We start from the raw sequence: 128,215 nt of genomic DNA, 5'->3' as shown, positions 1-128,215 counted from the left end.
GTTTAATATTACAAAACTGTTGGAAGGATTAGAGGAGTTCACTAGGGTGTACTTCCAGAAATTACTTCCGAAATAACACTGCAAAACCAGCCCACAGAGGAGACTCCTACTTCTGTCGTGATCAGCCAGCCTCTCTCCCAGCTTCTGGATTCAAGATTCAATAATCTTGTTATAACTGAAGGTTAGGAAACTGCCCCCACAATCATTTATTCAGTGAATATTTATGAAATGTCTACTAGGAAGAGACTCTGCTGTGGGGGTCACTTGGTAGGCAGAAGGTAAAAGACGTTATAAGATTACAGTGTGATAGGAACCCAAAAAGATTGTGGGAGTATTAAATTAAGACAGAAAGTGATCAGAGAAACATTAAACACAAACTTTTATAAAAGGTTTTATTTTGTGAGGAAAAACTCCTATTTTGAGTATCTAGTTTATATGGCAGAACATTGAGTGATAAACAATTAAGTGGGCATGCTTATACCTTGTAAAGTAATATAGTCCCATCAATTTATTTCATAGTGACATTTCATTTCTTCATAACAATTGCTAGTAAAATTCTCAGATTAGACAGTATGCAAAATATTAAAAAATGAAAATATTAGAGACTTTTCATTTTGTTTTGCTTCTTAATGGGCATTGACCCAAACTCCCATATTTTTTTCTCACTGAGTAAAAACTGGATGTATAGACAAATATTGCACTGAAACTCTAAGACCAAGGCAAAGAATTGATTTAAGGGAATCATTCTGGGAAAACAAACAATACAAACATGGCAGTCAGAAAAAAGTTAAAAACCTACACTATTTTTTTTCTGTGAAAGTCAAGTAATTGAGATTAAACGAGATGGAATGTTTTAAGTTGGGTTCTCCCACAAACAGACCCTGTGACAAGAATTTGAGGAGGGGAAAGTAGTTTATTTGTGAGTTAATCTTAGGAAGCACCAATATGGGAGAGTTCAGAAAGTAAAACGAGGAAAAGAAGGGAGCCAGTAAAATGGGTGCTAATGAACTAGTCACTAAGGCTAACAGCTAGGGCTCTGTCTTCCTATATAGACCTCTAGGAGAAAGTGTAGAACTCACTTCAGAATTATCCTATCCAAGGAAACTGGGGTGTTTACCCTTCAACTCCCACCACCATTGATGAAGTCTGCTTCCAGGGGCTTCTCTCCCCAGAACTTCCAGCATAAGCAGACAGAGCACATGAGAGAAACCCTTCCACACAGAGTCACAGGTGATTGTTCAACAAGGTTAGTGCCAAGGGCAGAGGCATTTGCTACAGTTGTTTATCTGTCTGTGTTAATTATCTCAAGAGGTACTTCAATCACTTATGTCCTTTTGACAATGAAGACTTTATCTCCAATAAAAAGTCTTAATTGACAAGTTACTGTGATGCCCTTAATGAAAACATCTATTAGACCATAAATTAATTAAATAGCTGTTGAGGGAGGGAGAAATTAAGTGGTTAATTTTATTTAATTCTAAGTTCCCCAGGAAATATGATTTTCTAACTTATTCCTTTTCTAAGAAATTTTCCAATGTAAAATAGGCTGTCCCTAAATATAAATCTTTTCCCTCAGTTTAATACCTTGCCATTCAATATCAAGAAGCGACTGGAAAAAAACTAGGTGAATTTAAATTGCTTATTAAGCACAATGTAAATCAAAATTCACCTAAGATGCCTTTTTTTCTTCTGTCTCTGTCTTCTGATGTGCTACTATTCTTGTGTACTTTTAAATACTTTACTTAATAACAACAAAACAACAACAAAAATCCTAATGCCTTAATTTTAAAGAAAAATAGACCACATTATAATCGTCTACCGCTAAAATGTCCATTAGGACATATCTAAAACTTTTCCCCTTAATTAATAGTAACAAAAAAAATTTAATTAGGTTATTTCAGTTGCAACAACATTTTGCACCAACTTTTTTTTTTTTTGGTAAATAAGAAATCAATAACACTCTCATCTTTGAATTTGAGAGTGCCATGAGTTTCCATTTGACTTCTTTTCACATTTTTATCTGTGACAGGAGGAGTTGATGATGGCAGTAAACAAATATTGAACTTCTTTTCAAGTTGTCTCCTTCTCAGAGGACTCCTTTTTTAATGAAATTTAGCCATCTGGGAAGTTTGTCCTCTGTAACTTTCCTCTTTAGGAAGAGTATGCCAGCAAAATTAAGAAAGTAATTAAGTCATAAAAAGAGCAAGTAATTCTATGGCTAATGAAGCCAGAGATATCACTTTTGTGATTGAAATACAGAAGAATGAAAATTGCCCTCACCTTCCTGAGTTTTATCAGGTACAAAAAAAAATCATAAAAAAAATTAACCATAGAACTATATATGGTAAACATGATTCTCTGATCTAAGGAATGATTTTATTTGCATTACATTGACGAGTTTTCAAGGTTAGTTAATTAGTAATCATGCTTAATATAATAATTTTCTTCATATTGAAATATTATTACACATTTGGCAATACTATGAAAGAGATAATTTGGCAACCTCTTCACTAAATATGGTTTCTCTCATAAAAAATGGACATGCAGAAAGGCATTTATACTTACTTTAATATCATTTTATTTGCAAAGAATTACTCTAGAGAACTACATCACCAACTTTTTAGTCTTTAAGTAGACAATGATGTAAGTCCACAAAATCCAGCAATGGTGAGCATAGTTTGGGGAAGAAAAATAAAATAGCAGTGACATTTTTAGAAGTGAAACCCATTTTGTGGCCAGAACCTACAAGAGATTCCATGGGAAGAAGTTGCAGAACAGAACAGGAAGGAGCAAGATATCAGCAGAAGTCAGCCCCCAAGAGGCTTGGAGTCGAGCAAAAAGGGTGGTGGGGCGGGCGTTGTTTCTCCCTTCCTCACATCCCTGGGAGTCAGCAGGCTCCAAAACTGCTGGAGAGCCTTTTCTACCCTCACAAGCCCAAAAGCTGCTGCCACCAGTGAACTGGGAGCTTTGTGAAGACAAAGAACCAGGCTGCCAGCTCCCTTGGGGAGCATCCCTTCACTACACGCCCAAACCAAGATGGCAGGCGCCATATTGCTTCCCCACCCACTGTGTGCCTTTGTCCTCCCCAGGAGGCTTCAGCCCCCTTGGTTTCTGTCTTGCTCGTTCCCACAAAAACATTGCCTAATTCTGGGCCAGATGTCAGGAGCCACAGGACACTGGTGGGTCCTGGGAGATCTACGTGACCCCAGCTCGTGGACATTCCAGGCAGGCTGCCTTCCAGAGAGAGAGACAGACAATTTTTCTAGCTTTCCCTCATTCAGACAATTTTTCTCTCCCTCCCTTCCTCCACCTGAGGCTGCTGAGAGAGACAACTGAGCCAGGCTCTCAGGAGCGGCTGCCTCTGCTATGCTGGTACATTGACAACATTAGACCTTCCACAGAGAGTGGGGCTCAAACCTTTCCCCTTAAAGAACTGCAGCAGACTAAGGGGTGGTCAGACTATGAGCTCCCTGCTCACTGGCTCTCCCTGGTACTGATTCGCCCACTGCTCCACCTCAGCAGGACACACCCTGAAGCAGAGGGACATCAAACCTGCTTGACCACCTAATGTTACATCAATGCCAAATGCAATCCCTAACTGATAGCTATCCTTTGTTTAAGTACTAAAAACCATAACAAACACCTGGAACATGGATAACTACTCATGGAGGCATTCATTGTTCATCTTAAGTCATATTGGTGAAAGAAAATGTCTTATATAAGAATATTATGAGCTTCTGAGTTTGTATGCTCCTCTGATTTTTGTGAAGAATGTTATGGAATCCATTACCTAGTAAATAATGCAGGATGAGTTAATGTAGAATGAGAATGCCTCCCATCAGATGTGTAAGGCACATTTACTGCAGAACCAAAATAAAAAGAGACATCCTGATAAAGCATCTCAAATTGTCACAGCTGACATTCTTTCCATCCTTTTTCATAAAATGTTTCTTCAGTTTATTTCATACTCTTTCTTCATACACATCTAACAATCATCTGAGAGTCTGCCCTAACATTAATCATGCAAATGCCTCTCAGAAGTCCTGGGAATATTGGTCATAGGCGATGGCAGCTAAAGGACAGGTAGCTCAACTTTCCACATAGTCAAAAGGATATGTTATGATTTCTATTGCTCAGTAAGATTAACATCAACATTTATTATTGTATTTGCAACAACCTCCCTTGAGTCATGTTTAAAACTTTCCTTGTTTACTTCGCCAACTCTGAAAAACTAATGCTTACAAACTAATGCTTATAACTTATAAACAAAGGCTATTCGTTCATACGTAGGCACATGGGTTTTGGACCATTAGAGCAGTCTTACTCAAATTTGAGATGCATATTTCCATAATCAAACACAGTTCTTAATGTGACATGAAATAATCAATGCAAACAAAATAATGAAACTCTTAACAAAAAATTAAGAGTTATTTTCATCCGTGTGATATTTGCTTTGATAATTCTAAAGAAAAAAAACTTTACAATTTAGACAGAAGCCTCAGCCAATTCCATGAGAAGCTCTGTACCTGGAGACTTTCAAAAACTGAGGTCAGGGGTGGGGCTTTACCACTACATTTACTGGTAAATGTGGCCTGTCCCTGGACAGGGCACTGTCCTTGAGTGAGTCAGGTCTCACCATTCAGGGTAATTCTAAGAGAAGGAAGCAGCTGTGATCCATCAGTAGCCAACACACCCTGTACTACTTGGGAGAATGAGGGTCTAGACCTCAAGGCCCAAGGAGAATCTGGGACAAGTACTTCAGAGACCGTTCTTATCAGTTAACGTCTTCCAGTAAACATTTATACAGGACATAGATTTCATCACACTGTGCCCATACTATTGGGTCATTAAACGTGAAATGTCAGATTTCGAATCAAAAGTGTGATTTATTATATCTCAAACAAGAAGCAGTATAATTAAAGTATGTTCCTCAACTATCAACATAGTTTTGCCATCTTAACAGTAGCTTGTTTATGCTAGCAGCCAAGAAGCCTGGAGAGCCAGTGGCGATGAAATTGCAAAAGGCATTTTCCACAACTCGTTGAGAATGAAATATTTTTCCTTGTAAGAAGTGGTCCAGAGCCTCAAAGGAGTGGTACTGTGTTTTCCTGAAAATAAGACCTACCCATAAAATAAGCCCTAGCAGGATTTCTAAGCATTTGTGCAATAGAAGCCCTACCCCGAAAATAAGACCTAGTGATGGGCGTGGCTACGCAGTGTGTCTGCACAACCCTTGCATTTCGCAGCAAAGAGGTAAAGAAGATGAGCAGCCCTTCTCATCTGCTCCATGAGAGCTCTATTTCTTGACATGAGAGATTGGGGCCAATGGTTCTAAAGGAAATAGAGTCGCAAGAAATTCAGGATGGAATTCGGGGGTTGGAGAGTTATGATGATGTTCCAGAAGAAGACAACTTAACTATATTTGAATAAATGTAGATGATTGTACTGTAATTAAAAAAAAAAACACCTCCCCTGAAAATAAACCGTAGGTTGTCTTCTTGAGGAAAAACAAATATAAGACCCTGTCTTATTTTCAGGGAAACACAGTAGTCAGTTGGTGCAAGGTCTAGTGAATACGGTGGATGACAGTTTCCAAGTCCAGCTGATGTAGTTTGAACAGCGTGGTTTTTGCAGCATGTGGTCTTGTGTTGTCTTGCAAGAGGATTGGCATGTCTCTGTTGATCAGTCTTGGCTGCTTAATCACAAGAATCCTCAAAATTTGGTACATTGGTTGCAGTACACATCCACTATCATTGACTAACCAGGTTTCATGAAGCTGTAGTAGATAATACCAGTGCTGGACTACCAGACACCATTAGCTTTCTTTGGTTAATATTCAGTTTTGGAGTGTGTTTCAGCACTTCATCTTTATCCAACTATTCTGCTGAATGCTTGCAATTGTTCAAAAGAATCCATTTTTCATCACATGTAACAATACAGTGTAGAAATGATTCACCTTTATGTTGTGACAGCAAAGAAAGGCAAGCTTTAAGATGAATTATCTTCTGACACCAAAGCAGAAGTAAGTATTATCATGAAGGTCTGAGTCATCTGCTTTTATTTTTCTATCTTCTGGATTTTCCCAGATCCAACAATATATCCACTGTTTTCATTTTACACTGGAATACCACTATGCATGTTGAGCTCTATGTGTCTGTTAAACAGACGACCACCAGTGCAATATGGACATAATCACTTGACTATGTAGCAAGCAAGGAGCTGCTTTTTAATTGGTTGGAAGGGATAGGAAAGAAGGAAAGGTTTGGTGTTACACCAAACTTGCAGAAGATGATGATAATGATGAATGACCCCAAATAATATGAGAAGTATAAGGGGAGGTTTGTCAAACGAGGCAATATGTTGGATTGCATGCATGGAGATAAAGTTATTTTGAATGCGATCCTCCTGAATCTATGGCAGAAGACCAGTTCTTTCTGGAAACTCCATTCTTTTGAAAAGCTACATAGGAAGTAGAAAGGAAGTAAGAGGCAACTGCATAGGGGATCAGAACAACTGTGGTTATCCACAAGGCAGAGACAGCAAAGAAGAAATGTTTTTTAAAAATGGCGTTTGCTATCTAATGACATTTACTGAGAGCTATATGCTGGCCTAGTGCTGGGTGCCCTGCACATTCTATCTCATCTAATGCACACAACAAATCAGCTTTCATTAGTTGCCCAGCAGTCACCCCTAAAGGACTGAGATGAACTGGAAACAGACCCACTCACTAACTCTGAGGTCCACACTACTAGATCATTCTCCCATCTAATTTTACTAACTTATGACTTTACCTGGAGCCAAAATGCTTTTTAATAAAAAAAGACATTCTGTAAGAATTCTTACCTGTAGTTATCTAGACAAACCTAGAAATAAGCCTGGAAAGTTCATTAATGTAGGTATGTACTAAGTTAAATTGAATTTTATTCCTTATTTCCTCTAGCTAAGGAAACTTATAAAGCTCCTTGACATGAAAAGCATTGATGTGCAAACCAGAAAAAAACATTCATTAATATTAGTAGCTTGTCCAGCTGTTCTTCACACTTGTGGCCTTCAAATATGTCAACATACATCAGTGATTATAGTTTGGATTAGGTTTGGGAACAACAGAGAGGAAACGTTTCAGGCTGGGAAAATGTTTGTGTATTGAAAATATCCTCTGTCTGATTTATGTACAAAAACAGTCCTACTTTTTCAATGTTATAACTTCAATCAATGCATAAGGCAAAGTATGGTCATTTGAAACTTATTAAATTATGTTTCTATAAAACAAAAAGGATTAGAATTATTTTTTAAAAAACTCATCAGTGGAGAGAGGGGGCGGAGCAAGATGGCGGACGAATAACACGGCCAGACAGAGGGTCTCTGCAGAAAAGACCGATTCTAGCAGAAACTAGAGGAAAGAAGCAAGAAGACGAGCATACAGCGGACAAGGGCCGGAAGGAGGGGTACCTGAGACCCCGGGAGACTCCACGGGAGGAGGCTGCGGAGGAGAACTGGAGGCTGAGACCACCGGAGCAGCCCGGAGACCAGCGGCAAGGGTAGGTGGATTCGCTGTTTCCCCTCCCCTGCATTCGGGACTGCTGGTGGGCTCCCAAGCGGGTGGAGAGACCTGCGGACATCAGCCCAGAGACTGCCGCCACCTGCCAACGGTGAGCTGTAGCAGACGTGGCACCAGGTTCCCAACTTCCTCTGGGCACCTCCGTGTGCACGGAGAGCCGCGCGGCAGGCGCCATATTGCCTCCTCCTCCCCTCCGCCGACCCTACCCGCGGCTGCCCAGAGAGACAATACAGCCACCAGCCGGAGGCACCTCCAGGGAACGGGACCTTCCCGTTTGGGACCCCGCCCGCCCTCCCAGGTGCTGCTGGCACCGTGTTCCCAGGAAAACGGTGCCGACTCAGAGGCTGAGAGACATAGACCCAGCTTGGGCTCCCTGTGGGTGAATTAGGACCGGAAACCCTCTCCCTGGTGGGAATACAGTTTGAACTCTGGGACCCAGAGGTCGGACCTGCAGACCAGATCCCCTGCACCGAGGGCTAGCATTGCCCGGGGCACAGAAGGATTATACGTGAACAGCCTACTGAGGTCTGTGTGCCTCCAGGGGCGGATCGGCGTCCTAGAGGGCAACCCTCCTCCCAGGAGGAGGCCGTGCGCCCAACCCAGGTGGCGTTCCTGTGCAGGGAACCTCCCCGCCGGCATCACAGTCCGGGGAGGCCTGGTGGCTTGTGGTCTGGCCTGCTGGCAGAGGCCCAGGAGTAGCTGCGGAGTTGGGGAGGGTGGAAAGAAGCGAGGCCTGCTGCAGACTGTGGGTCTCAGACAGCCCCACCCCCACACCCAGACTTTCTGGCTGAGCGGGACCATTCCAGCCCCGCCCTGACAGCAGAGAACAGAACTTTGACCCCTGCTAACGGCCTGAGGGCAGGCTTACCCAACCCAGCTCCGCCCAGAACGAGAGCTGATAACAGGACTCAAAATCAACACCATAGCCTGTTCCTCCAAGCAAACGCCACCTACTGACAGGGACGGCATCTTGCACAGCCTTTCCACGGCACCCACTGACTCAATATACAGGGAGTGGTCCAATTTCACCCACAGGCACCACCTAACGCCTCAGAAACTAAACAAGGTGTGTGAATACCCAAACAATAACCTAAGGAAAGAAACAACAACTGATCGACATGGGAAGAAATCAGCGAAAGAACTCAGGAAATATGAAGAACCAAACGGAAAACACACCCCCAAGGAGGAGCACCAGCCCCCTAGAAACGGACACCGACCAAAATCAGGCAACCAATATGACAGAAAAGGAATTTCGTATGTGGATCATAAGAACACTCACCCAGCTGCAACAACAACTCAATAACCAACACCAAGAAAACACAAAAAACCTCCAAGAAATGGAACAAAGGTTCAACAAAGAGATTGACACAGTGAAGAAAACTTTAACCGAAGTCCTCGAGATGAAGAATCAACTCAGAGAACTACAAAATACTGTGGAAAGTCTCAAGAACAGGGTAGATCAAGCAGAAGAAAGAATCTCAGAGCTTGAAGATAACACCTTCCAATTAAATAAATCAGTCACAGAAATAGAGCAGAGAAACAAGAGAAAAGAGCAAAGTCTACAAGAGCTGTGGGATTATGTGAAAAAACCTAACGTGAGGGTCATAGGTTTAGCCGAAGGGGAGGAAGACAACACTCAAGGGCTGGACAAGCTTTTTGAAGATATAATAGAGGAAAATTTCCCAGGCCTTGCTCAAAATCTCGATATACAAGTTCAAGAAGCCCAGAGGACCCCTGGGAGATTCAATGCAAACAGGAAGACGTCACGTCATGCAGTCATCAGACTGACCAAAGTATCAACTAAAGAGGCCCTTCTAAGAGCTGTAAGACAAAAGAAGCAAGTGACATACAAGGGAAAGCCAATTCGAATAACATCAGACTTCTCTAATGAGACTTTACAAGCAAGGAGAGACTGGGGCCCCATTCTCACTCTTTTGAAACAAAACAATGCCCAACCTAGAATATTATTCCCTGCAAAACTAAGCTTCATATATGAAGGAGAAATAAAAACATTCGCAGACAAGCAAAGGCTCAGAGAATTCACCAAGACAAGACCAGCCCTACAAGAAGTACTTAAAACAGCGTTATGCACGGAACATCATAATAATAATCCACGGATATAAAAACAACCAAAATCCAAAGATATTAAAGGCCAGATATTACAATGGCTCAAGACAGAAATCATAGCAACAACATCCAACCCAACAGAATGATCAGTAATCTACCTTACCTATCAGTTCTCTCAATAAATGTGAATGGCTTAAACTCTCCACTCAAGAGACATAGGCTGGCTGAATGGATAAGAAAATACAGGCCAAGTATATGCTGTCTTCAGGAAACACATTTAACCTGCAAGGATGCACATAGACTAAAAATAAAAGGGTGGAGATCAATATTCCAAGCAAATAGAAGCCAAAAGAAGGCTGGTGTGGCAGTTCTAATTTCAGACGATTTAGTTTTTAAACCAACAAAAGTAGTAAAAGACAAAGAGGGTCATTATATAATGGTGAAGGGCACAGTCCAACAAGAAGAGATAACAATTTTAAATATATATGCACCCAACTTAGGTGCACCCAGATTCATAAAGCAAACCTTACTGGAGCTAAGCAAATGGATTAATAGCAACTCCATAATCGCCGGGGATTTCAACACCCCACTGACGGCACGAGACAGATCCTCCAAACAGAAAATTAATAAAGAAATAATGGACTTAAACAAAACTCTAGAACAATTGGGTCTGACAGACATCTACAGAACATTCTACCCAAAATCCACTGAATATACGTTCTTCTCATCAGCTCACGGGACATTCTCTAAGATTGACCATATCCTAGGACACAAAGAAAATCTCAAGAAATTTAAAAAAATAGAAATCATACCATGTACCTTCTCAGATCACAGTGGAATAAAACTAGAAATCAACCCTAACAGAAACTCACATTTCTACACAAAAACGTGGAAATTAAACAACCTCCTACTAAATGATTACTTCGTAAATGAAGAAATCAAGACGGAAATAAAAAACTTCTATGAAGAAAACGACAATGGAGAGACAAGTTATCAACTCCTCTGGGACACAGCTAAAGCAGTTCTGAGAGGAAAGTTTATCTCCATAAATGCCTATAACCAAAAGGCAAGAAGATCACAAATAGACAATCTAATGAAACGACTCAAAGAGCTGGAAAAAGAAGAACAGACCAACCCCAAACCCAGCAGAAGAAGTGAAATCAACAAGATCAAATCAGAACTAAACGAAATTGAAAACAGGAAAGCTATTCAGGAGATTAATAAAACAAAAAGTTGGTTCTTTGAAAAAATAAACAAGATTGACACGCCGTTGGCTAAGCTAACGAAAAGCAGAAAAGAGAAATCTCTAATAAGCTCCATCAGGAATAAAAAAGGAGATATCACAACTGATCCCAAAGAGATACAAGATACAATTTATGAATACTACAAAAATCTTTATGCACACAAACTGGAAAATGTGGAGGAAATGGACAAATTTCTAGAAACACACAGCCTCCCTAGGCTCAACCAGAAAGAAATAGATTCCCTGAACAGACCAATCTCAACAGCTGACATAGAAACAGCAATTAAAAATCTCCCTAAAAAGAAAAGTCCCGGTCCAGATGGCTTCACACCTGAATTTTACCATACTTACAAAGAAGAACTAGTACCTATCTTGCAGAAACTATTCCACAACATCGAGAAGAACGGAAACCTCCCCGACACCTTTTATGAAGCGAATATTACTCTGATCCCAAAACCAGGAAAGGATGCAACAAAAAAAGAAAACTACAGACCAATATCCCTAATGAATATAGATGCAAAAATTTTCAACAAAATCTTAGCTAACCGAATCCAGACACTTATCAAAAAAATAATCCACCACGACCAAGTGGGCTTCATCCCAGGGATGCAGGGATGGTTCAACATACGTAAATCTATAAATGCAATTCACCACATAAACAGAAGCAAAAACAAAGACCACATGATCCTTTCAATAGATGCAGAAAAAGCTTTTGACAAAATTCAACACCCTTTCATGATACGAACACTTAAGAAAATAGGCATAGAAGGGACATACCTAAAAATGATACAAGCCATATATGACAGACCCATAGCCAACATCATACTGAATGGGGAAAGATTGAAATCATTCCCACTTAGAACTGGAACCAGACAAGGCTGCCCACTATCTCCACTTCTGTTCAACATAGTGCTGGAAGTCTTGGCTACAGCAATCAGACAAGAAAATGGAATCAAAGGTATCCAAATAGGGGCAGAAGAGATCAAACTTTCACTGTTTGCTGATGATATGATATTGTATCTAGAAAACCCCAAGGATTCAACCAAGAAACTCCTGGAACTGATCAATGAATTTAGTAAAGTCTCAGGATACAAAATTAATACACAGAAATCAGAGGCATTCATATACGCCAACAACAATCTAATTGAGAACCAAATCAAAGACTCAATTCCCTTCACAATAGCAACAAAGAAATTAAAGTACCTAGGAATATATTTAACCAAAGAGGTAAAAGACCTCTACAGGGAGAACTATGAAACACTGAGGAAGGAAATAGCAGAGGATGTAAACAGATGGAAATCCATACCATGCTCGTGGATCGGCAGACTCAATATCATCAAAATGTCTATACTACCCAAACTGATCTACAGATTCAATGCAATACCTATTAAAATCCCATCAGCATTCTTCACAGATATAGAAAAAATAATTTTACGCTTCGTATGGAACCAAAGAAGACCCCGAATATCAAGAGCAATTCTAGGCAACAAAAACAAAATGGGAGGCATTAATATGCCAGATATCAAACTATACTACAAAGCTGTAGTAATTAAAACAATATGGTATTGGCACAAAAACAGGAATATTGACCAGTGGAACAGATGTGAGAATCCTGATATAAAACCATCCTCATATAGCCATCTCATCTTTGACAAAGCAGACAAAAACATACGCTGGGGAAAAGAATCCCTCTTCAATAAATGGTGCTGGGAAAACTGGATAGCCACCTGTAGAAGGCTAAAACAGGACCCACACCTTTCACCTCTCACAAAAACCAACTCACGCTGGATAACAGACTTAAACCTAAGATATGAAACTATTAGAACTCTAGAGGAAAAAGTTGGAAACACTCTCCTAGACATCGGCCTGGGCAAAGAGTTTATGAAGAAGTCCCCAAAGGCAATCACAGCAGCAACAAAAATAAATAAATGGGACATGATCAAACTACAAAGCTTCTGCACAGCCAAAGAAATAGTCATGAAAGTAAACAGACAGCCTACAGAATGGGAGAAAATTTTTTCATCCTATGCATCCGATAAGGGACTGATAACTAGAATATACTTAGAACTCACGAAAATTAGGAAGAAAAAATCAAATAACCCCATTAAAAAGTGGGCAAAGGACTTGAACAGAAATTTTTCTAAAGAAGACAGAAGAATGGCCAACAAACATATGAAGAAATGCTCAACATCTCTAATCATCAGGGAAATGCAAATCAAAACCACAATGAGATATCACTTAACCCCAGTGAGAATGGCCTTTATCAAAAAATCTCCAAACAATAAATGCTGGCGTGGTTGCGGAGAGAGAGGAACACTCCTACACTGCTGGTGGGACTGCAAACTAGTTCAACCTCTGTGGAAAGCAATATGGAGATACCTTAAAGCGATACAAGTGAATCTACCATTTGATCCAGCAATCCCATTGCTGGGCATCTACCCAAATGATCCAGTGACACTCTACAAAAAAGACACCTGCACTCGAATGTTTATAGCAGCACAATTCATAATTGCAAGGCTGTGGAAACAGCCCAAGTGCCCATCAATCAAAGAATGGATTAATAAAATGTGGTATATGTACACCATGGAGTACTATTCAGCTCTAAGAAACAATGGTGATATAGCACACCTTATATTTTCCTGGTTAGAGCTGGAACCCATACTACTAAGTGAAGTATCCCAAGAATGGAAAAACAAGCACCAGATATATTCTCCAGCAAACTGGTATTAACTGAGTAGCACCTAAGTAGACACATAGGTGCTACAGTAATAGGGTATTGGGCAGGTGGGAGGGGGGAGGGGGGCGGGTATATACATACATAGTGAGTGAGATGTGCACCATCTGGGGGATGGTCATGATGGAGACTCAGACTTTTGGGGGGAGGGGGGGAATGGGCATTTATTGAAACCTTAAAATCTGTACCCCCATAATATGCCAAAATAAAATAAAAAAAAAAAAAAAAAAACTCATCAGTTTCATAGAGTTTTACTGGAAGGGTAATTAATTCCTTTTTTTTTTTAATAGGTTGGATCTGTACAAAGCACATAGTAAGCATTATTAAAGTGTTTGTTTCATTATTGTGCATGAGACTTAATTAAAACATAAGCAATCCCTTTAAAGATGTGCTATTTTTCTTTTATTACATTGAGTGACTGTGATGCATGGCTGATCATCAAGAGTGTGAAAAAGTTTATCACATCTTAAGGCATCAGCAAGTGAAATGCTCCCCTTTCAATCCTTAATGAGGAATTTTCATATTCGTAGGTCTAGTTTATTCAGATACAAGGCCTGCCTTCCCTATATGAGGTGTCGGATGGACAGCCAATTGGAATGATTTTGAGAACAAGAACCAAATATCTTCCTATTGAGCACAAACTGGTGGACTCCAGCCCAAATCTATGTTTTATTTGGCTGTTGCAGTGCCTTGCTTTGGATTTGAATGCCTCTATACTAGGCAGGCTCTCTCTACTCTGACACAATACTTGCCATTTCACATTGTTTTATATCCTGATCCAAACAGTGATACTACGTACTAGACTATAAGAGCGATCAATTGTACAGAAGGTGCTTCAGATTTCAGGAACCCTCTGTCAAAACTTTAGAGATAATGCTATCTAGTTTGGTGACTGTGCAGAAATACAGCTACCCTTGTACATTTTAGCTAGGAGAAAACTTTCTGGAAAGGAATGGAGTTTGGTTATAATAGCTGTCACATTTTTAAAATTTATACTTTTAACTCTATAATTCTAATTTCGGGAATCTTTTTTTGAAGAAATATTCATACAAGTGTAAAAATTTTTATGTGTAAGAATATGTTTGGCAGCTTTGCTCAAAGTATCACAATTTTAGAGACAATTTAGATGTGCATTTATAGAAAGGTGGTTATAGAAATTATGAACTTGTATCTACATATAAGTAGATATATCACATATAACATACATATCATATATATGAATTCCAATTTAGAATTTTATATATATTACATATATATTACACATATATGATGCTATGTGTATATAAAGTGGATGAGTAATGACTATATATACTAGTAAGGAGCATAAGCCATACTGTTAAGTAAAAAAAAGTGAGTTGCAGATGAATGTGTATAGTGTGAAACCATTTTATAGAAATAAATTAAAAGTATTAATATATGTGCACGTATATAAAATTTGTCTAATTTCATAAAAATGTAATAATCATTCCCTTTGAAAAAGTGAGAGAGTGATTTTCCACTCTCACAATTATAAAGTAGTATATATAATTATGTATTTTATATGATTTTCATATATACAATTCTAAGCTGCTTGCTAATATATAATTAGAAAATTTCTTAGACAACTTGTATGATATTAATACAGACATTTGGTGGGGAAGTCCTCTATCAAAAATAATCCTTCTAGGAATAAGGTATTATTTATTAACAAACAATATATCAACATGCTTCTTATCCCATACCGTTTGTACCTTCTGTCTAAAAGACTGTCCTTGAATTATTACCCAATCAATGCCTGCCTCTCCAGCTAGTTACTATTTACTAATTCTTCATCTCTCACTCAGATACCTCCTTCTTATGAAAGTCTTCCCTAACCAACCAGTTATACATTCTCAGAGAAATCATATTCCTCAAAGTACTTACCATGATTTATAATTATAAGTTCACTTGGGAAATTGTTCACTTTATATTCATTTCCTAGACTAAGTTGCAAGCTCCATGAGGTCAGGAATCATGTCTGGTTTGCTCACTATTAAATCTCTGACACCTGAAACAGTGTCAAGCACATGACAGATACTCAAAATATATTTGTTGTATGAATAAATGACCAATTTTATTATTTGGCTGCTGTTTTCTGAAATTTAGGATAAGTCTGATTTTTAAAAAAATTAGTTACATAAAATGGATGAGAAGAAAATCAGGCTTTGAAAAAAAGCCTGGAGAGGCAGCCTAAAAATTTCAACTAGTTTCCAAACCCATAGGCCTTGACAAACTAACTCTTACAGCTATTTAGAATGATCTATATGTATATTATCTACTCATTCATTCATCAATTTGTCCATTAATACTCATTTGTTAAGGTTTCAGCCCTTTTGGGCAGAGAAAAATCTTTCAGGCAGTCTTAGATTCAATGTAGTGTTTCCTTTTAAATTCATAATCAGCTACCTAAGAATTCCTTTAAAAGCCTCTTTTCTCCTCAGCTTTTAGAGCCATGCATTTCAGTTCTTATGAGCCTTATTCAAATTCTTGTCTTGTTGTTTTTTTCCACTAATAACTCTACTCTATCCAAAGGTGTTTTACTCAGCACATTTGCTCGGATTTTATTTTCCCAATTTCATCCTTTTTATTGCTGTTTATTTGAAGATTTTATTTACCTATTTTCAAACTGACTTTTTATTGCTGTTTTCCTGTCCTCGGGTCTCTATTTGATGTTTTAAAAGGGTTGTGTCACTAGATAATGGTTAAATTCTTACCAATTTTTCTGCTCAATCTCAGAAAATCTAGTGCCATTTTATAACTACAATATTTCACACTACTCAAGGCAGGTCAAGGCATGAATGTCAGGTAAGGTCATTTGACTATTTTGAGACAGAAGCCCCCACTTACTCTCACCCACCTCCCCTGAAGAACTAGCCATAAATCTGGAATATTGGATAGCTCTCTTTATTAGAAAGGATGTGGGCCAAAGGCCTTGTTTTCACAAAATTAGTTTGTGCCCAATGCTCTGAATTATGCTATATTTTTAATTTCTTAGGACTATAATATTCATTTTCTATTATTTTTAGGTAAATTCTTTGCCAATAGTAGTCTTTTCTTTGATAGGTTGCTGAATCGATAATGATGTTATCTCATATTTGCAAAGTTCTTTATAATTTGCAAAATATTAATACTTTCATACCTGACTTGCATCATAACTTTTCACCTCTGATCCTAGCTAGATAATTCAGTTACATAAAATAATCCTGTGATGAGGGACTCCTATGTTTAAGCATTATATCAACATTTCAGACACTAACAAAAGAGGTAACAGTCTCTTTATTTGCCAACCATTGCAAGCTTGAAATTAGATACCACAAATTAATGTAATTTAAAAAAACAGTGATACTGATATTCAGTGCCAAAGGTGATCAAAAAGGATGAATTTATATTTGGCTGAAAGTAAGGGAAAATGCTAGAGAAATGTGAATCTGACTGCCTTACCTTTTGGCTGTAGCCCTAGCTATATTACTTACTTATATTGGTGATTGCTATACTTAATTCTTGCCTAATATCCTGTTTCCACTTGATCATATTCCCTCACTGAAACCATGATATCAATTCTTAATATCTACCTTTAATATCTCAATCCCACTTTTCTTAATTGGCTCTTAATGCTCAGTGATATGTGATATGGCACAAGATTGCAACATTGGTAGTATTTTTCCTTCCTAGTGTCTATCCTTCCTTTATCTTTTGTTGAGCCAATTGAATGTGCCCAGCACTTTGCTGGACCTCTAGGGTTATAGAGTTTACACTCTTAAGTTCATAGTCAATCAGAGGAGTTTTCAATCTAGGCATAATTAATTAGAAACTATTTTTATCAATTAAAACAATACTGTAATTTTAAGAAATATATTGTAATTTTCTTCCCAAACTTTGTTGCAGTCTTTGCTAGAAAGGAAACAAATACTATCCCTTGTATTAGACATGCATAACCTATCAAGATATCAAATAAGCCAGTTTACTTGGTGTGCAGTAAATAAAATTCAAATAAAAGCATCTAATCTTAATTACAAAAAGAAATCTGAAGATACAGAAAGGTAAAAATTTCTCTGACAAAAAGATAAGACACACCATAAACCAACATTGAAAACACATAAAGAAGAAAGTTAATTGTCAGCCACAAGAGTGTTACAAGGTTGACATAATCGTTTTTCCTTTGAGAAATAAAAGTGTAGAGACTTAAAGAAATAAAATTCACTAGAACAATCTGGTCACCTTGATTTAAAGTAGATAAATGTACTCAAAGACAATTTCAAACAGATTGTGGGTTTTAAAAATCTATACCACATTTTATTTTTAATAATTTGTTAAATTAAGAAGGATATGGAGGAGAAAACTCTTATCCAAAGATGGAAAATTTTTATGAAAATCCCAGGAATAAAAAAGGTCATTTTTTTTTCTTTTTTAGGTATCAAAGATATCATATTCTTCCTTGGGTTTTATATACAGAATCAATTTCCCTTGAGCAAAATCACACAAGGGACCATTCTTCATAACTGAAGAGAATGGAAGTATCCTCTGGGCATCAGATTTCCCAGTGCAGGAGACAAATAAAACAGAGATAGCCAAATAAGATACATGTAATTTCCAGCTCCAACTTCTTTCTTTGAGGAAAAGGAGGCAGGGAGGAAGATGCCAGATTCATTAACAATGGATTTTAGCCTATTAATTTTCTACAAAGAAGATGACTCGGATTTACTTTATGAAAATGTAAAGTGCATGGATTTGGAGCAATTGCCATCCTGTGGGACATCACCAAGGAAAGCAGCTAAAGATTAGCAGTGTTGCTGAAACAGGGCAGCCCTGAGATGATTTGGAAGAAGTTATTTTATTCAACATTTTTTTTTTTAGGTTAATGAAGTTTAGTCTCAGTACTTTCTAGTTGGTGTGTTCCCAAATCATGCATGGAACATTAGTTTCTGAGTGATGTCAAAATGTACTGTATAAGTAAAAAGAATTCTGGGAGAAATATATTTGGAAAACTTTGGGTTATACAAAGTTAAGTTTATTTCTTCAGGACCTTGTGAAGCCTCTAAAGTACTACATGTGTTCTGTCTCCTTCAGAGAAAAGATATAATCATCAATGTCTCTCAAACATACTTGACTACAGGAAACTTTTCTTAAGACCACTGCTCCAAAATACGTGCATGAGGTTGATTACTCTTGGTAAGATGATCAGAAAAAACTGACTATATTTCTGCACTTTAAATCTTATATTATTCTGAAAAGACAATTATTTGTGCAAAAATAATGTTGAATCCAAACAGGTTATTAGAAATCACCTAGGAGTGAATATCAATGCAATTGCAAAATGTAGAAAGAACATGTCTTCCAGCATGAAAAAAGATATGTTATTCCTTTTTCACTATCTCTTTCTCAAAAATAAGAATGTAGGGTCTGCAGCTGAGTGTAGGGATTGGGTATGCTAATGAGAGGGTAGACTCTGGTTACGTGGTGGTTACCCTGAAATCTACAAAGAAACCATAAGACATGGTGAATTTTCCTGTAATATCAATTGTATTTAATCTGGTTGCAATCACTTGTACATTTAAAAAAGCATAAATTGTTATGGCATAAAATAAGACTTTCACACTGAAAATATTAAACAGATAATGAAAAAAATGTATTGAATTTATTCTTCCATCATAAATAACTAGATGGATAAATAAAAGTATACAAAATACACAAATCAACCATGTTCAGGCACCCAACAACAGACAATGCAGGAATGTTGTCCTTGAGTGAAGTGAAACATCTGAGGTAAATGAGGTGAGCCCTATTATAACCTTGGCTTTCTGCCTGGAGGTACTTTCCAAACTACAGCCAAGAGAACCCAAAAGGAAACCAGCAGTTTTACTGGGTGGAAAAACAAACACTGGAGATTAGGAATTTTGGAGGCACTTAGAATTTTAGAAGACTAGCAGTGAGGACAGACCTCCATAAAGAAAAAGCTCCAGAAATCTACATAGGAGTGCCATTGAGTTTTTAGCCATATCCTGATCCACTTTTGAAAATGACAAGACTCACTAAGTCTGGCAAAAAAAAAAAAAAAAAAAAAGACCCTAAAGGAATTATGAGTTGATTGGAGTTTCTGAGGACAGTTCTGTGAGAGTTCAAGCCAGATCAGACATGGAGTTAAGATCCACAAAATAACACATTTTAAGAGTAAGTTACTCTAGGCCAAGCGTGGTGACTCATGCCTGTTATCCTAGCACTTTGGGAGGCTGAGGCGGGAGGATCGCTCAACGTCAGGAGTTTGAAACCAGCCTGAGCAAGAGCGAGATCTGCTCTCTACTAAAAAAATAGAAAGAAATTAATTGGCCAACTAAAAATATATAGAAAAAATTAGCTGGGCATGGTGGCGCATGCCTGTAGTCCCAGCTACTTAGGAGGCTAAGGTAGAAGGATTGCTTGAGCCCAGGAATTTGAGGTTGCTGTGAGCTAGGCTGACACCATGGCACTCTAGTCCAGGCAACAGAGTGAGACTCTGTCTCAAAAAAAATAATAATAATAGTAAGTTACTCTAGGTCTACCCAAACAACTCTAAATATAAAGTCCAATAAGATGAATTTAATCCAGTGGGAATTAACTGCCTGACAGAACGAAACTCAAAAACTGTTTAAATGAAGACAAAAAAATCCAGACTATAGCATTTACATGTCTAGCATATCATCAAAAATAGCAAGACATGAAAAGAAACAGAAAATGCAGACCACAAACAGGAGGAAAGAGAAAAACTAGAAACAGAGCCAGAGATGCCACAAATGTTGGAGTTAGCAAACAAGAATTATTAAACAGCTACTATAAGTACATTTTTTAGGTTTGTCAATTTATTATAAAAGATACAACCACATAGAAGAGATGTATAGGGCAAAGGAAAGCAATGGGAGGAAGATGGGGCAGATAACTACTCCTGGTAAATAGCTGTGATATAAAAAATTTCTCCATCCTTTATGTTCTGCCAAAGCAGCTTACTGCAAAGAAACACCCTTTCCATTATAACTTAGATGATGTTCTCTTTTTTCCTATCACAAAGCCAGCCAAAGGCTCTGTAAATTCCCATTTTGCCTTGTAATTCAATAGCTGAATAGTTTTGTCTTCAGAACTAACAAGAAAAAAATACTTGTTAATCAAACTTTGCTTAAGAGTCTCTCCTTGCTCTACACCCCTGAACTTTGACCCACCCTCAGCCTGAGCCAACAGACAACCCCTCTTTATGCTCCTCCCAAGAACAGACTAACTTCAGGGGGAAACATTCTCCAGCCACGATCTGATTTGGCCACCCTGCATCCTGCCCTCCCCCTCCCACCTTCTTTCTTATCTTGTTTGCTCCTCCCTGGGAAAGAAAGCCCTTGTCTGCCTAACCTTCGAGATGCTTGCAGATCTTATACTTGGTGCTTTCTTCTATTTGCAATACTTCTTGAGAATAAAGCCCCTTCTTAACCTAAACCCAAATTTATTCCACAATGTCTGGAAACAGCCCCATGACAATAACAATCACACCCTCAGAAAGGGTATCACAACCCCACTTCCATCCCAACCCACTGCATCTGCCTGTGGGTGCCCAGCCCTCCCAGGCTCTGTAGCTTCTCTCAGGATGAAGGGCTCTTTCCATGATGGTGTGAGCAGGCTGAGACACCTGCAGGGGACGCTTCTTAGGAAGAACTAACTGGACCTTCAATGACCTCCTTTTGGTGGATCAGGTTTGGCCTTTGTTTGGAGTCACTTGGCTCGCAACTCTGCTTCCCAGTATCGGTTATTCATTTAGTTTTAAATGAAAAAAAAAAATACCCAGTGGTTGAAGAATCCAGCAAAATAACACAAACTCCATGTCTATGTTTGTGGAGACAAGAAAATTATAAGATGCTAACATTTCATATCTCAACAGGAAAAGCAAAAGTATCTATCTCTTTCAGAAAATGAACATATCAGTTCATTATTTCCATAGCAAATCATTCAGTAAACAACTAATCATATGTGAACTCTTCTAGGAGATGCCAAGTCCCTTCTCATAGGCTTTAGCAATAAACTCTGATGTTCAGATAATAGGATATAAAGCAGTTATGTTCTGTCAAAAATTCTCCACCTTGCACAAGACAGGAATTGATGTTTTAGTAAATGTTTGTCCTTCAACAATTTATCTATCACACTTCCTTGTGGAAAGTATTCATTTTTCTGCAGCCCTAATGGAAGAAATATTTTTCCCTATTTCTTTTCCCTGGTAGCATTCCCAGAGCTAAGCTCTGGTATTCTCTTTTAAATCACTCCACCAAAAAAGAACAGACCTGAAAAACCTAATACTATTCTCACTCTGAAATTAAAAAAAGGGATTTTTTTGAATTTTTAACAAATGACATATATGACTGGATTTTTTTTTTAAATCCACTTCTGTATTACAGCCTTGGAAATATCTCTTATCTTTCAAGTTTTACCGATAAAATATATGTTATCGTTAATGAAAAACGGATGCTAAAATAAGTGAATGAATCTTTTCAAGGCAACCAAATCAGGGAAGGACAGTGCTGACTGGAACACAGACATGTCTGACTAAAGGTTGAGTTAGACCATCCTATCATATGGGACATCCTCCCACCCCTATCCTGCTCATTGCTCTATCACCATGTTCCCAGGAGACACTTCGCTACATCCCCCATGTGCTCAAAGCGTACTTGGCTTTGCAGGTTCTTGCATCACCTTGCTGGAGTGAGCTGCCCTTGTCCTTTGGGATAGTTTTTCTCCCTTCACAAAGGAGACTCCAGAGGGCAGGAATTATTTCTACTTTAACTCTCAATACCAGCATCCAACTAGCTGACCACTAATGTGTCTGCAAGGAATGCAAACTGGGCTTAGGGAAAGAGAATCTTAACATCCCAAGGGGTTAGATTTTTAGATGAAGGGTATACCAGGAAACTGCCCCCATCCCCAGGGCAATTAGCTGCCCCTCTGAGAGGCTCCGCCCCCAGACCTCAGGCTGTTCTCTGGGAGGACATGACCCAGGGCTGACATTCACTAAACACTCCAAGAGACATGGCCACGGTGGGCATCTTAGGTCATCTCCAGATGGTTCTGAAGCCCAGGACCAGAACAGACCAGAGTGTGGCTGAAGATACATCTTCATGTAAAGTGTCCATACGGGAAACTCAACCCAAAGACATTCTGGCAATGTGTCTGCTCCTAGGGAAGCTAAAATGAGGAGAGGCACAAAGGGTTTTTTTTTGTTGTTGTTGTTGTTGTTTTTTTTATAGCAGAGTGACAGTTGACTATTCTCTGATTTCCTCTCATGTGAAATGTTCAGAGACAGAAAACAAGCATGTTTAAAGGAGCCACCCACTGCTCTGGATAAAACTGACCAAAAAAAAATAAAGTAAAATAAAATACTTTGCTGCTTTTAAAAGTGCAATGAAAGACAAATAGTTGATAATGTGAATTGGAGAGGGGAAGTTGGCATTTGGGAATCTGGGGGAACAAACTGGAAATTTAGGATTTTACCGCAAACCTAGAAGAATGAGGCTGAAGGAAAAGGGCGGCAGATTTGAGACCCTGTTTGCCATATATTTAGAAAATGCAAGGGAAAACCAGTGCCCCTGTGGAGTGTTAAAATTCATCCGGTGTCAGGCAGGTGGGAGGGGGAGGAGGGGATGGGTATATTGGTGCAGTGCACACCGTCTGGGGGGGGGGTGAACATGCTTGAAGCTCTCACTCAGGTAGGGCAAAGGCAATATATGTAATCTAAACATTTGTACCCCTCTAATATGCTGAAATAAAAAAATAATAAAATAAAAATAAATTGCAGCCAGTCCCTGTAATCTCAGGGTGGCACTACAATTTCTATTTGGAAAGTCCAATAAGTGGACATTTTGCTAGTGCAGAGGTAAAGCAGAGGGTGGTGGAGAGGGGCAGTCGTCAGAGTGGGAGGGGCTCCCCATGATGGGAAGAGATGACAGTGTCGCAGCGACGGGGGGAGGGAAGGCTTATAGGGCAAACTATTGTTTGGGCTCCAGCGAATCCGGAAGGCATGGCTGCCAGCCAGAATCAAGAAGATTGATGGCCACAGGAAGACTCCCAGATGCAAAGCAAGGTGGGCGGATTTCAGGAATAGCAATATTTGATCTTGAGAGGCTTGTTTTTTGAAGCTCTCTGCTCCTAAGTTGTTATTAACCCAATGTTACCCTCAACCTTTAATAAAGTTTCATTGGGGAAAATAATAACTAAATAGGAAGCAATTAGACTGAACTGGCTCTAGTGCCCTGGGTTGCTACTAAGAATGTTAAAAGCTAACTCAAATACATTATTTTTTTGTAAATTACTAACTTAGAAACAAAATTTAGGCTTCACCAACCACAAACAGCCAAATCTCTGATTACATAACCAGGAAATTTCCACCCAAATAGTCCAAATAAAGCTATGACTACATAACTGTAACCAAGCAATTATTGAATTCAGTTTGCTTTTTCATGCACCTTATAAAACCCTTTCCTTCAAGCCCCTTCCGTAGACCCCAATCCACAAGCCATGGCTGGGTGCTCCTGGATCCTTAAATCGCTGTTTGCTGAAATAAATTCTTTCATGTTTTAACAGTGTTTCAGTTTCAGTTTTATTAATAACAGGAAAAAGGACGGACTGGGGACCCCACAGACCACAGTTTCTCCCATCCATGACCCCACACACCAAGTTGGGATTTTTCCCTAATGACCTTCCTGATGCCATCACACAATCTTGGGGAGACATGGGGCTGTGGGTGCAGAACTGCCCAGAGAGGGCTCTGGGTCTGGGCAAAGTCACGTGCAAGGACAGGACACCCGCCCAAGGTCTGGCTGCTGGCCCAATCCCCACCCTGAATCAGAGGGGACTGAAGGTCGAGCTGTGTCAGCAAGGACAAAGGATCCTCAGACTCCAGAGCCAGCATGAGGAGGCCTAAGTCCTGCCACAGCCAGTTCTGACCAGTTTTAACCAGTCCCCTCTGAAAGGGCAGCCTTGCAAAAATAACAGGAAAATATCTAATCCCACAATTTCCCCAATAACAGTGAAAGGTCAATCCTATGAGTTCTCTTGATAACAGGCACCCAGCAGTGGGAGTTGTGTTTTGCACAGCTTCTGAAAAGAGCTGGGTGGGCAGAAAAGAGATGTAAATCTTTCTCTTTAAAAATTGCTTTTTGAGAATCTGCTTTTTACAAAGTTCCCGAGTAAACAGCGGGGGTGTGAGCTTCAGGCCTCAGCCATAACTCAGGGGCAGAGTCACATCTCCAGTGATAAAGCCTGTCTCTGAGAAAGGCAGGGGAGCCAACTCTTGGACTTTGACATCCTGCCACCACTTCTGTTATCAACCTGCCACTAAGAGGAAAGGAAGGAGCAGATGCAGCAACTTCTTAACTATACCCTGCTAATTTACAACCTCCTCCTTTTAAAAAGTCTGAATAGCTGGTTTTCAAGGGCAGCACATTCTTCCTTTTTCCACCTCCATGCTGGCCCTTTTTCCACCCAGGAAAAAGTAAATAAAAACTTCTTCTCTCTATCCTAATAGGTATGTATTTTGGAAGCCTTGGCCAGTTCAATAAGGCAAGTAAAAAAAGATAAAACACATAAAAGTTCAAAATAGAAACCAGAAGGATTTCCAGTAGAAATCTTCAGGCTGACTGTAAAATTTATATGAGAAGAACAGGACAGGCGGGGCGCGGTGGCTCACACCTGTAATCCTAGCACTCTGGGAGTCCAAGGAGGGAAGATTGTTTGAGGTCAGGAGTTCAAGAGCAGCCTAAGCAAGAGTGAGACCCCTGTTTCTACCAAAAATAGAAAAATTAGCCAGGAGTGGTGGTGCATGCCTGTAGTCCCAACTACTCATGAGGATGAGGCAGGAGAATTGCTTGAGCCCAGGTGTTTGAGGTTGTTGTGAGCTAGGCTGATGCCACTGCACTCTAGCCCAGGTGACAGACTGAGACTCTGTCCTAATTCCTAATGTAGCTCTAACTTCTATGCAGGAATCAAAGAGGTCTCAGTGACCTTCCTTGTTTACTATTTCTGGCCTTCAGAGGCTCTTTGAGTCATGTACTATCTAAAAGAATATTCTCTTTGACATTAAAAACTTTGATATGTCAATATTCTCAACCAAAATATGTTATACTCCCTCTGAGTAAAGTATAATCAGAGAAACAAAAAAGGAATCAAAGAATCAGATCCTTGCTTTTAAAGAAGCTCTTAATCCAAATACAGACAAGTCTGGAAAGATCCTTCATCAATAAGATAATGTGAATCAAAGAGAATCCCAAAAGAGAAAGAATGGAAATAGAGAAAGAAAGGAAGGGCCTTTTCCATCTTCCACCACCAGAGAGAAAAAGAAAGGTGGGAAGAGAGGTTGCATTTGACAATAAAAATAAAAGTGATTTGATGATAAGTTTACTTAAGAAAGTCAGGACAACTTAAAGCAACAGCTTTTCAGTTACTTGAACTGCTTTGTAAAATAATTGGGAAAATAAAAGATTGGAAAGTAAGCTATCCAATTTAGTGTCTGAAATATCCCTGATAGTTAACGCCAAAGAAGAGGATCATCTTCCCTTATCCCTAAATCCAAACTTCTCCAAGTCTATTTATTTCTTTCTTAACAAGAATCAAAACCGTGCAACAAACGTGACTAGCATTGGGAGCAAATGCACTAGATTGATTGTGGGGTAGAATAGTCTAGGCCTTATGAACAAGCCTAGCAACTCGGACCTTGCTTGTCTGTTTCCTACCTGTTCATGTTTAGTAGAACTCAAAGCAAGCAGCATGCAGCAAGAATAGCAAGGAGAATGCTAATTCTTTGTCGCCACTAATTCCCTCCGCTTTGTGCAGGACCTGCTAGAAAATAACTCTCTGAAGCATCTGGCAAAGCAGCTTCAGAGCTGCTGGGAACATACAACTCCACCAAAGACTTTTTCACAGAACCAGACAGACGCCCTTTTCTCCAGCCCACTTTGAATGGGAATCACAGTGTATCCATCAAAAGTAGACACATGAGATGGGAAATTGAAGATTCTGAGCCATCATTTTACTTCTTCCTCAATTATTCCCCTGGACCACCTCCTTCCTTAATTTACCTGTGAAGTGGTTATAAAAACAACTGTCCCATATAAGGTTGAGGGAGGGGAGATGGAGGAAAGATATCTGACTGGAGGCACTGGTCACCAGATCGTTCCAAAAAAAGAAAAAGAAAATGTTTCAGGTGGAAAAAGCATAACCCAGGTGAAATACTGAGGAAGAGGTGCCATGGAGATCCCATAGGAAGAAGTTGTGGAGCAGAACAAGAAGGAGCAACATTTTGACAGAGACTGACTCCCAAGGGAAATGGTAGGTGAGAGTGTTTATTTTTCTCCTTTCACAGCTGTGGCGGTCTGCCAGCTCCCGATCTGTCCATCTGTCGGAGAGACCTTCTACCCTGATGAATTGAGGCATTGCTGCCATTGGAGAACTGAGAGCTTCACTGGGGCAGAGCACTGGGCTGCGGGCCACGTAGGGTCGCTTCCCTCCACCACAGACCCAAGCTGAGACAGGAGCGCCATACGACATGTACACACGACAGTGCCTCTATCCTGCTGGGGAAGTCACAGCCCCTCAGTCTCCCTGTCCCTGGACCCCACACAAACACTGGACTGTGACAACCACACAGGAACAGGAAGACAAAGGAGAGCATCAGTATTCCCAGAGTTCTGACCTGTAGGTAGGTTGGGCATCCCCAAGGGGACTGTGAAGTGCTGGGAACCCTTTTTAGGACATTGAAAGGTGGGATGTGTGCTCTCCTGCACCTTCAGAGCCCCTGGCTCATGATCCTAAGTTGTATGCACACCTTCCACCTTGCCGTGGAGACACAAGTACAGAGAGGAGTCCTTAGGATGGGAGACTGACCCCAACCCCAGAGCAGAAACAGCACCAGAACCCCAGATGTGGGGATGGAAACCTCCTCAAACCATCCAATGCCATGCACGTAGCCACCTCTGCTCCCAAGCACAAGTTTTGGCAGGGGTGTGCTGCAGGACAGCCAGTTCTAGGCTTGCAGTAGGGTATATCCCCAATAGTGTTCTGATCTTCACACCTGGGTTCTGGATGGAGGATGGGGCTCATTTCCCCACTTTCGCAGACAGGCCGCATTTCTGCAGTTGTCCTGGCCTGGGAATATCAGCCCCTGGGTCTGGACATTGGTAGATCCACAGCCAATGCTTGTACTCTCTGTATATCCTGGTAACACACCTAATGCATTGCACCAATCAACACTTGTCATCTGTCTTCCGCAGTAAACTCTGAGCTCCTTGAGATCAGGGACAGGGTCTTGTACTTTAGGATACTCAATTCTTTAAAAAAGGAAAAAGATGAAATTAATGTGTCTGTACATTATCAAACTTAATTAGCATAACAACCCTGTAATCATTGGTATTCCCATTTTACAGTTGAAAAAATTGAAGCTGAGAGATAACAAGTAACCCTGCAAACGTCTTCACTTAAGAAGTGATAGAACTGGCCAGGCGATGTGGCTCACGCCTATAATCCTAGCACTCTGGGAGGCAGAGGCAGGAGGATTGCTCAGGGTCAGGAGTTCAAAACCAGCCTGAGTAAGAGCGAGACCCCGTCTCTACTAAAAATAGAAAGAAATTAATTGGCCAACTGAAAATATATATAGGAAAAATTAGCCAGCCATGGGGCGCATGCGTGTAGTCCCAGCTACATGGTGCATTTGTGTAGTCCTCAGCTTGGGAGGCTGAGGCAGTAGGATTGCTTGAGCCCAGAAGTTTGAGGTTGCTGTGAGCTGGGCTGATGCCACAGCACTCTAGTCCAGGCAAGAGAGCGAGACTCTGTCTCAAAAAAAAAAAAAAAAAAAAAGAAGTGATAGAACTGAAATTCACTTGCACATCTGTCTGACTCCAAACTGATGTTGGTATTAAATGTTCATGTCTGTTAAATGGAAGAAAGGAATGGAGAGGGGCAAGCCATGCAGCCCCAGGGAATGTTTAAAGTTATAACATAGGGCAGGTGTGGTAGCTCTGGGAGACCAAGCCAGGAGAATTGCTTAAGACCAGGAGTTTAAGACCAGCCTGAGCAAAGGTGAGACCTCATCTCTACAAAAAATAGGAAAATTAGCTGTGCATGGTAGCACATGCCTGTATTCCAGCAATTTGGGAAGCTGAGGCAGGAGGATGGCTTGAGCCCAGGAGTTTCAGGTTGCAGTGAGCTATGATCACACTACTGCATTCTAGCTAAGACGACAGAGTGAGAACTGTCTCAAAAAAATAATAATGAATAAGTAAATAACTAAAATAAAGTTATAGTATAAAGCAAGTGAAGAGAATATAAAACAAAACATACATTAAGCAATTACTTCAATTTATATATAAAATATGCCTATCATGAGCAAGAATTCTTCCCCCACTGATACAGCCAGGTGGGAGCTGAATTCCTAGCAATTAAGAAAGTGTAGAAGAGATTCTTGTCTCTTCTATAGATGCTTTTAGGTGACACCAGGGCCTATCCAACTTGTTTCACCTATAATATTTTATTAGGACTAGTCCCTTGATTTTTTTTAATGAAGGCCCCAGGTGAATTTTAAGAACAGGAATATGTTTCTTTTCTCAGGCATGCACTTTCATTTGGTGGCAACACATTCCAGGGAAATGTGAATAAAAACAGCAATCAGATGAGGTTTAGCAGCAGAGGAAGAATGAAAGAATCACCAGGGAAAGGTTCTTTCTTTCAATGCATTAGCAGAAGTCATGAATGTAAATGCAGTCCCACAGGTATTGTGGAATGCTTTTTAATATTGGAAAGTTATTCCGAAAGTAATATCTCTGGGACATTATGCTTGACTATTATGATATCTTTAATTAAAGAAGATATACCCATAGGAAAATGGTAGGGGTATACTAAGAAAGTAGGACAGTTCAGCTTATCTAAAAGTGTAGATGAAGTGGTTGATTTTGTCTCTGGGGCTCATATTTAGAATAAGTTTGATAAAACCAGTTACCAGGTGACTCAGGAACATGGACATGAAGTAGAGAGGTCTAACGAACAAAGTAGAGCTGCCTATTGTCTAAATAAACGGTCCTAATTTTACTCTGACTTTAGGGTAAGTCCTGAGGCACAAAGGTTGAAAAGAAAAATGGAAAACATGCCTTGTTCATTCTTTGGATGTTTCTCAGGCACAGGACCAAAGAAAACATCTCCATTTAGAGAATGGAACTTGACCTTTTTTCCCAAAATGTGAGTCACATGGACACCAACATTAGAAGTACTACGTATAGTATTTAATAAATAGAAATGCCATTGTGCTATAGCTGTTAGTAAACTTTGGCATTCCAAAATAAAATAAATATCTTGGATTCTCATAAATTTGTCGAAAATAGAATATCTTTTGACCCACTTTATTTTTTACTTAATCTCTCAATACTTATCTAGAATCTCAAAGCCTTTAATCCTAAGTAGCACAAAATAAATACAGTCATGTGCTATGTGATGACATTTTGGTCTACAACGGACAGCGGATATACAATAGTGGCCCCGTAAGATTATATTACCATATTTTTACTGTACCTTTTCTATGCTTAGATATGTTTAGATACACAAATACTTACCATTGTGTTACAATCACCAACAGTATTCAACACAATAACATGCTGTACAGGTTTGTAGCCTAGGAACAATAGGCTATATGATATAGACTAAACCTAGGCTACACCACCAGGTTTGTGTAAGTACACTACGAAATCACCTAATGACACATTTCTCAGAACATACCCTTGCCATTAAGGGATGCATGACTGTACCTCTGAAGGACTTGACCATTGTCAAGTTCAAAAAGTTCTGACACAGTGAGCTAAAATAGCAATTTTCTCATGAGAAGCCTTTTTGGGAGATAGTAATAAAGGATTAGCTAAATTGATATTCCAAACACTGTGCAGGGCTCAGGGTTTTATTATTTTATCATTATTATTATTATTATCATTATTTATTCATCAAAGATGAATAAATAGCACCTGATCTAAAGGAACTCTTCAACTATGAGGAATATAGACCTATAAATAGATAATTATAATACCATGAGGTAGGTGCACTGATGGAGATATGCACATGTGTTCTATGTGCACCTGCGAGTGATCCCTAGCACAGACCTTTGGGGTAATAGAAGGGCTTCTTAAATATCTATTTGAACTGAGTTAAAGAACATGTGTGGGTGTTAACCAGACAAAAGGGTAGGGCTGTAGTAGAGTAGGGAAGGACATACACAGGCAGAAGGGTAATATGAGCAAAAGCAACACACTGAGAATAAGCAGTAGGGAACTATGAAAAGCTCTAAATTGTGAGACTATAAATTACAAAGCGAAGAGTGCAGAGATACAGGGCTACAGAGCTATAGGCAGGGAATGGATCATAGATGAGAATATTTACCCCATGAAAAAAATGTATCCTTGAGAAGTCATTGAAGGATTTAAAACAATCAAGTGGTATCATCAAACCCGGATTTTAAATAAATCACTTTGCTAGGCACTTAGAGAATGTATGTGCAGACTAAGGGCTATAGATTCACTGAGAAACTTGGAAAACAGGATTTTTTTTTCTTTAATGATAAAAGAAGAACCCACAAAAAAGGCAAAAGGGAATAGGCAGGGAAGTATCAAGAGAAGCTACAGACTGGTGTCATGATTGTCAAAAAAGTAGAATGTCGTTTTGAGAAGTCAGAGGTCAACAGCAGCAAATAAAAGAAAGCAATTCAAGAAGACCATTACTGGAAGATGCCCAATAGAATCCTAATTAGGAAATCAGTGATGCCTTGAATAAGAGCAGCTTCATTTGAGCAGTAACGGCTAGAAGTAGCGGTAGAAGCTGGAGTGCCATGGATCATGGAGTAAACGAGGGGTGAGGAAGAAGTGGTGACAGAGCAAACATTTAGGGAAGTTGGTGTGAGAAGGGGAGAATCACTGGGTGGTAGACGATGGACCTCTTAGCAAGAGCATGGACAGAGGCCAAGTGAAGCAAGCCAGGAGGGAAAGGTTAGAGACACACAAAATAGAAGAGATGTCTAAAAAGGCAATGCCCCAGGGGAGGTGTGCTAAGATGAGATCGTTTTGTTTGTTTGTTTTCAGCTTTTCAACATGGCTTGAGAGATCTTAAAAGGTAGAAGAGTTCAAGGGAAAACCAAGGCTTCAGAAATAATATGAAGGAGCCACATGTTTGCATCATCAGTGAGAAAGCAAGAATTTGAGTGAATTAGGGTAACCCTGAAAGCCTCAATTTCTTGATGAAGAGGTAATACGAGTATAAGGATTGACCTGATGTCAAAAGACAACTTTGGATCCTTTGTATTATTTACACTTTATAGAACAAAATATTAGGCTGGCAAAATAAACTTATGCTAACAGTTCCAAAGAGCATCTGGAAGACCAGCTTCTTACTACTAACACAATCATACCTTCATCCTAAGGGTCTGAATATGCAGCTTCTCATCTCTAGGGAAACATACTCATCAAATTCAATACAAAATCACCCCCTTCATCACTGGCTTTCTGTGGATTCCCAGAACACCTGTGCAGTCATCTCCTGCATTAAGGCTTGACACGCTGTCAGTTCAGTCTTGTGACAACGGGGAATGTCAGGTTTTCCCTCCTCAAGGGTACTGTTAGAAAGAACAGCCTGTTCCTGTTTAATTAGCATCAATTTTCTTGAAACTGGCTTTTACCCTCAAGTCTTAATTTTTTTCAATTCCTTCTGATAAAATAATACTTCATTTGGTGCGGCTTATACAACGAGCACTTTTTCTAATGTCTTTGGCTAATTAAAGATGTTGCTACTTATTTATAGTTCATTCATTTTGTGTTTAAATCTGAGCATCTTCCTCATTACCAGAAAACCTTGATGTGTGATACTCAATCTATAATAGGGAGAAAAGTGTAGTATTATTAAGATATGAGGGTTCTCAAACCAGTGGCTCCATATGTTATGTCACTCTTATCCTCCCATCCAAGTACTAACCAGGCCTGACCCTGCCTAGCTTCCGAGATCAGGCACGTTCAGAGTGATATGACCACAGACCTTATCCTCTACTTCTTTTAGTTTTAATAATGATTACATCCCTAGCATTGGTCCATCCCACTTTATACCTAGCACCTTCACTCAGTTAGAGGATAACACCAAACAGCCCCATGGATACATGGGATATGAGTTGACCTAAAATCATACATGATGAAACGGGCCATTTCTAATTCAAACATTTTTTTTCTGTTGATACACCAAGTTCTCGCTACTGTTGTTTAGAGCCCAGGGCTGTAAATACTAACTGCCGCATCCTTCTTAGGAAGACAGCCCAGCTAAACCTCACTTCACAGTAGCTCTGCATTGGTCTTTGGGGAGTCATTGAGGAAGATGAGATTATTGGATTTTGGGTGCTTTACTCATAAGAAGTCTAGGAATAAGCAATGTTCACATATCTTTTTGTTCCTTCCCAAATATCATATCTTTGGGGAGATGGATAGACTCATTTGAGATCTGTTTTCTATGTTCTAGGCACTGTCCTAAGGGATTTTATATATCATTGCATTCGATCTTCATAACTGCCCCGTGTCATATTTATTAGTCACATTTGGAAGAAAAAGAAACCAAGGAGGTTTAGAAATGTACCCAAGTATCTATAACTAAATAGTGGCAAAGAAAGACCCCAGCGGTCCAGATGACCAACTAACTAGAGGTAGTGCCAAATGTAAAACTCAAGTTCCTAGCCAGCAGTCTAGTTGTTATCATAATACGCAACGGTGGGCAGAAACAAACATCCAATCTCTTGATGGACTTAACAAATTTAAAATCTCCAAAGAGCATTCCAGCATTGATTGATACTGACATTTTCAATACTGAAGGTGCACCATCTTTCTTCTCTGGAGTCTGAATGCTCTGAAGTTTGAAAATGATCAACCACAGAATGTGTCTGGGGAATAAAAGTGATTATGCCCCAAACTGCACAATTCAAGGTGATAAATTCCCATGCCCACCTTGCCGACAAATGTAAATTCTCCCCTTGTTTAGGGTTCTCACTTCCAGAATATTTTCAGTCACCTCAGGGATGCTCCCATGTATAACTTAGTGGCCAGTTACATGGCAGCAGCTTTGGCTGTAGCTCATGGTGGCTTCTCTGCAAAAGTCCTCCATGTGTGTTTTTCCTTGTGAATCAGGGCTGCAGTCCTTCTGCATCAATACCTGCTGTTGCTCTGCTGACCTAAGGCCACTGACCACATTGCTTGCTGACCTCAGGGCCTGGCCCTCTCCATAGCAATACTCTCTACTTGTTTAAACCTGTTTCCATCTCTGTCTCAGTCTCTCTTTCTTTCTCTCTCTAGCTGTAGAGAACTTTGTAGCAGAGCTTGTTGAGCTCTTATAAATCAGTTTTGTTATTCCTGTTTTCTTTGCCCATGGAGACAGGGAAGAGATGAGCAAAGCACAAACGGTGTTAGGAATGTTCTAGCCCAGTCTCACCAGTCTCTACAGCAGCATTGCCCATGTGCCGGGCATCCTTTCCATTTATAGTGACTTCTCTTGTGATTTTTTCCTCATTTTCCCCATATTTTTTTCTTGTATTATGAATAAATTTTGGGCCCTTATCATCTAGGAATCTTTCAGGTACATAATAAATAAATAAGTAAACAAATAATTAATTAGATAAATAAATATGACAGCCTTAAACAAACAAAAATGTAGTTCATTTGCTCAGTTCTGATGTCTGACTTCAGGCACCAGCTTGAACCAGAATCCCAAAAACATCTTCCAGAATCTATCACTTTGTTTTCTTTCCTCAGGTTTTGCTCTATTCTAGGTTCTATCTTACCCTGACCAACATCTCCAAGCTCTCCTCGTGTGGCTGCAGCGGTTCTAAGCTTCTTCTCTCAAAACCAGAAGAATCTCATTTTCATCATTTCAAATACAATTCTCCAGGTTTACTCTGATTGGATCCTTTTAAATCACTTACTCATCCATAACCAATCAGTGTGACTGTGGGCTAAGGAGAGACTACCCTGATTTGTTTAAACCAATCAGAATCCACTCCTACAAGGTTGAGGACTAGGATTGGGGGCTGGAGGTTATTCCCCAAAACAAACCTGAGATATTACTACCACCAAGAAGTACAGGAAAAATAAATGGTGGACAACAAAGTGTCTACTATAGAGTTCCCACCATCCTTAGGCATAATAGTACATGTCAAACCGTACTCCTAAGAAGAAGCATTGTCTGAATCAACACATCAGCTAATGGAGTCTCAGCTTCTGCCCAGCTACTATTCTTTGTTGCAATTCTAATTTAAAACTTTAGATGTGAAACTTGTCCCACTTATAGCTGTCTGCCATATCCATATCAAGCTGAATCCTATGATTCAGCTTGAAGTCAGTGAAATTCCTATATCATCAATATCAACACTCTTCTAGGCTACCACTATTAAATGTTTATGTGAAAGTTTGAATACTGGTGATGAGACACTGTTCTATTTTGTAAACCAGTTGTGTCTGGCTCAGAAAGAAATGAGGAAAGAAATGAAGTTCAGAAACTCATTTATGCATGCATTCCTTGGACACCAGTGCCTCAAAGATCAAACTGATACTGCCAGGGACACAGGGCATTGTGCCAGAGCATTGAAACAATGACTCACGGTCAGTCCTTCCACTCTCACTCCTGGCATCAGAAAATCCCTCACCCAAAGGAATGACTGGCATCAGCAAATCATAGGGTGATTTTCCTCTGCATATTTCATCAATGACTTATGAAAATTCTAGATCAATGCAAACATACCTGGCCCAAATTATTTTCAACACAATACCTGTCTCTCAGGTTAATTTAATTTGCAAAGAGAGTCATTTAAAAGTCAGTTTGCTTTCCCCATCCATTTGTCCCCACTAGCACCATTTGCAACCCCTTAACAGAATTACTGTGCTCCTCATTTCCCCTCCACTCCATAAAGACAGGTAAAAAAAAAAAAAAATCTGATCTTCAATGGGATACTAGGTAATCACTATGGGATTCTCCCCATGTGCATGATATCAGTAATAAACCTTTCTCTTATTAATCTGCCTTAATTGTGAGTTGATTATTCAGTGAACTTTTGGGACAAAGAGCCAGTTTCTCCTTACCCTTACAAGTTTCATGGAGTGCAGAGACCATGCTTCACTTTTTCAAGTCCCATTCCTGAATAAGCTCCTCCTATTAGCCTAAGCATAAATGTGGCTCTGTTTGCAAAAAAAAAAAAAAAAAAATTATAAATAACCTTAAATGGGTTTTTGCAGTTACCCACTTCTTTACTCTGTCCCTCAGAATGCAATGATGCCCCGTGTGTCCCCGGAGGGTAAATGTCCTCATCAACATCCTCAGCTGCCCATGGCTCTGCCCATGGTCCCTATTCCATCTTGTCGACTGAATCTTCATCTGACGTCTCTCCGGCAAAATTCAGAAACATTTCCTCAGTCAAACAAACATTTATATGATCATTTCAAATTAATTTCCAAGAATAATTTAGGATTGAATGTAAAATGTAAGAGCACATTTATCTTTCATTCCCCCGTAATCGGAAAATGAGCTCATTCCCTCCGAACAGCACGCTTGTGACAGGCTGGATGTTAAGTAACATTATCCTGTCACCAAAAGATTAATGCGTCCAATTATCAGTGATGCTTTACCCTCGGTAGAATGTAAACTGAAGGGTAACCAAGGAGAGTTCCTCAGTTCCAGGGCCGGGGGGCTTTTGTGACCTAAACTCACAGGCTAATTCTGGTCAGCACCATGTTAAATTTCCTGCTGTCTCCCTGCTGCCCTGGAAAGGCAGTGTGCTGTGTTCAATCGTGGTGTTTAAGATACTCAGTGGACAAACACGTATTGATCCCCTCCATTCTGGTAAGCGCTCACTGTACTAGAAGAGCTAGGGTTTGGCACTTACCTCCTTCTGACTCGTCTTCCAAACCCCAAGCTTGTGAGGCCTCCACACTTGCTTTGCCAGTGCACTCGTTTGTACCTGTTGAGAGTAGATGGTGGTATAAAGAGGAAGAATTGATGCAGAAGCATGGGGACTGAGTTGGGGGAAAGGTGAGCTCTGACTTTCTCGAGATGGGTTGTTACCACGGTCACTCAGCAGCAGGCAATGGCTTTAAGAAGAAAACCAGGGGAGAGGTTCTTTAACACTTGAAATATATCCCAGCAGAAATCACACCACATCCTCCCATGGCATCTGTAATTTAAGTGGTAAACCTCTCACCATGTCTGCCTTGTTAGTCCGGAGGCACCAAAAGAGCCTGCACATCAAAGTGAAAATGTAAAACTAGGCATGATTCAATTTACTTTACGAAATCAAAAACCATGCTGCCCTTTCATGAGATTATACTGTATGCTTACAAATATGAATAGGAATATCACTAAAAAATGACCTCCGCAATGCTGACGTTTGTAGGTAATATTATAATGAGCATTTATCATTTTGGGATTTCTAGTAAATATTTTTTTCAATTTGAGGGGAATCCTAAATCCTAAAGTAAAGGTATAGGACTCTTATCTTTTACTACCAATAAATAAATAAGTAAAATCATTTTAAAATAGCCTTTTCCAGCCCTCTGGCAGCTGGGGCTGGATAGCATCAACCAATAAATGTCTCAACTAAGATTTTGAAACTTTGGTCCTTGAGAGAGTAATACAAACAAGTTCAGAGAAAATTAGGACCTTAATAAAATACCAAAAGAATTGACAATATATTTTTTTAAAAATTGTTCACCAATGACCAAGTAGTTTAGCATTTGAAAATCAGTGTAATATACTGTATCAGTAGAATAAAGGTCAAAACCCACACGATCATCTCAATAGATGCAGAAAAAAACGCATTTTACAAAATCCAATACCTCTTCATTATAAGAACACTTGACAAACTAGGAATGGAAGGAAAATTTCTCAACCTGATAAATGATACCTATGGAAAAAATAAGCCAACATCATACTTAATGGTGAAAGACTGAATGAATACTTTTCCCCCAAGACAGGAACAAGATGAAAATATTCATTCTTGCCACTTTCATTCAACATTGTGTTAGAGGTTCTAGCCTGGGTAATTACCAAGATAATGAAATAAAAGGCAACCAGGTTGGAAAAGAATGAGTAAACGTATTTCCATTTTCAGATAACACGATCTTGCATATAGAAAATTCTAAGGAATTCACTAAAAATCTAATCTGAGCTAATACATGCATTCTGAACGTTTTTGAGGCACAAGAAAAAGAAAATCAATTGTATTTTGATACACTAGCAATGAACAATCTGAAAAATGAAATTAAGAAAACAGTTCATTTACAGTAGCATCAAAAAGAATAAAATACTTAGGGATAAATTTAATGGTAAGAAGGGCAAAACATACACCCTGAAACTACAAAATCACTGTTGAAAGAAAGAGAAAAAAATCAGTGCTTACTCAGAGCAGCTGTGGTGAAGCTGGGAGTGAGGCCACAGCATAATGTCTAAGGGTGATGGTGCTGGAGACAACAGTGACTGGTGTCCTGGAAGCCCATATTCAGTGACAAAGGAGCAAGGAGCATCATCAGCAGACTTTTCACAGGATGGAATTTTGGCTGTGACATGGCTCCAAATTTTGCTCTACTTTCCAAGTCTATTTCTTCGGGCCTCCCTTAAATTCAGAAACCTATGTATCTTCCTCTCAATAAACTCCATTTAGTCAGGGTTGTTCTGTTCTGTTTTGTTTTGGCTTTTGTAACCTAGAACCGTGACTTGCACAGATACTGCTGCTCAGTTGTCCCCCTCTTCTAATGACTTTGCTTACTTCCATTGTATTAGGAAAGGGAAAACCCTATAATTCTAAAAGTATATATTTTTTAGCAATTTCTAAGTACCCATTGCTTCCCTAATGTTTAACTCATTCCCACAATAACCTAATAACTTAATAATAACTTCATAAGGTTTATAGTGTTAATCCGATTTTAATATGTGAGAAAACTCAAGTGAAAAGAGGTTACATGATTGCTTAACAAAAAGTTGACTCCAGATGGAAATACAGATCTGCTGAGTATAAATCCTGTGCAAGTTCTACTATACTAAGCTGTTTCCTTGACTTTCCGTCCTCAAAGCACAGAAAGCACATTAGCTTGCCTCTCCCTAAAGACAATGGCATTGGGGTCATTAACACCTCCCAAAGTTTCATTATTCCCTTTGTTTTTGTTTTCTGATTTGTTAGTTTCTGTGATAAGAACACTTAATATATGGTTTTCAAATATTTTCCTTTTAAACCTGAGATCTACCCTCCTAACATATTTTGAAATGCATAATGCCCTATTATATGCTGTGTCATACAGCATAGCTACAGAATTATTCATCTAGCATAACTGAAACTTTATACCAACTGAACAACATCTCCTCATTTTCCCCACCCCCACCCCCTGACATCCACCACTGTATTCTCTGCTTCTATGAGTTTGACCATTTTAAATACCTCATATGATTGGAATCATGAAGTACAACCTTCATGAACGACAACCTTCTGTGACTGGCTTATTTCACTTTATATAATGTTCTCCAGGTTCATCCATGTTCTTGCAAATGGCAGGGTTTTCTTCTTTTGTAAGGCTGAATAATATTTTGTTGTATGTATTTACCACATTTTCTTTATCCATTCGTCTGTCAATGGGCACTGTGTTGTTTCCATATCTCAGCTGTTGTGAAAAATGCTGCAGTGAATGAGAGTGAAGATATTTCTTTGACGTGCTGGTTTTATTTCCTTTGGACATATACCCAGAAGTATGATGGCTGGGTCATACGATAGGTCTACCTTTAATTTTTTGAGACCCCTCCACTGTTTTCCATGGCTGCTGCACCATTTTACATTCCTACCAAAAGTATACAAAGGTTCCAGTTTCTCCACATCTTCACCCACACTTATCTTTTGTATTTTTTTTATAATAGACATCCTAACAGGTGTGAGTGATCTCTCATCATAATTTTGATTTACACCCCCCCCTGAGCATTAATAATGTTGAGCATCATTTTATAATATATACCTGTTGACCATTTGTATGCCTTTGGAAAAAAGTCTGTTCAAGTCCTTGCCCATTTTTTTTATTTGGGTTATTTATATTTCTTGTATTGAATTATAGGAGTTCCTTCCATATTTTGGAAATTAACTTCTTTTCAGATATATGCTCTGCAATTATTTTTCTCTTGAATCGCTCAGGGCTATCACAGCTTTCCCAAATAAAAAAGAATCTTGCCGTATCTTTCTGATGCTGACCTCTCCTGGCTATTTCTGGTATTGCAGCTCACAATATTATGGCGGCAGTCAGCCTGTTCTCTTCACTGTTTGTTACAAATGAGTAGATATGACCAGAGGTCCCTGAGAGGATAACATTGTTGGGACCCACTGCCAATAACACTAAATCGTCTTTATGTCGCTCTTGCCATTATCCAAATCCAAGTTTCTTAATAGATAGGCACTGCTGAGAGCTCCCTCACCCCAAGCCCAAAGCAACAGAGATTTCCCTGTTGTGGACAACTGTAGACATGGGTTGTTTTCCCAAACTGGGTTTCTATTATTGATTTGAATTTTCTCATTCTCATCTGTGTTGCCTGGTTTCACACCCTTTTCATAACTGCGCCCTCTCTCTGCCTAATTGAACAGCGAGCCTTGCTTTGGTAAAAAATTATGAGTCTCCACACTAGATGATAAAACCACTAAATTTGGTAGCAATATCAATTAAGAGAGAAGAAACCTGGGCCCTTTAACATCTGAAATTCCATCTTTCACTCTGGGAAACTCTCAAGGTAGGAGCTCTGTCCTAATAACTAAAAGGAGACCTCAGAGGTCTCCAGCTGTGGTTAAAAATGGAGCCATCGTTTTGGTCAGTTTCTATGGAAAATCCCTACACTAGTAAATAATTTCATGGGTCATATAATTTGTGAAACAGTCCAGTATGTTGTCAGTCATTCAAGCAGGATTTTTTCTTCATGCTAAGAGTTAATTGCAGGTTAGGACAGAATTAGAAAGCAAACCTTTAACAATGAAGATTATCCAACTGGTAATATGTATTCAATGCCATTTATATTATGGTCACAGCTTGATAAACAATTTTAGATGGCTTATTTGGGTAACACAAGTTTTTTTAATAATAGGCTTGGAATTCTCTAACAGAAATTTCCTTAAAAAGCATATACATGAATTTGAGCATTTCTGAGAAAATTATGGTCAACCTTTCTGAATTTAAATTACAATATAGGCCATCAAATTATATAAACTTGATATACCAACCTCAGGGAATGAGAAAGAGAAGGCAGAGGTAGACAAGAACCAAGTCGTTACCACAATGAAAGGAGCATGGGAGCCGTTTGCACAAGAAGCTGTGACGCTTTCCATTATCAGTTTGCAGGGCCACTGTTGGAAGTAGTATACTCTATTGTAGTTTTCATTTTCATTAAATCTTTTTATCTTGCCAATAGCATGTCTGCTTTCAATTTAGGTCTTGTTTATTTCAGGCCTTAGGCCTGTAGTATCCTGCTGATAACATGGTCATATCATCTGAAAAAGCAATCTTTGTTTTCCTGGGGTGCAATTTCTTTATCTTTGCAAGGAGTCTATGAATATCAGTGCCCGTTTCCCAAAAGCATGCAATGAAATGAATACAATTCTAATCCAACAGGGAATACTTAAGAACCTAAACTTGTCTTGACACTGTGACGGATGCAATAGAAGCATATATTAATTAAAATACTTTGGAGTACAAGGAACAGAATATACAGGTAAAAGTGTTTAATTGGTAAGAACAGTTGGTTTTCTTCTCCCATAACAAAAGTTCTGGAGGCAAGGCAGCTCCAGGTTCTGTGTATTTGCTCAACAATAGAACCAGAGACCCATGCTCCCTACAGCTTTTTACTCTGCCATACTTAGATCACTGGCTCTCAATTTTGGTTTTTCTCCTTGGGTTGACAAGACAGCCATCATTGGCCCCACATAATCACAAGCAAGGCAGAAAACAGGGGATTTTATTTTCATGCCTTTTATGAAAATGAAAGGAGTAAAATAAAATTCCCCAGAAACCACAGAGCTGGTTCCCATTCAGTATTAGCTGGCCAGAATTGCATCCACTGCCCAGATCCTTGCTGCCAGAGATGTGAGAAAAAGAATATTAGGCACATTTAGCCTCTACAAAAGGACCAGGATTAAAAGGAGCTCAAAGAAGCATGGAAAGTGCAGACAGCTGGTAGAAACTAGCAATCAACAGAATCTGCAACACAGTAGAAGGTATATCTTATTCTCAGAGACTTATGATTTACCATTACTAAGAATATGATGAATGGTGATTGACAGTTCATAAAGCAATTACTTCACAATCTTCCCATTACCTTGAAAAGTAGATTAAATTACTCTCTCTATATTTCTTAAGAAGAAATGTTAATCTTAGTAATGAAAAATACTAGCAATGCAGCACAAATTAGGCCTTCTTCAACTTTTTAGGTCTAGCGACATACAAATTTAGAAATCATAGACGTCAATTAAAACTGGAATGGAGACATTCAAGACCAGAGACTGAGTCAGAGAAACCAGGCGCTACATAGCAGGATGGCTACCAAAAATTAGCTAAGGATCTAGAAAAAGAGGAAATTAGCAAACAAGAAACAATTAGCATAGAATGAGTGGCTAAATTCTAAGATGGGGCCCATGAGTGCAATATCAGTTGAGAAGTTTAATTCCACAGTATTTATTGGGCACCTACTATGTGCAAAATTGCAAATATCAATGTGAATTAGGCTTAATCTCTACCTTCAGAGATCAGGGTCTACTATAACACCAATTATTAAATGCTCTGTAGGAATATGAATCCCAATATTCCACGAGCACACGGGGAAAGATGGAAAGCACAGGTAGATTTTAGAAAGGAGGCAGCATCATTGCTTAACATTGAAGAAAGCACTGAGATCAGGAGAAAGTGTACTACACATGGAGTCAACACCTATTCACAAAGAGAGAGAACACTAGGGACTGTGTGTAAGGAAGAGTAGAAAAGGGAGCCCAGCAGTGCAGGTGGAATGTTGGAATAGGTATGAACTGCTGGGTGAGAAAGGATGGAGAATGGCATCTACTCATGAATTAATGGGCACACTAAAAGCCCCGACTTCAGCATTACACAAGATATCCATGGGCTGGGAACAGTGGCTCACGCCTGTAATCCTAGCTCTCTGAGAGGCCGAGGCTGGAGGATCGTTTGAGCTCAGGAGTTTGAGACCAGCCTGAGCAAGAGCGAGACCCCATCTCTACTAAAAAAAAAATAGAAAGAACTTAGATGGACAACTAAAAATATATAGAAAAAAATTAGCCGGGCATGGTGGCGCATGCCTGTAGTCCCAGCCACTCAGGAGGCTGAGGCAGGAGGACTGCTTGAACCCAGGAGTTTGAGGTTGCTGTGAGCAAGGCTGATGCCACGGGACTCTAGCCCAGGCAACACAGTAAGACTCTGTCTCAGGAAAAAAAAAAATCCATGTAACAAAAACATTTTTGTATCCTCCCCCTAATATTTTGAAATTAAAAAAAGAAAAGAATGACATCTAAAAGGAAAGCATGAACAAAAGCGAGGGGGCAGGAAGGAGGCAGGAATGTGGCAAGGAACTCGAATGGCACCAGGAATACCCGCACATTAGAACTGGGGGCACGTGGAGGAGCTGTGGGAACAAGGCCGGGTGGGTAGGAAAGGCCAGGCAGTGGGGACGGGAGAGATCCACGTATAGGTAGATGAGCGTTCACAGGACACAGTAGTTCCAGGTAGACGAATGCGGTGATGGAAGTGGTATCCAAGGAAGATTAGCTTGGCGGAAAGCCGCAGCTAGTGCTGGAGGGGGCGAGACCAGGTGGGAAGCTATGGCAGCGGCCGTCATGACACAATGCCCGAGAGCAAAGAGGGTAGAAGGACGTGACATTGGAAGGACGTGGGCCTGTGATAAATATTTCAGAAGGAAACAAGGGCAGAATCTGACGACAGAATAGTTACAAGGAATTAAAGAAAAGTGAAAAAAATTTCCAAGATATTGTCGCCTGAAATACTAGAACAGTGTCATCACTAAGAGAAATGAGTGGCGAGAGAAATAATTTGTCTACACGGTAAAACTATGTCTGGTTAGAGAGATACTGAATTTGTGGAAGTGGTAGAATTCCAAGAAGGCAGGTCCTCAGACTAATAGTCAGGAGTAAGATTGGAACAACACTTTGGGGGTGTCAGCCATGAAGAAATTAGAGTTGGAATGACTTGAATTGAAAATTAGCAAACATGACACCAACCCAGCAGGAGAGTAGGGGATTAGGAGCGCCAGTGTGGTAGATGCTTTAAACCAGGTATCCTCAAACTACGGCCCGAGGGCCACATGTGGCCCACCAAGGACATTTACCCCACCCTGCTGGGTGTTTTTGCCACTGCTGCCTGTCCTGCTTAGCAGCCGGCTGGGCCCGGGCCCACAGTGCGCATGTGTGGAATGTGCGCCGCGCTCTCCAACAGCCCTCCGTGGGTCTGAGGGACAGCGAACTGGCCCCCTGTTTAAAAAGTTTGAGGACCCCTGCTTTAGACCAAGATCCACTCATGGAAATAAGAATGAGATTACCAGTATGAATTCCAAACATGCAATTAATTAGAAGCAAAAATGAGTCTGAGTTTGCAAGAATGAACACCCCACTTGTCATTCTTGTTCCTGTCCTCCTTTCTGTGTTTCTTTTGCCCGTCCACCTCCTCTAAAGGCCTTCTCAGGCCTATCTCATGTTTGTCTCCACACACCTCTCGAGGGTGTTGACTTTTATTACGGCACCCTGTTTCATTTTCTTCGTAGTAGCCATCACCATCTAAAATTATGTTGTTTAATTAATGGATATATGTCCACTGCCTGCTACATTGGGCTGTAAGATTGCCTTACACAGTGTTATTTTTTAGTGCTTATAACATTGTCTGGCACATAACAGATGCTTATTAAACATGTACAGAAAGAAAGTCTACGGCCACACCTCCCTGAACGCTCTCTTGTCTGATTTCGGAAGTTAGGCAGGGACTGGCCTGGTTAGTACTTGAATGGGAGAATGAAAGAGAAAGTAGAGTGTGGGAGGGAGAGAGAAAGGAAGAAAAGAAGGTAGGATGGTTATAAGGAAGATTACATAGAATTCTTATATATATGTTATATCCAATCGGTTATACATCTGTCATGTATTAACATATATCATATGCTAAATAAACATTTGGTGAGTAATTGAACAAAGAAATGAAGAGTAAATTTTAAAACATAGATGCATGGTACATAATAACATTTTAGTAAATTCAGAAGATAACACATCAAGTAATAGCAACATTTTCTAAGGTTGCAATAAAAATGTAAATGAATAAAAACTGTTTCATTTTTACCTTGTCTCCTAATCATTGTCTCAATACCTCTGTTCTCCTCGGCAAGAAAAGTTATAGTGCCATGTGTCCTCCGTTTGATCTTCAAACCACTGTGAAGTTTCCAGTGATTTTGAAAAGGGAATATTTTCCGAAATGTCACTGTTCTTTTTTTTTTTTTTTTTTTTTTTTTATTTTTTTTTTTGGTGCCGTGACTCGGATATGTTCTTTTTATCCTCTTGTGTGTGTGTCATCATAAATTAATAATATTTTTGAAATTAAGTGACCTAGACATCCAGCCAAGCCCTTTGGCTGGGGGGTGGGGGGGAATGCCATGGAACAAAACACACAAAAGAAGCAGACGAACAGGAGTAGGGCTTTTAAATATACTGCACCTGACTTTGAGGACCCTACCAGCTGATGCTGAGAACTTGGACTCAGCTGGGCTGGGGTCAATTCCATCACCTCGCTTAGAAAGTGAGCCTCTCCCCTTGCATTTACTCTCTGAAGGAAGCCCTCTGACTTTAAAGCTTCGGTTTCTTTCACAAAAATATAAACTCCAGCACAAGCTCAAAATGTCACAATAAATCATCTTGGTGCTTTGTGAAATTTTTAACCAAATGTCAGGAACACATATCCCTTCTTTTTGTCAGTCCCATCTTTTTAATGATTCAGGTAGTAAAAGTTGCCGAACTCCCAAAGACAAATACGAGACCAAAGAAAGGATGTGTCCAAAACAATCGTTTTCTTTTTTTAACTCAAGGTAATATTAAGGAATAATTATCTTTTGCTTGCCCTGGTTGTCAAAGCCTCCATAGGTGAGATTTTTCTTGTATGTCCAAGGTCTAGGCAGTAGAAACTACCTATTTTAGGAGAAGTGAACACAGATAAAGCCATTTGAGGGAAAGCTCAAGGACATGACCTGGTCATTGCTCACTTGGGGTGACGTCACCTCACTCCTTCTTTTATAAAAAGATCACCCACCGACTAAGCTGACATATTATTACAACTTTTCCTTTCAAATTTAGGACATCTAGAGGAGGAGTCTTCTATTTGTTAACAGAAGAATGAATATTAATGATGAAATTGATTCCAATCCTGGAACAATTTGAAATAAACATTCAGTTAGGTGCAAACATTGAAACAACCCAAATGTTCACTGATAGAAGACTTGTTATGTAACTGTAGTTCTGAAATGTGGTGGAGCATTAAAAAGAATAGGGTAAAAAAAAAAAAAAAAGAATGGGGTGGATCCATACACACTTACATAAGACATATAAATTCATAGAACCATACACATAGAATTATCCCATTTATATAAAAACAATGTCAAAACATTTAAAATATATATTAATGATACACATACAACATTTTATTATAGCGAATACACCTGGGGACTGGTATGAAAAAGGATTTTCACATGTGCTCTGTACACTTCCATATGTTTTGTGTCCTACAAAGTGTGTAATCGTCTGTTACCTGTATAACTTAAAAGCAAGGTTCTGTGTCAGTGTACAAGTGGTGGCATGGCAGGGCTAGCCCAGAAGGGACCTGTCTAGGAGTCTGGCTTGTCAGAACTCAGGCAAGCCTGAACTTGAAAAGGAGAGAGGATGGAAGGGAAGCAGGTCAGACCTTAGGCTGTACAGAAGATACCGAGGTGAGTTCTAGCCCCCGTGTGTGCAGAAACTGCTGACTCTTGGTCCTGGTAGCACTGCCGGCTTACATTCAGGAAGTTGCTTCACCTTCTCAGTGTCAGTTTTCCCACCCATTAGAGGGGGAGAGGAGAGAAGGTCACATACTGTAGTAAAGTTGAATTCCTGGGGGCTGCGCTGGTTCCATTTAAGCTCCTTGGCTGCATCTGACTTAGCAGTACCCAATCCGCAATCCCCTGAATAAACCACTGGCACTACCTATCTCCCAAGTATATAATCTTCCAAGTATGCTGGCCCTTCTTCACTGGGTTTCAGTCAGTTCCTGTGTCTTCTGAACTATCCCCTATTCCCGTCTCCTGACGGACTGCTCCCAATTGCATTTAGACAATTGAATCAGTGAAACAAATGCTTCGTTCTTTTTTGCTTCTAAACAGAAAATAATTTTTGGTTCGGGAAAAGAGGCCTTGGGTCCCAGAGCCCATGTGGAGCAGGTAACAGAGGGGGCAGCAGGTGGGAATCCTTATACAGCAGCAGTCCTTATACGCTAGAGGCCGGTGGGAGGCAAATCTCAATTGAGCAGAAACAGCAAAAATGGCTAAGAGGCAAGTGTCTCTGGCTGCTGCTAAATAGACTGGCTGGGGCCGTGGGTGCTTCTGCAGGGAGAGGGGTAGGGGGAGCATGGAGGATGAAGCAAACATCTGAGGAAATGGAGTGGCTGTTGGTGATGTCCCTGGTGTCAACTCTTGATTCCACCACTTGACTGAAGAGCCATGTAAGCACTCTGGGCCTCATTTCTCATCTGTGATAGGGAAGCATGACACGTTTTTCTTAGGGTCATTGTGATAGTTAAATGTAAAGTAGCCAGCCCAGTCTGGGCAGATGCCACGTGTCTTCCCTCTGCTCTAATTCTTCCTCTTTCTCCTTCATGCCTTTTCTCTTTGGATGAGGACTTCATCTTTACAGGATACCACAGTCTTTTATTCAGCATTCTTCTCCTTGCAGATGAGACATTTGTTGTTAATGGAAATTTATTCTCTTATTACAGAACTATTTTGGTGCCCAGATCGTTTTGCATGAATACCAATTAATCATGATGGCTTTGGGCCAGTACGCCATATTCCTAATGCTCCAAGTACTTTTGGTCAGAGCATGCACTGGGAGAGCCACATTCCAAGGTTTCATGTAGGTATCTTGGAGGACAGTAATGAGTGGATCAGGAGAGTCCTTGGCTTCCATTTTGTTCAGTATTTTGCTCTTGGTATTTCTTAATTCCTCCTATTCAGATCAATGGTTTATCATGACCTGACTCTCACATTCTTAATAACCATGTAAATCAACATATGTCAAGATCTAGGGTCTATCCAGAATGTAGCCTAAAATATATTTACAAAATCCTAACTCTTCTTTATCCTTCTGGGGTTTTTTCTTAACTCTGTACCTCTAGGGAACTCTGAATTTGCTCTAGGAAGATACATACAAAAGTAGTGCAACTAAAAGAGTAGAGAGGCACTGAAAAATGACAAGAAATTTCATGGAAAGTTGACAGAGGTTTTTCTTTACACTAATGTAAAGCGAGGCTGGGAGTTACCCCCACCCTCAGTATTTTTTAAAATAAAATTAACTTGACCTGCTTTTACAAAAGAGCTTCTAGTCTTTTTTTTTTTTTTTTTTTTTTTTTTTTGAGACAGAGTCTCGCTTGTTGCCCAGGCTAGAGTGAGTGCCGTGGCGTCAGCCTAGCTCACAGCAACCTCAAACTCCTGGGCTCGAGTGATCCTTCTGCCTCAGCCTCCCGAGTAGCTGGGACTACAGGCATGCGCCACCAGGCCCGGCTCATTTTTTTATATATATATATCAGTTGGCCAATTAATTTCTTTCTGTTTATAGTAGAGACGGGGTCTCGCTCTTGCTCAGGCTGGTTTTGAACTCCTGACCTTGAGCAATCCGCCCGCCTCGGCCTCCCAAGAGCTAGGATTACAGGCGTGAGCCACAGCGCCCGGCCTGAGCTTCTAGTCTTGAACAACTGGAATGTGCCCAGCTGAATAAACTCTCAAACAATAACTTCTTTATTCCCACTTAAAATTCTTCTGAAATATATTACATTCAATGGAACTTTCATAAAAGAAGTCAAATGCAGAAATAATAAAGAAAGGGGGGACAGTATTCGCTGACATTGTCTAACCTTCAAGTAAATAGAGAAAATCCAGATTTATAGTCATGTGAACTCTGCTATGCAAATGCTATTTTCTAAAGGATTTCAGGGCCAGTCCTCCAACTGTCATTTAGCATCTCCTACAACAATAATAGCTTATTTTATAGAAAAGTGAAAATTGTTGCCGTGATGTACACAGTTGATGGAAAATAGACACAGCCTCCTCCTCAGCAGCTAATAAAAGGCCATCTGGAAACACCCTTCAACACTAATGTTACATTTTATTTTTTAATGCACCAGAGACTGCATGGAAAATTAGGTTTTGTGAAAGCTAACAAAGTGGCATGTCTGTTGCCTTTCCTTGGGACTTTGTCATTTATATTTATGACGTTTTTTCTAAACTGACAAGGTGACTCAAATCAAATCCATTTGCAGGACTTACTTTGAATGTGCTGCTGTGGATTTCTATATATCACAAATACTCACCCTGGAAACTGACTAAATAAATATCAGACCTTATGTACTAGTGTCCTTTGATATCGTTAGCAGTCAATCTAAAATACAAAATCTTATTTTGTTTTTCTTCCAGTCTTAAATGAGTGAAAAACTTTGTCCATTGTGTTACTGGATAATCTACACATTTGTTTCTCTCTCTCTCTCTCTCTCTCTCTCTCTCTCTCTCTCTCTCTCTCTCTCTCTCTCTCTCATGTTTGTAAAACCAACATTTTTTCAGTTTACTCTGTCTGAGATACACATTCATATAAAGAGCAATTAAGGAGCATATTAAAGTATTAAGAAAACTGTGGTTCAGTAGTACAAATAGATAACTTGCTGGTAACAGACTGACACCAGACTAGAACCCAAGTCTTTCCAATGCCCAAGTCCAGGTTTTTTCTATAACACAACATGATTCACTAAGATTGAGCTGAGACGTTAAGCCCTGGGTGTAAAATTATGAAAGCCTAAAGTGGAAGCTTAATCAATGGGACAGAAAACAGGAAACGGAAAATTTATTTTCAAATTGAAATCAGAATCTTAGAAGGCATTATACCTATCAGTACCCATGAGTAGGTAATTTTCACGTCACCTGCACACACACACACACATACATGCACACATGCAGATACACACAAATACACAAATGCATACCTGTTTTTAAAAACTCAAATTATTTAATAGGAATAAAGAACTTGACAGAGGAAATGTGTCTTTATGGAGGAGGTGTATATGCAGCATTTCTTAGCACACTATTTTCTTTACAGTCTTGGTTCTCTTAGAGTGCAGAGTTTCTATTGATGGTATCCTCAGAAAGTGTCCTATTATATGTACTTAGGTTAGTATTAAATATCTGATTTCCTTAAGTACTAAATTTGACAGTTGATACCTTTGACACTTTACTTTGATACTTCTTGTTTTATTTTTATTGTGAAGGCACATCCTCAGTCTTTCAAACGCACGTTTTGGCTTGTGATTATCTTTCAATTTTTTTAGAGCAATTTTTGTGAAACCATGGATAAGTCAAAAATTCACATTATTTTTTAATATGAATTCCATCATGGAACCAATGCAGCACAGACAGCTTGAAATATCAGCGAAGTGTTTGGGAAGGATGTGACTAACAAACTCACAGTACGTTGATGGTTTGAGAAGTTTCGTTCTGGTGATTTTAATCTTGAAAATGAGCCACGTGGGTGACCTGAGACCAAGGTGTATAATGATGAGCTGAAAGCTTTAGTGAAAGCAAATCCATCTCAACCTATGCTTGAATTAGCAGCAAGATTTGACATTACTTTTCCAACAATATTGGACCATTTGAAACAAATCAGCAAGGTAAAGAAGCTGGAGAGATGGGTTCCACATGAATTAAATGAGCATCAGAAGAGACGTTATCTTGAAGGTTGCCTTTCCTTGCCATCATGACGAAAAGGGGAACCATTTCTATACTATATTGTTATGTGCGATGAAATGGATTCTTTTTGACAATCACAAGCTTTTGCACAATGGTTGGATAAAGTGCAAAAACACAGTCCGAAACCAAATATTCATCAAAAAAAAGCTAATGTGTCTATTTCATGTTCTGGCACTGATATTATCCACTAAAGCTTCATGAAACCTGGTCAGTAGATGACAGTGGATGTCTACTACAACCAGTTGGATACAATGATGAGCGTGCTTGCGATGAAGCAGCTGAAATTGATCAATAGAAATTGGTCAATGCTCTCGTAAGACATTGTTCAACCACATGTCTCAGAAACAATGCTGCTCAAACTATGGAGGCTGGATTTGGAAACTCTCTATTATCCACTGCTTTCACCAGATCTTGCACCAACTGACTATCACTTCTTCCAGGCTTTGGAGCACTTCTTACAGGAAAAAATATTGAATTCTCAACAAGCTGTGGAAAATGCCTTTCATGATTTTATCACCACTGGCTCTCCAGGCTTCTTCTCTGGTGGCATAAACAAGCCACCATTAAAATGACAAATCCTTAACCAGGATTCTTTGGTTCTTGAAGCAAATCTGGCCTCATTAAAGCCATATTTTCATGGAGGGTAAATAGTAGAGTAGTCAAGTAATAGTAAGCTGTGCCCCAATGAGTAAAAACTATCTTTACTGCCTATCTACTGTTTAGGAAAACTCATTGCAAGAAAGTGCCTCAATTGTCTCTTCTTCCCTGTTATTTTCTCCATTCTATTACTTACACAAATCCCCCTTTCACATCCTTACCTCCTTTATAATCTCTCCTGGATCAAAATGTATGCGTGTAAAATGTTCTAATATAGATTGCCTGTTAAACTTCTCTCAGAGTTATTTAGTTTCTGTTCTAACTAGAATTAAAAATGTGATCTACTGTTAAAGGAATTTTCCACACAACTTAGAATGCGGGAAACTATATTTTAGGGCAGCATCTCTGAAATCATACTAGGTAATTTTTTTTCTCTTGGTCTACAGATGTATTGTCCCACTGAACAGCGACTTTGATGAGAGTCAGAAATTTTGAATAAGTAAAGCTGCTATTTTCTATCACGTAAAGCATGGCAATTCCAATTAGCTACATCCTCAGAAAAACAATGGAGGAAAGGTATTCCATAGAACTGTTTCCACTCCACTCAAGAGTGGTTCATACCCACAGACTGGCTAATAATTGGATGTTCAAAGAATGCTTAGCTAAGTTCTTAGCAGATGGAAGTCTAGAATTATCTTAAGTGCCTTCTGTAGAAATGTCTGACATTTTAGAGGACAGAAAAGACACTTTGAATCTTGGGAGAAAAGAAAATCCATTTCTGTTTCTGGATTCTTCACTTAATGATCAATATATATCTTCTAGTCATGGAGGTTGGAATTTTGGGAAAAATGGCTTTCTGTTTGGGTAAGTCAAAGAGGAAGTAATTAAATTTTCTCATCGAAAAAGGCAGTAAGCACAGGTTATCTCAATTATTTGGCCTATTGCAGACACTATCTGCACCATTTTATATGAATGATGCTGCCCATCTATATATCTATATATATATATATACATATATATATATATGGCACATGTGTTAATCCATTTTGCATTGCTATAAAAGAAATACCTGAAGCTGGGTAATATATAAAGCAAAGAAGTTTAAAAATAAAGATGTTTATTTGGCTCAGAGTTCTGCAGACTGTACAAGAAGCATGGGCACCAGCACCTGCTTCTGGTGAGGGCTTCAGGGAATTTCCAACCAAGAAGGAAGGAGAAGGGGGAGCAGGTGTGTCACATGGCAAGAGGAGGAGCAAGGGAGGGGGGATGAGATGCCAGGCTCTTTTAAACAACCAGCTGTATGGTGAACTAATAAGGCAAGAACCTACTCGTCATCATGGGGAGAGCACCAAGCCATCTACGAGGGATCTGTCCCCATGACCCAAACACCTCCCACGTCTCCAACACTGGAGATCCAATTTCAACATGAGACTTGGAGGGGCCAAATATCCAAAGTATATCAGCACATATTGAAAAGCTTTTCTCCCCTAAACAAAGAAATGATTTGCCAGTGATCTAGTTATCAGATTCCTTTGTGACCAATAATACATATTTAGTACAATGATTCTGGGTTTGAGTGTGGGGTTTATAAAACAGATTGAAACTATGAAGTCTATTCTGAGATAATCTATATTTTTAGTAAGCAGTCATAAAGGATTGCAAAGCAGGTCGACCATAGGCCCTAACTTGGAAAGTATCTCCCTGATCACAGGGGATTTGGCCAATCCTAGGCAAAAAAAATATATATATATATATAATTTGAAATCAGTGAGCTACAAGTTGGAAATTAATTTCAAAAAAGATTTAAAAGTACGGTGTTAATAAATGATAAAATCCATAGTCTATATTTTAAATATAAATATATATATAAATAAAATATATATAAATCCATAGTCTATAGACTATGATAAAATCCATAGTCTATATTTTCAACCTTATCTCTTTCATGAATTTCACATTCTGTCCCTGTCATTGTTTAGGCTTCAAAGGTCGTCTCTTCTTTGAAGCTTTCGTAAGTCAGCAACTTCTTTTGTGTTCTCACAGCACTATGTGGAGACATCCTTTATGACATATTCTCACAGTCTTTTCATAAGTTCATTTTCTGCAAACTGGCTCCCAGCTCCTCAAGGAAAAGAACGATGTGGTATGCATTTTTCTTTTATTTCCAAGGCTTGGCAGTGAAGCGGTCATGAAGTATAATAATTATTTGTATAGAAAATATTTATTGTGCTTTTATATGCACAATATACATATATGCATGATCTCATTTAATCCCTACAACAAGCATTTGAGTTGGGCCCTATTTTTATCCCTCTTATAAGATGAAAAACTGCAGCAAAATGTATGCAGGGCTATGACAGCACATGATGACAAAGTTAATGGCTCTCTCTGGAGTCAGTGCACAACCCATGAACAATTAGTAATGGCCTTCTCAGTCAATGTTTTTGAAATTAAATTAAAATGTTCAACCTTAATATTTGGACTTTCTCAGGTGTATTTGCAATTTTAAAGAATATTTTCAGAGGCATTGATGTCCTAAACCAGAGAGAACATGTTAGAGGCAAAGAGGGCCATCTGCCTAGTGTCCTTCAGCACTCAATGTCTAGATAACCATTTATTCTGTCTGACAGAAAATTGTCACGGATATTGCTCTGCTGACCATATGGCCTGATGAGAATGACAAAACTAAAGATGACAATAGGACAGAATGTTTGACATCAAGTAAAGATGGTTCAGAAAACCTGAGAAAATCATCACCATTGCTTTACTTTTCTACTCCTTAAGCAAGCCCTAGGCTGAGTGTTCCATTCACAGAAAGAGTTCAACAGCAGAAATGTCTCTTCACTATCGAGACATGTAATGCTTATTGGGTATGTGTAGCTCTGCAAAATCACACACACAAAAAAAACTTTATGTGTTTATTTTCCAAAAGTAATAGCATATTAAAATTTAACAAATAATAGTCAACCAATAAAAGCATATATTATTGGGAATTCATAACATTTATCTGAATTAATATTTTGCCCATGATCTCAGAACCAAAATGATACTGAAATAATCCTGAAATAAATTATTAAATTCTGCATTTCCCTTTTTTTATAAACTTCAGGGGAACGTGTATTGTGTTTTCTAGGTTTAAGTACCCTAAATATCATGACCTGATCTCATGGTAAGTAGTAAGAAGAGGTCAGGATAACAGTAAGAGATTTAAATGCAAAGGGAGGAAACAGACCATGAGGAATTAGTAATGTAGAATGAGTAAATGTGAGTTCGTGCTGGATTTACAGAATATAATTCAATATTAATCTCATATTATTCTATTTTCACTGCTTATGAACGAATCAATTTAGCACAACACGCAACGCAGTTCATAAACAATTATCAGTATTTAGTTTTACTGACCATAGATCATAATCATAAAGGATGATATTAGGAACATCTAAGTAAACTATTAAACAGGTGTGCTTTTTCTGAGTGTGTTTATAGCACCTCTGGTCTTCTAGGATGGGCATCATTTCAAATATAATGCCAGGGAAATAGAATAATCCTGAACTTAGGGAGACACCTACAGGTACAGTAGAAAAAATGAAATAAAAGAAAGAGCTGAGAAACAGAAAACAAGAGCATTGTGTTTAGTGAGGAAAACCAGAATGGTTTTTCCTTGAAAATATTTTTGAATGATGAGACATTTTCATAATGATAAGCACAAAATAGACAAGAATACCTTAACAAATATATACATTTTTTTTTTCAATTTTATCTCTCAACTGTAGGCTGCTTCTAAAATCAAACTTTGTCTAATGGCCTAAAGGATGGCCCATAGTTCTCTGGAAGTGAGTCAGGATTTGCCTATTGGTAGAAATAACATTAGCTGTTATCATTATCATCATCATTTTTTATTGAGTCTCTACCAAACAGCAACAACTACAATTAGATATTAATCACTTTGAAAAGATTTTTTTCTCAGTTGAAATAAAAATATCCCTCATAGAACAAACATATTTCACATTAATAGACATTTCCACCTCAACATACATGATTTTATTATATCCTTTTTTTTAAGAATAGGTTTTTGAGTAGTATGAAGTAGATGGAAACTTAAGGATACCACTGGAGGGCGGCAGTGACATATGGCTCAATTTTGTTAGTGGGTTAATAAGTCCAGAAGCCCCTCTCAGCCAGGTGTGGTGGCTCATGTCTATAATCCTAGCACTCTGGGAGGCCAAGGCAGGCGGATTGCTTGAGCTCAGGAGTTCGAGACCAGCCTGAGCAAGAGTGAGACCCCGTCTCTACTAAAAATAGAAAAATTAGCCCAGTGTTGTGGCACATGCCTATAGTCCCAGGTGCTCAGGAGTTGAGGCAGGAAGATCACTTTGGCCCAGGAGTCTGAGGTGGCAGCGACTTATGATGACACCAGTGCACTCCACCTGGGGTGACAGAATGAGACTTCGTCTCCAAAAAAAAGCCCCTCTCCTCACCACCACCATCTCCCATTATATGAATTCCCACTCCCTGAGATGGAAATCAAAGGAGGGAGTAATCATCCTGTTTTCTTTTGTTTTCTGTTATTTTATTAATATATACCTATTTCCACATAGGTTTCCCTCAGCAAAGCTGCCTCTCCAAAGCTCTCCTCCCTTCCTATACCTTCATTATAATATTTGTGTAATAAATTCCCATTAAGTTGCAGGAAATGAACTTTGATGTCTTCAGTGCCTAATAAAGACATCATCCTGGTGTGCTGCTGAAGCCAGAAAAGCTCTAGTATTGGCAAAAATTTCACTAGGGAAAAAAATCCCATAATTTCACCTTTTCCTGATTTTGACATTATAACAGTGTACTCAGTCATGAAATCACTGCACATCAAAAGAGACCCATGAAAGAACAACTAAAATAGGTGAGGGGACATAGTCTATTCCATACAGGAAATACCTAGGATCAAGAGACTTTTTTTAAACGATAAAATCTAGTGTCTGTCAAGCCAATCTTCCAAAATAAGATCATATCTTCTCCATCACTGCCATCTGAGTAGCACCTAAGCAGATAAGCTTAGATACGTAGAATTTCTCTATTAAATCACCACAATGGCCTTTTAATTCTTATCTCCAGTGTTGACCCATTAAAAGGCATCTTCCATCTGCTGTGCTAAAATGATCTTATCACATTATTTCCCTGGTTAAAACCCTTATATGGCTCTCTGTAACCTTCAGGATAACAATCCAAATCCCTTTACAGGATAAGTCTCTAAATGATCTGCCTACCTTCTTGGTTTCATACTTTGCCATCCATTCATTTTTAAAATAATAGCAGGAATAATCATACAATAACAACAATAATAACTAATACCTATAAAGCCTGTGTCATATTGCAGGCATTGTCCTAAATACATTTTTTATTGTAGCAAAATATATATAACATAAGATTGACATATTAGCCATATTTAGGTACAGAGTTCTGTGGATTCAAGTACATTCACACTGGTCATGCAACTATCACCCCCATCCATCTCCAGAACTTTTTCATCCTCCCCAACTAAAACTCTGAATCCATTAAATGCTAATTCCCCATTTCTCCCTCTCCCCAGCCCCCCTGGCAACCATCATGTACTTTCTTTCTTTATGAATTTGACTGCTCTAGGAATCTCACGTAGATGGAATCATATAATATTTGTCTTTTTGTGAACAACTTATTTCACTTAGCATAATGTCTTCAATCACACATGTGCATATTATAACGTGTATTAAAATTTCCTCTCTTTTTAAGGTTGAATAATGCTCCATTTTAAGTATATATCATATTTTGTTTATCCATTCATCTGCCAATGGACACTGGATTGCTTCTGCCTTTTGGCTATTATGAATAATGCTGCTATCAACATTTGTGTCTTAGTCTGCTCAAGGTGCCATAACAAAATCCCATAGACCGAGTGGCTTAAACAACAGGCATTTATTTCTCACAGTTCTGGAGACTAAGAAGTGGAAGATCAAGAAGCCAGCCAATTCAGCTCCTGGTGACAGTGCTCTTAAAGATGGCTGCCTCCCTACTGTAGCCTCACATGACCAGGAGAGAGAGGAAGAGCAAGGTCTTCTGTTTCTTCTTATAAGGGCATTAATTCCCTCATGAGAATCCTACCCTTATGACCTTATCCAAACCTAATTATCTCTGAAAAGCCACACCTCCAAACACCATCATACTGGGGGTTAGGGGTTCACAATATGAATTTGGGGGAGTCACAAACATTCAGTTCATAACAATTGATATACAAATATCTGTTCAAGTCCCTGCCTTCACTTCTTTTGGGAATATACCCAGAAGTGGAATTTCTGGATCATATAGTAATTCTATGTGTAATTTTTTTGAGGAATCATCATATCGTTTTCCACCATAGCTGCACCATTGTACATTCCTACCAGCAATGCACAAAATTCCAATGTCTCCACATCCACTTCAACACTTGTTCAATCTGGTTTTCTTTTTTTTTTTAATAATAGCCATCCTCATAGGTGCGAAGTTGTATTTCATTGTGGTTTTGATTTGCATTTTCCTAATGACTAGTGATGTTGATCATTTTTTATGTGCTTATTAGTCATCTGTGTTACTTCTTTGGAAAAATGTCTATTTAAATCTTTTGCCCATTTTTTAATCAGGCTATTTTCTGTTGCTGTTGAATTATACATTCTTGCTCATTGAGAATTATTCTTTAGAGTAAAGAGTAGTGCCTGCTCTGTATAACAACAGTTGTGACCTGGAAAAACCTTATTTATTTACTAATTTCAGTTGATGTAGTTCATTAATGGCATAGCAGATGTGAAAATGATGATATTTTAAGAAGACTGCCTTTGAGAAAATACATCCCCAGATAACTTTGATGCAAAAGTTTGAATCAATACAAAAGTGATTCTTCAAAAATTTTTTTTTTATCAAGGATTGTATATGTGCTCTAAATTTTGGACCTTTCCACTGAATGATGGATAGCAAAAATGGGTAGGTATGACTCTTTTCAAGGTACCTCCTTCAGATATGAATGTGAAAACTGCTGAGCCTTGAGCCAGCCAGACAAGGCTCCAGACATGCTATAAATACTATGTCACTTTTGTTAAATCTTTGTTTCTCTGCCTCAGTTGCCTATCTATAGTGAGGGCATATGATAACTTTGTGTCAATTTAGCTAGACTGAACTACAGTCCCCACAATTCTCTTTCTACTATATTTTCAGTTAGGGTGGGACACAAAGAACGGAAAGGAGCCGACGAGTGATATTGCAGTGTGCACAGTTAATCATTCAAACACTAATCTCTAGATCAGGCGTCCTCAAACTATGGTCTGCAGGCCACACGTGGGCCGCCTAGCACATTTATCCAGCCCTCAGGGTGTTTTTTGCCACTGCTGCCTGTCCACTTAGCAGCCTACTTGTCCTGGGCCCACAGTGCGCACTCTCCAATGATCTGAGGGACAGTGAACTGGCCCCATTTAAAAAGTTTGAGGATCCCTGCTCTAGATAATGCTGGGAAGGGATCTTATAGATATAAAGTCCCTAATCAGTTGACTTTAATCAAAAGGGAGATTATCTTGAGTTAGACATCTGACTTAATCAGTTAAAAGCCCTTTAAAAGAGGGTATGAAACTATGAAACTTTCCTGAGCCCAGGGACTCCAAACTACAGCTAAATCAACAACTGTTCTGCTTTCACCCTGTTACTTTCCTTCCTTCCTAACTCTCTGAAGAAAATAAACTTCAACTTATGCCTGTGGGGCACCAGCCTGTTCATGATCTTCCCTTTTTGTTTGCCCTGTGGATTTTAGGAGGCTTAGCCAGACTCCATAATTGTGTAAGCCTCATAATAAATCATATATAAACACACACACACACACACACACACACACACATTTATTCTACTGATTCTTCTCTAATTGAACCCTGATGGAAGCAGAAGTTTAAGTTAGGTAACGCCTGAGTTACTTATTTCTTCAGTTCACATGTATGTATGCAGTGTGTTTCTCACAGATGAAGCTATTGATTCCTCATTAGTCTTTAAACACTTGAAGAAAACAAAGATATCTAGATTACACTGGATATGAAAGCAAAACCTTGTCCCCACTGTCATCATGTATTATAAATCTAATCTTATCAAAGATGAAAGAGCTGTAACTAAGATGTGGGCACTATTAAATTGATGGGTGTGCTGACCTGTGAAACAACACATACCTTAGTAAGTTAAATTGCTTGTGTAGTATATGTATATATTTTTTGGTAGGTAAGTGTACCTTTATTTATTTTACAGGGGTACAGTATATTTTGGTTGTGCTTTATAATTGTCACTGGAATCTTCTATTTGAATCAGATGTTTTCATCAGAAAGAAATTAGGGAAGTAATTTTATAATACTATTTGGTGACTATGGGACAGCTTATGTGTACAAGACATATATTCACTTTCTTTGTATACTTGGTCATTGTCCTGATCATTTCCAAAAGTGTGCTCATGGATGGTCATAAAGTTTTCATCCAAAAATTAGGATAGTAATAAAAGTTAGATATAAGATAAAATTTCTTTTGGAATCTTTTGGGATGTAAATAACACTAAAATATTTAAGTTTTGACATTTTCTGGATTTAATAACGGTGAGAAAATTTAATCCTAGAGTCGAGCAAAATTTAATGCCACTGAATATTTCAGGAAATAGGTTTTTAAACAGTGAGGTTACTGGAGCCAGTATTTCTGCATTCAGGTAAAAAAATACATAATGGATGTGAAATTTGGTAGCAGTAGGCTCCCATTCTTTTTCCCAAAATGGCCTACTCAAAAGACAGTGAATGTCAAGAATTGTAAATTTCTCGAGGAGTTTATTTCACATGTCATCCAGCACATAACTGAACACATCATAAAAACTAAATACTTATTAAATCAATATGCATTTCTTAATAAGAAAAAGTCAATAAAATGGCATAGTAAATGTATCACTGGACTTAGTTACTCATCTGTAAAATGGGAACACTAATCACGACTTAATACGATTCTAATAATCATGTTCTAAATTTAAGTTGTATTATAATACAATGTACTTTATAAATTCTATAGCAATATATAAATCTTATAATCCCTTCCAAAGGATTGTTCTCTGATCTAATAAAATACAATAGAAATTCATTACTAAACAATCACTGTTACTCATTTTACATTTATATAATGGATCATGTTAACAATAAAGGACAATTTTCCTTCTTTAATGAGCAAATTATCCAACAAGCAAAGTACAGGTGTTTTTTGTGCTATTTTTATTTTTGCAACTTATCTTTAATGAGCTAATATATGCAAGGTAGCATCTTTCTGGATCTGGAAAGTTCAGTTCTTTCTATATCATATGCCTAACCCACCACTGACATCACCATTCTGGAGAAAGCATAATAGCAACCTAAGCACTCTGATTTAAAGGAATATTCATAAACATCCACTTTCCTGGGTCTTGAGAAGCTCCACAATAACAAGGTCAAATGGTCATGCTCAGGAAGAAAGTATTAATAAAATCAATATGCTGCCAATTCCCCCCATTCCAACCTGCTATGTTTGATATATCATTTATCAAGGTGATTCTGGTAGAGTTTAGCTAAGGAACACACCCATAATCTATTTCTCCACATAAATATTCTCTACTATTTTTTCAAGATTGGTATTTTATTTTATTAATATATGAATTTTATTTTCTGGTGTTCAAGTCAATGTAATGCTAAACTGAAGAATGGGACTAGTCATATCTTTTTAGGTAAAGTTTAATTCTTAAAATAAAAGGTAAATAGATTTATAAGAAATATTTCTAATAAATATAACACTATGGTCTTTAAAAATAATACTTTTGTATAGAGATGCTGATAAAGTATTGCTACAGAGGGTTTTTAGGAATTATTTTTATTTTTAAGGTGAAACTGTACATGCTTATAATTAAAGTATTTTAATGTAAATCTTTCAAGGGAAGTACATATTAGGTGTTGAAATTAAATTGCAGACATAGTTTTACTCTCTTCCTTGATCATAACTAAAAAAATATTTTAGAAAAGAGCTAAAGCAAAAACAGGATGTTACACAGATTGCTGCTTCTTTTCCAAACACTTCTCAATATCATCAAGCACTTGAACGGCAGCCCTTGGAATTCGAGTCCCAGGACCAAATACATTGGAAACGCCAATTTCATACAGAAACTCATAATCCTGTTGAAAGAATTTTTTTAATTAGTAAAAGAGACAATATTTCCAATTTCAAGAAAATAAAATAACAATGAACCCTGTTCCTTTCCTCTTTGTTTCCCAATGCCTGAAACCTTCTCAACTGGTATATTATTGGTATTTGGGGCTAAAAAATTCTCCCTTGATTGGGACTGCTATTAATAGTAAATAGCACACCCTCCTACCCCAAGTCATTAAAAGAACCAAACATTACTCTGTCCATTTTCCAAATACCCCAGTGTGTTGTTTGTGGCAGGAAGCTGAAGGGCCTGAAGAACTTCTGAGCCCTAAACCAAAATTTTCTCTCATCTAAATTTTCACTACTTGTCATTATTTGTGGTAAATTTGGTATCATATTATAGCTGTGAGTTTACAAGACTATTTTCCTCCGAAGTATTTTGCCTGCAGCTAGTAAATGGCAGTATTTTGAATTTGGCCTCATGATGGAATTAGATTATGAAGCTAAACTCATTTTTTTCATTTTCTGTTGCAATTGCTATTTGTGAGTTTAATGACACTTAATATTTGAGTGAAAAAATTCCTAGGGCACAGATACTGCTCCAGACTTCAGGATGCTTTAACATCAGAACATTTGTGGCTATAATAACAAGGTTAGGATCTACAACTTTAAGACAGACCCTGATCCTTATCCACCGGGTTGATCACATATGACAGGACAGTCTGATCTGTGTTTACTGTTGCAGCACCCCTTCTCACAGAACCCACTTATACTCTCAAGTGATCATATTTACATGATAAATTATATGGTCACACTAAAAAAATTATCACCAAACTACTTCTTTTCCATTTCTATTATATCTTTGTAATATTCTTATATAATAATAGTATAATTTTGCAATGGAATTTAATACATCTTACTGAACTTGTCTCCTCCTGTGAACTTTTGGAGTAGAGATCATGTTCAATCATCTTTGTATCCCCAGCACTTGACATATAAAGGTGCTCAAACATGTCATTGTTTTTGAGTAGGTGCTATTGATTTTACAAGCTCATAAGAAAACTGGATGAAATATTAAATAACAATCATCTGCCAACTGGGAATGGTCAGAGTAATAGGTTATCATCTTCTCTCTTCCCTAAAAATGCTATGTAGCATTTGTCCTGACATCTGAGTTATGAATTTGGAATGGAGGATTCAACTGGAAGAAGACTGCAAAATGTTACAACTAAAAAAAGGGTGTTTGACTTACCTAAGTCTTACATAAGCTTTGTAAAATGTACCTTAGTGAGGAGGTAAAATGTTAGCAATAAGTGAATCTGAGTAAAGGTACACAGGTGTTACTTGTACTATCTTTATTTTTGTACCTTCTGTTTGTTTGAAATGATTTCCAAATCAAAAATTATTTTTATATATCTTCCTCTTAGTCGGGCAGATATGATGGAAGCAGGAATCATGAGTCTGCTAAACTTGCCTAAAATACTTGGAGGCCACTCCTACCAAAAGGGTTAGAAAATTCTGATTGTAGTAACATACTGGTGAAAATAGACATTTATTTAATCATACTGCAGAAACTATAAGCTCCACAGTGGCAGAGGCTATTATTTTATCTGTTTGATTCATCACTATGTATTAATGCCTCCTAATTTAAAAACTAAGTGACTTTCAACTGGATAATAACAGCATTTTATATATTCAGTGGAAATAACAAGAAAAATACAAGGGTATTGACTGCTATAATTATATAATAAAGCACACTCATATTAACACATAAGTTTAACAGAAAATTGTCCTTAGTTGTTAAACTCAGAGAAAAGAGTATGGCAAACACCTACAGATGTCCTAAGTAATTCAGATATCTGGAGGGTTAATACAACGTGTATGAAATATATTTCTTGAAAATGTCAGCTCACTTATATAACAGGCCTACGTTTTTTCTCAACATATATTTTAATTCAAGTTATTTCCTGATGCCTAATTATTTTGGCTCTTACATTTTAATATCATGCCTAGCTATTACAGGTGCTAAAACTGCAATATAGATAGAAGTGTTCCATACGTAGACTGCAATAAAGATAATAGCCTTTTATTTTCCCAAATAATGAACTATATTTATGAAAATCATAGGCAAGTTTGCTAACAAAAGGAATTTTGTGTTGACTGTATCACATTAAATACTGCATTGTTAGAAAGAAAATAAATCATATGTAGTTTCTTCCCTAACCCCACATTATAACCAGTCTCATAACCTCATACATACATATTTCTCCTTTCATAAGTGGTGTATAAATTCACTATTCTATATTCTGAGCTGTAATGGAGAAAAAAACTGTAGAGCTAGAAACAAGGTCACATTTTACTAATAGATTCCTGCTATAGAGATGGGGCTTTTGTAACATCTATAAATCATTTACTTAGAGCAGCCTCATATACAGTCCTAACTCAGTATTTTTTTCAGTCTTAGTAAAAAACTAAACCTCGATATAACTAAAAATTAGATCAGAAACAGACTCTATTTCGATCTTAACTAACTACTTTAATCAGAAATGTAACATGTGGAAGATGTCTCCTCACCTCATTAATAAATTAACTGATACCACTGTTACCTAGCATCCATTTCTCCTTTCCTAAGAGGACCCATATTTTTGTTTAAGTATACACCTCTTTCCCACTTAGCTTACTACTTTCAAGACAAGCTAATTCCATTTATGTCTGCATTAGGATATTTTTGGCTCAAGAAAATCATACCCCAATCAAATTAGCTTAAATAATAAAGGAGTTTTACAGGACCATGTAGCTGACATATCTCTGAGGCAAGGTCAGCATTTAGGGTGGGAACATGGAGGAAATGAACAAGGTAGCTCCTCCAAAACAGAAGCAAGCTCACTAAAGGACTCACCTCCAGGACAAGAAGTCCTCACTATATCTCTGGCTAGGGTTTGATATATTTACTGTGTGTTTACCATTGTGTTCTACTCTAGGTACGAGGTTGTATTATTTTTATCCTGTTCCTTCTCCATCATTATTTATTGAATATGAAGAAGGTAGATATCTATCCTAGGTTACCAGTTTGCAAGGAAATACCATGTTTCTCTGAAAATAAGACAGGGTCTTATATTTATTTTTCCTCAAGAAGACACCCTAGGGCTTATTTTCAGGGGATGTGTTATTTTTTTTAAGTATGGTACAACAATCTACATTTATTCAAATATAGTTCAGTTGTCTTCTTCTTCTGGAACATCATCATAACTCTCCAAACCTCGAATTCCATCCTGAATTTCTTGCAAGTCTATTTCCTTTAGAACCATTGGCCCCAATCTCTCATGTGGAGCAATAGAGCTCTCATGGGGCAGATGAGAAGGGCTATTTGTCTTCTTTACCACTCTGCAAAATGAATGAGTTGTGCAGATATGCTGTGTAGCCACGCCCAACACTAGGTTTTATTTTTGGGGTAGGGCTTATATTGTGCAAATGCTTAGAAATCCTGCTAGGGCTTATTTTATGAGTAGGTCTTATTTTCAGGGAAACACAGAGGTTCTCTCATAAAAGCTTTGTAAACTGTTAAGTTAAATTATATAGAATGAATGACAGCATAACTTGAATAGAAAACAACAGTGCCCACTTTTGTGCTTTGTAGAATTTACTTAGTGAAATCATCAGGAAATTATACGGTTCTAAATCTACAACAAATTTATCTTTAGAACCATATATTAGCTATCATTACTCAGGATAAATGACTAGAAAAATAGCAGACATAAAAAATACCTGTGGTGGTATCACCCCTCCACACATGACAAGAATATCTGGGCGTCCAAGGGAGTTAAGTTCTTTGATGAGTTCAGGAACGAGGGTTTTATGACCAGCAGCAAGCGTGCTCACACCCACAGCATGCACATCTGCGTCCACAGCCTGCTGGGCCACTTCACGAGGAGTCTAAATAGTCAGGAAGGAAAGAGACAAATCATCGTTTATTCCTAGGCAATAACTAAAAAAAAAAAAAAAAAAAAAATTGTTTTAAAAGTGTTATACTACCTAAATCAACATTCTAAGATTTTCCTCATTAGAAAAACCATCTTCAAGATAAAGAAGTAATACAGGGAAAACTATCTCACGTTATAATTTTTTTAAAAGTATATCTGTTATCTTCATTATCAAATTTATTGAGTGGTTTGTACAGTGAAAGGCAGCATGTTATAGTATCTATGAAAAATCAAAGACTACACCCAAATACAATGTAAAAAAGTAAATCTTAGGTTTTAAAATAGAATGGGGAAGAGTGATGTCAGCAAGATGGAGGACTAGGAAGGAAGCTCTAGATCCTTGTTCTCCCACAAAAATACCAAATTAACAGAAAAATATGGACCAAATTATCTTTGTAAAAACTCTAGAAACTAGTTAAGAGGCTACAGCACCCAAGTGAGCACAAAAACAAGAAAAGAGCACATAAAGAGCAAATCCTCCTCCTTTGAGGATGGATGTGCTGCTCATTTATTAACTAGATTTAACCAGTTTGGGATATAAAAATCATAAAATCATAAATTATAAGTATCAATTATCAATTAAGATATCCAAGATCATATCTACTTTCTATAATAATGAGTTTGTGACATTGCTTTGCTAATTACATGTATTTAAATAATTTCATAGAAAAGGTACAAGATTCTCATTGCAAATATACATTTATTTATTTATTAATAATTTTATTGAGACAAGCTCTCTTGCTCTATTGCCCAGGCTAAACTGCAGTGCTGTCACCATAGCTCACTGCTATGTAAGGGCGTGCACCCATAATACCAGGTACAGAGGCTGAGGCAGAAGGATCTCTTGAGCCCAGGACTTTGAGGTTGCTGAGCTAGGTTGATGCCATGGCACTCTAGCCCAGGTGACAGATGAGACTCTCATCTCAAAAACAAAAAAAAATTGCCAAACTTTTGTATTTGTAGCCAACCTATGGTTGCAATTCAATCATGATTTGACAAAATCGGACTACAGAAAAATGCTTAATTATAATCTGATTCAGTAAAGATGTCATTCATGTCATTGATGAATAAGTATAGTTTTGACATGGGTTGCCTGATATTTTTATTTACATTAGAGAGTAAGAAGAAAACTAAACAGATGTATATCAGAATTTCATTTGTTTATAAATGACATAAGTAACTTCTTTCTTAAATCATACAGTATTTTTTGAATACTGGAAGATTATTTCCTCAAATTTGGGGGTTCTTCCCAATGTAATGGCTATAGATATGATAAACTTTTAAAATTTAATTTCCATTATTTACATTTTCTTCATCATATTTATACATCTAGATAATCTAGAAAATAATAACTCAATGCTTAATTTTTAGTATTTGCTGATTTCTATGTTGTGAATACTCTAACCGTAGCCAATTTCAGTCTATCAATATGACATCACTGAATGCGAAGCAGGAAAAAGGTATACAAAAGCCACACAATTATATGGTATCTCCACCATATAGATGTAATAGATCAAAGCAACTTCAAGACCATAGATAATAATAATAGATAGTAAGATAAATAGGAAGTGATGAATTTTTAAGCACTTATTACCTTTGCTTTTAAGATAATTTATTCAGCAATGTTAATGGCATTGTGAAACAACCAGCTTTTGAAATTCTTAGAAATTTAATTCCTGGATGCCTCTCTATTTCTGGCTGATTCTGTTAATCCTGCCTACATAACTGTAAATAGCCACTTCATAAAATTTTCTTCAAACACCTAGCTGAGATTTGATTTCTGCTGAGACCCTGACATTACCTCAGTAAATTGTTTTTCATTGTTTCTCTTAATCAAGACTCCTTGCTTCTAGTCAAAGCTCTTCTTAATTCACTTCAGAAAGTGATTTTTCTAGAAAGTGAAAGGCACTGTGCTTCTATGAAAGGCACAGCTCAAACATAAGTTCCTAGGATGCTCAAAACAAGTGAGGTGCCCTTTTTGGCCATACCTTAATTATAACAGTAATTATCACATTCTGCTGTGATTACTAGTAAGCAAACCTCTCTCTGTTAGGAGACTGTAACCTCCCTAAGGACAAAATCATATCCTACTCAACTCAGAGCCTAGCATCTGGTAGATAATCAATAAATATGTAGTGGATAAAGCTTTTAATAGAAATTTATAATAATGTACTTTTCAGACAGATTTTTTTGTAGATTAATTAATGTCAGCCTTATTTATCTCCAACAAATTAGTTTCCTATTAGGGTCTAATATTGTGTGACTAAATAGAATACTAGAGAGTAAAAAAAGAGAAAACCTACTTATGAATTGAGCTTACTCTGATGTCTGATGTTCAAATTCCTTTTCAAAACATTTTCCATCAATCCCCTGTGGGCTATCTTTCCCACAAAATATTAGCGAATCTCACTAAAGAGCACAATTAAGATCCTTAAAAGTAATCTTCATAGTTTCAGAGGCCTAATAAAAGCTTTAGTTCTAAACTGACATTTACTTTTACAAAGTCTGAAACATGCATTATATTTTTTATATTTTAATTCTGTCATAATTAATTGGACCACATGCATTCAAACATAGAAAATTTGTTAAACATGTTATTCCTTCATAAATTTAAAAATATGGTGTATCGTCATTTTACTGTTTTTTCTGAATGTAAGTGACTTATGGCATACTTTTTGAAATTGCCCACAACAATTTTTAATACCTGAAAAAGAGGGCCTATGTCCACATCAAAACCAAGATCAGCAAATCCTGTAGCAATAACTTTTGCTCCTCTGTCATGGCCATCTTGTCCCATTTTTGCTACAAGGAGACGAGGTCTGCGACCTTCACGGTCCATGAATTTATGAACCCTGAGAGGCATTTTAAAATACAATGGTAGTTAAAATATTAATTGTCCAAAGGTAAGATATAAAAACTGTAATTTATTCACAGCAAATAATTCAAATTCTTTCAAAAATATCTAATCTGTTTAGTTTTATTTTGCTAATATTTCTATTTTACATTGAAAGCTCCATTAAAGCCTGAGTATGTTTACCATGTCCCCCTTAGAGGAAGTTGGAAAGATGGCACAGCCTATAAGGCACTTAACACTGAGAACATCACAGTGAAGTAAGATGAAAAGATGTCAACTTTCCACATATCTAAGCCAGGCAGTCTACAGAGTACAATATGTAGAAATATTTAAAGCTAAAAGGTGCCTTCAGGGTCATTTATACCTATGCATATATATGACCCCCACTAGCTGCTGTGAATTGTCCATATCTCATCTACCCTATACAAGTGGTACAAGTGTAAACTGTAACCAAGCTGACTGCAATATGGTTTCTTGTAGTGATGTATGATCAAAATGTTTGCAAATTTTACATTGACAAATTTACATCCAATATGAAAAAGTACTTATTTTTGTTAAAAGAGAACAATGTTCCATTCTGATGACTTTCATATTGGCTGTTTTTATATTTATCTAGTATATATGTACAGATGTAAATTTTTACCAGGATGTTTATCACAAAAATTGAGAAGATGATCACTAAAATGCCAGTTTTTATACTTGAGAAACATGATTACATTATTCTATATTTCCAATTCATGCTGTGGAAGTATTATTTATTATCAGTTCAATAAAGATAATTTTTTTTCAACACAAGAGTCTTGCTCTATAGCCTGGGCTAGAGTGCCATGGTGTCAGCCTATCTCACAGCAACCTCAAACTCCTGGGCTCAAGTGATTCTCCTGCCTCAGAATCCCAAGTAGCTGGAACTACATGCCTGCACCATTACCACAGGCTAATTTTTTCTACTTTTTCATTGTCTGGCTACTTTCTTTCTACTTTTAGTAGAGACAGGGTCTTTCTTTTGCTCAGGCTGGTCTCAAACTCCTGACTTCAAGTGATCCTCCCGCCTCGGCCTCCTAGAATGCTAAGATTGCAGTCATGAGCCACCACATCTGGCTGAAGACAAATTTTCGTTTATGCATAGATACCAACCAAATGTTTACTTTCAATTAGGAAAATTAAGATGTTATAATTATTCAAGCATTAAATAATGTAAACAAATTTAAAAGAACATGAAAGTCTACCATAGTAAGTAGATTGAAAATCTAAATACCTGGACAATATGAAGCAATTTCATTGTTAGTTAAACATCTGTCTGAAATAAGAAACTCCTAAAGGTAACTATGGTGAAAGTTCAAAATATTAATTTTATGAAAAATAATATTATTAGTTTTACTGTTTAACTTAATATTTATTACTGAGTAAATATATATAATTTAAATGATATAATATATAATTATATATATTTATAAATTATATTTTATAGGTTACATGTAATATATTATATATAATACAAATAATAATGAATATTAATTTACTATTTATTAGTTTTTTTAGAACTACAAACAGGAAAGTTGACTCAAATATTTTCTAAATTATATGTGAGAAAATTAAGCTCTCAGATAATTGTGTTAACAGAAAAGATGAAATTCTTGCATAAGAAATCTCACAGATTACCTTTTGATAGCAGATGTTATCTCTTTACTTTCTCCAAATTCCTGGCGATACGCTCCACTCACCATACGATCATTAGCTTTATGTTCACCAAATACCTTTTTCAGGGCATCTGTGATTTCTCCAACTGTACACCTAAAATATTAAATGGTGGTTCCATTAACATCATTATTTTGAGATAAAGATATTTGTTTACTTTAATATACAACACAATTGACATATTTTATTACCTAAATAAAAAAGAGGCTTTCAAAAATTTAAATAAGAATTTTTTTTAATGTATTATGAAAGCATTTTTCTTTCCTGAGAATACTTACAAAAAAGTCATTCTGGATGCCTTTATACATCCTAATCTCTTTTCAACATTTGTCAACCAAAAAATGACTGAATGGCCTAAAAACCATAAATAGACAATATCTAAAGATTACTAAATAATTCACCATATAACAATAAAAATGGATAAAGAGCAATACTTCCATTGATATTTTTGGATAAGAAGTAAATCTTTTAGCACATTCCATCCATTTGTTCATTAATTCATTCAACATTAACTGTGTGCCTAATATGTGCCAGGTATGTCCTAGGGTTATAGTGATAAATGACAGCAAAGACAAAGTGCTTGCTCTTATAGAACTTATCACCTAGTCAGGGATGCAGACAATATATAAGCAAATAAATAAATTAATAAGATAATTTCATATGATAATCAATACTGTAAAGACACTAAGACAGTCAAAGGTGGAATGGGGTGTCTGGGAGAGCTATGTTAAAATTATTAAAGATATAAAGACAGGAATTTTGAACTAAGACATAAATGATAATAAGGAGGAACTCAAGGGAACATAAACTGAAGCAGAGTTTGAAAAAGGAAACACTATATGCAAAGGAAAACATGTTTTGCATTCTAAAATCAAAGGAATGTCATTGGGGACACAGCATAATAAGGAGAGAGTCACATATAGTACATCCTGCAGGCCATGATGAGAGTAAGTTTTAATCTAAAAGGAATGGAGATCATTAGAAAATTTTAATCAGAAAATACATCTAATTTATTTTATAAAATTAAAACTGGAAAAAAATCCAACACACACTATGTACTCTCCTGCCTTAATCACTTAAAACAACATGTTTTTTAAAAAGTTCTTTATGTTAAGCTATATACACTTAAAAGCAAAAGCCATTTATTTAGTGACACTACCATATATTGGGGAAAATTTTTCCGTGGATCACTCGCTTTTCTGCATGTCTTGCAAAGCAAAGCACTAACTGCCCTTTTTTCTGGACTATCTTTTCAAAGATGTCTATATAATCAATAGTCTTGGAAGATAGAGATATTGGCGACCTTCACAGCAAATACTGTTTGCTTATTGTTCAGTAGAATAATGTCTCCCTTTAGAATAATGGGCAGGCATGCTTATTTATTACCCATTATAAAAGATCCAGAATCCCAAAGCTCAGATTTCCTCTACTGCAATGTAACTCAATCCACTGCAGATGAAGTATTATCATCTGGCCCTTTACACATTGTTCTGCAGGAACTACAGCTCAGAGAAACTAGCTCCAAAATTGCTGATATTCTGGCTACTACGATTACAGTAATGAACTGTCCTTTGGTTCTGACCCAGGGGTCTCATTTCTTCAACCAACATTCTATGAAACAGTACAGAATAATTTCTTAGCTTGCAAGAAGGGTAAAATTTCAGACCCCTTCTATTTCTTAATATAATAAATTTATTTACATATATTAATACATTTATGTATCATGTATAGTATAGCAAGATAATTTTATTAAATGCCATATTCTGTTCCCAGCACTAGTGTTAATGATTTAAAGTCTCTTCACAACAACCCTACTAGGTAGCATGTATAAAAAACTCCACCTTGCCATACTGTGCCTATGATAACATAGAAGCAGATATAGCATGTGATTAACTTCTGTTTTCTATTCAGCCTGTTCTTAAACGTAGGATGGCAAAGGTTATGAGTTACAAAGGCAAAAGGTTTCAAGAAGGAAGAAGTGATAATGTCAAGCACTGTAGAAAAGTCAAGATATGGCCTAAAAATTTCTATAATATCTGACAAAGAGGAGGTCATTGGTGAACTTAGTAAAACCAGTTATATTACAGTAGAAAATCAAATGTAATAGGCCAAAATGTCAACAGGAATTAAAACATTGAGAACAATTAAAAATTATTCTACTCTTAAAAGACTACATGGTTCTCACAAGGGAAGAAAGACTGGGATGGGGTTGGGGAAGTTGGCTGCTCTTCTGCTTGCTTCATGATTAAAAATAATTCAAAAGCAAAAGCATCACAAGTTTTTCCTATCAATTCTCAGATTAATGTCCCCCCACGCAAGGCCATTTTAACTGGTGAAATATCAAAATGATAGGCATAAGCCTGATGATATACTTGAGAGTACATCAATTTCAACCTGCAAATCAGTGAAATGAATTCATTACAACAGTTTTAAATGTTCTGAGCCATAGTGAAACACACAAGTATTAATATATTTCATTCAAAATATATGAATGCTTTAAATGCAGAGAAATTTTTAAAAAATACTTACATTTATTATGGTCACCATTATTTTCTTTTGGGCTCACATAGTTTATAGGATCAACCTTTTATTTAATTAAGTATACTGTGAAAAGCTAAACTGGTTAACGTTTAGTCTTTGGAAATCTCCAAACTTACATACCCTCACCTTGCACGAGCTGCATCCACTGCAAGACCCAGAATATTTCCGTCTCCACTGGCAGCACATTCAGTCAGTGCAGCAAGACATCGTTCTGCCAAAGCTTGATCCCTGCTAGATTTGATCTTATGGAAAAGGTCGAGGAAAGGGACAATTTACATGCACAGGGAGTAAAACAGAGATCAAGAGATTAGACCCACATATGTACCATATGGAAACTGTTCCAAAATCCTAACCTCAAAAATAAGAGGGAAAAAATGAAGAGAATAATATATAACCTAGGAATTTCATTCATGCAGGTCATTCATTCACTCAGGATTCCCTAAAATAACACTAAATTTGGTGTAACACTGACAAATTAGTAACAAGCAGGGCAATAATAGCAGCGACCTCCCCAAGTAGCACATACTGCTTAGGCTTTTCTGAAGTTGTAAGACATTGAAAATACATGGGTCTTTTATATGAAGTATTTTAAAGGAACACTAAAAATTAATAGTAACAAGAGAAAAAATAGATCAGAACTTAGAAAATATTTTAGTTATAATTTAAGTTTCCTTTAGCTAGATATACATAATATATTGGTAATAATATATGTACACTGTGATATGTACACTATGTAATATGTATGTACACTGCTGATCTTTTTATTTAAAAATAATCCCAAGATAACGAAAGACAGAGAGAAAGAGAAACTGAAAGACAATGAAAAGCATGGTAAAACACTTTGTCCCTAGGTCCTAACTCTAATCTGCCAACAATTCACCAAAACAAAGTTATCTAAATCCAATATTTTTACAAGTTATACCACCCGTGAGAGTCTAAAATATGAAACTGTTCAAGATGTCACTAAAATCATATTGTATCTATAAGCAGAGGTGAGACAGAAAATTTATACAGTCATTCCTTAGTTTTCATACATAATTGGTTCCAGGACCCCTCACAGATACTAAAATCCAGAAATGCTCAAGTTCCTTATATAAAATAACATAGCTAGTATTTGCATATAACCTATGTACATCCTCCCCAATACTTTAAATCCTCTCTATATAGCTTATAACACCTAATATAATGTAAATGCTGTGTAAATAGTGTTATGCTGTATTAAATATTTAGGTTGGTGCAAAAGCAATTGCAGTTGTAGCATTGTTGAAATTCGCTGTTTGATACTGGAATACATTGTAAAATAAATGTGATTATGTTATACATCATTTTAATGTGCATTTCTCGTTTTATGGGGTTTTTTTGCTAATGATTTATTATTTGCTGTTTATATTTGTTTTAGACTACAGAAATATAGAAAAAAAGCAAAATCGAGCAATTTTCTTTTCTTTTTTTTCCTTTTTCATAGAGATGAGGTCTTGCTTGTGCTTAGGCTGGTCTTGAACTACTGAGCTCAAGCTATCTTCCCGCCTCAGCCTCTCACAGTACTAGGATTAGACGTGAGCCACCACGCCCAGCCTCAAGCAATTTTATTAGAGTTCAAAATGGCTCATAAAGCAGCAAAGACAACTCACAACATCAACAACACATTTGACCCAAGAACTGCTAACAAACGTACAGTGCAGTGGTGGTTCAAGAAGTTTTACAAAGGAGATGATAGCCTTGAAGATGAGGAGCACAGTGGCTGGCCATTGGAAGTTGACAAAGAACAACTGAGAGCAATCTTCAAAGCTGATCCTCTTAAAATTGCATGAGAAGTTGCCAAAGAACTCAATGTGGACCATTCTAGGTCGTTAGACATTTGAAGCAAATTGGCAAGGTGAAAAAGCTCAATAAGTGGGTACCTCATAAGCTGACCAAAAATCAAAACAATTGTCATTTTGAAGTGTCATTTTTCTCTTTCTATGCACAATGGACCATTTCTCAATCAGATTGTGACATGCGATGAAAAGTATATTTTATACGACAACCAGTGATGACCACCTCAGTGGTTGGACCAAGAAGCTCCAAAGTACTACCCAAAGCCAAACTTGTACCAAAATAAATGTCATGGTCACTGTTTGGTGGTCTGCTGCTGGTCTGATCCATTACAGGTTTCTGAATCCCAGCAAAACCATTACATCTGAGAAGTATACTCAGCAAATCAATGAGATGCATCTAAAACTGCAATGCCTGCAGCCAGCACTGGTCAACAGAAAAGGCCCAATTCTTCTCCATGACAATGGCTGACTGCAAGTAGCACAAACAATGCTTCAAAAATTAAATGAATTGGGCTAGGAAGTTTTACCTCATCCGCCATATTCAACTGACCTCTCGTCATCCCATCATCACTTCTCAAGCATCTCCACAACTTTTTGCAGAGAAAACACTTCCACAACAGCAGGATGCAGAAAATGCTTTCCAAGAGTTTGTGGAATCCCAAAGCATGGGTTTTTAAGCTATAGGAACAAACAAACTTATTCTCGCTGGCAAAATTGTATTGATTGTAATGGTTCCCATTTGATTAATAAAGATGTGTTTGAACCTAGTTATAATGATTTAAAATTCAGTCTAAAACCACTATTACTTTTCCATCAACCTAAATAATAAGGAAAAAAAGTCTGTACATGTTCAGTATAGACACAACCGTTCTTTATTTTTTCCTGAATATTTTTTATCCTTTGTTAGTTGAATCTACAGACCTGGGACCCACAGATATGGAGGCCAACTATATTAGGGGCTGGAAAAACAGCCCAATTTCAGCTCCAAATTCTCTGTGAAAATGTCCATTTATGTTTACCTTATACAGTTGACTACATGCTTTGTGATCTAAATTTCTAATATAAGGGGAGACAATACAGTATAGTGTGGTGTTTCTTTTTTTTTTTTTTTTTGAGACAGAGTCTCGCTTTGTTGCCCAGGCTAGAATGAGTGCCGTGGCGTCAGCCTAGCTCACAGCAACCTCAAACTCCTGGCTCAAGCAATCCTCCTGCCTCAGCCTCCCAAGTAGCTGGGACTACAGGCATTCGCCACCATGCCCGGCTAATTTTTTGTATATATTAGTTGGCCAATTAATTTCTTTCTATTTATAGTAGAGACGGGGTCTCGCTCTTGCTCAGGCTGGTTTCGAACTCCTGACCTCAAGCAATCCGCCCGCCTCGGCCTCCCAGAGAGCTAGGATTACAGGCTTGAGCCACCGCGCCCGGCCTAGTGTGGTGTTTCTTAAACAGTAAATCCTAATCCATGGTTAGTGATGTAGAATTAGTGGATTGTAATCAGCACTTTTAAAAAATTGAAATAGAATAGAAACTCAGTGCACTGAACATAGTTTGTATAAGCAGTTTTATGAAACTTTTTAGTTATGTGTGTTCACATACATGTGAATTTGTGTGTGTGCGTTTAGGTAGTACATCTCTTACTGTGAGTCATGGTCAAAAAAGTGGGGGGAGGGGGGAAGGGCATTTATTGAAACCTTAAAATCTGTATCCCCATAATATGCTGAAATAAAAAAAAAAAAAAAAGTTGGAAAAAACACCAGTATGGAGTTAAGAGCATGGGCACATGCCACACTTGAGTTCAAGTTCCGGTCTGACATTTGCTAACTGAATGGACATAAGAACATTATTTAATATCTCTCCATATTAGTCTCCTGTCAGATGGGATTGATGAAAAGAAAATGGTTCTTACCAGGATTAAATGAGAAAATGTGTAACTAAGGCAATTCCTGGCATAGTACAGGCACTCAGTAAATATTTTATAAAAGTAATAGTCATAAGAATGTAGAGTGTAAAAGTAACAAGATGTAGTGTCATGTAAAAATAACAAGAATGTAGAGTGTCATGATTTCAGAAAACAAGAACTTCTGCAAATATGATCTATATTAGTAGCCAGAATATTTATATGACTTAACAATTCAATTCTTAATGTGTATTTTTAGCAATTACGTTTTAAGACATAGGATTATTCCTGAATACACAGGATTCCAAGCTATACAATTCAAATAATAATTATCATTTATAAACATTTTCTAATTAAATTAGATACTGAGTATTAATTAAGCACCTATTAATGCCGGCATTGTTCTAATCATGAGGATATAGCAATAAACTAAACAAAGTCTATGCCCTCATGGACTTTACATTTTATTGGAGAGAGATAGAAAGAAACAATAAATAAACACATAAACAAATAAATATATAATTTAATAAAAAACTGAGTAAATAAGAATTGACTGGGGCAGCAGGGTAGCATGCTATTATAGATATGGATCTCTATAAACTTCTTAGATAAAATGACATTTGAGCAATGACCTGAAAAGTACACCTTTTCTGGTTTACTAAAAAACTAGTCCTCTTAGATTAGGTTGTTTGCTATAAGTACATGAACAACAGATTACTAAAATTCATGGAGTGAAAATAAAAGCTAAAATTAACTCCAGCTCATGTTGTAGAAAAACAATTTAATATAAAACTACTGTTGAGGTTGTTCAGTTTGAAAATAAGTGTTAACACTACAAGTAAAAATACTGTTATATCCATCTGTAGAAGGGAAGCATGAGAAAATATAAACTTCAGTCCAGTGGCAAAAAGAATTAAAAGTACTATAGCAGAAATACATTTAGCTATAAAAACATCTCTTGATTTTAGCTATGGTGAAAGTTAATTCTTATAATAGAAGAACTTGATTTGGTCATGGTTCTAAGAAGGTTTAAAATTAGGAAAACATTATAGGAGAGCATCCACTTCTCCTAAATTGGCACTAGAGTCGAGAAAGCTTCATTCAAATCCCAGCTCTCCCAGCTATAGTTTAAACTTGAGTAACTAAATGAGACTGGCTAATCATGAGTTCCCTATCTGTAATGGAAATAAAAATAGTAACTACCTTTTAAATAAAATAATACCCAAAAACAATAATTCAAGAAAAGCACTTAGCACAGTGTGTGGTACATAGTAAGTATTCAATAAATATTAACTACTATTCCTATATTGTTGAAAATTACTGAATTTTTCTCTTTTGTCCAAAATAAAGTTTATCATCACTTATAATAAATGGAACACCTCAAAATTTGAGGGTATAAAGTTAATAAGAATCTAAACTACGAGAGAGGAGAAAGAGGTTTTCCAAATATAATAAATACTGAGACTTTTATGATCACTGAAAATAAAATGCTACATGCAAAATAGAGCCTTTTAAAAAATGATAAAATGTAATAGATGAGCGATTATCATTTCTGATTAGACTGGCAGTAAAAAAAAAATAACATCATTAAACATCTACCATTCATTCTAATGGGAAGAAATATTGAAGATGATGGTCATGTCTTCCATCTAACTGGATAAAGTCTATTAGATTTTTATAGAATATTTGTACTAAGGAGAAAAAAGTAGTATCTTAAACAATCACAGGAAAAGTGAATAGACAGCAGTCATTGAGTTTTTAAGTTTCCTGCCTTGGAAATAGTAGCAATTATAAAAGCCAAAGATTAGTAGGCCAAAGTAGCTTCATACAACAGAAATATATAGATTACAACAGTGACAATTAATATGGTTTATCTATTTTAGTATTTCATATACTTTGTTTCATCTTAGTGAGAAACTAAAAAAAAAAAAGACACATAGCATTCCAATTTCAATCAAAATAAAGTTCATGGAAGGAGGATCAAGATGGCGGACGAGAAACACCGCCAGAAAGAGTATCTCTGCAGAAAAGACAGATTCTAGCAGAAATTAGAAAAAAGAAGCAAGAAGGCGAGCATAGAGCAGACGAGGGCCAGAAGGAGGGGTACCCGAGACACCGGGAGACTCCACGGGAGGAGGCTTCGGAGCAGAACTGGAAGCTGAGATAGCTGGAGCAGCCCGGAGACCAGCGGGAAGGGTAGGTGGATAAAACACCTTTCCCCTCCCCAGCATTTGGGACTGCTGGTGGGCTCCCCAGCGGGTAGAGAGACCTGCGGACACCAGCCCAGAGACAGCCACTGCCAGCTAGCGGTGAGCCTGTAGCGGACGTGGCACCAGACTCCCAAATCCCTGTGCACCTCCGTGTACACAGACCCGAGCCGCGCGGCAGGCACCATATTGCCTCCTTCTCCCCTCCCCCGACTCTACCCGCGGCTGCCAGAGAGACAATACAGCCACCAGCCAGAGGCACCTCCAGGGAAGGGACCTTCCCTTTTGGGACCGTACGGCTGACTAAGGGGAACTCAGACTGTGAGCTCCCTACCTGCCAGCCCTCCCAGGTGCTGCTGGCACGGTGTTCCCAGGAGAATGGTGCTGACTCAGAGGCTGAGAGACACAAACACAGCTTGGGCTCCCTGAGTGTGCCTCCAGGGGCAGATCAGCATCCTAGAGGGCAACCCTCCCCCCAAAGGGAGGCCGTGCGCCCAGCCCAGGCAGCGTTTCTGCGCAGGGAACCTGCCCGCAGACATCACAATACGGGGAGGCCTGGTGATGTGTGGTCTGGACTGCTGGCAGAGGCCCAGAAGTAGCTGCGGAGTTGGGGAGGGTGGAAAGAAGCGAGGCCTGCTCCAGACTGCGGGTCTCAGACAGCCCCACCCCCACAAGCAGACTTTCTGGCTGAGCGGGACCATTCCAGCCCTGCCCTGACAGCTTTTCCTGGAAGCCGAGAACAGAACTTTGACCCCTGTTAATTGCATTGGTGGTGCCTGAGGGCAGGCTTACCCAACCCAGCTCCGCCCAGAACAAGAGCTGATAACAGGACACAAAAACAACAGCATAGCCTGTTCCTCCAAGCAAGCGCCACCTACTGACAGGGACGGCATCCTGCACAGCCTTATCATGGCACCCACTGACTCATTATAAAGGGAGTGGTCGAATCTCACCCACAGACACCACCTAACGGCTCAGAAAGTAAACAAGGTGTGTGAATATCCAAACAAAAACCTAAAGGAAATAAACAACAACTGATCGACATGGGAAGAAATCAGCGAAGGAACTCAGGAAATATGAAGAACCAAACGGAAAACACACCCCCAAAGAGGAGCACCAGCCCCCTAGAAACAGACACCAACCAAAATCAGGCAACCAAAATGACAGAAGAGGAATTTCATATGTGGATCATAAGAACACTCACTGACCTGCAACAACAACTCAATAACCAACACAAAGAAACCACAAAAAGCCTCCAGGATCTGGAAAAAGAAATGGACACAATGAAGAAAACTTTAACCGAACTCCTGGAAATGAAGAATCAATTCAGGGAACTACAAAATACAGTGGAAAGTCTCAAGAACAGGGTAGATCAAACAGAAGAAAGAATCTCAGAGCTTGAAAATAACACCCTCCAACTAAATAAAACCATCACAGAGATAGAGCAGAAAAACAAGAGAAAAGAGCAAAGCCTACAAGAGATGTGGGATTATGTGAAGAAACCTAATGTGAGGGTCATAGGGTTACCAGAAGGGGAAGAAGACAACACCCAAGGGTTGGACAAGCTATTTGAAGATATAATAGAGGAAAATTTCCCAGGCCTTGCTCAAAATCTCGATATACAAGTTCAAGAAGCTCAGAGGACCCCTGGGAGATTCAATGCAAACAGGAAGACATCACGACATGCAGTCATCAGACTGACCAAAATATCAACTAACGAGGCCCTTCTAAGAGCTGTAAGATGAAAGAAGCAAGTGACATACAAGGGAAAGCCAATTCGAATAACACCAGACTTCTCTAATGAGACTTTACAAGCAAGGAGAGACTGGGGCCCCATTCTCACTCTTCTGAAACAAAACAATGCCCAGCCTAGAATCTTATTCCCTGCAAAACTAAGTTTCATATATGAAGGAGAAATAAAGACATTCTCAGACAAGCAAAGGCTCAGAGAATTCACCAAGACAAGACCAGCCCTACAAGAAGTACTCAAAACAGTGCTACGCACTGAACACCATAATAAAAACTCACAAATATAAAAACAACCAAAACCCAAAGATTAAAGGCCAGATATTACAATGGCTCAAGACAGAAATCATAGCAACAACATCCAACCCAACAGAATGAACAGTAATCTACCTTAACTATCAGTTCTCTCAATAAATGTGAATGGCTTAAACTCTCCACTCAAGAGACATAGGCTGGCTGAATGGATAAGAAAATACAGGCCAAGTCTATGCTGTCTTCAGGAAACACATCTAACCTGCAAGGATGCATATAGACTAAAAGTAAAAGGGTGGAGATCAGTATTCCAGGCAAGTGGAAGCCAAAAGAAGGCTGGCATGGCAGTTCTAATTTCAGACGATTTAGTTTTTAAACCAACAAAAGTAGTGAAAGACAAAGAGGGTCATTATATAATGGTGAAGGGCACACTTCAACAAGAAGAGATAACAATTTTAAATATATATGCACCCAACTTAGGTGCACCCAGTTTCATAAAGCAAACCTTACTGGATCTAAGCAAAAGGATTAATAGCAACTCCATAATCACCGGAGATTTCAACACCCTACTGACGGCACAAGACAGATCCTCCAAACAGAAAATTAATAAAGAAATAATGGACTTAAACAAAACCCTGGAACAACTGGGTCTGACTGACATCTACAGGACATTCTACCCAAAATCCACTGAATATATGTTCTTCTCATCAGCTCACGGGACATTCTCTAAGATTGACCATATCCTAGAGATTTACACAAAGTAAATCTCAAGAAATTTAAAAAAATAGAAATCATACCATGTACCTTCTCAGATCTCAGTGGAATAAAAGTAGAAATCAACCCTAACAGAAACTCACATTTCTACACAAAAACGTGGAAATTAAACAACCTCCTACTAAATGATTACTTCATAAATGAAGAAATCAAGATGGAAATAAAAAAATTCTATACTCCTACACTGCTGGTGGGACTTCAAATTAGTTCAACCTCCGTGGAAAGCAATATGGAGATACCTTAAAGCGATACAAGTGAATCTACCATTTGATCCAGCAATCCCATTGCTGGGCATCTACCCAAAAGATCCAATGACACTCTACAAAAAAGACACCTGCACTCGAATGTTTATAGCAGCACAATTCATAATTGCAAGGCTGTGGAAACAGCCCAAGTGCCCATCAATCCAAGAATGGATTAATAAAATGTGGTATATGTATACCATGGAGTACTATTCAGCTCTAAGAAACAATGGTGATATAGCACATCTCATATTTTCCTGGTTAGAGCTTGAACCCATACTATTAAGTGAAGTTTCCCAAGAATGGAAAAACAAGCACCACATATACTCACCAGCAAATTGGTATTAACTGAACAGCACCTAAGTGGTCACATAGGTACTGCAGTAATAGGGTATTGGGCAGGGGGGAGGGGGGCGGGTATATACATACATAATGAGTGAGATGTGCACCATCTGTGAGATGGTCATGCTGGAGACTCAGACTTGTGGGGGGGAGGGGGGACTGGGCATTTATTGAAACCTTAAAATCTGTACCCCCATAATATGCCGAAATAAAAAAAAAAAAAAGAAGTAAAAAAAAAAACAATAATAAAGTTCATTATAAACTGTAGCTTCCTAAAACACTACCAAATATATTTAAATTTAAAACATTAAAAAACAAATAATACTTTCATATAGTATCAGGCACCATGGTCCAGTGGAAAGAAATTATAACAAGAAGGCCTTACTTGCTACAACTCATGATGAAAAGAAAAAAAAAAATTAAAAAAAAAAAAAAAAAAAGAAGGCCTGGGTTCAAATACGAACTCTAAACTTTATTCTGTTTTTAACGTTGATTGAGTTACATAATCATCTAAACCTTAGTTCTAATCTATAAATTATAGAAGGTACTATTACTGTGGTATGGTTTTTAATAACAACAAGTTTCACAGATGCAAATATCATGATTTGAAATAGGAGTTTTTGTCATCAACAGACCCAGATTGAGTCCTGGCTGTCCAATTATTTATCCCAAGCAAGTTTCTCAATGTCTTATATTTGAAATGATGAAAAATAATACCCACCTCATGTGGTTGTTTTAAGGATTAAGTATGACAATTTAAGGGCTTAGCCAGTGTCCAGAAAACATAAAATACTAAAAAAAAAGAAATAGCTATTAATACCTTCTCAAGTTTTTCAATCTGCTTGTTACGCACTGAAGTATTATCAATCGCCAGAACCTCCACAGAATCTTCTTTTTCCAACTGATACTTATTTACTCCAACAATTACTTCAGAACCTATTAATTTCCCAAAGGAAAATAAAATGAAGATTCTGTTCAAATAATTGCCTAATAGTAATCCTCTGATTATCACATATTTTCCTTGTAAGTTTAATATTTTTAAGTAGTATTCTTAACTTTTAATGAAAATTAAGTATAGATCAGTAAATCCAAATCTGGGATAGCGGTACGAGGGGAAAGAACAAGTATTAATCAAAGTCTCTATAAAAAAGGACTTTTATTATTTTTCCAAACTATACACTTTCCCCAGAGTTTCTGACAAAAGTTTCTAACACTACAAAATAAAAATAATCACAGCAGTTACCATCTAAGATTTATAAGGTAGATAATTAATGCTCAGTAGCTTTTCTAATATTTTCTTGAATTCTTTTACAGACAATTGCTTTAAAAAAAAACTTCAAAATCTATAAGCAATAAATCAAAATTAAAAAGATACTTCCTTACATAATAAAGAATATATTAGTTTACCTCAAATGATTATTACTCTTATCTAAAATCATCCCACCACCCCTATCCCAGGTTATATTCCTTCTTATTTCTTTCATAGCACTCATCACAATCTGTAATATTTTATTTGCTTACTTGTTCATTTTTATCTCTTTCACTAGAATGTAAGCTCTATGGGAAAAGAGACTATGACTGTCCTGTTTACAGTTGCATGTTCAAACATAGCAAGTGTCTCAAACACAATAGACTAAAAAAAGTGTTCATCAATTAATGAATACTCCAATGCAGAGTACAATGACCATCAATAGTGTCATCTTCAAAATGTCAGTGATAACCACCTACAAACACGTACATGTACTATATATAATGGTCATACATCCGTACACTTTGTACACATGCTTGCCTGTGTGTGTATGCATGTTTGCGAAAATCCAAATATATATATATATACATATATAAACATGAAAAAAATTTTATCCAAATTTCATTTTTTTCATTATTTTTGTTTTATTAATTATATATATTATCCTCAAACAGAAATTATTATTTCTTTTTAAATACGGAATTCCCTATATAAACTTTTTCACTTTATCTTACCAGAATCTATTCTAGCTTGTCTTCGGGCAGCACATTCTTCAATTCGAAGTTTAGGTATTCCTTCAGCTACAGCTTTGGCCATTCCACCCATTTCTTCAATTTCATTAATGAGCTAATAAGAAAAATATTAATAAAACTAAAAGAGAATACAGAAAATTTTTATATACTATACAAATTTGTTATGAGTGCTATGTAATTACTAATATTAAAGAAATTATAAACTGAATGTGAATATTTCATAAGAAATGAATTAAGTAAACATCAAGGGTATTAATTAGAATTTATGTGTTTAAAATTATTTGAAAAGACAATAGAAAAATTAACAAGTATATTCTGGAAACACAAAATCTCTCACTCAAGTCAGGAGAAAACTAAAGATAATATCAATTCTCTGTTTTTGGCTACATAAATAAAGTTTTCATAGTTACACAACTACAGACGCTTTAAGAAAAATGTATTTCAAAATGCAATTACTTTTGATTTGAGCAGTGAAGAAATGACATAACTTCATCTTTAATGAAACCAGAAAACATTTAAATCACAGCTTCATATAAAAACAAAAATAGATGGTGGAATGGTATATGACTTATCAGAAAGGATCAAATTCACACTTGCTTCTCCCTGAAGAATAATTCGTATTTGATGCTACAGAAGACAAGAATAAGATGGGAAGCTAAAAAGAGGGAGACTACTTGAGAGTCTGGAACTACCTCTCTTCCATTCTGTCAGTAGAACCAAAGTTTACTTTCTACAGAAAATGAACTGGAGAGGAAGTGAACTATAAAACACTAAGTACAGACAAAGGCAAGGGAAAGATGTCTTAATGAAATAAAAGCCAATATTCAGAACGATATGACTAAAAGACAAAAAGCAAACAGAGAAAATAAAGACAATGTAGGATACACAAGAAAATTTCAAAAAATATCATTAATATCCTCAGAATAAGAAGAGATTCTACATTAATGAAACAAATTAATATAACATACAGTATAAGGGGAAAAGTAGAAAACAAAAATGAGCTCTTACAAATTAAAAATATGACATATGAATGTTAAAATATTTAGTAGAAAGACAAAGTTTACAAATCTTCAAGAAAACAGAACAAAAAGGCGAAGAGATGAATCACAGAAAAGATAAGAACATCGGTGTATTATTCAAGAAGGTCCAATAGCTTATGACTAGGAGTTCTAGAAAGAGAAACCACAGAAAAATGGCAGGAAGATATTATCAAAGAAATAATATAAAAAAATTTCCCAGAGCTATAAAAATATAAAAAAGGTACAAGACAAAAAAGGCCCATTACAGATTCTGCAAAATGTAGGAAAAAATACACATACCAAGTTATACATCTTTCTGATGCTTTCAGAAAGAAAGATCCAGAATGAGAATAGCATCAAATTTCTAACCATAATATTAAAAGCCAGAATAAAAATCCAGAATAAAAACAGATCAGTGCTTACAAAGTTGCTTATGAATTCCTGAATGGGAATAATTTTAAACCTAGTCAGACTATCAATCAAATACAAAATAGAATAAAGTATTTTCAAGCAGGCAAAGTTTCAAGTAATTTCTTTCTTATGCACCATTTTTCCAGTAGGTTGGCATGCAATATACCTCAAAATAGCCAAGAGATAGTCATGGGATTCAGTATTCAGAATTCAACATAGGAGAGGTGAAAACACAGTCCCAGGATAATGGTAAACAGAAGTCAAAGAACAGCAATGGTCAGCAGAACTAGAGACAGAACAGTTTAAAGCAAATGAGAACATTAGAGGACTTCAGGAAAGATTATATTGAGAAATGATTATATTGGCAGTAAAGGAGGAGGGAAAGAAGGAGTATGAATCAGCTAAACTCTAAACTACCATGCAAGGAAAGCAATAGATAATGTCCAAGGTCAAATGTCTTAAATTGATGGAATTAGAAGAGACAGTATAGATGTAGAGCTTTAAACCATGTAGATAAAAACAAAAATAAACAAAAAAAGAAATATGTAGCTTACTTATTCCAGGACACAGGAAAAAGCAAGTGGAAGACAAAAAAATTGATGTCTTTGCATAAGCTTTTAAACAGTGGTTACCTGTTTAACTCTTTGAATAAAATAATAGCAATACAAATGTATTTTTAAATTAAGTTTCAGTTGTGAAAACTATAAAATCAAATTTAAATTTCTTTTCTCTTTAATAAATCTTTATATCAATGTACAAATGATTTATAAATTCAAAAATCTATAAATCTTGATTTATAATTTTATAAATCTTTATAAACCTGTAAATCTTGAAAGCAAAGTTGCAAAGAGGAAAAACTAACCTTCAAGGCAGCATCATAAACATCATTTGTGAGAGATTCCATCATATATGAACCTCCCCAAGGATCAGCCACTTTAGGAATCCCAGATTCTTCTTGAATGATGATTTGTGTGTTCCTGGCAATTCGAGCACTTTTCACAGTAGGCAAACCCAAAGCTTCATCAAAAGAATTTGTGTGCAAAGACTGAGTCCCTCCAAACACTGCTGCCATTGCTTCTATTGCAGTACGCACAATGTTATTGTAAGGATCCTAAAACACGTATTTATAAAAAAACAAAATAAGGAAACTGGTGATAGACATTGCAGCTATAAAAGACAATATGATCAAACACAATTGCTGCATATTTTCTATACCAATGTCCACATTAGACTTCAGAATATCAAATAAACTTAGACAAATTAGTGAACAAGCCAGATATGGAATTAAGAGCCAAAGTGTCTACTCTGTGCTTAGGCATTAAAACATTGTCTCTTATAATCTTTTGAAATATCAAATATTTGCTGTGTTTACTTTTATATTGCCTAAATACTTTTCTATAGGTATATCAAGAATATATACTTTTCTATTTTAATTATATAATCCTTCATCTCATAATTCACTATCTCCTAAGTATTTTATATACCTCAAAGTATCCACCACAATGACATAAACAAAACAAGCACTCAATAAATGATTAATAAAGAGATAAACAATGGATTATAATACAGGAAATCTGAGTTCTAATTTATTGTATTCCTAATTGTAATCTGGGCAAGTCATTGGACCTCTCTGAACTTCAATTTCCTTAGCTGTAAAAATAAGCAGGTTAAGACAAAAATGATTTTTAAAGTTCCTTCCAATCCTCAAAATCTCTATTTCTCTAATTATAAGGACCTAAAGTTATATTTCATATGGAGAATATTAGTTGTTATTTACTTTTAAATGTATAAAAGCAATGTATAACTTTATACATATGAATTATATGTATCAAAATAATATGTAAGGAGAATGTGTAAAAAGATCACCACACAATTTTTAATGGAATAAAATTAAATTACCTAAGTGATAATAGTCTTTAAACAATCTGTTTGCTTTTATGCTTATTAAACATATAACTTTAATAAATAAAATATGTGTGTATGTATAAAATCAAATTTTAATTAAGCAATTCTATGCTAAGAATTCTAACTCTTAAAGTTATATGAGAGTATTGTTATGACATTTACTTCTTCCTCATAATCAAATTTTATTTACTTTTAAAAAAGTAGGCCAGGTGCAGTAGCTCATGCCTGTAATCCTAGCACTCTGGGAGCTGAGGCAGGAGGATCGCTTCAGCCAAGGAGTTCAAGATCAGCCTGAGCAACAGTGAGACCCCATCTCTACTAAAAATAGAAAAATAAGTGAAGCATGGTGGTTTACAGGTGGACTACACACCTGTAGTCCCAGCTACTCAAGAGGTTGAGGCAGAGGGATCACTTAAGACCAGGAGTCTGAGGTTGCTGTGAGCTATGATGCCGCCACAGCACTCTACTCAGGGTAAGGGAATAAGACTCTGTCTCAATGAATCAATCAAGCAACCAAGAAATAAATAAAAATTAAAAAGTAAACAGCACTACTTGCAAGATGTAAAATGATTTTACATTGTTAACCACTAGAGGGAGCTAATCCCATTTATCATAATATGTGTAAATATAATACAAACCCAAGTGTGTATTGTTTCAGAATGTTCATGATTTTCAAATATTAGCAGATACCTTCTTAAATCCAATTCCTAATTATGCCATGTTTCTTAAAAGAAAATATATGACTTTATTAAAATTTTATATTTTAAATTATATACACACCTGCTCAGTAAGTGACCATCCTGATGTCTGACAATGTGCTCTTAGAAGAAGAGATTTAGAGTTTTTAGGCTGAAACATTTTCTCTATTAAGTGAGCCCAGAGTCTTCTCCCAGCTCTCATCTTTGCTATTTCCATATAGAAGTTCATCCCAATTCCCCAGAAGAAAGACAACCTAAAGTAATAACGTTAAGTCCAGAATTTAATTAAACTTAACAATATAAAACAAAAAAAAAGCTAATTGTATCACACACTAGATAGAAAATCAATGTCCAGATTTTAATTCCAAACAACTTAATCTGAATTAAAATCAATACACATATTTATGTGATTTTAAACCTAACAAATTAAATTTTATGCATGTGGAAGAAACAGCTGTGATTATTTGCTTCAGGTAAGAATGATTCACTTTGCAATAGGTTTCCTTTAGAAAAGAATCTCATCTGTGTCTTTAATTAAATAAAGATTCAATTTCTAACAAGAAAAATATTTTAGGAATACCTAATATGTAAAGCAGGGGATGCCTACAAAGTGAATAAAATGAGAAACTTGCTTTGTTTAAATAGCAAGAAAGTTTGTTTTTTTTTAAAGAATGATTGTGTATTTGGTCTAGGCATATATTTCTCCAATTTGTCCCTAACCTCCACTATTCCCTTTTATCTTATATTCTATGGCTGATTTACACATTTAGGTTATTTCCATGCTTCAAACGGCACAAAGGTTGTGAATCCCTATATAAAACAAGGTGAACTTTAAGAAACCAAAACTTAAAAAAAATTCCTGATGTATGCTTGGAAGAAGTTCTTAAATAGTAGCTCTCAAATATATTGATCTCAAGATCCACTTTTACTCTTAAAAATTACTGAAATTCCCCCCAAATTTTCTTTATTTGGATAATATTAATCAATATTTTAGTTACTAGTTCATTTAAAAATAACAATAAACTTACAACATGTTAACATAAGTAATATTTCTTATAAAGAACTATACTTCTTCAATCTCAAAATCCTGGCAAAAAAAAAAAAAAAAAAAGAACTATACTTCTTTAAATCAAAAAATTCTAATAAAAGAGTCATTGTTTTATATTTTTGCAGATCTCTATAATATGTGATTTACGAGAAGAAAGTTGCACTCTCATGTCTGTTTCTGAAATCTATCGCAATATCACATATCATGTAGCTTCTGGAAAACACCACTCTAAACTCTTCGGAAAATGAAAGTTAAAAAGGCAAATAAGTTTTAATATAATCATGAAAACAGTTTTGACCTCAAAAACTCAGAAAGGGTCTTAGCAATATCCAAGAATTCTTGGACTACACTTTGAGAACTACTGTAACAACAATTAGAAAAGATCCCTGGCATAAAGGAGCATTCTCTAGTCTATACACACTCTGAAGACAGAAGCCATGTTATCTCCATGTAGTTTTTGCCAGCATATAGGCAAGTGCATGGCCCAGAGCAAAGCTCACTAAGTGACTGCTGAACTAACTGAACTAATGATTGATTTTTTTATCACCAAATTTAAATACTTCATAAATTTCATTTAAGTTTTTACATATTTTTCATACTTTATTAACAAGCTGTTATGAAATAAAATGTTTTCAATAGCACTGTGCATCCCAAAACATTTACATTATATACATGAAACAGAAAAAAATAAAACATAATAGATGGCTTTCATATTTTAGTGGAAAAATTAAAATAAAAGTAAAATTGTCTTGACATTATGTTTGCATTTTAATATAATTTGTTAAAATGTGCAAGTTAATTGTGTTGTTCAAATAGGTGGAGACAAGATATTCCTCTAATTTACAAAGAAGTATGGCCAAGTTTAATTCTGATTTTTTATTATAAATAGTTTTAGTTTATTCTCATTACCACTCAGATAAAACATAAGAAAATTTAAACTAACATTTATATTTACAAATTCATTTTACCAATATAATTTGCTGTTCATTCATAAAATGGCCCTATGCATTGTCTTAATGTTGAAACAATATCTAAGTTTAATTTACTCACCGTGGTGCAAATTCATCAATTGTCAGGCCAGCTTGGAGTCCAGTTCTAGAGTACTCTAATCCATCGGCTATAGTGTAGGCCAGTTCCAGAATGGCATCTGCCCCTGCTTCTTGCATATGGTATCCACTAATTGAAATTGAATTAAATTTTGGCATGTACTACATAAAATAAAAATTATAATAGTTAATAAATAAAAGTATTAAAAGGTTCCATTAAACACATTTTCTAAAAGCAAATATTATTTTAAAATCATCTTCAACTCAAATATATTCGGTAGTTTATAATGTTAACTGAAAATATTTAATGCCTATTTGTTGTATATAATTGACTCTCCAATTTAAATGGTTGGTTCATGAACTATCATCAAAAGAATTTACACTAACTATCCTTCTAAACGTTTAAACTTTGAATTAGCTACCTGAGATTAGAATGTAAACTTTGGCCTGAGAACTAAATGAAGACATTTTTAATTCCAAACCAATGACTGATCTCTCACGAGATTATTAGACCTTGTAACTTTGGATTAATCTGCTAAAAATGTATCAATTTAATATTATTTACTAGTTATTAATCTTCTTATTTGAATAAAGGCATCAAGCCTGAATAAGCACATAAAGGATAAAAAAGAAAATGTTTTGATCCTTAGTATTAATACTATAGATTGAAACAAAATGGGACAAAATGTATGGCTTAAAAACCAAAAATGTAACCTGATTTACTGTGACATTTAATGCTAAACATATCCCAGACAGGTTCTTTCTATCACAACCACTAAGAAAACTGCATTTCAACTATTTTCCTAAAATTTCATGTTAGGTAGAGTACAAATCACACATATCCTGCAGAGCCAAAACATTATTATCTTTCCCAAGAGTTAACCAAACATAAAATAATAAAAACTAAATCACAGAAACTCAGAACAGTGGTTAAGAGCATGGGCTCTATATTCCGAGTGCTCAGAATTCTAGCTGTATCATTTATCTAGCTATGAGACTGTAGGCAAGTTTCTCAACCTTGCTATTATTCCTTTGTTTTCTAATCTACAAAATAGAGATAATAATTGTACCTTCCTCATAGAAGTTATAGGATTAAATGAAATGACTCATTTAAATCACTTAGTATTATGCAGGACATAGTGTTGTTATTAATGTATGGTATGAATTAAATAGACCATATATACATATACCATACATATATCATAGATGGTATATACATATATACTATATATACCATATATAATATATATACCATATATCCAAAATATAGATATATATTTCATATTTACAAATATTTTATTTATAACCAAAAGCCCTTAAAAAATGTTCCAACACAAAATCAATAAAGGGATTGAATCACATGGAATTGACAGACTACTTGAGTATGTTTAGAGTTTACAAATAAAAATCAAGAACACAAATAGGTGCTTTTCTATGGAGAAAAGTTTATGAGAAAATTTTAAGAATAAAAATAGCAGAATATTAGAATATTATTCAACTTGAAAAAGAAAAGAAATTCTGACACATGTTACAACATGGATGAACCTTGAGGACATTACGCTAAGTGAAATAGTACAGCCACAAAAAGACAAATACTGTATGACTTCACTTGATGTGAGTTACCTAAAGTAGTCAAAGTCATAGAAACAGAAAGTAGAATGGTGGTTGCCAGGGGCTGGGGAGAGGGGGAAATAGAGAATTAGTGTTTAATGGGTTCAGAGTTTCAGTTGGGGAGGATGAAAAAGTTCTGGAGATGGATGGTGGTGGTGATAGTTGCATGACAATGTCAATATCCTTAGTATCACTGAATTGTACATATAAAAATTAAGATGGTAATTTCATGTTATGTATATTTTGCCACAATTAATTTTTTTAAAAATACAAAAGTTCACAGTTTACAAAGTACTTCAATGTAACATTTTTTTATCAGTATCTGAAATTGACATTTCATCATCTTACATGAAAGATTATATAAAGCAATTTTGAACTTAGGGGTGACATTAAGATCTTTCATAAGGTGAAATTCCCAAGTGTATACTACCTACTCCAATAACCATTCTCCTCCCTTCTCCTGTAATAGATGAACCATAAATTCAGAATGCCAATGAGCAAGGATTACATTTCTAATCTCTTACTGCTACGCATGTCCATTGACACATAAGCAGGAGTTCAGTGTGTTCCTTTTGGAAGCTCACTTTAAATAAAAGGAGCTAAGCCTCTCTCCCTCTACCATACACTTGCCCACCCCACTTTCTTAACCATGAGGTGACACACTACCAATAGAGAAGCAAAATAAAACGAGTCTAGTCCATGAAGATTCCATAAAAGTAAGTCCCTAACAGCCTCCCTTCTGATCTCTTGTATTTTATTTTATTTTTTTATTTTCGTCAATGTGTGATCTGAGCAATGATCTCTTTTAGATGAAAGAGAATTGACTCCTATTTAGTTTAAGCTACTACTATTTGTATATGTTTGTTTGTCATATGCTGCTAAACAAAATCTTCCAGTGCATATGTCCTTTAAATCTAAAAAGGTGACAGGAATATACAACTTTATGCAATCAAACTCACATGGGCAGATGGAATATATGAGAATAAAATTGCAAAGTGCAAAGGCTAAATATCAAATGAGGAGTATGGGCAATGCTTGCTAGAGTTCTGTGATGATAGAAATTACAAGGGGTGGATAAGACGAGATTTCCCCTTTGCCATGAAACAGTGGTTTAAGGTAAGTAAGTAGAAGGAGACCATCACTAGCAAGAAGCAAAATGTGAATAATGGGGGGAAATATATATGAATTGCTCAAAAAAAAAAGATGAAGGAAAATGAATGAGAAGGACAATGTTTCATTGTGGAGGTACTGCTACTACTGTAAGAACACTATCGGGAACTTCTTTTCTCACCACTCTGAGGAAGATGAATCAAATTGAGGAGGGAATATTAGGAACCTCATTGAGGTTGCACATATGAGTGATATATTCCAATCCAGCTTTAAGCAGAAATGAAGCTGACATTCTTATCCCTGTCTGTCTGACACCAGTGTCTACTTCCCAACTGCACCTAAATTCTGGAGGGAAATAAAGAAATGTAAATTATGATACCTCCCTGATTCTAATAATTATCAGAGATTTAAATTTTAATAAAGAAATACATTAAAGGTCTACTTCCCAGATTCCTATAGGTAATGACAAACAATAAAATTAGTACATTAAAAACAAAAAACTAGGAACAATAAAACACCCTGACTTCCTACCATAACTATTACTGAGACTCAGTCACCAAATTCAAAGCATGTTGTAAAAATTCCTACATTCAAGGAACTGCAGCAAAACCTGTAATAACCATAAAGTATACCTTTGCTGTATACTGGAAGATGTCAGCAATAATTTTCATGGATGGTTCTGGAGGGAAAATATAAGTATTTCTGACCATAAATTCCTTTAGTATGTCATTTTGGATGGTACCAGTAAGTTTCTCTTTAGGTACGCCTTGTTCTTCTCCAGTTACTATAAAATTTGCAAGAACTGGAATAACTGCTCCGTTCATGGTCATGGAAACAGACATTTTTTCTAAAGGAATTCCATCAAAAAGAATTTTGGTATCTTCCACAGTGTCAATAGCAACTCCAGCCATTCCAACATCACCACGGACTCGAGGGTTGTCTGAATCATAGCCACGATGCGTTGCCAGATCAAAGGCAACTGATAATCCCTGCTGACCAGCTAAATATATAAAGAAAAATAATCTAAGATTAAAAAGTCTGGCATCAACATAAGCTGATTTACTTTAACACTACTGAAAGTGTTAATTTATTTCATCATAGCATACTTTTATAACAAAATATTTTATGCTCCTACATGTCAAAACAAATTTAAATAAAGATATTCACTTCCTAAGAGGTAGCTGTTTCCCATGTGCTAAAATGCACAAGTTGAATTCCTGATGTCACTATAGAAAAGAATGGAAGGAACAGAATGCCTCGCTCATCTTATATTTATCTGACTATTTGGTGCTTAAGTACCAAATCATGTTTTATCTTAACAGTTTTTGACTGAAATATTTCTAAAACTCATGAAAAGATCTGGTTGTTCATATATAGTTAATATAACTTAGTATTTGGATGCTTACTTACTTTTTTTTGTTCTTTTATCTAATATGGTCATAACAGGATGTCTTGGCTATTCAAATATTCTGGGAAACAGAATTATGACAGTCATATGAAATTTTTAAATAACTAAAATAGTCTACACTAAATATAAATATACCCTCCATGAGTAACACAAACTTATAAATCCTCAAGTTTAGCATTCAAACAATATGATTTTATTATAGATCTGAAAGAATAAATATTAAGATATTCAGAGAATGAGCATCAGATCACACTCAATATATTTGAACCACTTTATCATTTGTTTATTACTTTCTTTGAGCATCCAGAGATAGGGAACCTGTGGCCTTCTGATTTCATGATTGTTCTTTTTTAAGCACCAAAGGAGGCAAGAAAAGCTTCATATTTCCCTGCTGCACCCCTTTTAATAAAAGCATATGTTCTGTAAAATTTGGATTCAGTCAAAAGGCTGCACTTAAGGACCCAGAAAGCCACACGTGGCCTTAAGGCCACAGGTTGAAGATAGCCTATCTTCACCTCCAAGCCCTACCCTGATGATGTTAAGTTTTTCCAAGGCCAAGCCAATGTCTCTTTTCTTCATGCAACTTCATCTCACTTAATTCCTTTGAAACAATGTGCATGTAAGTGTTATTTACTTTCAAGAATTTAGCACTTTATTGCAACTCACTTATCTTTTTGACCATGGAAGTTGAAAAACATTCATTTTTTTTCAGAGTATAGTCTTTATCTACAAAAGTATAAAGTGACTATCACCTTTACAGAGGTTAACCAGCCTCTCCTCAAAAAGAGCCAAGATTAGGAGGTATATATCTTATCATAAATATTATGTCTTACATCTCACCCTTAATATTGTCTTTATAGAACTTATTGCTCTCTTCCACAGTACTAAAGCCAGCATACTGGCGAATGGTCCAGGGCCTATAGGTATACATGGTAGGATATGGTCCACGTGTGAATGGCTTCACTCCTGGAAGTTCTTCAGGTAAGTCCTTAGTATCTCTCCTGGAATATAAGGGCTTTATAGAGATCCCTTCTGGGGTGTGCCATATTAAGTCTTCTGGATTTTTGCCTTTCAGCTGCTTTTTAGCCAGGGCAGCCCATTCTGGGTGAAGGGGTTGTTGCTGGTGGAGAAGTCTTTGCCATATGATCCTGGAGCCTGCTGATTCTTTTACCTGCTTCAGGTAATGAGGGAAAAGTAAAAAAAGCCGATTCTTAGCCCTCAACATGGTGCAGCATGGGAACACCCAACAGGAACAAGAACAGACCTGGAAAAAGAAACACAATGTATATACATTTAGAAAAGGGAGGAAAAATAGGAGATACTGATGAACAAGGAAAGGGGAAGGAAGAGGGCATATTCGTATGATTTCATCTCTTCCCCTTTTCTGCTTCCTGCACCTAATATTTTATAACTTTGGCACCTCTTCTCCACAATTACCATCAGCATTCTAGTTCCAGTCTTCTTCCTCAGTACCCTCTTAGCTACCACAGTCTTAGCCCCCTCTAATCCATTCTACACAACAATACCAATGAAAACCTATGTCACACGCTCCATGAAACTTTTCAAAGGTTCTGCATCATGTGGATGCAATATAGCCTTCCAATTAAATTAACTTTTTTCATTCAAAATGCTTTTGCTTTTATCAAATACCTAATTTATGATAGGCATTATATTGGGTGATAGAGAAAAAGTGGTGAACAGAACAAACAAGTCATTCAAGGCCTTCATGACTTGGTCTCTACTTGCCTTTCAGATTCATCTCTGCCTTTGTCCTCTCTACACATTTTGTTTTCTAGAAATACTGGGCCAGCTACAGTTCACTGAATATTTCAAAGTTCTGTGAATTTGTTCTTGCTCCTCCTTCTCCCCAGAATGTTGTTCTTTGGCTAATTCAGTCATGGTATTATCTCCAAAATGCATAGTTTCTATGTGCCAGGTACATAGAAAGTTATAAAGTCTTCACACAGAGTAGCAATTTTAATTTTTTGTATGTTTTTTACTTTTTAAATTTCAAAATATTAAGTACATACAAAGGTTTTTGTTACATGGATACCTTTTATAATGCTTAAGTCAGGGCTTTTAATGTGCCCAATATTAGGTTTTTACCCCTCCCCTCTTCCCTTTCCTGTGACTTTTATATCTCTTTGGGCCCATGTGTGCTCATTGATTAGCTCTCAGTTATTACATGTGGTGTTTGTTTTTCCATTCCTAAGATGCTTCACTTAGGATAATGGTCTCTAATTCCATCCAAGTTGTTGCAAAAGACATTATTTCAATCTCTTTTATGGCTTAGTACACAATGGTATATATATGCCACATTTTCTTAATCTATTCATGAATTGATGGGCACTTAGGTTGATTCCACATCTTTGCAATTGTGAGTTGTGCTGCAGTAAACTTACAAGTGCAGGTGCCTTTCACCAAGAAGTAGGAACTAGTATTATCCCCTTTTTATAGATTAGGAAACTGAGGCACTGATGAGCCAGCATTTGAAACCTAGCAGCCTGTTTCAAAGTCTTTGCATTTAAGTAATATGCTCAAAATCCATCCCTGAACCTGCAAGATGAGCTAAAAGGCCTCTTCAGTAATCTACTTCTCTGCCAGTCTATAAACTGCTCCGACATGAGAGCTGCATTTGCCTGTTAACTAGCACAGACTACTATACTAGGTGACTGGGTCCAGCTTCACCATTATACAGATGTAGACATTGAAGTTCAGAGAAATATAGATATAAAGTGGTTTGATTAAAATCCTACCAAGCAAAGCAGTTAATTGTTCACTTCAATTACTAAATACTTATCAGGGTCATACAGCTTAAACATATGGAACCAATTATTTTAAAAGATATTGAGATACAAATTTTCTTAATATATTCATCATCTCATATTGTTTTATACTGGGTAAGACAGCAAATGAGTTTAAAATTCTATTTTCCATACCATTTCCTACCTATCAATTTGGTGAAGCTTAAAGAAAATGAATACTCAACACCTATTATGGGGACATAAAACAAGAGATATAAACCACTGGTGGGAGTACTAACTGTTTTAACTACTTGGGAAAGTAAATTGTCATTGTGATAAAAAGTCTCAGAAAGGTTTATGCCATTCTGCTGAGGAACATCATTCCTGGGAAAGCTACTGTAACAATATACAAAATAGACATTTCCTATAGTTTTATTTGTAATAGAGAAAACTTAGGAAAATCATAAATGTCTAACAACATAAGTGAATTACAGCACACATAAATGATAGAATTTTATGTAGCTACTGAAATATGCCTAGAAAATGAGTAAAACTACTTTTAATGTCAGAAATCAGAAGAGTAGTTTATAGTGGCTAGTAGAGAAAGGGATCAAGAGAGGCACTTTTTGGGATGATAGTCTTGATCTGAATGCCAAATACATGTAATCTGTTTGTGGAAATTCATCAAACTGTACAATTATGTTATGTGCACTTTCTGTAAGAATATTATACCTAACTAAAAAGCTAAAACTATCTTATGCACAGTTTCTATAAAAGGAGAAAGGCTCAAAAAGTATTAAGTGAAAGAATCAGTATACATAATTGCAAATGCAATATGTTCAACCAGGTAAAAAGTGCTCAGAACAAAATCTAAATGGAAATACAACATAAAGAATTCCCACTGTGTTTTTTTAAAGCTATTATAATTTTTATTCTACTAAATCTATGGGTCCTTATCATCCACATATTTGCAAGCCATCCACTACATTTATTAGCTTAAAAAATGGTTGAGAAAAATAACGAAGTTACAACTGAATTGTTTCAATAGTAATATAAAACTACCTGAGACTAGATTGTTAACTGGAAATATCATACCCATTTCACACAAAATACTTGTGGGGTTTTCCTAAACCTAGACAAATGATAGGAAAGAACTCTATATAACAGTGGCTTTCTGAAAAATCACATGTAAACTGGTGGAGGCTGGAAATAGACACCATTTTTAGATAAGAACACAACTACGGTTGATAGCAATAGGACTTCTGAATTTTCTCTCGGAAGACTGATCAAGAGAGGCCTCAAGTAGTCAAAGGCACAACATGCAAAGCAAATATAAGTTATTGATGATTAGAAAGTGTTAAACAGAATCTATGAAGCCCACTCTCACACCTCCAAAAACTATCCATAAGCGAAAACAAATTCTGCACCAAATAATTTTCAAGTTTTGACTGCTGACATGCGGTTCCACATTAACACTTCAAGAAAGGCTCCCACCTCCAGTGTTAAACCAAAGTGGGTCAGAGACAGAAACAAAGGGAGTGCAAATTATATTTAATATTAGCATAAGTAAATCATTAAACACAAAACCATTTCAGGAAAAAGTTAACAAATGGTTTAAAAGCTTACACATGTATATTATCTAGGGCTTCAACCTTCTGAAAGACCACTTTCTTTCTAGACAAAACTGAGAACAAGTTAGTAATTTACGATTTTAGGCCAATTTAGACCTGTACTTCCTATTCCACCTGTCACCCTTAACCCGATTTACATATAGAAAATTACTTTTAGCCCTGCCAAGTTTTACAGAACCCTAACAATAACATGAGACACATCTTAGAAGGGAGGCAGCCATGGAGCAGGCGCACGCCTCTGGAACCTCACAAAAAGTGACCTTTGCCCATGGGAACACCTCAGGGTGCTTGGGTAGCCAGAGAAGATGGGGTATGGCCTCTAAGATGTGAAAAGCACCTTCTTTTCAACGGCACCTCCGAATTCTCAAGGATCTCGCCAAAAATGAGAGGCCGGTGAGAATCTAAATCTAAGGAGAAGGTATAGGACAATAGGATCCCGTCACAGTAAGAAAGTAAATAAGGAAGGAAAAGACAGAATATCAAAGGATAGGGGTAGAGGAGAGAGAAGAAACAAACAAAAAACAAAAAACAAAAACAGAAGGATCTTAAAGGTGCTCAGTCCTACTCACTGGCTGGCCTGTTTAGGACTCTGCAAAGGGAGAGGGCACCTGGACTTCGCGCCCGCAGCCTCACTACTTAGAAGCCCACAACATACACACACGCACCGCGCAAACGCCGACTCCAGCCAAGCGAATCAGGGGGCGTAGGCCGACACCGCCCTCCCTCCAGCCAATCTAATCGCGCCCTGCCGGGCGCGCTCCTGATGGCGTAAGGGATACGGCTAGAGGGCCCGCCTCCTGCCACAGGCGTTTCCGCTCTCTTGCCGTCCACTTCCGGGTCTCTTCAGCTTTCGATTGTTTGGGCGCGAAGTAGTCTGAGGGCGGCTCCCTGAAGGGTTCCAGGAGGATTCAGTGGTGAGTTGTGATGTCGGTTAGCGCTCTGGGGAGATCCAGGTTAGGGGATGAGCTTTGTGGCCAACGCGTTTGTGGCAAACTCTGCGGTTTGTATTTGAGGAGCGTGAGCGGATTTTTCAATGGGAAGTGCCCGAGATTCTTGAAGGTCTGCCATTTGGGGTCGCGGATTGAGGTAGTTGATCTGCGAGGAGGGAGCGAAGCCATATATAGTTCCTCCCTACTTCCTCCATATCATCCTTGCCCCCATTTCTGAGTCTCTCCCGCATCCAGTAGTGCAGCGAAGTGCAGCCTTAGAGATTAATGTCTTTTTCTGTTTTGCCAGATGTTACGCTTACCTCTTCTGTTCATGTAGAGGTCTAGACTGAGATACCGTGTTTTCCCGAAAATAAAACGGTCTTTTATTTATTTTTCCTCAAGAAGACACCTTAGGGCCTATTTTCAGGGCATGTGTTATTTTCCCCTCAAAGCCTCAGTTTGTAGCACGCGCAGGATGGCCGGGACCTGACAGGGGGAGCCGACCTTGTTGTGGGGCTGCCCGCACCTTTCTGGTCACCTCTGGGATAGTAGCTGTCACGACGGGGTAGGTGAGAAGGGCTGCTCCTCTTCTTTACCGCCCCAGGACAAAATGCATGTGTTGTGCAGATACGCTGCGTAGCCACGCCCATCACTAGGTCTTATTTTTCATAGTAGGGCTTCTATTGCGCAAATGCTTAGAAATCCTGCTAGGGCTTATTTTATGGGTAGGTCTTATTTTCCGGGAAACAGGGTAGTACTATTCTAGGCACTTTACATATTCTGTACTAAATCATTTTAACTTTACAAAAGCCTTTGATACTGGTACTTTTATTAACCGATTTTACCAATGGGGAAACTGAGTTCATTTGCTTGTCCAAGGGTATACAGCTAATTAAGTGGCAGAGCCAGGATTTAGAGTTTGGACAATTTATCCTCATCCCTGGACTAGTCTTAACCACTGTGGCAGTGGTTCTTGACCTGGAGCACTTTTGCCCCAGGGGACATTTGGTATTGTCTGGAGATGATTTGGGTTGGTACTACTGGGTGTGAGAGCTGGAGAAATTCTGATATCTGGTAGGTAGACACCAGGAATGCTGCTGAACATCCAACAGTGCTTAGGATAGCTTCCCACAACAAAAATTTATCCTATCTAAAATAGTGCTGTGGTTGAGAAACTTTTTGCCCTATGATCTGTTGTCTCAAGTAGTACTTCTCAAACTGTAATAAGGGACCAATTTTTTTTTATTTCTAATCAGTCATAACTGATACTTATATAAAATACAATTAAAATAAATTATTAGTCAAAGTGAATTAGTCATAGAATGTGCAACACCAGGAGTAAACTTTAATGTAAACAATAGATTTGGGGGGATATGATGTATCAATGTGCTTGATACATAACATCTGTTATGGCAAATGTTCCACTTTGGTATGGGATGTTGATGGGGGGGATCTTGCACGGGATGGGGAGGGACAGGGGTATATGGAGACTGTACTTTCTGCTTAGTTTTACTGCAAACCTAAAACTGCTCTGGCAAAGTATTTTTTTATCTTAATTACTAAAAAATGAGATTAAAAAGACAAAAAATAATTGTCTTAAAGACAAAAAATAATTATCTTATGTTTAGGTTCAACATATATAACATTACTCTGTCGGATTGCTATAAAAGTTTCTAAATGATTGCTCTGAATTTCTGTACATAAAAGGATTATGCCAGTTTTGTAAACCAAATTTGGAGTAGCACTGAGTTACATGTTATTGAATAAAGAACATCAAGAAAAAATAATTAAAACCAAACTGTAAATAAATGCCCAATGAGAGAGACCGTAGAACCTGCAAACTTTTAAAGAGCAATGAAGTGGAGTGGTTAGGAAGGCTTTGGGAAGGAGGTGGCTCATGAGAGGGTAGGCAGAGACGAGAGAGAGCAGCTCAGGTAGAGGATACAGTATGTTCATGGGAGGCAGAATTATTCAAAGTGTGCTCAGGACATCATCAAATCTGGCTAGAGAAGGAGATTTGATTAAGGAGTAGTAGTAGGAGAGAAGTATGAAAAGCTAAGCAGGGTTGGTTTGTTAAGGACTATAAATGGCATGGTAAAGAGCTTGGATGTTATACGATAGATATTGGGGTGGGTTTTTTAATCAATTATTTTGTTCTAAAATTTGATAACGGAAGGAGCTCAGCAGGGCTGGCTCATGTCTTGTCCATGCAGTGTGAGCTGCAACACATTGGCTCAGGTACATTCCCCAGGCTGGCAAGTTGGTGCTGACTGCTGGCTGGAAGCTCAGCTAGGACTTTTGCCTGGGATTTCAGTTCCTCTCCATGTTGGCCTTCTTCATATAGTGGTGGCTGGGTTCCAAACAAGAGGAAGGTGAAGCTTCCAGTCTCCTCATGTCTAAGCTGGAACAGAATCACTTTTACCATATTCTTCTGCTCACACAGCTGCAAAGTCTGCCAAGATTTAAGACAAGGGTACATAGATCCTATCTCTTATTAAACACTAGTGGGAAAGAATTTATACCATTTTTAATCTAAAATCTCAGCTGTCATTTGCCCCCTCACCTGGATGCTCTAATTCAGTGAACAACCTGTTGCACATTTCAGCCTTTCCAGCAGAGATCCACAAGTGAAACTCTCATGTATATGGATTTTTAAGTAGGGGAAGTATAGAGGAAATGATGTCAAATTGTGAATAGAATTAGGCATTTTAGAAATGGAACAGAGGATAGAGACTGGATTTAAAGTAAGGTACTATATTGTTCAAAGGCAGGGTAAAATGATATTTTGCCTTCTCCTTTTTATAACTGATCTGACATGTAGTTGCTAAATGTAGTTTGTGATCTTTCAGTTAATTCTTCCTAACTATTGTTTTCAGTCTTAACTGGAAAAAAGAAAGCTTGAAGCTTTTAAAATTTGAAAGAATAGATTTATCCAGAGTATCTCTTTATTGTCTGCCTCTAAATCTGCATATATATTTAAACTATATTAGTACAATTAATTTTAAATTTTTAGAAAAAGAATGATAACTACTTTATATATCTAGCCATACATGCCTACAGAAAATGTATGCACACACAAATATATGTATATATGTGTTAGGTGTATATACATGTTTCCTTGTGTATTGTACCTAATTTCTAAGTCATCTGCTTCTTGTGGTCTAATGCAAGAATAACTAGGCCGGGCGCGGTGGCTCACGCCTGTAATCCTAACACACTGGGAGGCCGAGGCGGGCGGATTGCTCAAGGTTGGGAGTTTGAAACCATCCTGAGCGAGACCCCGTCTCTACTATAAATAGAAAGAAATTAATTGACCAACTAAAAATATATATACAAAAAATTAGCTGGGCATGGTGGCTCATGCCTGTAGTCCCAGCTACTTGGGAGGCTGAGGCAGGAGGATCGCTTGAGCCCAGGAGTTTGAGGTTGCTGTGAGCTAGGCTGACGCTACGGCACTCACTCTAGCCAGGGCAACAAAGTGAGACTCTGTCTCAAAAAAAAAAAAACAAGAATAACTAACCCATTCCTTTGTTCCTTTTATCAGAAATGAATTTGGTAATAAAGGGCTATTAGAGAGAGAAAAGGAGCTATTCTAAATTTTGTCATTGACATTACCAAGGAAAATTTAGAACATTTATAAGGAACGTTTTAACAAAATGTTGTGCAAACCTTTAGCATTTTTCTGTGTTCCCATGTCTGTTGTGTAATTGTGGGGAGGACAAAGTAATCAGTATACTTCTGTACTCTTGTTAAAATGACCATAGCACAGATAGAGTTACAGCTTAAATCCTTACTAGTGGCAGACTGTCACTGAATTTCCACAACATAGATTGGTAGTATAATCCTAAAAATTATCTCCTCCTATCTTTGGCAAAAATTGAGTAATGGTAAATCTGTTACTTAAAATGGGAAGACCTGGGTATTATTGCTCAAACTGACGTCATCTGTGACCACTATATATTTCCATTTTCTTGGATTTAAACATAGAGATAATGTTACTATACGAGGGAGTATAAAGTAGGAGATACAAAAGCATTTTTAAATGATTTTTTTAAAGCCATACAAATGGAAGTAATTTCTAGGAATGAAATTGAATTAGATATCCTTATTCTAATGAGAGCCAAAGTTACTTGTTTTAAATAAATGTTTAAAAACACACAATACTATCCCCAGACTTTTTTTTATGATTTTTTTCTTAAAAGGACAATTTGGAACATTTATAAGAAGTTTTTATAAACAAAATATTGTGCAAAGCTTTAGCATTTTTCTGTGTTCTTTTCATCTTTATGGAGTTTTTATTATCATAATTATTATTATCCTATTTAGATCAAGATGCCTGGTAAACCAAATGCTTCTAAGAAAAAGTATCAACAGCTAAAAAGAAATCCAAAAAGAAAAACTGATGATGAGGAAGTAGAGTTGTCAGAGGAAGAGGTAATGAAAATACCAAGTTTATCATTTGGAACTCTTTGATTAGAAATAACATCTATTTTATGGAAAGAGTAAATGAAAACTAAAGCTCAGTTTTACCACAAATTATAGCAATTCATACCATTGTATGGGAGCTTTTGCAGCATGATTTGCAAAATTCTCAAATAAAAACTATTATTTACTTCAATTTCTAAAAATAAGTACCGATGATGGACTTGAGAAGGAGAGGGTCATGGGGCATTACGAAGATGTTTAAATGGGAAGATTAGGAATATTGTGTACAAATTCTTATAGCATTTAAATGTTAAAAAACAAGAGAATCTGTCATTTAGTGGATTTTTATTAAAATACAGAACAAATAGTTTGGGAGGAATCAGCTTCTTCCAACCATAACTTTGCCCCTCTCTTAGAATAAATGAATTAATCAAAAAATTTCTTTTGTTTAACCTGCTCATTAGACAATGCTTATATTTGTTTTGCAGGTAAAGTATGTAACACTATTTCACAGGCAAAATGAGTAATGATTTATTTAAAACATTTTTTGACACTATAAAATTTAATTATCATCATTGTCCAACTTCTAAGTCATCCTAACTTAGTCATCCTTCTAAGTCATTGTCCAAGAATTTATTTATTATATCCTCTGCCTGTGATAAATACATACTTTTCTTTTGTAGAAGTTGCAATACACATTTTTCTACCTACCAGAGGTTATATGAATACTCTTCAACATATATGATAAATCTATTATAAAAGCAATGTCTTTTTATCTCGTTTAATTCTGTGTGCGGACACATGTCTTTCTCTCTCCCTCTAGGTTAGAAACACAGCAAAAAGAAAGCAAAATCATCCAAAGCATCTGTCCCCTGAAGGTATTTCTTTTTTATTATGTTGTTAACCTGCTGCTTTCTCAAGCTATCTGTATTTATGAAAAATTTTTCAGCATCTTGTTTATGAGTTCTGCAAAAGCAAAAGCTAGTAATAAACAGCTACATTTGCATTTTTGCAAAATAGATAGTCCTGGTTAGTTATTTTGGTCAACTGAAATTTTACCTAACACCCGTGGCAAAATACTTTGAAGGCTTATATGCCACTGAGTTGATAGGATCTAGAGAAAATCAAAGTAAAGTGGCCCATAGTCTAAATTGTTAATGATCTATGATATAAAGACAAACCTTACTGATTTCTCTTCAAGATGAATACCCTTTCTGTACTATATAGATTAGTTTGGAACCACTATCTAAGTTATTGTTCGGAGTAAATTAGTTTGGAGTGTAGTCATCTTTGCTTAACCATCACTTCTTCATAGAAGGATGTTCTACCTCTCTTCACCCAAGACCAGATTAGGTCTTCTAGTTTTATACTTCCATTGCATGCCTGTAATTTGTTTACTATTTCTTCTCTCCAAAACGGATCTTCATGAGAGCCAATACTATATTTTCTTTGTGTATCCCTTATAAGTAGAACAGGACCAACAACATAGTTAACACTGAATCTGTTTGTGGCTTGATTAGTCTATTTTGTTCCAGTTGTCACCCAACAGTTGGTAGAAATAGTTCTCTAATCTTCTCAGTAATGTTTTTAAAGAGCTCAGATCATTTCTGAGAACCAAACTTTGAGTAATTTTATCTTGGTTCTTCATTTTAAATTATTTATTTGGCGTTTATATTGCAATATCACTTGGTATTTTGGCTAATGTAACAATAGATATGTTTATATTCAACATGTAGCATGCCATGGCTGTATAATAAAAAGTAAATTGAACAGTTTATACAGTTCTATAATATTTTGTTCTCATAATTCCATAAACTTTTAGATTTAAAAAAATCACTTTTTAAGTAAAAACATGCAAACTTCTGGATGAATCATAGTCTTTTCTATTATCAATGACAGGACAACCAAAGCATACTAATATAAAACAGATAAAGATAGCATCCAACAAGAGAAAAACCTGGCAACCTCTTTCAAAGAGTAGCAGAGACCATTTGCAAACTATAATGGAATCGGCAATAATGTGAGTGTAAAATTTTTTCATTTCACTCGTGGTTTCTACTTTATGTGTTTCCTATGGACATTATCTTCCTAAATATACTATTTATTTTAAGTGATAGAGTATTTTTCTATTTCAGAAGAATTATATTTAATGTCTGATGGTGGTATTAGCCTTTAGCAAAAAAGTATTTGTTAATTTTAAAAACTTGAGATTCTATCATTGAAATAAAAAGTCTATGTAGCCCCACCTGCTATCTATAAAATTTTAATTTATTCTTTCAATAGGAATTCTTTAGGAAGAAGTTAAATTCAAAGGGACACTTTATATAGAAGCTGCCATGGTAGAGAGGACACAAAGAGAATTAGACAGAATTCTGCCATCATGGAGCCGATCTCCATTTAAAGAGCCAGGCATATAAATTACAATACATGTGGTTTTAAAAAAATTATTTTTCATTGTATCTCTGCTTAAAATGTGTTTAATATAAAAGGAAAACTGATTGGTGATTGATTCTGTCTGGCTAGTGAATAGAGGCACTCAAGAGAAATCAGAGAAAAATTACACAGATTATATTATTTGTCTTTCAAACTATTTATTAATCTTTTTTTTCTTTTCTAGAACAATTTTAAGTGAAAATATTAAAGAAAAAGAAGAAATGCAATATCATCTCAACTTCCTGAAGAAAAGGTATTACAGTTATGCTATTTGAGGTGGTTAAAACATAAAACATAATTTTTAAAAATCTGTCTTCTTCCTATGTTGCCAAAGTAGACACTGTGGGATATAAGTTTTTCAGTTTTTTAAGATGAGCAATTTGGAAATAGTATATTTTTTTTCTTTTCTAACTGCTGCTGCATGCATGTCTGAAATAAGTATCAGAGAATTTGTATAAAAAAAAAAAAAAACTCTGAAAATCACAGACTACCTATTTCCACAGTTTACTCTTCTGTATCAGGATTTGAAAACTATTTTGTCAATTTTAACTTCCTTCATCTTCATTTTTAATGATTTAAAGTTAGCAGTTTACCACTCATATTTGATATTTATCCTGTTGCTGTATTTTTACTTGACTTCATATTGTCTTACATTATTTGTACAAGCAGCAAGTAATAATTTTCCAAGATATTAGTGTTCTTCATCTTGTAGTAAATCACCAATGGAGATTTCTTTTCAAGTGTTCTTAAAAATCACTGCCCGTGATTTTCTTTTTCTTTTTTTTTTTTTTTTTTTTTTTAATGGACATATGCATGTGTAATTGCCCGTGATTTTCAAGGATTACTTTTCTCTAATATTTGTACTTTTTCAGAACAGAATGCTTTGCATCCCAGTTTCAACACAGCAAATGAACCTTCTACACAATTGGTTTAATAAACATTTAGAAGATACTTCATAAATGAAATTTTCATTTTAGTTAAAAAAAAAACCTTCTCCCTCTTAAGAAGACTTGTATAGAGACAGGTTGTTTTTGCTTAAATGTGATAGTCCAATGATGATTTTAAGGATAACTGGAGTTTGTCTGAATAGTTTAATGAGAATAATTTTGATTCGTGGAGTTTATACTGCCTACCTTTTTCTTTATGAAAATTAAGGTTTTTAATAAGATCCCAGAATTGGGATAGTGTGTTCCACTGTTGTTCATATTCCTTCAAATCTTAAATATTAGAACTTCTTAGAAGCCAAAGATGCTGCTTTTAGGTAGAAGGAACCAAATTTAGCTTTCTTTGTTGATTTTTTTTCCTCACAGAATTCAAAAATCAAATCTGAGAAAGAAAGGTATCTTGCCTTCTGCTGGATGCAAAGGTAGAAATAGATCAGTTTCTACTGGTGATCTAATCAACCCAAATTTTTAGGAGAATTTTTTAACTTTAATAATAAATACCATTCATGTTGATAGTACTTTAGAGCAAAGCACTTTATTCTTAGTGTTTTATTTGGCTTAAACTCTTTGAAACTCAGTTTTCTTTAAAATCATTTAGAGTAATTAATGTAAAACTTCCCTTTTATTGGTCATATTTTCTAACATCACAACACAGGGTCACAGTTAAGACTTCTAGATACTGTTCTATCTCTTACCCAACAATTCACATTAAGTGATAGATATATGTACTGTAATAGCCTAGGAAACATGTAAATGATGCAAAGAAGTTTTTATTTTGAAACATGTATTAATAACTGGTAAATGTGTAAAATAGAAAATTTTCTGTTATAAAGCAGTCTCAGTGCCCCATAATTTGAGGTGAATCTTAATAGATTGAAAGTTTAAATGATGATTTATCAGGCTTTTGTTGGGGGGGACCTACTGCCATAGTTAGCCATTGTTAGTAAAAGAATGTTATGTCCTTAGGAATATGAGAGAAAAAAAATGAGAGCTACCTCAAAATAAATAACACTAATGGTACTCAAAAATAAACAAAATAATCATGTTTTTATTCTATCCTTAAGATTGCTACAACTGTATGAAACCCTGAAAGTCCCTCCTGAAAAGCTGAAAGATTTAGCCAATGTGTCAAGTCTATTGAATATGGAAAGGGCACAGGGCAGAGCCAATGAGGAAAGTCTGGAATTATTGCAGGTATGAAATTTGAACAGGGAATCCATTATTAGAGAGTTATTGGAAAGAAGAAGAGACCAAAAAATTTTTCAAATTATCATGATATTCTTGTAGAAATAAAAACTAGAAGGACCAGGTTTTTCATTAAATTATTACCTTTTTTTAATTAAAGCAAAAACTTTGGGCCTCTAAAGTATTTCTAATACATTTGTGGCTAAGTTAGTAGCCCTATTTTTTTTATCAGACTTTACTTTAACTGAACTCTCTTAGTGTTTTTAATTATCAAGGTATAGGAACTTGTCATTAAATGCTATGGAATTTCAGAACATATTAGTTTCGCTGTCCTGTGTATGCCAAGAAGTCTCAATCATCATCATTATAGTTAATGTGTATTGGGGACTTTCCATATTCCAGGTACTATTCTAAGTACTTTATAGTCCGATCCTTTAATTCTCACTATGACTTAAGAGAATCTGACCTAAATTATTCTCATTTTACATGTGTGAAAAAAAGACATAATGCTATTCCTAACTGAACCTTAGACAAAAAAATGCTTAAAATTGAGAGACAAATCTTTTAGTCTAACTTCAGAGTATGATTCTTGTTCATTATGTTATTAATCTATTATATACTATAGAAGATAATGAGAAATAATATTAGCTGTCATGATTAACTTCAAGCTTTTTTTTTTTTGAGACAGAGTCTTGCTCTGTTACCTAGGCTAGAGTGCTGTGGCATCAGCCTAGCTCACAACAACCCCAGACTCCTCAGCTCAAGCAATCCTCCTGCCTCAGCCTCCTAAGTAGCTGGGACTACAGGCACACGCCACCACACCTGGCTAATTTTTTGTATTTTTAGTTGTCTGGCTAATTCTTTTTCTATTTTTAGTAGAGATGGGGCCTCACTCTTTTTCAGGCTAGAACTTCAAGCTTTTAATTAGTGGATATCTGAATAATTAAGAAAAGCAAACTTGAGTGTATTAATTAAATAATTATAAAAACTAAAATAGATTGGACCATATATCCTTTAGACATTTTGAAGTAGATTATAGGTGTGGTGCTTACATTTTTATTAGCAATTTAGTAAGTGCAGGGTATTAGTAGTTTCTGTAAGGAATATATTCCCAAAATTTCTAATAATTCAAAATTCACAAATAATTCCTATTTTTCCATGGGATTGAGAATAAAGTTCAAGGGATAGGTTTCTGAACAACAAATCTTCATATCTTATAAATTAATAAGGTGGTATTTTTTGCTGGTTGCCTCACTTTATTAATAGTGTGATATTGTATTTAATTTCCATCCCAATGTTATACTTTTTCATACCATCTTTTTAGTGTTGGCACTAGCTTCACCACTTACTAGACACTTAAATGACATTAATATAGGTTATTTTTAAAGACTTTAAAATATAATAATGGTGAATTTTTTGCATAATCTTTCCACAAATTGGTTAAAGGTAATCTAAAATAGTAAATGATAGTGTGATTTATTTATTTTTTATTTTTTGTAATACTGGGAAGCATTTCTGGCTTACAGCTAAAATTGGACTTCCATGAGACAGAAGCACAAATACAGTCTGTTGTTGTCTTGGTAGTCAGTTACTCAATGGAAGCACCGTTGGCATTTCAAGCTAGAAAGGTTTTCACTGGTATAAAAGGATCTTTGAACTAGCAATTCGTAAACTTTGTCTTTATCTGTTAATTTTCTTCTCTGTGCCTTAGAATCACTGGTTTTTCCCACTGCAGCCTAGAGTTATGGTTGGTGGTGATGTTCCAAAACCTACACTAGTGACAAGTTTTATTCATTCACCAGCATTTTCATTGCCCTCTCACTCAGTGATAGTGCTGGGGAAAGTTGATGGTGAACAAAGTCTCTGAAAGATTCTGGGGAAAGATAGCATTAGAATTGGTGAGTCATAGTTTGTTAATCCCCCTTGATCTTATAAAAACGGAGCCAAGTATTGCAAGAATGGAAAACCAAATACCACATGTATTCAATACGAAATTGGAACTAATCGATCAACACTTAAGTGTACATATGGAAGTAAAACTGAACAGAAATCAAGTGAGCAGAAGGAGAGAAAAGAGGATAGGGAAATTCACACCTAATGGATATAAATGCACACTGTCTAAGTGTAGGGCACACTTACAACTTTGACTCAAAATGTACAAAAGCAAATTATGTAACCAAAACCTGTGTACCCTCGTAATAGTCTGAAATACAAAAAACAATCAAAATCTGACTTAGCATTAGAAAGTATGAGACAAAGAGAAGGTCATGTGAGGAAAATGGAGTGACACAGCTATAAGGAATGTGGACAACCACCAAAACCTGGAAGGGACAAGAAAGCATTCTCCTCTGTTGTTTCAGAGGAATCGTGACCCTGCCAACACCTTGATTTTGGACTTCTGTATTTTGAGAATAATGTTAGATATAGCATCAACCATGTTGCTGAGCAGGACTTAAGAGTTATTACTTCTGTATATTTTATGTTTGGATTATTTGTTGGTTTCCTGATCCCCAGAGACAAAGTTATCATTAACTGTTGCTAGGCCTGGATTTGAAAGCAATGTGATACTTAATTCTCTTTAGAAACCTGGAAGATAGCTAATTCTATACTTGGCCTACAAGCAGCAAATCCCTGATGTCTCCATACCCATTTCATTCATTTCTCATTTTCTTTTTGTCTTTCCCTATAAATTATATATTCCTTTAGTGTAGGATACTGTCATTCTTTTTAATATTATTATTGTCATTATTATTATTATTATTATTACTGTCCTTGCCCTAATGCCCAGCACTGCTTTCTTTCGGCAAATTAAAATAGCAGATACTCAAATGTTCTCAAATAAGTGAAAAAATTTTAGAGTTTCTCTGCTAATTATGGAAGTTATATGCTACTTAGGGAAGACTTCTATATTTGCTCTCATTGGCCCAAGGCTCTTTTAGATATAGACTGGGTCTTCCAGGATCTCTGATACTAGCGGCTTTGGTAAGTTTTAAGCAATTGTTCATGTACATGGAGTGTATCTCCTTATTCTAGGAAAATTAGGTTTCTTTATAATATGTTATTACATTGGCAAAGCAGATTTCTAGGAAGTCTGTTTTTTGAAAGAAAAACAAAAGTAAACTCAATGGTTTCTTCTAAAAGTGTTTTAATATATGAGGTGTTTTTAAAATATATATGTATAACAATATGTTATGGTTTAATTTAATAATGTATTTAACTTGAAATATGATTTTTTTCTTTCTGACTCAGGAAGAAATAGATAAAATGGTAGAGACCACAGAGTTGATGACTGGGAATATTCAGAGCCTAAAGAACAAAATTGAAATTCTGGCAAGTGAGGTGGAAGAAGAAGAGAAGACACTAAAACAGGTAATAGTTTAAAAATGTATTGTAATTTAGATATAATTTTTAATGCTTAAATTCTGCCAAGGCGACTTTCGAATATAATAAGTTTAGAGAAATCAGCCTTTGAAATAATCTATAGTTTTCTTTTCCTACTTTAGGTGCTCCAAGTGGATAGTAGTGGTGTACTTGCTCTTCCAGAACTTTCTCAGAATAGTCTTAAAGCACCCATACTTCAGGTAAGTACCTATTTACTATACTGACTACAGGCATATCTCAGACAAAATATGAGTTTGGTTCTAGACCACTGCAGTAAAACAAGTCACTCAAATTATTTGGTTTCCCATTACATACAAAAGTTATGTTTACACTATACTATAGTCTGTTAAGTGTGCAGTAGCATTATCTCTAAATAAACAATGTTCATACCTTAATTTTAAAATTACTTTATTGCTAACAAATGCTAATGATCATCGGAGCCTTCAGTAAATCATAATCTTTTAGAATGGTGGAGGTTCTTGCCTTGATGTTGATGGCTTCTGTCTATAGTAGTGGCTAAAGGTTGAGGTGGCTGAGGCAATTTCTTAAAATAAGATAACAGTGAAGTTTGCTACATCAATTGACTCTTCCTTTCAAGAAAGATTTCTCTGTAGCATGCGATGTTCTTTGATAGCATTTTACCCACAGTAGAGCTTTCAAAATTGTAGTTTAATCTCCCAAACCAACCAGGTACAGTGGCTCGCTCCTGTAATCCCAGCACTTTGGGAGGCCAAGGCAGAAGGGGAATGCTTAAGGCTAGGAGTTTGAGACAAGCCTGGGCTACATACCAAGACCCTGTCTCCACAAGAAAATGTTTTTAAAACATTAGCCAGGTGTGGTGGCATGCACCGGTAGTCTCAGCTACTCAGGAGGCTGAGGCAGGAGGATCACGTAAGCCAAAGTATTCTAGATTACAGTGAGCTAAGATGAAGCCACTGCACCTCCAGCCTGGGCAACAGAGCGAGACCCTGTCTCTTAAACAAAAAAACTCCTTCAAAAACTTTTCATTTGCATTCACAACTTGCTATATGGTGCAAGAGGCCTAGCATTTAGCCTGTCATAGCTTTTGACATGCCTTCCTTATTCAGTTTAATCACTTCTGGTTAATAGCTTTATTTAAAATGAAAGACATGGCAACTTCCTTTCACTTGAACACTTAGAAGTCATTGTAGTATTATTACTTGGCTTCATTTCAATATTGTTGTCTCAGGAAATGGGAAGGCCTGAAGAGAGGAAGAGAGATGGGGAAACAGCCAGTCAGTGAAGTAGTCAGAACACACATATTTATCAGTTAAGTTTGCCGTCTTATATGTGTGCACTACATGTCACCCTAAAACAGTTACAATAGTAACATCAAAAATCACTGGTCACAGATCACCATATCAGATACAATAATAATGAAAAAGTTTGAAATACTGTGAGAATTACCAAAATGTGACAGAGACACACAGTGAGCACATGCTGTTGGAAAATGGCACTTATAGACTTATGCAGGGTTGCCACAAACCTTCAATTTATAAAAAACTCAATATCTGGGAAGGGCAACATACCAAAGAACAATAAAACAAGGTTTACCTGTATATCACTGGTTATGCATTGCATGTATATAAAACATCGTGTCCTATTTCTTTCTTTATGTAAATGGAATCCTGATATAAACTATTTGTCAAATTACTGTTCTCATTTGACTATAGTGAATGTCTTTCCTTGTCAGTTCATACGAAGCTCTCATTCTTTTTGGTAGCTATATAACATTCCATTTCATGAATTTATAATATAATTTTTAAATTACTGATGGAAATAAATAATTTTTTGTATTTCAGATAATACTGGGTATACCCTTGTACATATAACTTTACAGATTTGTATAGTCATAATCGTAAGATCCATTTCAGTAAATAAATATTGACAGTTGCTTTTATTTATGCTTTAGATAGTGACATATAACTCCTTAGAAAATACCACTGTCTTATTTATAGTAAAGCCCACAGTGATATATATCTTTCTTCAAAGGACCCAGTACATATTATAGTGTAAATGTTTTTGCCAGTGGAAAGTCTTCATGTTTTCTCAAAAAGTAATTTAAAGTTTTCCTATCTATCATCCCCCAGTGGTAAAAGAAGCAGGAATGGGGAGAGGAGGGAGAGATAGATTTGAAAGAAGAATGGCCATAGTTGATGTTTATTGAAGATGGGTGATAGTACTTGAAGTTGGGTGGTGGGTACATGCTCTTTAAACAACATACCTTTGACATTTTTCATAAATTGTTAAAAATTAATTATACTATCTTACCCACAGAAAGAAATTTTGGCACTAATTCCAAACCAGAAAGCTCTTCTAAAGGACTTGGATATTCTTCATAATTCATCCCAGATTAAGGACATGTTAATGTTCATTGAAGAAGCCTATAAGAAATTGGATGCCACTTGAAGAGTTTTTTTAAGATTGTTTCATATTAATTTAATGTTTATGCATTTATTAAACGATTAACCCATGATAATATTACAGAGGCTGAGGCTTCTACAGGATTTATCCCCTGATATGCACTTTCAAATTAGCTTCTGTAGATCTACCATTAGCATCTAATGGATTTCTGAAAACTCTTTTTAGCAGTTGCCAAATCTATGAAATCAATATTTATGTTGTCGTATTGCAATTATTTGCCTAAAACCGTTAAACAAGAACAGTCATGATCTAATCATTTATAATGGTTAAATGAAGCTCATTTACTGCTTAAATATGGAATTGTGGTATCTAAATTATGTACAGTACCTAGTATATAAAAGCACAAGTGTTTGCTATATCACTCATTCTGTACTAATGGCTTGCATTTTCTGTCTGATCATCTGGAAGTTGAAAAATCCTCAAAGGCCTTCACTTTTTTTACCTAACTCTGTAGTCTTTTTATGAACTAGTTAACATTTGCCAGGTATATTTAACTTTGGAGGTAACAATAACATTTTATTTCTTTGGTTGGTTAGTGAATAGATGTTGAACATTTATTTTCTACTGTCATGAAAGCATACTTTTACTTGTAAAATAAAATAAAATAACTGCAATTTTATTATTTTTTGCTATCTTTCAGTTATCTTGTCAGTTAATTTAAAAGATGCCATAATTCTGTTAGTACCCTTCAGGCAGACACCAACCACCAGGAGTGTACCTGTAGTTAAATAAGTTAGATTTTAATGCTCATTGTAATGAGGGAGATAACACATTATGGGGATCCTAGGGCAGCTCAGTGACAGGATCAAAAGCAATATCCCCATAAGAAATAATGGAAATGGAGGACTGATGGATTTTAGAGGGAAAGAAAGTCTAGGAAAAGAAGCTTGGCAAAGAGAGTAAAAATAAAAAGTATTACAAAATGTCTTAGAAACCATTCACTTGGAGACTTAAAGCTTCATGTTTTTAGAATGACTAGTAAACCCCAAACTCTTTGATTCTTAACATTAATCATGATGTTTCTAGTAGCTTTGGGTGGGTAGGGAGGAGTTGCATTAAACTTGTGCTGCTGCTCTCAGAACATTTATTGGGTTGGTGCAAAAGTAATCGCAGTTTTAGCATCTTTGAAATTTGCCATTTGATATAGGAATGCATTCTTAAATGTTATGTTATACATAATTTGTGCATTTTTTGCTTTATGTTTTTTGGCTAAATGACGTATTGGTGTTTATATTTATATTAGACTATGGAAATAATGTTAGACAAAAAGCAAATTCAAGTGATTTTCTTACTGAAGTTCAAAATGGGTCATAAAGCAGCAGAAACAACTCAACATCAACAATGCATTTGGCCCAGGAATTGCTAATATATAGTGTAGTGGTGGTTCAAGAAGTTTTGCAAAGGAGATGAGAGCCTTGAAAATGAGGAGCGCAGTGGCTGGCCATTGGAAGTTGACAGTGACCAATTGAGAGCAGTCATAGAAGCTGATCCTCTTACAACTGCACCAGAAGTTGCCAAAGAACTCAAGGTCAACCATTCTAGGTCGTTTGGTATTTGAAGCAAATTGGCAAGGTGAAGCAGCTCAATAAGTGGATGTCTCATGAGCTGACCAAAAATTTAAACAAATCAACGTTTTAAAGTATCATCTTCTCTTATTGTATGCAACAACCCATTTCTCAATCAGATTGTGACATGCAACGAAAAGTGGATTTTATACATCAACCAGTGATGACCAGTTCAGTGGTTAGACTGAGATGAAGCTCCAAAGCCAAACTTATACCCCAAAGAGGTCGTGGTCACTATTTGGTGGTCTGCTGCCAGTCTGATCCACTACAGCTTTCTGAATGCTGGCGAAACCATTGCATCTGAGAAGTATGCTCAGCAAATCAATGAGATTGACTGAAAACTGCAACACCTAAAGCTGGCATTGGTCAACAGAAAGGGCCCAATTCTTCACTACAGTCGTACAACCAACACTTCAAAAGTTGAAGGAATTGGGCTACGAAGTTTTGCCTCATCCGCCATAGTCGCCTGACCTCTCGCCAACCAACTACCACTTCTTCAAGCACCTCGACAACTTTTTGCAAGGAAAACTCTTCCACAACCAACAGCATGCAGAAATGCTTTCCAGGAGTTCATAGAATCCTGAAGCATGGATTTTTACGCTAAAGGAATAAACATTTCTCATTGGCAAAAAAATGTGTTGATTGTAATGGTTCCTATTCTGATTAATAAAGATGTGTTTGAGCCTAGTTATAATGATTTAAAATTCAGGGCCCAAAACCCACAATTACTTTTGCACCAACTTTAATAGTTAATACTTACTGAAAATCAACCAAACTTTTTTTTTTTTTTTTTTTTGAGACGGTCTCGCTTTGTTGCCCAGGCTAGAGTGAGTGCCATGGCGTCAGCCTAGCTCACAGCAACCTCAAACTCCTCAGCTCAAGCAATCCTCCTGCCTCAGCCTCCCGAGTAGCTGGGACTACAGACATGCACCACCATACCCAGCTAATTTTTTCTATATATATTAGTTGGCCAATTAATTTCTTTCTATTTATAGTAGAAACAGGGTCTCGCTCTTGCTCAGGCTGGTTTCGAACTGCTGACCTCAAGCAATCCGCCTGCCTTAGCCTCCCAGAGTGCAACCAAACTTAATTTACCATTATTGCTGAGTGATAGTTCTTCACCCTGCATCAACTGGCCATAATACCCTCTTGTAGCTTATAAGTAACTTTGAGAGATGTATAGTATTTTCTTTTAGGTAGCAGGTAATCCAAAACATGTACAATATTTCTTAAAGGCTATATTTTGGTGTACTCTTTGTGAAGAATTTAAGAGTTAATTACAGATACAAATAAAACTGAACGTCAACTGTACATGGTCCCAATAATTCAAATAACAGTACTCCTAGGTAGTGTCCTCAGCCATCTATGTTCTTCATGCACAAGCTGTGCCACCTGTGATGCATCTCTTCTCTAGTGACTGATAAGTACCAATGCTAGAAACTTTAAATTCTTAAAAAGACATATTTAAGAATAGAGGGAAATTGTGTAAAAATATATGATAAAAATTAGATTTCAAATGAAATGCAGAAAAATATAATTCAGTAGTCTTGAGAAAACTGGCTAACCCCACAAGAAGAGGGGGTGGAGGGTGATTAATATTTCCGCTTTAGATCAGGCGCTGTGGCTCATGCCACTCTGGGAGGCCGAGGCAGGAGGATCGTTTGAGCTCAAGGAGGTCAAGACTAGCCTCAGCAAGCTGGAGACCCCGTCTCTACTAACAGAAAAAAATTAACTCTACAACTAAAACATGTTGAAAAAATTAGCCAGGTATGGTGGTGCATGCCTGTAGTTCCAGCTACTCTCAGAGGCTGAGGTAGAAGGATTGCTTAAGCCCAGGAGTTTGAGGTTGCTGTGAGCTAGGCTGATGCCATGGTACTCTAGCTGGGGCAACAGAGTCAGACTCTGTCTCAAAAAAAAAAAAAAAAAAAAAATTCCCACTTTATGCCAAAATAGATTCCAAGTAAATAAACATAAAACTAGAAACTAAGAAGAAATTATGAATGAATAGTGGATGTCAGGCTAGCAAATGCCCTATTACACATATAAGCAAAACTAAAACCATAAAGGGTAAAAAATGGTCATTATATAGAACAGCTTTTTTTCATTTTATTTTTATTTTTTGAGACAGAGTCTCACTATGTTTCCTGGGCCGAGCTAGAGTGCTGTGGCATCAGCCTAGCTCACAGCAACCTCAAACTCCTCAGCTCAAGCAATCCTTCTGCCTCAGCCTCCTGAGTAGCTGGGACTACAGGCACGTGCCACAATGCCTGGCTAATTTTTTCTACATATTTCTAGTTGGCCAATTAATTTCTATTTTTAGTAGAGACGGGGTCTCACTCTTGCTCAGGCTGGTTTCGAACTCCTGACCTGGAACGATCCACCAGCCTCAGCCTCCCAGATTGCTAGGATTACAGGCATTAGCCACCTTGCCCGGCCTAAAACAACTTTTTAAAATAAGATTTTTAAAAACCCAAAATCAAGCCAAATGATTTTGAAACAGCACAGACTGGAAAACATGTGCATATATAAAACAAAGAAATAAAATCCTTATTAATAAAGAGCTCTAAAATATCAGTAACAGATAGGTTAAATACCAGTAGGGAAATGAGCAATTCTCAAAGGAAGATATATTTGAATACCATAAGTATTTGAAAGATGTTTAACCTTGTAATAACCACTTAAATGCAAATTAAAACATGTTTTCACTTATCAGATTAACAAGGACTGGAAAAAGCTGAAAAGGAAAATTATGGAATATTTATTGCTATTATTGAAAATGGACACCCAGTAATTCTGCTGAAGGAAGAAGATAAATTGGTACAGCTTTTGAGAGGCAGGCTGTACAGATATGTTGCAGAATCTTAGTGTAATGTCTTTTCAAATCTTTACTTTATATAAGCTCCTCCATTTTCCTCAAATTTCAGCTGGGCATATGTTTAACAAACAGGTTTTGTTTAAATATGAGACAACTGCACTGGAACCTAAAATTAAGGGATTTACTTTCTTTTATTTGGCTGGATAGAATTTCTTGGCATTCTCTGTTTACCAAAAATATGCAGTTGCACCTGTCAAAATTAGTATTTGAATTGGCTAAGTCTCTAAACATGTCTAAATCCTCTCATGTTTCCTTCATTGTCAAGAAATATTTAGCTTTGAGAAAGAAAGGAAAGAAGGAAGGCAAACGCAGAGAGAAATTCATATTTCCCAGTTGGGGTTTATCATGTCGAAAAGTGGCTGAGCCATTTCTGTGTTCTAAATAGCTTTTCTGATTAAGAGCCGCTGTTGTTGAATGTATTTCTCCACTACTCAACCACCACAGAACCACTTTGTCTTGGCTTCGGTGTTGCTCTCTTCATTAAAGTGGCCTCTGCTGCTAACAAGGCTCTGAAGTTGCCGTAGCAACCGTATCCAAAGATTGGTTATAGTTGTTAAAACTGGACAAAGAGGAAGATAAAGGAGAGACATTTTCTAAATCCAGTAAGACAACTGTAGAGTACGTTTTTAAAATGAAATCGTTCATTTTTTAACCAATAGAAATAAATGTTCAGTAGTCAGTTTCACCCCATTTCCACCTCCAAGGAGGTTGTTGATGTAAGATTTCAAATGGGACAACAGGGACGTACGACAATGATAGCAATGATAAAAAAAAAAAAATGGCTGACATTTAGGGAGTGCTTGCTATATGCCAGACACTGTTCTAACCCCATTGCACATATATGTGTATTCATACCAATGTTTAACCTTAAAGACAATCCCATGAGGATTAAACCTCCTAACAGTTATTATTATCTCCACCCTGCAGGTGAAGAAACTGAGGCACCGGGTGGCTAAGTAACTGTCTTAAGAGCATGAAAATAGTAAATGATAAAACTAGGAAGTGAAAAGAATGATTAAAACTTTGACTTAAGAATTTTCTGATAAGCGACCAATAGAAGGTGCTACTGAATCTACTGGGTAAATCTTATTACAGCAAAGTACAAATCTGTGAATTTTTCCGGATATAATTTTGGTTATTTTTCCTTCAGGTGGAAAAGCAACTGCTCTAATTAGTTCTGATGTTTTATAGAGAACGACAAACAAGTTTCTGTTTTGAATGCACTTGGAAACAATGTAATCTAAATTTGGGGAGACATTTATATGTCTCTCAGAGTCCATAAATATCTAACCTTGAAATTAAAATAAAACAACCTGACCTCTAACTTTTTAAAGTCTTCCCTAGGATATTGTACTTAATACTAAAAGAGTTTCTGTTCTACAAATAACAGCTTCTGTTTAATTTTTTAAAATTTCACTCGGTTAATATTTATAAAAGACCATATTTATAGAGGCTTCTTAGGACCACAAACAGGTGTGTATGTTGCTCTCAATGACATCTTTTTTTTAAAAAGTTATCAATACACTAGGATCAAAAACAGTCTTATTTTGACATCCAGTAATTGACATCTAATACAATTTCTCCACTTTTACCAACTGCCCATTGCATTACTTAGCTCAGTAAAGAATGCCCTGACTTCTAGTAAAAAATGTCCTCACTTGCCTTTTTATGAAATATCAAGATGGTAAACAGTAGCATCCCATGTGACCACATAGAAATTGAAGCTCTGCATGGGCCGTTGAGACATCTGTACAGCTTATTATTCCAAAACTCAGGTATTGTGTGCTGAAATGTCTAAATAAATATTTATTTGGGGGTTGACACTGTGGCCACTTGAGGGAAGTGAGTAAACTCTAAGTGACTTTTCATTTAAAAGCATATGGTGAAGAAATGAAAATTCTCAAAATTACTCTCATTTCCACAAGTATCCTCTTTAAAGATTACCCCCTTTCAGCCTTGGAAGGTTAGGGTAGCAAAATCTTCAGAGTAGGTAAAAGTACCTAAAGGGATAAAACTTCAATATTATTTTCTCATTGTACCTCCATTTGCCTGAGTCCCATTCCTTTTTGTTTTCCATGAGATCCTGATGGGTTTAGAAAATGTTTAGAAAAATGTCCATTTCTAAATCAAGATTAGTATCCCTTGGCTCTTACACCACAAGACTGAACGTGACAGGAAGAGATGAAGTGGAAAGGGCTGTGCTGTATATGAAATTATTTTCACCTGACCAACTTTCACCATAGCCCCTCCCCCTTCACAGGTGTGAGCACTTTTTTCCCTCTCCCCCCCCCTTTCCACTAAGGACTAATTAAAGAAGTAGCCTTGAAGAATGAACTTACCATTTATATAGACAGAGCCACTGCACTGATACACAGTTGAAAACCATCAGTGTCAAACTGAGCTCTCACCAGCAGGTAAGCATTTATTCATTAAAATAATAAATTTCAAATCATCAGTTTATAATTTCAGGAAGGAATGGGAGAAAGAGAGGAGAGATGAAACTCAACCTTATACACAAAGAATATAAATATGTTTAGAGGAAAAGATATACTTTGTTTTTTATTTGTTTTTGTATTCTTAAGTTTTGATATGAGGGAAACAAGCATTATGAATTATAACAATATTCTTTGATTTGTGATATGGGCACAACAAGAACAACAGGTAAGAGAGTTCTTCTCACTGAACAAAAATCCTACAATATGAAAAATAATTACTAGGATTGGATTGCAAGTGCTAAAATAACTCTTCTTGTTAACAAACGCCCACCAATGTGATATAAATGGTGAATTACATTATAAAAACAGAGATCTTATGTTTTGTTTATAAGAAACACAAGTCTCCCAGCAGAGTGTCATGCTTTGATTGTATAATTAATATGAATGAATAAAATATTTTAGATGCTTGCTCTGTGCTGATGAACCTTCAAATGTCCCAAAGAAACTTAACTTTCTATAACTTACATGAGCATTGTTATTTTCCTTGACAAAGACTCAGTGAGTCTGTTGTTGATAGTTTGATCAAAGGAGTCACAAACCTTTAACTTTCTCTTACTCTGGAACACACACTGATTATGGGCAAAACTGGAACACATACTGTAATTGAGTGGTAATTGAGTAATAAGGATATGACATTCTGATCCTGTAGCTTTTGGAGTTAATAGTTGTCATTATGACTTTCTAATACAATCCAAAAGTGTGTAAAAAAATATTTTCTGCATCTATGAGAATTTCTACATTCTGTTTTGTGGCATCTTAAAAAATCTTTGTATTTAACGAAAACATCTTTGTATTGATTTGGGGGTTACAAATAAATTTTAGTCATCAGGTGAGTTTGCAAATATGAAATGAATCCATCAATAAAAAGGATCAACTGTAAATGTAGGATTATATTCCATGCTCTGCATACAAACCTTACTCTTGACTCCATATTACTTTGTTCCTTTTATTTTTCCTCTTGCCTGAATTTTAATATACATTTAATTTTTCTTATATTTTACCTATTTGCATAAATGGTTTTAGATCCTTCAGGGAAAAAAAAACAGATAATAAATAAGAAAGATCTCTGTGAGACTCATCACTGTTTACTGCAAAGTTATTGTCAAATGTTTTGCATTAATTATGGTGTCTTCTCTGTGCGAACTCACAGGGGAAATGTATCCGTGATTTTAATTTGTAACCCTGACCAATGTTTGTGAATTGTAAGGGTATAGTCTGGAAAGGTAGGTTGCAGCCTGATTGAGAAGAGTTTTGACTATTAAGAAGTTAGATAACTGGACTTTAGAGATGGTATAAGTGAAAGAGCAAGCTAGGGGAAAGAAACAAGGGTAATTTTATGGGCAAACTAAATTATGTAACTAAGAATGTTTATTTCATGTTTGTTTCTCTTTGTGTGAACTACCAGAAAGCTTAAAGTGACCTTTCACATCCTGCAGGTACAGTGGGTTTTCATTGTTTGTGGAAGCTATTAGTAAAATTACACCTAGTACTGAAACATAGCTCCTGGTGGAAATAGGTTCCTGCCGGCCTCTGCTCACGCATATTTTGGCCTTCAGATCAATACATAACCTTATTTTATTTGTGTTTTTGTTGAAAGACACATTATTTAATACATATTGTTGATTTAAGAGCATTGTAACTCATGGCTGAAAAGTAATTTATCTAACCCTAAATTTTCCTCTGTAAGACACATCACAACCTTTTTGCACTTAGAAATACCTAAACAGCATTTAAGCACTATATAGTATTTTAAACAGCAAAGTCACCAACAAAAAACATTTGAAAAACACGGCACTAAATAGGCAAAGAATAGGACTCTCGTTTACAGAATGAGAACTGAAACAAGAAGGCAGAGTGTGGCCTGTTCAGCCTTAGCGTGTGTCAGGAGACTCGATGTTTTTTGCTGCTTTGTGCATGTCTGCAAGAGACTGCAAAAATGCTGCAAGTATTGATTTTGGGGGTTACAAATAAATTTTAGTGAGCAGGTGAGTTTGCAAACATGGAATGAATCCACCAATAAAAAGGATGAACTGCAAACGTAGGATTAGAGTCCATGCTCTGCATACTAACCTTATTCTTGACTCCATATTACTTTGTCCCTCTATTTTTCCTCTTGCCTGAATTTTAATATAAATTTAATTTTTCATATATTTTACCTATTTTCATAAATGGTTTTAGATCCTTCAGGGGAAAAAAAACAGGTAATAAATAAGCAAATCATCAACAAATACTTATAATTCCTACTCTTTACATTAGCTACTTTGCTAAATATTAGAGCATAAAAAGATGTCTAGACATCAAACCTAATTCAGAGATTCATAACCTACTGCCCTTCATTTTCTATCAAGAGATATTGAATTAGAATAAATAAATATGTTTAAAATAAGTATCTACTAAAATTTAAAATTTAATTTAGAGATAACACAAACGAGTGAAAAGTCAAGCAGATATAAGAGTGAAAAGATGATGGCTACATTTCTTTCTTCACCATCCTAAAATCTGGAAACTCAATCTTTTCAAACTTTCTAATATTGGTCCAGACTGTTAGTACAAAGGTCCAAAAGCTTCCTGGCTTTCTGGTGCTAGCATAGCCCTTAATATTGCTTATAGAGAACACAAACACCTCAAGGGTCCTACTCAGTGAACCAGAGCTCATAGGCCTTAATCATATGCTTCTAGAAGTCACACTCATATAAAGTACATGCTAGTTTTGAGTAGATTTTAGGTAGATCACATTGAACATTCAGAGTATTATGTAGTCACGTGGGTACGCCACATAGGGAAATCAAGAAATCAAGTAGTGTTCTCTACCTGGAAAATGTGTTGTAAAGGAGTGATTCCAGCTCTCCACCATGGTGCTCCACCAAAAGCACCAGGTTCTCATGTCTAGCTGAGTTGCCTTTGCCTTCCTAGTACCCGACTGCTAAGTGTAAGTAGATAAGCTTCACTACATTGGCAGTAGGATTTTTTTTTTCTTTAATTCAGTCAAGTCCTGATTGGAATATTTGGGGAAAAGTTTTCTTGGGAGCAAAGCAGGGGAGTTGAAGCATCAAAATCTAGAAAATGTAAGTGCATGTGAATGAATGAGTTTGCATACATTATATAATATTTAGGACCTTCGTCTTTCCCTAATGATGTTTGGCTAAAATAAGGCTCAGCCTTTGCCCACATCTGATATGTCAATCTAGTTGTTTCCCTCAAGTTGTTCCCCATAATGACCCGATCCACTCAAATCTTTCTCTAGTCTTTGTCCCACATTGTAAAAAAGGAGTTGTCCTACCTCGCTCAAGATTCTTACCCCGAGTTTCATATTAGCCATTCACAAACTATTTAGAATGTCCTTCCTATGTACCAGGTTCCGTGGCAGGTACTGTGCATACAGGGGAGCACAAAGCAGACATGGGCCCTACCTTCATGCAGCTCATAGGCTACCTGAGACAGACTTAAAGAAAACACAAATATGCCGGGCACGGTGGCTCACACGTGTAGTTCTAGCACTCTGGGAGGCTGAGGCGGGAGAATCACTCAAGGTCAGGAGTTCGAAACCAGCCTAAGCAAGAACGAGACCCCGTCTCTACTAAAAATAGAAAGAAATTAATTGGACAACTAAAAATATATATAGAAAAACTGAGCCAGGCATGGTGGCACATGCCTGTAGTCCCAGCTACTTGGGAGGCTGAAGCAGAAGGATTGCTTAAGCCCAGGAGTTTGAGGTTGCTGTGAGCTAGGCTGACACCATGGCATTCTAGCCAGGGCAACAAAGTGAGACTCTGTCTCAAAAAAATTAAAATTAAAATTAAAAAAAAAAAAATTAAGAAAACACAAATAAATGTAAAATCATAACTGTTACTAATGCCCCGAAAGAACAGTGTAGAGTGCAATAAATGTGTCTAATAGAAAGACTTAACCTAGTATCGATGCTCACATCTGTCCAGGATTAGGTCATTAACACTCCATTTGCACGTATTGACTAGGTTAGTCTGGTTTACCCATCCCAGTGCCTCCCCATCTTGCTTTTCGCCTCTCCTAAGGTAGCAATGCAGTCACAATTATACTCCATGAACACAGGACTGCAAGGATATTCCTAAATAGATTCAAATGTTAACAAGCAAAAATTTTAAAATCCAGGAGGGCCTGCCGAAAACTCAGTGCTACTATGGAAGATGTCAATAATCAAAGATTGTCATCAAAGATGTCAATAATCAATAAATGTAAGATTAGAACTGTTATAATAAGCACTTGGTGGAAAAATGCAGAATGCAATGAAATTGCCTTCCAGGGCTGAGTTTTTTGAGCAAAGAGACTGCCCTGCAAAGTGGTTTTCAAATGTGAATGGTATGCAGATCACCCAGGAGAGATATAACAAATCAAGTTTCTAGTTAGGTGTGGAATTGCAAGAGCCCGTAAAGAAGATGTTGGTGCTAAACTGTTCTACCAAATTACTGACGCTGGAGAAAATGTTGAAGAGTTGCTTTCCTGAATCACTCAAGGTACTATAACGTTAAGAATTTTATTTTTATTGTTTTGTGGTATTAATCTGTAAAATAATGTGAAACTTGTGGCTGTTTCCCATTTTTTTCTCTAGAAAAGACTCTAAGAGCATTTGTTTAACATAGAGCTTCCTAGTCCCCTTGTGCTAGATACTGATTGAAAAGATTGTGGAGAAGGCCCAAGGAATTATACTTCTGATAGTCACACTAGCTGACTCCTAAGGGGAAATTTAGGTAACACTGGGCTAGATTATATCTAAAGTAAATTTTAGTTCTAAAATTTTTTAAATGGCAGAAGAGTATGACTTGGTGGCACTGCAGTTGAGGATATAACCTAGGCAAACAACAGAACTGAAGTTTAGGGACAGTTATAAAATTTTTTGTTTCTTTCAAGATCTTTAGTTTTGAAGTTTTTTCAATGGCTCTGTTGGCCATCAAGCCCCTATCTGTTTTAAAATCTAGGAGGGCCTGCCGAAAACTCAGTGCTACTATGGAAGACGTCAATAATCAAAGATTGCAATAAATGTAAGATTAGAACTGTTATAATAAGCACTTGGTGGGAAAATGCAGAATGCAATGAAATTGCCTTCCAGGGCTGAGTTTTTTGAGCAAAGAGACTGCCCTGCAAAGTGGCTTTCAAATGTGAATGGTATGCAGATCACCCAGGAGAGACATAACAAATCAGAATTTTTGAAAATAGAGAACAGGGTCTTGCATTTTTAACAGACAACCTGGATAATCCTTATATATATGAAAATTCAAACAAAAGTGATCTAGAAGGAGTACTCTAAGGCACTCTACTGTGCTGATTAAATCTGGCTCATCTTGCCCTACGGATTATGTTTAAACTATAAGTGGTAGAGAAAATCTGAGTAGTAATTTGGGATCATATGGCTAAAAAAATTACCAAATAGACAATCAAACCCACATTTTCCCCTGTCAAAGGCTAACCGTGAAGTGAATTACTGGAAAAAGATGGAAACCTACTTTGCTTTAATAACATGTCTGGCTAACTCTTTTGCCAGAGATAACTAAAGAGGTTTCAGTGGCCTTTATAGGATCATAAAAGATGTTAGAGAATAAAAAAAAAAAAAAAAAAAAAAAAAGATTAAAGAAAATAGCTTTGTTTATTCACCCTTCCTCCATTCTTTGGAGTTTGTGACTATATATTTTGTAACCTCAGTTTACTGTTTCAGTGATTAAATATCCTTCCAAAGTTCCTTCACAAACTCTATCGGCTTATTCTCCAAGTATTTGTACTTCCTTCTAGCAACTCCCCCTCTCCACCTCACACTTGCCTTTGGAATAAATAGCTATTAGAAGAATTTTTTTGTGTTTTTTGTTTTTGCTTTTAACCAATGTCAGATCTTTCAGTTGGTTCCAAATCATATACAAACAAGTTATGGTTTTTCTTTATCTCCGAATCTGAATATAGAAAGGTTTTTTTCCTTTTTAACCTTCTGAACATCCATTCATAGTTAGGCTACATTCTGGAATAAGCATGTGCAGTTTCCTCACATGAAACCATTTTTTTTTTTTTTTTTTGAGACAGAGTCTCACTTTGTTTCCCAGGCTAGAGTGAGTGCCATGGCGTCAGCCTAGCTCATAGCAACCTCAAACTCCTGGGCTCAAGCAATCCTGCTGCCTCAGCCTCCCGAGTAGCTGGGACTACAGGCATGCGCCACCACGCCCGGCTAATTTTTTCTATATATATAAGTTGGCCAATTAATTTCTTTCTATTTTATAGTAGAGACAGGGTCTCGCTCTTGCTCAGGCTGGTTTTGAACTCCTGACCTCGAGCAATCCGCCCGCCTCGGCCTCCCAGAGTGCTAGGATTACAGGCGTGAGCCACCGCGCCCGGCACATGAAATCATTTTAACAAATATTACTCTATATGTGTAAGATGAGCAGTCACAGATTTTAATGACTACAAGAATTTGCAAGACTCTTCCAGGATACTTTAGTTCTTGGATTTTCACTTAGGGTGATCCATATTACAAATTAATGATTCAGTTTGGAAAGACCTACTCTATGAGGATATTTGAATGAAGTCTCAGATTGAGTGAGAAAGTAGAAAGTTGCATGATGTTTTAGGCATTGAAGAAAGGTGAGTGATTTGGATTAAGATAATGATAAAGGAGGTAAAGTATAGGTTCCAGTGCCCTTATAATTTTTTTAAAAAATTGTTTCATTGAAGTGTAACACCTACTAGAAACTGCACACAATATAATTATGCATCTCAATGAATTTTCACAAAGCAAATACCTGTGTAGCATCCATTCCAGTCGGGAAAATCATTACTTCACATGCTGCTCCTTCCTGCCCCCAGTGCTCCTTTCCAACCATTGCCTCTTCCTATTCCCCAAAAGTGACCACTATCCTACTTCCAAAGCTATAATTGAGTTTTGCCTGGTTTTGAATGTAATGTAAATTGGATCACATCATAAGTATCTTTTTTGTATCTAGCTTCTTTTGCTCAATATTATGTTTGTGAGATTTGTAGTGATTTCATGTAGCAGCAGTCTATTGATTTTCATTGCTGTTTTGTAATCCACAGTATGAATATGCCACAATTTATTCATTCCACTGCTGATGGACA

At 36.7% G+C, this 128,215-nt stretch overlaps 3 protein-coding genes across 4 annotated transcripts in view; 2 read left to right on the top strand and 1 right to left on the bottom strand.

The window, feature by feature from the left end:
- Positions 1-61,181: 61,181 nt before the first annotated feature.
- Positions 61,182-99,182, bottom strand: MMUT (methylmalonyl-CoA mutase). Of its 2 annotated transcripts, none has more exons than XM_012760860.3 (13): positions 99,115-99,182; positions 94,915-95,338; positions 93,299-93,666; positions 89,950-90,107; positions 87,934-88,105; positions 86,111-86,359; positions 83,801-83,912; positions 82,638-82,753; positions 72,667-72,782; positions 69,964-70,095; positions 68,155-68,302; positions 65,236-65,403; positions 61,182-61,496 (listed from the first exon to the last, which is right to left on the bottom strand). In XM_012760860.3, exons 2-13 carry the CDS (start codon positions 95,297-95,299, stop codon positions 61,368-61,370), a joined length of 2,253 nt encoding a protein of 750 aa, XP_012616314.1. In that variant the 5' UTR covers positions 95,300-95,338; positions 99,115-99,182; the 3' UTR covers positions 61,182-61,367. The 2 variants fall into 2 exon arrangements, with proteins under 2 accessions (XP_012616314.1, XP_012616313.1); XM_012760859.2 differs by having other exon boundaries at positions 99,019-99,124.
- A 67-nt stretch (positions 99,183-99,249) lies between these two features.
- On the top strand, positions 99,250-116,431 carry CENPQ (centromere protein Q). The gene is made up of 9 exons (XM_012760863.3): positions 99,250-99,363; positions 103,705-103,812; positions 104,627-104,681; positions 105,703-105,823; positions 106,421-106,489; positions 108,245-108,374; positions 111,615-111,734; positions 111,869-111,946; positions 114,045-116,431. Exons 2-9 carry the CDS (start codon positions 103,711-103,713, stop codon positions 114,174-114,176), a joined length of 807 nt encoding a protein of 268 aa, XP_012616317.1. The 5' UTR covers positions 99,250-99,363; positions 103,705-103,710; the 3' UTR covers positions 114,177-116,431.
- A 9,107-nt stretch (positions 116,432-125,538) lies between these two features.
- The window catches only part of GLYATL3 (glycine-N-acyltransferase like 3), a 9,732-nt gene continuing 7,055 nt past the window's right edge, over positions 125,539-128,215 (top strand). The window contains exon 1 of the mRNA XM_012760838.2: positions 125,539-125,616. Within this exon, the coding sequence (XP_012616292.1) occupies positions 125,539-125,616 (78 nt within the window). The remainder of the gene's footprint in view (positions 125,617-128,215) is intronic.

Source organism: Microcebus murinus, chromosome 5 (genome assembly GCF_040939455.1).
Source record: "Microcebus murinus isolate Inina chromosome 5, M.murinus_Inina_mat1.0, whole genome shotgun sequence".
Taxonomy (NCBI): Eukaryota; Metazoa; Chordata; class Mammalia; order Primates; family Cheirogaleidae; genus Microcebus; species Microcebus murinus.
Note: the sequence above shows the minus strand (reverse complement) of the source record. Positions and strands in the feature narration are given on the sequence as shown.

Coding starts and splice junctions, on each gene's coding strand:
- MMUT (XM_012760860.3), bottom strand. CDS start 95,299: ATGTTGAGGGCTAAGAATCGGCTTTTTTTACTTTTCCCTCATTACCTG. Junction 70,096..72,666: donor GTGGATGCAGCTCGTGCAAG/GTGAGGGTATGT, acceptor TTAATATTTTAG/GTGTACAGTTGGAGAAATCA. Junction 68,303..69,963: donor ATAACATCTGCTATCAAAAG/GTAATCTGTGAG, acceptor AATGCCTCTCAG/GGTTCATAAATTCATGGACC.
- CENPQ (XM_012760863.3), top strand. CDS start 103,711: ATGCCTGGTAAACCAAATGCTTCTAAGAAAAAGTATCAACAGCTAAAA. Junction 104,682..105,702: donor AAAGCATCTGTCCCCTGAAG/GTATTTCTTTTT, acceptor TATCAATGACAG/GACAACCAAAGCATACTAAT. Junction 108,375..111,614: donor AAAGTCTGGAATTATTGCAG/GTATGAAATTTG, acceptor TTTCTGACTCAG/GAAGAAATAGATAAAATGGT.